Source organism: Mustela nivalis (genome assembly GCF_964662115.1).
Source record: "Mustela nivalis genome assembly, chromosome: 3".
In the NCBI taxonomy this organism is placed as follows: domain Eukaryota; kingdom Metazoa; phylum Chordata; class Mammalia; order Carnivora; family Mustelidae; genus Mustela; species Mustela nivalis.
Genome location: NC_139022.1, coordinates 120,148,180 through 120,292,358, shown reverse-complemented (window position 1 = coordinate 120,292,358; position 144,179 = coordinate 120,148,180). Strand labels below are relative to the sequence as shown.

The 144,179-nt window shown below is 43.7% G+C and overlaps 3 protein-coding genes across 7 annotated transcripts in view; 1 reads left to right on the top strand and 2 right to left on the bottom strand.

Annotated features, from left to right (window-relative positions):
* The window catches only part of STK10 (serine/threonine kinase 10), a 120,464-nt gene extending 55,967 nt beyond the window's left edge, over positions 1–64,497 (bottom strand). The window contains exons 1-4 of one of the 2 annotated variants that reach the window (XM_082726102.1): positions 63,973–64,497; positions 41,039–41,203; positions 11,926–11,974; positions 7,097–7,246 (exon numbers count right to left, since the gene is read on the bottom strand). In XM_082726102.1, coding sequence (XP_082582228.1) covers positions 7,097–7,246; positions 11,926–11,974; positions 41,039–41,203; positions 63,973–64,128 — 520 coding nt within the window. In that variant the 5' untranslated portion in view covers positions 64,129–64,497. The remainder of the gene's footprint in view (positions 1–7,096; positions 7,247–11,925; positions 11,975–41,038; positions 41,204–63,972) is intronic. The other variant, XM_082726103.1, reaches the window with a different exon arrangement.
* Positions 64,498–72,288: 7,791 nt separating this feature from the next.
* EFCAB9 (EF-hand calcium binding domain 9) lies at positions 72,289–78,448 on the top strand. The gene is made up of 4 exons (XM_082724626.1): positions 72,289–72,465; positions 75,788–75,936; positions 76,961–77,137; positions 77,982–78,448. Exons 1-4 carry the CDS (start codon positions 72,318–72,320, stop codon positions 78,156–78,158), a joined length of 651 nt encoding a protein of 216 aa, XP_082580752.1. The 5' UTR covers positions 72,289–72,317; the 3' UTR covers positions 78,159–78,448.
* Positions 78,449–81,768: 3,320 nt separating this feature from the next.
* Positions 81,769–143,936, bottom strand: UBTD2 (ubiquitin domain containing 2). 4 transcript variants are annotated; one of them, XM_082725105.1, is made up of 3 exons: positions 143,441–143,927; positions 101,029–101,265; positions 81,769–85,706 (listed from the first exon to the last, which is right to left on the bottom strand). In XM_082725105.1, the coding sequence occupies exons 1-3, from the start codon at positions 143,508–143,510 to the stop codon at positions 85,309–85,311; spliced, it is 705 nt and encodes a 234-aa protein (XP_082581231.1). In that variant the 5' UTR covers positions 143,511–143,927; the 3' UTR covers positions 81,769–85,308. The 4 variants fall into 4 exon arrangements, with proteins under 4 accessions (XP_082581231.1, XP_082581233.1, XP_082581232.1 ...); XM_082725107.1 differs by lacking the exon at positions 143,441–143,927 and adding an exon at positions 134,142–134,165; XM_082725106.1 differs by lacking the exon at positions 143,441–143,927 and adding an exon at positions 125,787–125,881.
* Positions 143,937–144,179: the final 243 nt, after the last annotated feature.

Genomic DNA, 144,179 nt, shown 5'->3' with positions numbered 1-144,179 from the left:
AAGACGTGTTTGAAAGGGAATTTGGAGGGGGTGGTGCACCTGGGTGACTCAGTTAAGAGTCTGCCTTGGGCTCAGGTCATGGCTCCAGGGTCCCAGGATCAAGCCCCACATCAGAGTCCCAGCTCAGCAGGGTGTCTGCTTCTCCCTCTCCCTCCCCCCTGCTCACACACATACTCTCGCATGCTCTCTCTCAAACAAAAAAATAAAATTAAAAAAAAAAAAAAAAAAAAAGGAAAAGGAATGGGGGCCGTCTGGCCGTCACAATGAAGGGGAGTGCTCCTGCCATTTAGTGGGACAGAGCCACCGACACTGCGCCTCCCAAGGCAAAACATTGTCTCATCTAAAATGCCAGCGGTGGCCGTGCGGACCAACACAAGCCAGGGTCCTCACAGGACCCACCGGGAAGCGAAGCCTAGAGAGGGTGTGGGGCCTGCTGACACGGAGGTGGGGATGGGAGAAGGCAAAGGCTCCGTCCCCCAGCCCTGGAAGCCCATGGGCCCTCTTCCTCTGGATTACCACGCCAGCTCATTAAGAGGGAGGATCCACCAGGGCTCCCAAGGGACTTCTCTTAATTATCAGAACGGTCTGCCTCCCCAGGAGTGCCATGGAAACGGTCCCTGGCAGGGAGGCGAGAAGATTCTGAGACCAACTGCTTCCTGTCTCTGAGCCTCAGTCTCCCCCACCTACTAAAGACATCGCATCTCTGGCCAAATAGGAGACTGACCCAAGTGCTCGACTTCTCCATTTCTGTGTTCATTTTTTCTTGTTGTTGAAACACACGTGAGCACTACAGAGGCCCCCGTCTCCCGCTCACTCCTCAGCCCCTCAGCCCCCCAGCCCTCCTGCTTCCCTCTCTCCCCTCTCCTACAGAACCCTGTCTTTTTCTGGTATGTTCTCCCTCAGTCACACATTCAGAACTCTGTTCTTGCTTCCAACAGGCCACGCCAGTCTAAGTGGATAACAACTTTGTTTTTCAGGCCAGTACAAATCTTCTCACCCTCTGGAGAACCATCGACCCACCCCAACCACGCTGCTCCACGGAAAGAAAGAGGGAGCAGCTGGGCAAGGCTTCCATCTGGCTACCCAACCCCGCCTTCCGTCTCAGGGAGCGCCACGAGCTGGGCCAATCAGAGAAGCCCTCCTTACTGGATCACGTTGATTGGTCCAGAGATCTTCACCTACACCAGGCTAAGCCAATCAGAGTACTACACTGGGATTACGGACTCCAAGACCTGAAATGGTGAGGTTCAGTTGGTCCTGCAGGAGGTGATCCTGAGAAAACTTAAACTAGCCCCTGCCAGAAGCTCTGTGAGGCGGTCTGGTCTGAGAGCCTAACCGACATGCACGGAAGGGCAGACCAGAGAGTCTCTTGTGTTCCAGGGTCCAGCTGCCCTGGATGCCCAGCTGTATCACTTCACCATCACAGTTCCGTGTATCATACACGCACATTTTCTTGTCTGCCTTAAATCACAGAAGACTGGTTCTTATCACTAGCACCATGAATCTAAAATAGAGTAATGGTTAAGCACGTAGGCTCTGAAGCCAGATGCACTGGTCTGAAGCCCAGATGTGCCTCTTACTGGCTGTATGATTTGTGTTTAAGCTAACCTCTTTGAAAAAAAAAAAAAATGCCAGATATCCCACCTCTGTAAAATGTTATGAGTGGTCTTTGAGGACTAAATGAATTTCTATATTATCAAACACTGGCTCAGTTCATGGCAGCCAGAGTGAAAGAACCAGGGCACCAGGACGCCGGCGACAACACACAGGAATTCTGGGGTGGGGGTCAAAGTGGGGGTGAGAGGCAGGTAACTGGTTGCTGCCAGGCCCACTTGCCAGGCCTCCTGTGCACCAAGGGGACTTTGGGAACTAGGAACCCTCCAGTAAATAAAACGAAAAGTAATGGCAATGCTGGAAGCTGCTACTGATCTGAGCACCTTCTATATGCCAGGCTCTGTGCAGGGCTTTGTGATTTTTCGGCCAGTCCAGACTTCTGCTGGGGACTTGGAAGACCCCTAAGGTAAAATTCACCTCCCATTTTCAGAGATGCACAGCTGGGGAGAGGAACACAGGTTCTCTGGAGAACAGGGAACATTCTCTCTCATGGCAGCTTCTCTGAGACATTCCTAGGCCCAACATCGCCCACCTCTCCGATGTGCTGGACACCCACAGACACTTTGCATACACTAACTTGTCACACCAACTCTGTGAGACAGGAACGATTACCACACCCCTGAGTTTGAGAAGTCGAGGCTCCAAAGTCTTAAGTGACTGCCCAAGGTCCTCTAATGCGAAGTGGCAGATTCAGGACAAAAGTGCAGGTCTTCAGACTTCAAAGTCCACCCCCCAACTTCATATCCCAACCATCCCAGGGCGCAGACCCTCTTCCCTGCTCTCCACACTAATGCATTCCTACCAGTCATCAAGAACTGCTTCACGTCCACTCAGAGCTAGAACTTGAGCTTTACTTGGCAAGTATCAAATGAATCTCAAGGAAGTCTGATACCTGTGCCAGTCCTTTGTACACTCTCCCTAGTGGTCACAGTAGCCCTGTGAGGCGAAACTGCTGTTACACCCATTGCACAGATGAAGAAACTGAGGCTTGGTATTAAATATGTTTCTCCAGCTCAAAGTGGCAGAGCCAGGATTTGAACCAGGCTTGTGTGTGCCTAGAACCCCCGCTTTGCTCAGCTCACCCTGCCGCTTCTTCATTCTATGTCCACTCCAGGGAGCAGCACAGCTATGGTCTCCAACGAAGTGACTCCCTTACTTGGGAGAAAGATCTGCTAAGCAATTCTCTTCTGTATCCCTGAGTTATATAAATACATGGGGCAGGGGGGCTCAGGGGCCCAAGACAGTTCCAAGACACTAGGAAACTGTCACCCTTTCCCCCAGGCCTCCTCCACTGCTCCGTCAGGCTGCAGATCCCAGGCCCAAGGGGGAAGGGGGATTTTCCAAAACAGAACAACAGGCCTCAGCAGGCCTGCACCCCACCACTCCCAGAGCTCAGCAGAATTGTGTAAATACTCACCCTCAACTCTCCCTGAACTTTTTTCCTTTCTGATTGGCTTCCTGGTTTTCTCAACTGCATATGCCAAGTCATTTGGAAACCCGATGCACCCATCTGCTTCCATCCCACCCGCTGCTAAGCTCTGAGTGAGATTCTGGAGTCTGCTCAGCATGTCAGCGCCCTCCAGATTTAGGGGGTGTTTAAGGGGGGGCATGGAAATGGGAAATGAGCACCCCCAGGGATATCTCAGCCCGAGGCTGCTGGGCCCCTCCCTCCATCCCTGTCCCTGCCAGGGCTTCCCTGCGCTGACTGGCTGCTCCTGACCAGGGTTTGCTGTGTTCTGCCTCCTCCAAGTGATAAGTTCTTGAAGGCTGAGCTGAAGGTTTCCTTTGAATCCTGCAGATTCAAAGGGATTCTCTTCTCTGCCCCCCATAAACTCCCTGAGCCTAAAGGCTAGGCACTCCCCAACCAGGCCCCTCCCTGGCCACCCACACTCTACCCCTGAAGGAGCCTGTCCATGGGGGCTGAGGAGTCAGGAAGACCTGAGGCCCAACCCTACTACTGCTTCTCAGTGGCCTCTTCTGGGCTGGTAGAGTCCCTACCCTCCCCACACCCCTGCCCAATACCCCTGGAGTGCTGATTGAATGAGGTGCCTAAAAAGTGCCTCCTCTAATGGCTGGCATCTAGTGGGGGCTCCATAAACCCAATAAACATGCACTACTTGTATTATCAGTCCCCCAAAATACCCTGTTTCTCATCTCCATGCCCCTGCCCACCAGGCTTCCTCTTCCTGGACTCCCCTGTCCAATCTGGTTTACCTGGCAAATACTTATCCACCTTTCATAACTCAGCTCAAACTATCCTCCCCTCAAAGTCTCTTCCAAACCCAAACCTCCAGGCCCAGGTTCTTGGAAGAACAGATCAGCCCTCTCCCTCCCCAGCCCTCCCCAGCCCTGAGGCTCCCTTCTACCTCCCCACTACCTGAGAACTCTGCAGAGTAGAAGGACTAGGGTCTCATTCCCCTCCTTGCCCAGCACAGGGCTTGGCACACAGCAGACACTAAAGGAAACAATAGAAAATTACAGCTGGGCTTTACAGAGGGCTTTACACATGTACTTTCTTGTAACTGGCCTCCTGACCCTGTGACAGACATTCTATCATCACTCTCATTTTACAGATAAGAAAATGGAAAAACAGCATGGTTAAATGACTTTTTCAAGGTCACAGACCTAGAGGCAGACTTGGGATTTGAACTCTGAACTCCCTGACTACAGAGTGCATGCTCTTAACCATTCCCGGTGAAAGAATGAACAAGGAGGGAGAACAGCCACATGGATGTGAGCTGAAACCCAAAAGGCACAGACCCTCCATGTATCAGGGTTTCCAGTCTTTGGGACACAGAAAAGAGTGCGACCCTCTTGTGCCCAAAATGAGAAACTTCTTCATACTGCTGGTTTCAAGGCAGAACCAACCATACCCTCCGGACGACAGAGCATTTTTAACAAGCTCCCAGCTAATGCTGATGCTGCTCATGGATAGTGGGAGGTGAAAGCAGTGCTTACCAAAGTGTGCCCCCATTATCAGCTGCAAGTGGGAACTTATTAGAATGCAAGTTCTGGGGTGCCTGGGTAGCTCAGCTGATTAAGCATCCAACTCCTAATGTTGGCTCAGGTCATGATCTCAGGGTCCTAGGGTCGAGCCCTGCATCAGCCTCCTTGAGATTCTGTCTTTCCTCTCCCTCTGCCCAGCCTTTGGTCCCAGCTCATAAGGAAGGAAGAAAAGAAATGTTGAAAAAAAAAAAATGCAAGGGGTGCCTAGGGGGCTCAGTCAGTGCAGCATCCAACTCTTGGCTTCAGCTCAGGTCATGATCTCATGGGTGGTGGGATGGAGCCCTACGCCCGGCTCCACCCCCAGCAGGGAGTCTGCTTGAAGATTCTCTCTCTCTGTGTCTCCCCCAACATTTTTTTTTCTCTCTCAAATTGATAAATAAATCTTAAAAGAAGAGGAGAGGGGAGGAAAGGAAGGCAAGTTCTTGGGCCCCACCCGAGACAGAAACCGTGGGTTATACCCAGCAATGTGAGTGTCGGAGCCTCCAAAACACTAAGATGAACTAAATCTGAGAACCTACCAGCCTTGCATACATTTTGTACGCCCCAGCCCTTCCCTAACCCATCCATCTGCTCCAAGTACACACGGAAGTGAGTGCACTGATGTGGGCCGTACCTGAGACGTGAGCCAGTGGCCCTGGGATCAGCTCTGGCTCTGTCCTTGCTTAGCTCTGTGACCCAAGGCAGGTCCCCACCCTATCTGAGCCTCAGAGCCCTCCAAGCAAGGGTGTTGGGAGCTGCCCTCTTGCAGGGGAAGATGTCCTTGATTGTACTGTACCATTCTGTGCCAACCCTCATGCCCATCCCTGTAGTCCTCACACAGACTCAACACTGGTGCAGTCTGTCATAATTCTTGACAGAATTCAAATGTTCCTCAAAGCCACAAAGGTTCCACTAGAGGAACGACAACAGTGACACTCCGATGTTGGAAGGAGAGGGTTGAGGGGCGGGGGTGTGCAGATGAATGAATACTTTCGCTACCAGGAAGGAATTACTAGAAAATAGAGTGGAATGCAGTCCAACTGGTAAATAAGAGCATATCCTCTTCTCTGCCATTAATACCACTGCCAGCACCTCTCTGTACATCCTCCCACTGGCAGAGACGCAGATCTTATCTGGGATGACCACCAGTGCCAACAACTAAATAATGAGATTGGAGGTACTTCCTGGTTTTCCCCTCTAAGCCTTCCTGTACTATGTAACTGTTATTTAATAAACCTTCATTATTTTTTCATCACACAATAAAGATCATTACTTAAGAAAAAGCATGACAAGTACATTATTTATCAATGCAAGAGGAAACATGAAAAGCGTTAAAAGTGTCATCCCTGGAAATGGACGAGGAAAGGTGGTGGTGGGAGCAAGGAAGCATGTGTGTGTTATTTTGGTAAAGAAAAAAAAAAGAAAAAAGTATAGGGACGCCTGGGTGGCTCAGTCGGTTAAGCGTCTGCCTTTGGCTCAGGTCATGATCCCAGTCAGGGGCCTGAGATGGAGCCCCACATCAGGCTCCCCACTTGGCAGCATGTCGGCTTCTCCTTCTCCCTCCGTGACCTCTATCGTTTTCTCTCTCTCTCTCTCTTAAGTAAATAAATAAAAATTTAAAAAAAAAATTTTTTTTTTTTAAAGTATGAGAAACACAAAACTTCTGACATCTGCTACAACAGGGATAAACCCTGAGGAGAGGACGCTGAGTAAAATACATCAGACACCAAAGCACAAATGACTGCACTTATATGAGGTCCCCAGAGCGGTCAAAATCTGACAAAGAAAGCAGAATGGAGGCTGCCAGGGGCTGGGGCTTGGGTGGGGCTGAGTGTTTAATGGGGACAGTGTTTCCATTTAGGATGATGGAAAGTTTATGGAGACAGATGCTGGTGATGGTTGCCGAACAGCGTGAATGTACTTAATGCCCCTGACCTGTGTCCTTCAAAGCTAAGATGATACATTTTATATGTATTTTAAAAAGCTCAAGTCTGATGTACTATTTTCTATTTGTGAATGGAGGCGGACTCATCCCTCTGTCCACTGCGCTCACTCAAATTCTCTTGATCATTAGCAGGAAAAAGGGTCAGACCAGCACCTCCCACAGTGCAAGCCAGCCTCGCAAGCCAGCCTCGCCAGCGGGATCCCTGTGTGGCAAGGGGCTGTCCTGTGCACTGCAGGACATCAAGTATCACTTGCCCCTACGCACCAGATGCCAAGAGTCTCCCCTGGCCCTAGCTGTAACAAACAAAGATGGCTCTAGACACTGCCAAACATCCCTGGGGGACAAAATCGCCCTCAGTTGAGAACCAGTGGGTTAGACTGTGCCAATGGGAACAGTCTGCGCTCTGTGGCCCAGGGCAGGTAAGACAGCCTGGGCCAGCATGGGAGTGAGGATCTCACACATACTCCCTCCTGCCTGCAGAGGCCGGGCTGATGACCCCCAGCAGGCACCGTGGGGTCTGCCTTCCCATCCTCACCCACAGACACCCCTTACCCAGCCTGATGTCTCCCTCGAGGGTCATCAGCACATTGCCAGCTTTCAGGTCCCGGTGGATGATCTTCTTGCCGTGCAGAAAGTTGAGGGCTTCTAGCATCTGGCGGCAAACCACCTGAATCTGGGGCTCCGTGAGGCCTCTGTCTAGCTCTGGAAAGAGAGGAGAACCACTGTCAACTCAGCACACACTCACTGCAGGCAGGCTGCATGTCAGGCTTGTGCCAGGTCCAAGATATACAAATGCAGCAAGCATCATGGATCACTGACTGTGTACCAAGTTCACTTCCAAGTACTTCCTATGTTACCTATTTTGTCCTCATTGTCACCCTATGGAGCAGGCATGGTCATTACCTCAGTTGACAGATGAAGAAGCCAAGGTTCAGAGAGATCAACACACTTGCTCAAGGTCACATAGGTAGAAATTCACAGATCTCAGATTCAAGCCAGCCAGCCTGCTTCAGAGCTCAGGTTCATCAACGAAACCCTTCCAAGAGGCAAGATCCCTTCTGCAACCGGGCAGTGAGGGGAAACTCACTCCGTGTCAGGCTCCATGCTTGGTGCAGGGACACTGAGAGGGGCACGGGAACGGTGAGCCAAGCTCAGAACAGAGTGGGATTTGGATGGGGGCTGGGGACGGGCAGGCTGGGCAGCAAGCCCTTCTGCCTGGAAATGAGCGGGCTCCCCAAGAGTAAGGGCATTCAAGCTGTGTCTTGTAGGAAGAACAGGTGTTTGAGAGGCGGAAAGGTGGGGCTAGGGCATTCCAAGTCATTCCAGGCCATTCCAGGTCAAGGAAGCAGCAGAAGCAAAGGCCTGGAGGCTGACACGGGCTGGTATTAAAGAAATGTGTGCTGGCGGCTGGTGGAACTGGGAGGTGAAGGGCTGGTGGGAAGGCTGTCGTCAAGAGCCTCTGTGTGCTGGTCGGGAGACACACGCATGGCGACACATCCCAGTGTCTGCTTAGAGATCCTTAGGGCCCTTCTCTGAGTGGGTGGGGGGCACAAAGCGTTTTCCACACAAGGCGCACTGCATGTGCAAAGGACCCTTTTTGACTGAAGGGGAAGGTAAGGGGAAAGTGAATTGAGGTCAGAGGTCGGAAGGACCTGATTGTGCAGAACCTCAAAGGCTATCTCTGAAGGTTACACTTTAATTGAAATGCAATGGGCAGTCCAGGGGAGGCTTTCTAAGCAGGCAGAGACAATCTGATTCTTGCAATTAAAAAATTCTCCTTAGCGGGGTTGAGGGAAGAGCTAGCGGTGGAACAGGAGCAGGTGGGGAGCTCGGCCAAGGGCCGTGATTGTCGTCCAGCCAAGGCTTCGGAGAGGAAGCATTCCCCACCCAATGGCTGAGGGAGGTGAGAACGACAGAAGGGGGACTGAGTGGGTGGAGAGGAGGGAGGGCATGAGAAGACTCGAGGTCCACACCCTGAGCTCACTGACCTGCTGGTCATCGTGATTACTTAGTGCTTGTTTCCATCAAGCCACCTGTGCTGAAGTGAGCCTCCACTGCTCCAGGGCCAGCCAGCCAGGGCACTGTTGCCAGACCTCCCCCTGACTATTCCCCTTCTGTCCCCTCCCACTACCACATCTGGCCAGAAATCCTCCAGGACAGATCCCGCAGGCTTGGGGAAATACACCAGACAGGCTGGAGAAGCCAGCAGCATTGCCCTGGGAAGCCTGGCCCCACACCCTACCAAGGGTCCCTCTCTGGGGTCTACATAACCCTTGTCCCTCCCTGTGGCATCATCCTTAACTCCCATGTCCCCACAAACCATGGACAGACTCAGACCCGTGGGGGGGCCGCATCAGGACCACCCAGTCTGAGCCTGAACAGAGGAGCTGCCCCTTATTAGCTATCCGGTTTCTCGAAAGTGCTCCACACATCTGGGCCTTCATCTAATCCATAAAATGGGATGCTGACAAGAGAGGTAGGCAGGGCTCCAGCCATAAAGCATGGCCACTCCTCAGTACAAAGGACAGTCAGTAAGAGGGAATTACTGTTACGCTGGTCCTGAGATTATGCTAGATTCTCTGCAATTTTTTTAGATGTCAAAATGTGACTTGCTCGTGGCTGATTTCTCTACATAAATGAAATCAGATAAGCACAGTGGTGGTGGGGGTGCTGATGATGGTGATGGCCCCGGGGTCACCATTTTCTGAGCCTTTACCAACGTACCAGGCATGGAGCTAGAGACTCGATGCATTCTTTGATTTAATTTTCACAGTGACCCAATACAGTAAGGTAGTAGGCCTTTTTTAAGCCCAGTCTGCTGTGATATAATTCATTGACAGTAAAATTCATTTTTGTTTAGATGTACAATTTTACAAATTTAGACAAACATATCTAATCACGTAACTACCACCAGGATTCAGATACAGAATGTTTCCATCACTCGCCCAAATCTGTGTGTGATCAACACTTCACCCCCAGCCCCAGCCCCTGAGCTGTCACTACTTTGATTTCTGTCCCCATTGTCTTGCCTTCTCTAGAATGTCTTATAATTGGAATCATACAGATAAGTTCTTCAGATTAATTTTTTATTACACAGCAATAAATGAATATTTTCTTCCTATTAGAAAAATCTGCAACACTGCAGATGAATCCTGCATCTGTTTGAAACCCCAGCCAGTCCCCCCCGACAAACCCCCTTCCTCCAGAGGAGGGCTGAGAGCCAAATGTTTAAGAGCTGGCAAAGTAAGGCCAAGCAGATCAGAGCAAACACTGGGTGTTAACTAACTACAGGGGCCATACAGTAACACACTATGCGTATTCTCCTCGTCTAGCAAAGGGGCCAGCCCAGCGCCCCACAGCTACCCCGCAGAGGAACCTAGAATGAACCCCAGGTCTCTTGGACCCCAAGCCCAGGATCATCACTCTGTGTGACTCTGCAGAGTGATGGGGAGATACTAAGGGCAAAAAGTCCGTCTAAGCAGGGCAGGCATCTGTGGGAGAGTCCATTCCTCATCACATAGCTGCAACCAGGGCCGGGTCTCATCTTGTCAGGTCTCCCCATCCCACCTTCTCTTCTTCCACCTTGACTTCTAGAATGCTGGTGGCGATGTTCCTTTAACCGCTGCCACCAATAGGGAGAAAACCACCTGGGGCTGGAGCAGTCAGATCCACCAGGAGAACTGAAACAGGGAGCAAGAGAGTAAAAGCGCCTGCAGGCTGAGCCACAGCTCATTCATAATTAGTGGGTCCTGCCCCACTTATGAATGAGGTCAAGGACGTGGTATGTATAAACGCCTCTTCCATCTCTGACATACTCCCGCAGGCCTCGCTGAGCTAAGCTGTACACCCGAAGAGGCCAAAGCTGCTACGCGGCTCCCATTCACCTTTCTTTTTTAGTATCTGAACACATGACCACCCAGCAAGACGACCACATTTCCCAGCCTCTCTTCCAGCTATGTGCTGTTCAGATGTGCCAATGAGATGTAAATGGAAGTGTCATGTGGGGCTTCTGTAGCAGCTCCTATAAAAAGTGGAAATGGGGTGTGTGTTTGTCAAGTTGGCCCACCCTCCCTTCTTCTATCCTGCTGTTGAGAATCCAAATATGATTGCTGGAGCTCCTACAGCCACCTTGTCACTATGAACAGAAAGCTATCATAAGAATGGGACCAACACAGAGAAAAGTGGGGCCAAGAGTTGGAGAAAGAAACCAAGTTCTTCTGAGAACGTTAAACACCCCCACCCAACAAAAACAAAATAAACAACAACAACAAAAGAACTCCTAGATCAACCTATGCCTGAAGCCAGAAACCCTTGAACTTTTTAGTTATTTGTACAAATAAATTTCCCCCTCCCACATCTCCCACCTTTTTTCCCCACTAAACCAATTTAAACATTCTTTGATCACCTTATAACAGAGAATCTCAACTCATACAAGACCACCATTTATATTTTGTTTAATTCTACCTAGAACAATGAAAATCTTCAAAGGCAGTCTCTGCTGAAAGAAGGAACACCCAAAGGTTGTATCATAAGTACTCACATCCAGTCACCCACCGTCACCACCTCCCCAAGACCCCTGGGAGTGGTAAGGGGCCCTGCATGGAAGGCCAGCATTTCCATTGCTCTGGGAAGGGCTGCCACAAACCCAGGAGATTCCTGAGATAACTCGGGGGAAATATAACAAAAGAGTGGCTGAACGGTTCTATGTAATACAGAAACCCTCCCCTCTCCAGAGCCGCCTCACAAGCCTGGGCCTGCCTCTAAATGTTCTGGGGCCCCAGAACCCTGGCCTCTCCTCACTCACTGCCCATCAGGCCAGCAAGACCCAGGCTCCCATCTCAGTCCTGCTATGGGACTCTCAGCCAGCTCCTTAACCCCTCTAAAGTGTCAATCTGGTCAGGAATAAAATAGAAGCACTTGGATCCTATAAACGAAAGGACCCACCAGTCTCTGTCACACCGCCGCAGCCGACTATTCACAACTGTTCAAGCTTGTATGGGATATCAAAACCCAGTAACAGTCCCATTAAGCTCTTACAAAATGGGTGGGGGCCCCATTTTTCAAAGAACCTCCCTCAGGGGTCTCATTTTCACCTCCTAAGGGTACTGTGGGGTGGGGCACACCCATCTTATGGCCAACGAGGCTTGAGGGGGTGAGTGACCAGCTCAAGGACACAAGGCCTTCTTTTCAAACAGGAAGAGCTGGTTTTCTAATGAGCATTTGCGTTCTCTCCAGGAACCAAGCCCCTGCTTCCAAAAGGGGACTGAGCATAAAGGTATTCAAACGGGCCATGTGACTTGCTGGGGAGAAGGGAGTGAAAGACATCAGTCCTAGCCTAGAGCCCGCCCCAGCACCACTGCACTGGATCAAGGAAGACTCACCCAGCATGATGGCGTCCACGGCTCCCCCAGGACAGAACTCGATCATGATCTGCAGAAGACACAAGGCAAAGTAACAATGAGTGGGGCACACAGCCCAGGAACCCCAGTCCTGGCAGGATCAGGCAGCACCCAATGCCCTGGCTCGATGGCCTCTCCTCCTCCTGCCCCAGGGCCTGTCCAGTCTACACTCCCCTAATCTGACCCCAACCCACCACACAGGAGGCTCTATAATCCAGAGCTGTTGCTGGGCATTTTTCAGGGGGGAAAAAACGTTGCCGTGGAAACCCACAGTACAAACAGCACAAACAGCATTTGCCACCAGACCTGCCCCCTCCCCGCTCCTCCGGCCTCCCCTCCTCCTGTGTCCCCACCTGCCAGCTCCCCACTTCCTAAGCTCCATAACCAGCAGTTTCAGAGGACCCCTCTGCCCACATCCAAGCCGGCTGAGCCCTCGTGGAATCCAAGCACCCATCTCTTGCCTCTCCTCCATCTTCTAGAGGCCAGGGCCCTCGCTGGCTTGGAACGGCACCTTGAAGACCAACTCAGGTGCAGAAGAAATCCAGGCCCAGAAAGGGGATGGGATTGACCAAGGCCACAGATTATTTAGTGGCAAGTCCTGCACTAGAAAGTTTTCTTAACTCCCCCAGTCATTCATTTATACATGCGTTCCTTCATTCATCACACACCCAGTAGGGAGCAGGCCCCAGAGAACAACCAGACCCCCAGGCCCTCAAGGGGCTCCCAGCCCCACACAGGGGCCACAGAAGGACAAGAAGACTGCAAAGTGCCATTGGTGCCAAGCCAGGGCCCCCTCTCTGGCTCTCCCCAATCCTCGCTCCTTCTCGCTTACCCTGAGCTCCTATCACATGTGCAAAGATGCTGTTTCTTCCTGAGATGATGGAAGCGAGCAGGCGGGGAGGGGCAAGAGCCTCACCAAGGACAGCACACATTCCTGAAATCTCCTCCCACTTCCAGGCCCTGGCCCTGCTTGCTCACAAAGTCCCTCCAAATCCACTTGGCAGAGGCAGGCACCGTGCAGTGGGGCCCGTCATTCTCGCAATGGGAAAGAAAACCGCAGCCATACCCGCTGGGCCAGAGCCACTCTCCAACCAGAGGAGGGAGGAGTGGCCTCAGTGTTTCCATGAGTCTCCATCTTGTGGCAGACCTTCCAGAGACTTCCCGGCAATGTAAAATACGGATGCAGTGATACAGGGCTGGACCCAGGTCCCCAGGCCACCGTTCTCTAGCTAGGGCTTTGGGCAAGTGACTTCAACGGAGCACATTTTCTCAGCCAGAAGATGCGGCTGCTGATAACATGGTTTTTAACCGGGCCCCACCACTGGGCTATATTTGGGGGATGGGCCACATCTGGATGCAAGAAACCACAGCAGCTCAAGAACGGGGCCATGGATAGGGACATCTGGGTGGCTTAGTCAGTTAAGCAGCTGCCTTCGGCACAGGTCACAGTACCAGCATCCTGGGATCGGGTCCCACATCGGGCTCCTGGCTCAGCTTCTCCCTGTGCCTGCCGTCCCCCCTACTTGTGCTCTCCATAGCTCTCCCTCTCTGACAAATAAATAAAATCTTTAAAAAAAAAAAAAAAAGAGGGGGTCAGAGACTTTAGGGTACAAGATACTGGGGGCAGCAACATAGGGCGGGGCCTCCAGGAGACAGGCCTGCACTCTGTTGCAGGAGGCTCCACGCCAGAGGAGAGAGCCACGTACGGGACACTGCCAGCTCTCACACCACCTCCTGCCAGGAAGGAAGGATGTGGCCTCTGAGGCGCCCAGGGTGACTCCAGTCATGCCTGGCCAGTACTCCCCAGGAACTTCTAACACTACAGTGACCCTGGAAAAAAGCCATCAGAGATGATTAATGTCCTACAACCCAGAAGAGTGAGATAAGGTATTTCTTTTTCCCACTCACTCACTCATTCATTCATTCATTCATTTACTGTTTCGTTTAACCAACCACCAACCAACTAGACATGTTCCCAGCGGTCAGGGAACAGACGTGACCCAGACAGAGGCACAGGCCTCTTGCAGGACTGCCTCTTGTTCTGCCTCTCAAGAATTCTCAGCTCCAGAGGCAAAAAAAAAATCCTACAAACTACTAGAAAAGTCCAGCCCCAGCCATGAAAGGCAATGTGGAAAACAAGCAAAATGGTCATTAGGCAAAACCACTTACTATCCGAGCAGCCTGTATGATGGGGGGATATGCACCCAAACCCCACCAGAATGACAGGTCATACAAGCCTTGCTGGGCAACAGGGACCCAGATGGGGCTCAGTCAGTACTTCCTTGAGCTAAAATGTCTGGGATTTTTCTGTTCTTGTGTTGGTTTTTGAAACTCCATGAAAGATATCCTCTCTCTTCTCACCCAGAAAAATGCAAACAGGAATACGTTTGCATGTAATTCTACTGAATTCTCGAACACTGAAGTTCCCCCTGCGCCACCAGCCCAGGCTACCACCAAACCCAGGTCAGGAGCCCCTGCTCTGCCTCTCCAGCCCTTACTATGTGTGCCCTTGGGTTATGACCCCCATCTCTGCAGAATGGAACGATACTCAGGATCACCCAAGTGACTGGCAAGAACTGGATGAGGTGGTGTTTAGGGAACAGGCCCAACTCCGCCCACACAGTGAACACACCCGCAGGCTCAGGCACTTCCCCCTTCTCCAACAGCCTGAAGTTGAAAAGGACAAGATGAACTTGAATTCAAGTCCTGCCTCTTAATTGGCTCTGTGACCCTGATTAAGTGACTGAATCTCCCCGAGCCTCAATTTCATCTGTAAAATGGCACTAACTTCTACCTCCAATGTCAAGGCTGTAAAATGAGATTCTCGACACAAAAGCACAACAACCAAGCCACAGCAACCAACACGCTCTTTCCTGTTGAATCTCTTGCAAACAAAACTACCAGCCAGTGTCACACTCAGACCATGTTACTCAGGTTTCCCACAAATCTATGCCTTCCTAGAACTACAGCCCATCTGCATGCCCGCTGTTATCATCAAGAGTCAGTGCAATCGGTGGTCAAACCCGGGCACTTCCTGCCTCTGTTAGTGAAACCTTCCCTTACACAACACCCTTGCACAAGGTCCCTCTGACCAGCCTCTCCAGGGTTCAGCACTAGGAGAGCTTGAGCGTCCTCCCAATCCTTCCTTCTTCCGCAGTTCAAGAGCTCCATGACCCCATGCACTTCCCTTTTGTAATTTTTAAAAATTTATTGACTGATTGACTGACTGATTGATTGACAGATGGCTTTGGCTGCTGAGAAGCTCTGAGCTTATCTTTAGTTTTATTCCTGAGAATAAAGGTATCAGCTTTTGGTTCCATGCCAGGATTAAACCCATGATATTTCACAACTTGCATATGGACCCCAATATAGTGTTTTGATGACCATCCTGTCCAAGTCTGAAAGAACAACATTCCTTGTTATTAATCACGTATGTGTAAGAGTGATAGCCCATTAACCTTCGTGTAAATACTGCCTATCCTCTCACATAGAGCAAAATATGGTCTGGGTTTTCTTCCACCCCGCCCCAGCTTTTTCTTTTTTCCCACCCTTTGGCTTGAAAAAATTTCACATCTTAGTGCCTTGATGTGATAAACAAACAAACAAACAAACAAACAAAAAGGTCCCGTTCATAACATAGTTCTTACTAGGTTCCATTATATGGATATTTTCTTTAAAAAAAAAAAAAAGATTTTATTTTTGTTTATTTGACAGAGAGACACAGTGAGGGTGGGAATACAAGCTGGGAGAGTGGGAGAGGGAGAAGCAGGCTTCCCGCCGAGCAAAGAGCCCAACGCAGGGCTCAATCCCAGGACCCAGGTATCAAGACCCGACCCGCAGGCAGACACACCTAACAAATGAGCCACTCAGGAGCCCCCCCACCAACTGTATGGATCTTCATGCTCTAGCTTTCAGCTTGTCAGTGGCAAGGCTGCAGGGGACTGCTACAGAACTGCATGGGGTTTGGAGCACCTGGGTGGCTCAGTGGGTTGGGTGTCTCTTTTTGGCTCAGGTCATGATCTTGGGGTCCTGAGATTGAGCCCCACATCAGGATCCTGCTCTCCAGGGAATTTGCTTCTTCCTCCCCTTCTGCCTCTCCATCAGGTTCCCCATCCCCCCCTCCCACCCCCACTCATGCATACACACACTCTCTAATAAAATCTTTTTTAAAAAAGAAGAAAGAGGCACCTGGGTGGCTCATTGAGTTAAAGCCTTTGCCTTCGGCTCAGGTCATGATCCCAGCGTCCTGGGATCGAGCCCCACATCAGGCCCTCTGCTCTGCAGAGAGACTGCTTCCCCCTCTATCTCTCTCTGCCTTCCTCTCTGCCTACTTGTGATCTCTGCCTGTCAAATAAACAAATAAAATCTTTAAAAATAAATAAAAAGAAGAGGAGGAAGAAGGCGGCGGTGCCTGGGTGGCTCAGTCATTAAGCGCCTGCCTTAGGCTTAGGTCATGATCTGGGAGTCCTGGGATCAAGCCCCACACCGGTTTTCCTGCTCAGCAGGGAGCCTGCTTCTCCCTCTGCCCCTCACCCTGCTCATGTTCTCCCTCTCTCTCTCTCTCTCAAATAAATACATAAAATCTTAATAAAAAAAAAAAAAAAGAAATGTTGGGGTATCTGGGTGGCTCAGGCATTATGCGTCGGCCTTCAGCTCTGGTCATGATCCCAGGGTGCTAGGATCGAGACCCACATCGGGCTCCCTATCCAGAAGGAAGCCTGCTTCTTCCTCTCCCACTCCCCCTGCTTGTCTTCCCTCTCTCACTGTCTGTCTCTCTCTCTCTCTCTGTCAAATAAATAAATTAAAATCTTAAAAAAAATGCATGGGCTTTAGTTAACAAAATAATCCCAATTAATAAAATAATGACAAATAAAAATAAAATAGGCATCTCATGACCTTAGGAAGTCACTAAGTATGCGTGCCTAGAAAACGGAATGAAAGCACATATGTCAACACCCAGAGAAGGATTACAGGTGGTCTACACTTGTATGTATGTTCCACATTTTAATCAGCAAATAGGAGTTCTAAAAATATTAGAAAGATATTTGTAAATGACATAATCAGATAAGGGGCTAGTATCCAAAATCTATAAAGAACTTACCAAACTCAACACCAAAAGAACAAATAATCCAATCAAGAAATGGGCAGAAGACACGAACAGACACTTCTGCAAAGAAGACATCCAGATGGCCAACAGACACATGAAAAAGTGCTCCACATCACTCGGCATCAGGGAAACACAAATCAAAACCACAATGAGATACCACCTCATACCAGTCAGAACAGCTAAAATTAATGAGTCAGGAAATGACAGATGTTGGCGAGGATGCGGAGAAAGGGGAACCCTCCTACACTGTTGGTGGGAATGCAAGCTGGTGCAGCCACTCTGGAAAACAGCATGGAGGTTCCTCAAAAAGTTGAAAATAGAGCTACCCTATGACCTAACAATCACTCTACTGGGTATTTACCCTAAAGATATAAATGTAGTGATCCAAAGGGACGCGTGCACCCGAATGTTTATAGTGGCAATGTCCACAACAGCCAAACTATGGAAAGAACCTAGATGTCCATCAACAGATGAATGGATAGAGAAGATGTGGATCATATATACGATAGAATACAATGCAGCCATCAAAAGAAATGAAATCTTGCCATTTGCAATGACGTGGATGGAACTAGAGGGTATTGTGCTGAATGAAATAAGTCAATCAGAGAAAGACAATTATCATATGATCTCCCTGATATGAGGAATTTGAGAGGCAGAGTGGGGGGTTTGGGGGGTAGGAAAGGAAAAAATGAAGTAAGATGGGATCAGGAGGGAGACAAACCATAAGAGATTCTTAATCTCAGGAAACAAACTGAGGGTTGCTGGGAGGAGGGGGGTGTGGAGAAGGTGGTTGGGTTATGGACATTGGGGAGGGTATATTCTATGGTGAGTGCTGTGAAGTGTGTAAGCCTGATGACTCACAGACCTGTATCCCTGGGGCAAATAATACATTATATGTTAATAAAAATAATTAATAAAAAATATTAGAAATAAACTTTTTTTTTAATGGTAAGAACTGGCCTAAAATAGCCCTTGGCTACAGATGCATCTATTCCGCTGCAGGGGGTGGGGGGATCTATGCCTGTCCACAATGAAAGCTCCAGCAGGCCTGTGCTCACTGTGTCCGAGGATGTAAAGAGGCTTCTCAGGATCAAGGGTTCCTGGGTGCAGAGCTGAAGGCCTCTAAGCCCTCACCAAGCCCCAATTCCAAAAGCTGCAAGTACCAAGGACCAACTCCTTAAAACCATCAGAAACTCATCCTTCACACTCCCTTGAGAGCAGCAAGCCACTTGAGGCTCAGGGTTTTCTCAGGACCAGGAGAAGTGAGGTTTGTGATCAGTGTAAACCATCAATAAGCACCAACCAAGGGTCTTCCAGGGGCTCCACAGTGCTAGGTACAGCAGGGCCATAAAAGTCATATTCAATCAACAAACACTATCTGAGCTCTGTGTATAACAAGCCTAGGGACGGGGGACCCAGGATGAACCAGACAGGTCCCTACCCCAAGACCACAGGCAGAGACCAGTACAGGCACATCGTGACTATGTCACCTAAAATCCTGTGGCCATCCTGGAGGGCCTCCCAGAGAAGAGCTGGTTTTGAAGGGCAAATCTGCCAAATGAAGAAGGACAAAGACATTGCAGGAAGCATACAGCAAGTGCAGAGGCAAAGCAGAGTGGAAGAGTATGAAGGGGGAATCGTACAATGTTCCAAGGAGTTCAAATGAATGGGAAGAGAGTGGGTCACAAATGTTACCTGGAACTAGAATTCGAACATCTCCAAATATATGAACTTGACTCTGAAAGCTCTGTGTGTATGTCTGGAGAAAGGTACCAACCAAAGGGTTTTAAAAAGCGGTGTTACAGATAGGTTTCTGCTTTAGAGGATCCCCCCTGGATACAGTATTTCTAAAGGCTAGAAAAGCAGAGGAACAGTGGATTTGGTGCAAATAGCCAAAAGGGTAAGGTATGATGGCTTCCCTCCCCCTGCATATGCAGCATTGGTTCCTTCACTTTTGTGAAACAGCCGGGATAGCTGAGTAGGACTCACCCATCCTCAGTGGGGAGAGGAGGCCTAACTCATTCAAGGGAAATTCTTTGCTTCTTGCACTAAGGGCTGGCTCAGGGCTGGTCTAAGCACAGCCAAGCTAGTGAGCTCTGCTTTGTGGTGTAGGATGCCATGATATCTCCCTCTGGAGCCAATTAGGAAGCACAAAGCCTTGACGGTTGTAGGCAGCCATCTTGCAATCATGAGGGAAGCCTATGTTGAAGACACAGCTGATACAAAGAGGAGGGCAGAGAGAATCACAGCACTACTGAGCCGCACTCGAAATCCCCCTCAAACCTGACCTTCCCCTGTACTTTTCAAATAAAATATGTAAGCCAATTAATTTCTGCCATTGTTTAGGCTAGTTTGAGATTTTCTGTTACTTGTTACCAAAAGCATCTGATCTCACGTTTCACAAGAGATGATGAGGATGAATTAGAACAAAGAGGAGGATGAGGATGCCATCTCACTAGGCAAGTAAGATTTTCCTAGTAATCTCTAGGTGCTACCAGCTAAAAACACTATGTCAGAAGTCTTTGAACTTTACTGTGCATCAGAATCACTTGGAGAACCTGCTAATACAACAAAAGTCACTGGACCCCACCCCTGGCTGGGGTAGGGTCCAAGAATTTGCATTTCTAACAAACACCCGGGCAAGGGTTGCTGGTCCCCTGACCATACTTTGAGAATCACTGCTCTATGGAAATGTGCAAAAAAGCAAGAAGCCTGGACCCTGGGGCCATATCTCGCCTCCCCCTAGCAAAAACTAATATAAAATGCTGGTAGAGATATCTGGGGAGCAAACTGGCAGGATTATCATCTCTTTTATCCTCCTTAATAACCTGAACTTCATCATCAGTGTTCCTTCTTTGTGCCTCTAACCAAAGAGCTAAGGGCTTGGGTAGGATGTAAGAGCATCTTGGTAAACCTTTACCAAATGATGAGTTGAGAAGCCCTGGGTATTTTCAGAGGCTTTAAGGATTTGCTTATTAAAGATCATCAGCAAGAAAAAGATGGACTCCATCACAGTATTTTCCAAAAAAATAAGTGTATAAAAATATTATATATGTATAATATATACACTTACATATTTATAAATTATATATTACTATATATAGTATATATATATATACACTATATATACTAATATATATATTACTATATATTACATATTATACTCCTAAGTGCACGTCAAGGAGTATATGGGGATTAGTAGAGATCGGGTGGGTAGAACTGACACCAAGATCACAAGCAACAGAAGAAAAAATAGACACAATGGACTTCACCAACAATAAAAGCTTTTGTACATCAGAAGACAGGATCAAGAAAGTGAAAAGACAACCCACAAAGTGGGAAAAATACCTGGAAATCATATATTTTGATTAAAAACCTAGTAACCAGAATATATAAAGAACTCTTACAACTTAACAATGAGAGGACAAATAACACAATTTAAAAATGGACAAAGGATTTGAATAAATCTTTCTCCAAAAAAGAGAAAGAATGGCCGATAAGGATATGAAAAGATGCTCACCATCATTGGTCATTAGGGAAATGCTAATCAAAACTACAATGAGAAACCACTTCATAGCTGCTAGGATACCTAGAATTAAAAAGCTGGAGAACAATAAGTGTTGGCAAGAACATGGACAAACTGGAACCCTCAAACAATGATGGGGGAAATGTAAAATGGGGCAGGTACTTTAGAAAATGGGGTAGCAGTTCCTCATAATGTTAAACACAGTATTACCATATGATCCAGCAATTCCGCTCCCAGATAATACATCCAAGATAATTAAAAACATATGTCCATTTGCCAGACTGACTAAGAAAAAAAAGAGAGGACTCATATTACTAATATCAGAAATGAGCAGGGACATTACTACTGATTTTATAGAAATAAAAAGAAGATTGTTAAGAGAGTAACTAAGAACAACTGTAGACCCAAGAAACTAGATAACCTGGACAAATTCCTAGAAACACAAAAAACACAAATTCCTGAATCACACAAAAAATAGAAAATCTTTTTTTTTAAGTTTTTTTTTTTTTTTTAAGATTCTATCTATTTGCTTGACAGACAAAGACCACAGGTAGGCAGAGAGGCAGCCAGAGAGAGGAAGGGAAGCAGGCTCCCCGCTGAGCAGAGAGCCCGATACAGGGCTCGATCCCAGGACTCTGTGATCATGACCCAAGCCGAAGGCAGAGGCCTTAACACACTGAGCCACCCAGGTGCTCCTAAGACTTCATTTATTTATTTGACAGAGAGGGATACAGAGAGGGAACACAAGCAAGGGGAGTGGCAGGCAAAGGGAGAAGCAGGCTTCCCACTTGAACAGGGAGCCCAACACAGGGCTCAATCCCAGCACCCTGGGATCATGACCCGAGCCGAAGGCAAACGCCTAATGGCCAGGCCACCCAGGTGCCCCCCAAATAGAAAATCTTAATGGGTACTATCTAACTCATTCCAGGAGGTCAGTATGACCCTCTCAAATATCAAAGCCAGACAAACACCTGCAAGAAAATAAAACTACAGATAATATCCCTGATGAATACTGATGCAAAATCCTTAACAAAGTACTAGCAAATCAAATTCAGCAGCATATTAAAGAGATTATACACCATTACACAGTGGGATTTATTCCTGAAAGGACGGTTTAACATACAAAGATCAGTCAATGTAATACACATTAATGGAATGAAAGAGGAAAAAAACATGATCATTTTAATTGACTCTGAGAAAGCATTTGGCAGGGTGCCTGGGTGGCTCAGTGGCTTAAGCATCCAATGCTTGATCTCAGCTCAGGCCTTGATCTCAAGGTCATGAGATCAAGCCCCACATTGGGTTCCATACTGCACATGGAGCCTACTTTAAAAAAAATAATAATAATAATAATAAAATTAAAATTAAAGAAAAGAAAAAAACATTTGACAAAATTCAACATTCCTTCATAAGAAAACCATTCAACACATATGGAATAGAATAAAACCACCTCGGCACACCTGGGTGGCTCAATGGGTTACGCATCTGCTTTAGGCTTGGGTCATGAACTCAGGGTCCTGGGATGGGGCACGTCAGGCTCCCTGCTCAGCAGGGTGTCTGCTTCTCCCTCTTCCTCTCTCCCAGCTTGTGCTCTTCCTCTCTCAAATAAATAAATTTTTTTAAAAAGAAGAAAACCACCTCAATGTACCAAAGACCATATATGACAGTGAACATAGTGAACATCACACTCAGTGGTGAAATACTGAAAGCTTCTCCTTTAAGATTAGGAACAACACAAGAATGCCCACTTTCTTCACTTCTAGTCAACACAATACCGGAAGTCCTAGCCAGTGCAATTAGGCAAGAAAAAGAAATACAAGCAAGCAAATTGCAAAGGAGGAGTAAAATGATCTCTGTTTACAGATGACATGACCTTGTATGTAGAAAACCCTAAAGATTATGAACACACAAAAAATTGTTACAACCAGTAAAAACAAATTCAGCAAAGTTGCAGGATATAAAACAATACACAAAATTCAGTTGAGTTCCCATACGCAGACAATAAATAATCCAAAAAGGGAATTAAGGAAACAATTCCATTTACAATAGCATCAAAGAGAAGAAAATAACCCAGGAATACCTAGGGGGAAAAAAAAAAGAGGGGCGCTTGCATGGCATGGGCAGTTGAGCATCTGACTCTTGGTTTTGGCCCAGGTAGGGATCTTGGGGTTATGAGACTGAGCCCTCCATTGGGCTCCACCCTCAGTGAGAAGTTTGCTTATTTACCCTCTGACCCTCCTGCTTGTGCTTTCTCTCTCTCTCTCTCTCTCACTCTCAAATAAATAAATCCTTAAAAAAAAAAAAAAGTATTGGCACAGATGTATAGAAATGGGAACCCTTGTGCATTTCTAGTAGGAATGTGAAATGGTATAGCCATTGTGGAAGAGAGTACAGAGGTTCCTCTAAAAATTAAAAATAGAGGGCACCTGGATGGCTCAGTGGGTTAAAGCCTCTGCCCTCAACTCAGGTCATGATCTCAGGGTCCTGGGTTTAAGCCCCACATCAGGCTCTCTGCTCCACGGGGAGCCTGCCTCCTCCTCTCTCTCTCTGTCTGCCTCTCTGCCTACTTGTGATCTCTGTCTGTCAAATAAATAAATAAAATCTTAAAAAAAAAAAGAATTTAAAAATTAAAAATAGGATTTAAAATATTCAAAATAGAAATCCTTTATGATCTGGCACTTCCACTTCTTGATATATAGCCAAAAGCTGAAAGGAGGATATTCAACAGGTATCTGTCTACCAGTGTTCACAGCAGCACTATTCACAATAGCTAAAAGGTGGAAACAGCCCAAACATCCATCATCAGATGAATGGAAAAACAAAATATGGCATATACATATCATACACACACACACACACACACACACACACACATACACACATAATGGAATATCATTCAGCCTTGAAAAAAGGAAATTCTAATACATGGGTGTACATCAAAGGCAACATGCTAAGTGAAATAAGCCAGCCACAAAAGCACACACACAATCCCTCTTATGTGAGTTTCCCTGAGCTGTCAAATTCATAGAAACAGAGAGCAGAAAGGTGAGTGCCAGGGGATAGGGAGGAGAATGGGAAGTTGGTGTTGATGGTACATAGTTTTGGGGCAGGTGAGTGGCTCAGTTGGCTAAGCATCTGACTCAGCTCAGCTCAGCTCAGGTCGTGAGTTCAAGGCCCACACTGGGGTCCACGCTGGGCATGGAGCCCACAAAATAATTATTAATTAACTAATTTAAAATACCGGTATGAAGACTACTTTCAAGGATCATTTCTATAGTTTGTTACTAGAGAAGTTTCTCTGAATGTGTACAGCACCCAAATGTACCAATATGCCATTTCAGTTCAGGAAGATGAAAAAGTTCCAGAGATGGATGGCGGGAACGATTGCCCAACTTTGTGACCATACTAATGCCACTGACCTGTACTCTTAAAAATGATTATAATGGCAAATGTTTTCTTTTTTTTTTTTAAAGATTTTATTTATTTATTTGTCAGAGAGACGGAGAGAGTGAGAGAGAAAGTAGGTGTTTTCGGGTCTGTAGCCAGACGGTGTCTGTCGCAAGCAGACTGCTTTTGTAGCCGGAAAGCAGCCAGAGGCTCCTGAACAAATGGGCACCACTGTGTGCCTACAAACCTCCATCTACAAACACAAGGGATGGCCACACTTGGTGCACAGGCTGTTGTTCATCAGTCTCCTATTCCAGATAAAGAAAACTGAGGCACAGAGAGAGTCAGGAACTTGTCCCCAACTACCAAGAGACGAGGCCAGGATTTGAACCAAGTGCTTTGACTAAAGACCTCATAACCTATTCCCTGGGCCCAACTTCCTCCCCAAACAGCTGGGAAGACCTACAATACTTCGGACATTTTCCCTGCTGACATCTGAGTATCTTTATTATAAGGTTTTGACTGGACCTGTAAGATAGGAAGTCCTCTCCCACCCTACCCTGGAACCCACAGCAGGTGCAGGCAGAGCAAGGATTTGAACCTGGCCCATGTGCACCAGGCTGCTCACACAGTTGTCCTCCCTTAGGAAGGCGGCTCTGCCTGAGCTTGGATACAAGCAGCACTTGTAAGAGATGCACTTGCTCTTTCCGGGCCCTCTTGTCAGGAGGAGTTCCTTCACCATCACCGGTCTCCCTCCTCCCCACCCATGAGCTTTGTTTCCCTGGAGACATGAGCCCATACCCACGCTCAGAGGGTGCCCGATGGTGGACAGCCGGCAGCTGCTGGCTTCTTCTCTGGCTGAAGGCCAAAGGAAACTGGAAACCTGTGTTTGCTCCCCATCAGTTTAGATTAAGCAGCTGTCATGGAACAGCGTAAGGGTCACGGCCTCGTTACATGATCTTGGCGGGTCACATCACCTCTCCCGTCACTCACGCCTTCATTGATTCACTTACCCATGGATTCGTCAGGCACCCATCTACCCTGTCCCTATACTATGTTAGCTCCTTGGGCTATGGCAGTGAAAAACAGCCCCTGTGCTCCCGGAGTTCTCATTCAGAAAACCAAACCTCCGCATCTCGGAGATGAGTCCACCTGGCAGGGGGTCTCGGGGAAGGGGGCACCAAACACCACTCAGCCGTACAGCTCAATACAGAAGGCATCACCTCCTTTTCCAGCCTGGGGATGCTCTCGGCACCAGCTTCTTCAGAGCTGTGCAAATCAATCAACTCATGACTCCTTAAGACCAATGAAGCCAGAATCAAAAATCTCACCTCTCTACTAGATCTGCCTTTCAGGGCCAAACACCAACAACAAGGTGATTTCTGCCCTTGGAAGTAACACACCAAGAAAACGCCAGGTATGCAGCCATTTGACCTACACAGGCTCACTCAGTCCCCTCAACCTCAACAGGCTGAGTGCCTGCCAGGTCAGGGACCTGGGGTCAGCCTCAGTTTCCCCAGCCATGACATTTCACTGGAATCAAGACCTTATTCCGTGCCAGGCCCTGTGCCACATGCTTTGCGTGGATTATCTGAAAACATGACCCAGCACACAGTGAGTCTATGCTCAGTAAGTGATACCAACTGTTATTAGCATTTAGTGATACTTTATTCCCAATTTTACATATGGGGAAACTGAGGCTCAGAGAGATTAAGGTCTCTCTGGTTAAAGGGTTTTTTGTTTTCTTTTTTTAATAAAAGCAAACAAACTAAAACCAGAATAAGAAAAAAAAAAATCAGATTTTTTTTTATGGTGTCAACACCATAAACCCAGATCTGAGTAAAGAGAAGACAGGGAGACTGCAGGAGAGGCCCCAACAATCCATACCGGAAAGGGACTGCTGAGTCCACAGAAGCTTTTGTGATGGCACAGCGGGTCCCTTCCCAGCCAGAGAACCAGCCATACCTCTCAAGGCTGTGAATGGACGAAAGGAGTAGGGGCAGAGCCAGGACCTGAACTGGGACGATCTGGGTGCCAAGTCTGGGCTCTGTTCATCTCCCCAGCTCATGTGCCAGACCTAGTGACCCCATCCCCCTTTTCATGCTTCAAGGAAGAAGCCACAGAAAGCTTGAGTCCCAGCCCCTGGGTGGTTAGGGGAAAGGCCCCCTCTCTCTCCAGGCTCCAGCCCTCGCTGGGCCCCACTGGGCCCCAGCGGTCAGCTCACACATACCAAGGGAGCTTGCTCACCAGGAGATAAGGGAGCTGGGATGTCCCAGCCCAGATAAGAAAAAGCTTGGACCACCCACAGGGTTTAGACATTAACTTTTACAGCCCAGGCCATAGGGCCGAGCAGCAGGATTGGGGGGCACCACCATAGACCAGTGGTCCCCGCAGGACAACTGAGGCAGGCACAAGCCAGAGATGAGGCATCACCATTCTGCTCTGTGCCTGGGGCCCCCTTACCTCCCCAGCCTTCCCTGAAGCCAGTAAAGAACACTGAGTACACCCAAGGTGCTCAATAAATAAATGCTGGCAACATTCCTGGAACTAAAGTTAAATAAGCCAGAGCTGGGAGGTCTGGACACAGTCCCAGTTCTGCCACTGTCCTTCGGTGGGGCTGGCAGAACCCCTTTCTTGCTCTAGTCCTCAGTTTCCACACTTGGAAAATGAAGCTCTGAACAGCTGTAAGTCATTTGCAACATGGGCATTATAGGGCTCAAGGGGAGGAACTAAAGTCCCTTTATCATGGAATAAGTAGTTTATACCTATAAAAGTCCATCCATATTAGCAAAGCCTCAAGCTCGCATATGATCAGTAAGTGTTCACTGGGTACATGAATGAATGATTATAAGTGAAACATGTCAGCGGCCTTAAGATGCCCAGAATTCAGGGCAGAACAGCCAAAGGCTGACAAACACAGCAGACACCAGGATTCGGCAAAGCAAGCTGGATGGAAGCTCCCAATTCTGCCCCCTCCCCCACCCCCCCACAGAGAGCGGAGAGCCGATGGCTGCCATAAGTGAGCACCTAATGCATACTGGACCGTGCTAAGCATTCCTTTACTGGAAGCAGTTTTACTCATCCTTCTGCAGTTTGGGAAGCTGAGGTTTGATGAGGAAAGGGCTTCCCCAAAGCATGTCCCTCAGCATGTAAGGGACAGAACCAGGACATAAAGCCAGTCTGTCTGACTCCAAGACACAAAGGCGGCTGAAGTGTGGAGCCTAGAGAAAGCCCTTTGCCTCTATGGGCTTCTTTCTTTCTGGGGAAACAGACAGGTACCACAATCATCCAGGCCTCCCAGCCCTGGGCAGGGGGACACCCCATCAGCGCACAAGGCAAAAGGCTTCTGGTTCCTCAACAGAGGTCTATAGAAAGAAGGCCACAGAGCGGCCACCAAACACTAAACAGTCGACACAAAAATGTCTCTAGCTTCTCAGCAGCCTTGTCCCTGTAGGTGGAGTCCCCAAACCTCCGCACCTCTGAGCTCCAAACCAAACAATGTGGCCATTGAGTGGGGCAGCCCACGCCCACAAGGCCTCCCTGGAACGCGGGGCCTCCTTCCTCCACCCCCAGCTGCGCCTGCCACGTCCACAGAAAGCCCGTGGAAGGAACCATGTGAACCGAGTGGCCTCAATGGGCCGGAAGGGCACTCGGAGCACAGGGGATGACCTTGGGGCCTGGGGGGCAGGGGATGGGGCGGGTAGAGGGGCAGTTCTGCCACGGCAGAGAGGAGAAGCAATGATCTGACAAGCTTCTGAGCCTGTCTAGTACGTTCTAGGGCCCCTTGGCCACAAGCCCAGAGGTGGGGCCGTGTCCTAATATGCTGGCACAAGTCCCTGGGCGGCTCTGGGGTGCTACTGAGGTGACTGGAATCCGGGAGTGCCTCACCCCTTCTGGTGCTGTCCAGGCCAGAGATCAGGAGCATTGGCTTCAGGACCAAAGTCCCCTGAGCCCAAGTCCAAAGGCTGCTGCTGGGTGATGGCAAGCCTCCATTTCCTCATCTAAAAAATGGGGCAACTCATTGCTATCCTGACACGGACTGGGGAGATTAAATGAGATCGCACGTGTAAGAATAACAAACATAGGCCCAGCACTTAGCCAAAACCTGACAGACGACAATCACGGTCATCATTTGGATAGTCACTGCCAACACCACTATCCTCACCACACCACCTTTCAGGAAAGGCCAAGTTCAGGCTTAGAACCAGACTCTGGGGCAGATGCAAACTGAACGTGCAGTCCCTGGGGAGAGAGACACGGGAAGATGTGTGTCTGCACACACATTTTCCATCCATCTCACCATCTGTCTGCCCAGCTCCCATTCCCAGCTGTGCCAGGACCCTTGCAGAGACAGAGAGGAAGGAGCCAGGGCCATGAACCTGCCCTCTGGGAAGGTAAAGTCATGGAGTGAACAGGGTCACAGGCAATACCTGCCGGGTAGGTGACACCATTTTCAACTAAATTTGTTAAACATCTGTGGCATTTGAGATGGTCCATAGACATGTGCTGGGGGGGTGGGGGGAGGCACCGGAAGGAGGCAGGCAGGGATCCACAAGCCAGGGCATGAATGTGTGAAGGAATATTGGCTGCCCCGCTGACTCGGTGAGGTCTCATACCGTCACAGGAGTCTGTGGTTGTGGGAACAGGAGACACAGACAGGAGTAACCATGATGGAGTCTCCCAGACTCTACAGCAGCTAGAAATGTTCGAGTTCCCCTCAGTGACAACATGAGCCCAAAGTCTCCTGACAGAGATGGAATGGGAGGGCACCACTAGGAGGACAGGAGAGAGCCCCACGACCCCCCATACACCCAGGACTGGAATGATCTGTTCCCTTCGGGGCCCAGCAGGGCACAAATGCTACCCAGGACTGGGGCCAGGGGGCACACAGGCAGATGGGGGGCAGGTGCCCATCTCCGGGAGGCTACACTCAGCCAGCTCCCAGATGCCATACAGACCTACAGGCCCATGGAGCCAGAACTGCCAACCCTTCCAACCAAGCCAGGATTCTTAAATGAAAGATGTCAATTTATAAAGGCTCATACTATTTCAAAAAATTGGAAAATCCCCCTCAAAACAGTCTGTGGGCCTGATTTACGCACTTATCTGCCCATCCAGACCTTAAACGACACCTCTAACCTGTTAACTAAGTGCCTAGCACAGGGCTTCTACTCTCCGCCAGCTGGGACACGCTGGGTTTCTAACTCTGAACAAAGCACTATGAGGTCAGTATCTTCACCCTGGGTCCAAATGAAGAAACTGAGGCTCTGAAGCATAAGAAGACCTGTCCTGGGTCACACAGCAGGAGAGGGGGCTGTCAGATTCCAACCCAGGTCTGGGTGACCCCAAAGCCCATGCCTGATGGACTGAAGGGATGTGACAGTTACAGGAGGGCTGAGGAGGGGATGACAGCTGGCTGACAGGGTCAGATAGTCAACAAAACCCATGGTGACATGCTTGGGGAATGTGATGGGCAAATCCCTAGAGCAGAGTCACCCTGGCTCCTCTGAACGTCACACACACCCAGGCAGGCTATGCCACCAGCAGGATTCCAGGCAGCCCCAGGTCACTGTCCACTCACATGCCCACCTACAGGACTGCACCTGTGCCCAGCCAGGGGATGCCAGCAGTGCCAGGAGGACCAGCGAGGCCTGAGGTAGAAGCTGGGTGGACCCCGTGGCCACAGGACCCCTCTCCACCATGCACTGACAAGCAATGTTCTGCCAGACAGTGGGCTCCCCAGGTGGATGGCAGGAGGTCACACATAGCATTCTTTGGACTGTTCCTAGGGGCTCACAGGGCTGGCAACCAAGGAGGAGACAAGGTTTTAGGGCCCAGATGATCTGGTTTGGAACCTGGCTGTGAGTCAAGACAAGTCACTCTCTCTCTGACCTTTGGTCTTCACTTCTGTAAAATGGAGGGGACCCCATCTCTAATTTGTGACAGTTCAGCTGTCACAATTAGTTCAGACTTGTACTATGACAGTTCAGAGCATCATGAAAGAGCCCAGCTTTTGTGGACTTGTCCTTCTCACCACCCCTCCCCGACTTCTTGATTCCTGCTCTCGCCCAAGAAGCTGCAGGCCTCCTGAAATGAGCCAACTTCGGTGGAAATACCTCGAGATCAACCCTTCCAAGTCTCTCGAGTTGTGGACCAGGAAGCAGGGGCACAGACAGGGTATGGTGCTTGGTTACAGTCACACAGCGACTGGGTCTCAGATCCAGGAAGATCTCAGTATCCTGACATCAGCCCTGCGCTCCTGCCACACTTTCTAGATGTACACAGTGCTGCTAGCCACTTCCTACTATCACCTTCGCTTCGCAGCTCTGGCTTCTTTAAGGCCAGATAGGCAATCTCTGTCAGTGACCAACAGTTGCCCTCCTAGCCCAAGGCGACAAGCCACAGAAACCCTGGCCAGTGAAATGTGGTCATCGGGTCATGTGGACAAGTGCGGACAGGGGGCCCCTCCCATCCACACCCTGCTCTGTGACCCTGGGACCTGCACTTCCTCTTTGCAGAATGTTTACTTTCAGACAAGAAGCCACACTCTGAAAAGCCCCCAGTCACTCTTGTGGGGTCACACACACACACACGTCGGTACACATGATCAGGAAGTTCACAGAGCCTTTGCAAGCCTATTTTTAGACTCCCCAGGCCAGGAGACCTGGCTTCAGAGCCCACCAGGTCTGAGTAGCTAACTTGTGGGGCAAAGGAAGCTGCATATATGAAAAAAACGTGCTCTCACACACTTTTCTACAAACATGATCCTCTTGGTTATCCTTACTTTCCTCGGTTTTGATAGAGATGTGAGAGAAGAAATGTTTCCTCTCAGTTCTTCTTGAAGTTAAACACTGGCACACTGCAATGACAAACAGGCCTCAGCATCAGGGATGCATCAGGGAGTGGTGAGGTCTGAGGCTCATTGGAGATCACATCCCTATCTGTGGGGGCCCTTGACACTTGCTGCCATGCAGCCTAGACAGCCGTAGCTCTAGAACGTTCAAGGCCAGAATCTGCCAAAATGCAAGCAACAAATTTCTAAAAACGTCTCACATGCCAAACAGAAAGTGTCTGGAGGCCCAGTCTGGTCTGAGGTCATCCATCTGCAACTTACTCTGAGGGCTAACACGCTGATGAGGGGCCGTGGCTCCCAGCCTATCTGCCACGGTCAATACCATCCCACCCGCCAAGAACGAGCAAAAGACTGAATGGTAAAGACCTGTAGTTTTCAATGGGGGTGAGTCTGCAACCACCCCCCTCACCCTGGGGATATGTGGCAACATCTGGAGACGTTTTTGGTGGTCAGACTGAGCAGGGAGGTGGGAAGTTCTATCGGCATCTAGTTGGGTAGAAACAGGGATGTTGCTAAACATTCTAAGATCCAGAGCAGTGCACCGCCCCCCAACACACACACACAGAGAATGATCCAAACCCTGCTACAGACCAGAGTCCATGGAGCTACTCTGGGGGCCACCTTGGGAATGGGGAAGTCTGTACTTATGTGAAGAGGTCCACTTGACAAGTTCCTCTTAGCAAGGCTGAAGCCCGGCAGTGCCCAGGCTAAAGGCTTTGGCAGTCAAAGGGATCGCGTTAGAATTTAACGAATTGGTTTATTTCTGCTTATGGCAAGTGGGTCCTAGTTTTCCATTTAGGGCAGGGAGATGACAGTTTCTTTTTAAATAAGTGTATTTAATTTCTAGAAAGTGAGTCACTTGAAGAAAAGAAAAGGTTAACTATCACAGAGGAAGTGGAATGAATGAGGGGTGGAAGAGGCGACCCAGCAAGGCTATCATATAAATTCTGTAGAGATTCAGCACTGAGCACAGTTAGCTCAGACCCAGGGAAAACCCAGGGAGACTCCCTGAGGGTGCAAACCTTCCACACCAGGAGTCACTGCTCTGATCGGTACTCAGCAAGGGGACTGCTGGGCGAATTAAGTTACCGCAAAACTTTCTGACCAGATGAAACCAGGGGGCACAGGGTCTTCTGAACACGACCTGCGCCAGGTCTCCAGGATGGCCAAGCCTGCTGTGTGCACAGGAAGGCCTTTCCTCACTCTGTGGTGTTGTTACCCTTCTTACTGGGGGGACATGATCACAGCGATGCCTCAGGAAGGTTTGCCACATAAAAGGCAGAGAAGCCAGAACAGAGGGAGATGCAGGAAACTGGTGGTAGAAGGAGGTGGAAGGCATTGAGGGAATGGGAATAAAGGGCTAGGAGTGGAGGGGAGAGAGGGACAATGGCATTAACTAAGCACCCACTTGGTGCCACACCTGTGCTGCTGCCCACACCTGACCTGCATGCCTCACTTAATCCTTATCACAAGATATGTTGTGTCACCATCATCTCCACTTGTGCTAAAGAGACAGAGCCCCAAAGGTTAGCTAAGATCCATACCGGCACCGAGAGGACTGGAGCCCATTCCCTCGCTGCAAGGCAGGAAGAGAACACACACACTTGAGACAGGCACGGAGGAGGAGTGAAGGGACTCAGACACCAAACAGACTGATGGCTGAAGAAGGCACTGCCCTGCTTGAAGCCCCCAGGGGTTTCCTGACACCTACATTCAGATCACAACCCCCACCTTCCCGACTCCTGTCTCCCACTACCCTCACCCCGGCACAGTGCCCCTCACTGTCTTTGAACACAGTTCACACACTCTCACTTGCTGTCACCTTGGTCCTCCCTCCACTGGCTCCTTCTCAAATGCCACCTCCTCAGAAAGGCATCCCAGACCACACACAGAAGGTAGCTTGTCCTGTCCCCAGGCCTCACCTCCTGCTGGCTCGAGTTTGATTTTCCTCCAGTATGAAGCCCAAACACCCCCTTGGCTGGTCAGATCCAACCTGCCTGCATCAATTTCCGTATCCAGAGGGCCTGAGACAGGGCTTGGCCCAAAGAAGGAATCCAGCAGAGACTTGGTTATATGAATAAATGGAGAATACAGCTAACTGCCAGGACTGCAGGCTTAATTTCCCCAAGATTACCCAGGCTTCTAGAGGCCAGAGTCGGATGTTCTGGGGTGAACAGGTAAAAGATTAAGACAGCAGGGTCTGTGTCCTGTCAGAAAGGCTGAGCCATGGGATGCCGGGGCAGTGCAGTCCCCTGAGTGTCTGACTTTCGGTTTCGGCTCAGGTCACGATGTCAGGGTTGTGAGGTTGCCCCTCCCACTCCTGCACATGCTCTCCCCCTTACTCTCTAGAATCAATCAATCAATCTAAAAAAAAAGGAAAGAAAGAAAGAAAGAAAGAAAGAAAGAAGGAAGGAAGGAAGGAAGGAAGGAAGGAAGGAAGGAAAGAAAGAGCCTGAACAAGACCTGCAGTCAGGAAAGGATCAGAAGGGGTTTCATAGTCATCACCGTGTGAAAAGCAGGATTCCAACCACCCTCATCGCCCCTGATTCCACACAAGGAAAAGCTTTAGAGGATTCAAGATTCCTTCCCTCTTCCCTAGCAGCTACCACTCACTAAGAGAACTGCTTCTTTCAAAAACATGGCCAAAGCTGGCCCCAGGACGTGCTCTGTGGGGTTTCAATCTCCCCAGGACAGGGCGGGCCCCAAACAGCCACAGCAATCTAGAGGGGGACCAGCACGGGCGTCCATTCCTTCCCTTGCACTGGACCAGCCCTAGGCGAGAATGAAAGCAGGGCCCAGTCTCCCAGAGGCGACACCAAGACTGGTAACTGCTGAAATGTGGGTGGTAGAAGGAGAGAGAACACCTGGAACAGAGAGTAAAGGAAAGGAAGACAAATTCCACCTAGAGGTACGGGGAAGCGAAAAGGCCTCACTGAAGCTCTTGCTAACCCCACATGACATCCGAAGGGCGGGCTGGGGGGAGGGGACAGGATGAGCCAATAGCTGGAGGCGCTGCCTCCAATAGCTTAGAAGAACTGGAGAAGAGAACTGGGAAAGCATCCTCGGGTGGCAGACTACAGCCTGTGTCCTGGGTGTGGAATCTATCCTGGGGAGCCGGGGAAGGGCTTTTTATAAGGCAGTGTTACATGAGTAAGTTCCCTCATCCGAGGTCTTTTCTGCATGTCTGGCCTTGTGACGAATTTGCTGTGTGACTTAGAGTAAATCCCAGACCCTCTCTGGTCTGCAGATGCCTCATCTTCAAATGAGTGGGGGCTATGTGGTGCCCAACTGCAGCTTTCCGTGGTTTAGTCAATACTCCTGGGGTCTGGCTCCAGTGGTGTGCTAGAGCTAGCCTTCACTGGCTTAGGAAACTGATGGTGACATTTCCAGGAATTTTTGTAAGCCGGCTGTTAAAACACAACCATGATTAAAAATTAAGTTACATAACTTTGTAATTTTTGGAATGGTGTTAAAAACAAAGATGACAAATACTCTAAACTCATCCTTTTCCTCATCATTTTACCACATTCTACTGTTACCTCTACTCTGGATATTATTTACCTCTACTGCAAACCTCTTTCCAGCTGTCAGTGACATGGTGTTTGTAGCCTGAAATTAACCAAAGTGGGAATGTTTACACTACGGAAATTGGCAGATGCTCTATATCAGGGGTGTTCTCCTCCAGGAAGTAACTGTTAAATATTTCCCATCATCCCACTCGCTCCCACTCCGGGATCGCCTCTTGAAAAACGGACCCAACCCTTGCAAGACTTTCCCAGAGACCAAAATCTAGCTCAGGGCTGAGGGTGGGGACAGGAGGGATGTTGATGGAGAGGGGTCATTTTAAACCAAAGCAAATTCACAGGGGCAGCCCAGGGGTTCCTACACTCACTCATTTTGGGGCCCTGAGTCTACATCCAGAGCTGCACTGTGGACACTGTCCAATCCAGCACCCACTAACCACACTTGGAATGTGCCTGGTGTAGAACTAAATGTATTTCATTCACTTTTAATTAATTTAAATTTTAAAACTGACACTCAATTCCATTACTTGGAAACATTTAAGAATGTTGAGACAACTTTGCATCTACTTTGTCAACTGTAAATTTTATGACATCTAAATATAGATTCCTGGTGAAAATTTAGCTGCTGAATTGAGATGTGCTCTCAGTATAGAACACAGACTGGAGTTGAAGGCTTAGAATGAAAAAGGTAGTAAAATACCTCATTAATAATTTTTATATTGGGCACCTGGGTGGCTCAGTGGGTTAAGCCTCTGCCTTCGGCTCAGGTCATGATCCCGGGGTCCTGGGATGGAGCCCCACATCGGGCTCTCTGCTCCGCGGGAAGCCTGTTTCCTCCTCTCTCTCTGCCTGCCTCTCTGCCTACTTGTGATCTCTCTCTGTCAAATAAATAAATAAAAATCTTTATTAAAAAATAATAATTTTTATATTGCTTACATGTCAAAATAATATTTTGGATATACTAGGTTAAAAAAATTATTATTTAAACTAACTTCATCTGTTTCTTTTTTTAAAATACAGCTATTAGAAAATTTTACATTACCTATGTGGCTTACGTTACATGTCTACTAGACAGTGTTGGTCTAGAGTATTCTGGGTTGTTTTTCCCCCATTTGCACCATTTGATATTCAAAAGCAGAAGTAGGCTTAAGAAACTACGGCAGGATTTTGCTAAGATTACAAATCCTGGAAGAAAACGAGCTCATCTTGTCAGATTGTAGGTGAGGTGGTTTGGTGAATGTCCACTGACCCAGTCAGGGGGAAGATCTCTCCCTGGATGCCATGGCTGGGGAAAGGGTTCAGGGCAGCTGGGTGAGAGCTGGTTTCTCATGCCCGAGGCCAAGCCCTGAGAGCAGATCTAGGTCCAGGACGGGTTTTGTCAAAGACACCAGTATGACAAAGATGGCTCCTGGCACTACACAGGAGGCCTGGATCCAAGACCCATCACGCAGAAGGAAACACCAAAAAGTCAGTACCACTTCCAACCTTGTATCTCAGAACAAGACTTCTTCCTCCCCTACTTTTGCGCATGCTTTCTCTCTCTTCAAACTGCTCTTCCTTCTCCTGGCCCTCTGGAGAACTCCCACGCATCCTTCAAGATACAGCTCAAGTGTCCCTTTTGCAGCTTTTGCTGACCCAGTAATGTTCCCATCTCACAACATTTTCTTACTGCTTTCTGGTTGACCTCAAAGCTTTTACTCTTGCTCCCTCAAACCTGATTTCTTTCTAAAACACAAAATATATCTTCCCTCTGGGAAACTACCACAGAGTCCCCCTTACGTGAAACAGTTCTCACAGCTTAACGAGCACCAGAGTCGCCTAAAAGGCTCCTTAAGGGGTGCCTGGGTGGCTCAGTGGGTTAAGCCCCTGCCTTCAGCTCAGGTCATGATCTCAGGGTCCTGGGATCGAGCCCTGTATTGGGCTTGCTGCTAACGGGGAGACTGCTTCCTCCTCTCTCTCTGCCTAATGCTCTGCCTACCTGTGATCTCTCTCTGTCAAATAAATTAATAAAATCTTAAAAAAAAAAAAAAAGTCTCCTTAAAACAGACTGCTGGGCCCCACCCAGAGTTTCTGATTCAGCGTGTCTATCTGGGTTGGGACCTGATACTTAGCATTTCTCACAAGGTCCCAGGGGTCACTGCTGCTGCTGGTCTGAGGGCGCTACTTTGAGAACCACTGATCTAAAAAGTTAAGTGCTGGGAATGCCCAGTTGGCTCAGTCAGTTAAGCTTTTGCCTTCGGCTTAGGTCATGATCCCAGAGTCCTGGGATTGAGCCCAGCACAGGCTCCCAGCTCAGCAGGGGAGTCTGCTTCTCCCTCTCCCTCTTCCCCTTTCTCAAATTAATTAAAACTTTAAAAAAAAAAAATAAAACACAATAAATGTTAAGTTCAAACTCTTCACCTTGGCATTGGAAGCCCTGCACACAACACGGGCTCTAATTACTTACAGCCCTTGTCTTTCCACATGCTGCCCTTGATCCTAGACCACCCGTTCTCCAAATGCCACAAATTTCACGCCTCTGCACCACTGACCATGCTAACCCTTCTACGGGAGGCCCTTTCCCCGTCCTCCACCTCGTTCCAGCAACTTCTGCCTTGATTTCAAAATGTCTAAAACCCAAATCCTCAAAAATGAGGACATGGCAACTTTAAGGGCTACAAAATAACAAACGCAGGCAGTTAAGGGGCAGCTACAGAAGACAGCAGTGAGAAATGGTTCCAGCCGCAGCAGCGGCCCTGGGTAAGAAAGCACCAACCTAAAGGCAACTTTGGGTCAGAACATTCTCATGTATCTATTTAAACAACCTCATGACAGTCACAGCCCAGTTACAAACTGTTCTTCTTTTCTATCTGATTTCCAAACCTGTCACTTTGTAGCTGTGTGACCTTGGGTGGGAACTTACTTAACCTCTTTCTTTCTTATTTTCATCTGTAAAATGGGGAAAAAGCAACTACCTCATAGAATGAAAAGCAAATGACATAATCGCAGTAAAACAGCTTTAAAAGGCCTTGCTCACAGTAAGCCCTCAGTAAATGTTAGCGTGCTTAGTATTATCCTTGGACCTGGGGAAGTCAAGAACTTGGTACCGGGCCACAATCAATACTGGGGACAGACATATAAAAGATGGTTTTCGTAATGAGTCCATGATCAGCAGTTCAAGAAAGATTATATGGATGGACAGGAGGATGGATGGACAGATAAGCAGATAATGTTGGCTGGGTGTGCTTTGTGGACAGGTAAATGGAAAAATGCCTGGTAAATATGAAAAGTGGCCCTGTGACACTAGTTCAGCAATGGACACTACTGATGCTTAAAAATATTCCTAAAGAGGGGCACCTGGGTGGCTCAGTGGGTTGAAGCCTCTGCCTTCAGCTCAGGTCATGATCCCGGAGTCCTGGGATCGAGCCCCACATCGGGCTCTCTGCTCGGCAGAGAGCCTGCTTCCTCCTCTCTCTCTGCCTGCCTCTCTGCCTACTTGTGATCTCTGTCTGTCAAATAAATAAATAAACAAAATCTTAAAAAAAAAAAAATATTCCTAAAGAGGTTCACAGACAAGCAGACAAAAATTCAAAGAGGTCCATCACAACTTTGTTTCTAACAGAAAAAAAAAAGGAAGCAGTGTACATATCTAACAACGGAGAAAGGCACAGTCAGAAGATGGAATTCTACCAAATAATCAAATATGAAGATGCAGGTGTTTCCCCCACTCACATGAAAAGTGGTTCTCAACAGACCTTAAGTAAATGGGGTATCTGGCTGGCTCAGTTGGTAGAGCACACAACTCTTGATCTCAGGGTGGAAAGTTCAAGCCCCATGTTGGGTGTAGAGATTACTTTAAAAAAATAAATAAATAAAGGACGCCTGGGTGGCTCAGCCGATTAAGCAGCTGCCTACAGCTCGGGTCATGATCCCGGGTCCTTGGTTTGAGTCACACATCGGGCTCCCTGCTCAATAGGGATCCTGCTTCTCCCACTTCCCTCTGCTCCCTCTGCTTGTGCTCACTCTCTGTCAAATTAATAAATAAAAATATTTCATAAATAAATAAGACTTAAGTAAAAAGAGTTAAAGGTAAAGTTGTAAGTATGGGGTCAATTCTTTTTAAAAAACCTGTTGGGGGGCACCTGGGTGGCTCAGTGGGTTAAGCTTCTGCCTTCAGCTCAGGTCATGATCTCAGGGCTCTGGGATCAAGCCCCATATCGGGCTCTCTGCTCAGCAGGGAGTCGGCTTCCCCCACCCTTGCCTGCCTCTCTGCCTACTTGTGATCTCTGTCTATCAAATGAATAAATAATTTTTTTTTAAATTAAAAAATAAAACTTAAAAACCTGTGGGTATGAGTATGTTTGTGTATATATATATTTTAGAAGCCTAGAAAAATATTTTTTAGGTATGGTTATCTCTGGTACAAAAATTTGAACGGTTTTAATCTTCTTTTTCTGTATATTCTCATTTTTTTCTGCTAACTATATATATATATATATATATATATATATATATATATATATTTAATTTCTTAAAAGAGAAAGCTTTTGAAAAAGCAGCTCGATGAATCAGGACAGAGGAAACACGTAGGCACAGGTGTGACCACGAGCTAGAGGGCATGTCCTCTCTGTGCCTGGGTCTCCATCCTGTTCAGCACCCCCTGAGATACCTAGAGACCATAGATGAGGAAGGGTTTGGATTCTGCAGCTGGCAGTCTGGGGGTGGTTTTAAACCCCCAGTGACATCCAGGAGGCGCCCCAAGGAGACACTCAGAGAGGTAAAGGGAAGTTGGTTTCTATCCAGGACTGGAAGGGGAGGCAGAATCCATGGACAGACCACTGGGCGAGCTGGGGGGGCGGGTCACATTCTCACTGCCCTCAGACAGTGGCTTCCTTAGGCTCCATCAAATGAGAAGGATCAACTCTGATGGGAGTTTCTAAACTCTCTTTTGGTTTTCTTTTCTTTTTCTTTTTCTTTTTTTTTTTAGATTTATTTATTTATTTATTTGTCAGAGAGAGCAGGAGCACAGAGAGCTGCGGGCAGAACACGAAGAGCGAGAAGCAGGTTCCCCGCTGAGCAAGGAGCCCGATGTGGGACTCGATCTCAGGACTGTGGTATCATGACCTGAGCCAAAGGTAGATGCCCAACCAACTGAGCCACCCAGGCGTCCCTCCTTTGGTTTTCTTAAACAGCAGGATTCTTTTCCCAAATGAAACAACTCAGTTTTCCCCATCAAGCATCAGTGACTTGTTCCTAAAAATTGGCATCCCGTGCAAACATAAATAAATAAATAAAACCTGGGATAAATAAATAATAAATAAACAAACATAAATAAAGAAAACAAACCTGGGATAAATACATGATAATAAATTAATAAATTAATAAATCCCCCCCTTTTTTAAAGATTTTATTTATTTATTTGACAGACAGAGACACAGCAAGAGCAGGAACACAAGCAGAGGGAGTAGGAGAAGGAGAAACAGGCTTCCCACTGAGTAGGGAGCCCGATGCGGGGCTCAATCCTAGCACCCTGAAATCATGACCTGAGCTGAAGGCAAACTCTTAACCTACTGAGCCACCCAGGTGCCCCCTCCCCTTATTTTAAAATCACAAAGCACCACTTGTCACCTCCTAACTTCCCATTAATTTCCTAAAATGTAACTAAAGCATAGTCACGCTCTCTCTGAACTTCAGGAACTACCATGATAGGCAGTCGAGCTTCCAACACCCCCCTGCTGACTACCCAGTCGTGAGTAACCTGGTCACTGTGTGCAGCACCACGGACCTGGACCGGCTCTCCCAGCTGCCGCACCCCTGCAGACACCCAGGCCTGCCGCCCCTCAGCTCCCTCTGCAAAACACCTACGTGTGCTTCTGAAGCATGTGCAAAATGCCTACATGTGCAACTGTATCCACAATTCACTCCGCACTCATTCTGCGCAGTGATTCTGTAACAAATGTTGCTCTGAGCTTTGGGAACACAGATACGTTGCTTTACCTAGAAAACACTTGCTGAAAAAGAGTCCAAAGAGACACCTGTGTTCCAAAAGTCTAGGTTTTATAAACTGAGAGGCATTCAGACCAGACAAGGTCCACGGGACAGGTATTGTGTGGGGCGGGTGTGCCCGGGGCAGACCCGGGAGCACTGCAGGATTACCCTAGAGAAGCTTGGGGTGATCCTGAGTTTGGAAGGTGGGGCTCAAAGCTGCACTGTGCACATCACACTCAGGCTGCTGATGGAGAACAGGGGCTGTTAAGGGTCCCCCTTCCTTAGCGCCACCACTGAAAAGAATCCCCACACAGCACCCACAGCTAATAACAATGCCACTGCTACAGATAATAAAGCAGCGAACAGTCACCGAACATATGAGCTAGGTACCATTATTACCCCCATCTTGCAGTTGGAAAAACTAAGGCAGAGAAGTTAAGAACCTGCCTAGGGCTCTCCAACTTGTAAGGGCCAGAGTTGGATTTGAGGCCTGGCAGCAGAACTTTAGAGTTCTTTCCTGCTCTAATCCAGTGTCCCCACTCCCCGCAAAAGTGGGGGGCTCTGCAGGAAGGGAAGGAGAGGCGGGACCTCCAGCCCCTCTGCTTCACCTTCTTCTCACCCCAGCCCTTGCCCTCAAAGCAGACACTGAGAAAGAACGGAGGGCCTCTGAACCAGGCTAGCTTGGCCTACCACACCACAGGGACCCAGAGGGGACAGCAGGTGGCCCTTACCCACAGCTTCCCATCGTAATAGTAGGCTCCCAGGAGCTTGACAATGTAGGGGTGGTCACAGGTGGCCAGGATGTCGATCTCCACGGTGTAGTCCTCCAGCTCCTCCTCACTCTTGGTCTCAATTACCTTGGCGGCAGCCAAAGCACCTGTCTCCTTGTTCTTGGCCTGCAAAGTGGAGACAGAGAAGGTCAATGAGGCCTGCACAGCAAGAAACCAAACCCGGGAAGCCATCCTACAGAGGCCCGTGGAGTGTGCCCGCAGAGGCCAGGGGTCCAGACTGTGGGGGACTATGGGGACCGTGAGGTCAGAGCAGGAGATCCGCTGCTCCTGACAATGGCCAGCGCGGCTTATTTAGTCAGTGCAGAGGGCATGTGTGAGAGACAATGTTCGACATTTCGTAATCATGTTTTTTATTTTTATTTTTTTAAGGTTTTACTTATTTGACAGAGACAGGGGAGAGCCCAAGCAGGGGGAGCAGCAGTCAGAGGGAGAGAGATAAGCAGGGAGCCCGATGGGGGGCTCGATTCCAGGACCCTGAGCTCATGACCTGAACCCAAAACAGACTTAACTGACTAAGCCACCCAGGCACCCCAGTTATAATTTTTAAAGTACAACATACCCATCCTATGGCATAAATAAAAACACAAAAATGGCATAGCTCTACAAATACCAACATGGAAAGACTGTTGAGTTGCTCAGTAAGAGATCCCAGTCACTGAACAATAAAGTGATAGGACACCCTTTTTTTTTTTTTTAAGAGTTTATTTGACAGAGAGAGAGAGAGAGGGGAGAGAGCACAATCAGGGGGAGAAAGAGAAGGAGAAGCAGGCTCCCTGCTGAGCAGGAAGCCCATCACAGGACTTGATCCCAGGACCTTGGCATCACAACCTCAGCCAAAGGCAGACACTTAACCAACTGAGCCACTCAGGCACCCTAAAAACAGTCAATTTTATGTTATGCATATTTTACCACACTCTTAAGAACTGATAGCAAGGGAAAAATAACCACATGCAAGCAACTCCAGCCACAAGGAACCAGTGTCCAGGAAAAGGGAGCAGAGCCCACGTGCGCTCAGGAGGCCCCATGAGCCCCAAGGGCTGCAGCTGGGAGCACTCTGCGCTGTGCTGCATGAGGGAGCACACTTTCCTACAACACAGGCCCTGAAAGCCAGCCACTTGTCTGGAGCCTCCGACTCGCCATCTGTGGGAGAGCACGGGGTACCAAGCTGCCCTGGACTTCGTGAGCAGCCGGGTCACTCACCACTGGGGACAGCATCGATGCCGCTCGCCTCAGGGAACAACTCTGCGACCTGAGGAACCGCAAATGGTGATGTCCCAGCTGCTCCCACACGCCTAGCACCTCATGAAGGACAATGGGCCTTCACATTGCCTCCCATGGCACCCAGCACCTCAGTGTCCCCACTCTACAGGTTCAGAGGCCAGACATGGCTGGAGCTGGGGTTGTGGCACTGGAATTTGAATCTGAGTCCTCTCATTTCTAAGACTCTGTGCACTTTCCACTATTACACTATCATCTCCAGAACTCAGAAGCCTCTAAGACCGGTGCCAACAGACACCTACAGATGCTCCCAGGCCAGCCCTGCACAGGGCACCCTCCGGGCAAAGACCAAGCTGGGGTGCCTGGGTGGCTCAGTCAGTCAAGCAAAGACATAGCACCCTTGCTCCTGTCCTCAAGGTCCCATTGGAGACCCACCCCTCTACTGCCAGTGACTGGACAGCATGCTCACGGGGGAGGGGAACTGAGAGGGGGTGTCGATCCTCACCAGAGAAACTTCCGGAAGGGAGTGATGCCAGTGGGCCTTTTTTTTTTTTTTTAAACTCATTTGTAAATTTATTCTCATTTAAAGTATCTGTTTCTGTTAACTGAGCTACAAAGTCCCCAGGCCCCCACTGCAGTGACAACAATGGTCTCCCACTGATCCAGGTCACAGAACTACAGTTCAGCACAGGCTAACTCACTTATCTCCTTAATTACCCAATGGTGCTGGTGCTGTGACTGTCTCAGGCGCAGATGAGGAGATGGAAGCAGCGTCCCCAGCAACATGGGAGACAGGGCTGGTCTGGACCCTTGCTGCCAGGTCTGCACTCTTTGGCCGGCCCACCCGTCCCCCACATTGTCCCTTCCACATGAGGCCTGGGGTGTGGGGGAGGAAATTTCACATGGGACCATTCCCTGGGGTCAGTCCCGGTCCTGGAGCTCACCTGCTCACTTGCCCTACCAGAGTAGAGTGGGGGCCTCTCACCTAAACTTGGTTTTAAAGGTTTGTTGAAAACACCTGAGGAATTCATGAATTCAGCCCTTGGGTGCTTGTGCTCTCGTGTTCTCTCTAACTCTCTCTCTCACCTGATTGTGTACCTGCCCTTTCATTTCTGGTAATGCTGATTTTTGAGTGTCCCTAAGAGGGCCATCAAAGTACCCTTACACATTGCACAACACGCATGCTCCATCCCTCTAAACACAGAAGAGGAGGGAAGACCTGCTCAGCTCCTGGACGGAGAAGAAGGTGGAGAGCTCAGCGGGATGGCCAGAGCTGGGGCCGGGTGAGCACGGTGACCACCCTGACCATGCTCTCCTGAGCCCCAGCCAGAGCAGTACAGGGGAGAGCTGAGCTGGGCTTGAGCCACCCCCACCCCCAATCATTCACCTTTCACTCCTCAAAGGCGGTAAAAAGAGGCTGCATGTCACCTCTTCCTGGGTTTCCTCAAAATAGTATTTTCTCCCCCGGAATTGGGGGAGGCCCAGGCAGGGACTATTTCCCATGAGTGCACAAGACCTTGCCCGCCTCCTGAAAGGTGGCATTGACCAGCCCTGGGCGCCAGTGTCAACACCGAGGGACACCCACTGCCCAGCACCTCGCTCAGATTATAGAGAACAGAGCCTGCCAGAAAAGGGTTAGTTGGCAGCGGTCATGGTGCCTAAAGTGACTTGGCCAAAATTAAATTCCTTAAAAGCCTGGTTGAGGCAGCAAGCTGCTTACCCCAATGTCAGAAAACATAATAAGGTTGATGATAAACACAGCTAACATTGCCTGAGCACTCACTGGGTGCCAGGACAGCCCTTAAATGGAATTTCTCACTTCATCCTCCATCTAGCCCTTGGAGATAAGGATTAGTATTCCCTACTTACAGATGAGAAAACTGAGATTTTGAGAGGCACCATGATAGGCCTCAGGTCACATAGCAAGTAAGGGGGAAAAGCAGATTCAAATGCAAGCCCACCTTGCTCAGAGAGCCTAAATCCCAAATCTCTTCTCAACCAGTCCCTCTCGATGAGCACCCTGCTCCATCTCCCGTTGCTAAAGATAAATGAAGACCACAACCAACAAAGTGCTTGGCAGCTACTGGGTACTAAAAGTACCAAAATTTATCCACCCATAAGCTATTAAGGCAGGTGTTAGCCATTATGCCCATTTCCCAGATTAGCAGACTAAGACTCAAAGGGGTATCAGAACCCATCCAAGACTGTGAGCTCTGGTGGTCTCCTAACCCCCAGGCCAGTGTTCTCTTCACTACACTAGACTCCCAGGAATCAACTTCTCCCCCCCTCCATTCATCCATTCAACCATTATATACTGAGCTCATGTTATAGGGCAGAAACTTTTCTAGTGAACGAGGCAGCACTGGTGGTAGGAATCATTGTCCTCCTATGACATAACTCACCCTTCCTGATTTTTCTTCAGTGGAGCTAACCCACCGACCTTCCCAGTCCCCAAAATACAATGGAGCAGAGTCCACTTTCAACTCTAGAAGTGGGTGGGCGACTCGTCCTGGTCAATCGGAACAAGAATGTGACCACATTAGCCAATGAGATGCAAGCTCACAACAGTAGCGGAGGCGGCTGAGGCTGCCCCAAACCCTGCTTCGTGCCAGCCTCCAACACTGAGGCAGCAGGCCTGGAGCTTCGGGGACATGTGCTTGCAAGCAGAGCTTGAAAATAAAACTAGCCGAAGCAACAATGACTAGAGAGGGCACAAGAGGACACAGTTTGATCCCCCGGATTAATTTTTACACCAAGGAGGTACTATTTTTTTTTTTTTAAAGATTTTATTTATTTATTCGACAGAGAGAGATCACAAGTAGGCAGAGAGGCAGGCAGAGAGAGAGAGGAGGAAGCAGGCTCCCTGCTGAGCAGAGAGCCCGATGTGGGACTCGATCCCAGGACCCTGAGATCATGACCTGAGCCGAAGGCAGCGGCTTAACCCACTGAGCCACCCAGGCGCCCCCAAGGAGGTACTATTAAGAGCCTCATTTTATGTAGAAGAAAACTGATGCTCAGAGAGGTGAAGTCACTTGCTTGAGGACATACAGCAGGTAGATAATAGGACCGGGAGTTGAATGCAGGTCCATGTGGCTTCAGCATCCATGTGTGGACCTCTTTGCCCAAGGTCAGATTCTGAAAAGGTTCTGCCTGGGTCTCAGTTTCCCTCTCATACAGTAGAAGGGCGAGGAAATGATGCCCAAGCTCCCTCTGCGGTCAGATGTGGGGGTGTCTTGGAGAGTGGGTGGGTCTTGGAAAGCTAGGGGTGGTCCAAGTGGATGGGGCACCTGTGGGAGTTGACAAGCAAGGAGTCACATAAAGAACAAGTGGCTGCCTGTGGCCTCTGACGTCCATCTCTCCCACTGGCGGAGGGAAGGCTGGGGTCCAGCAAAGGATGGAGGAGCCCCCGCCCAGCCTTCCACTGCTGGCTGGCAGTGACTAACGCCTCAGCCCACACCCTTGACAGCAGACACACAGTGGCCACTTGTGTTTACTGGCCCGGGCACCTCTGTGGAACAATCTTCCCCCTTGTGAAGCTCTCGGAGCCCAGCCTGGAGGAGGTGGGGACAACTCTCAAAACAGGGAGCCCTGCCCCACCCATGGGGCCCCAGCCAGTCCAGTCAGGGGCTGAGGGCTTCCTAAAAGTCAACCGCAAAGCAGCAGCTGGTGGGGACCACCCCCAGGCCCATCCCTTTCCGTCCCAGCTGCAAGCTGATCACTGTGTGACTCCCTCCTCCTCCAGGGAAGAGCTGGTATCACAGAACTCAGAGATCAGAAAGAACATTAACCACCACTTCCACGCCCCAACTCCCTAGTCTCCTCGCACGCAGATGATGAAACCGAGTTCATACAAGTGAATGCAGTGACCAAGGTCCAATCTGGGACAGCTGCCTTATCCCCTTTGCAGATTCACAACTCTCTTCTTTTGGCAACTGCCTCTCTCTCTTGGTGCAAGGGGATCATAAGAAGCTCAGCCCATCGGGTCCCAGTGCACAGCCCAGGCCCAGCCACTCACTGCTGGCCCTCTCAGCCATAGCTAGTGGTTCACACTTGCACAAGTGACCCACGGCAGGCCAACAGGGTTGTATCTGGGTAGTTCTGAGTTAGTCTGGGGTTTTATGGTTTTTTGCTTAAGTTATCAGGAAAGTGGCTTTTTTTCTTTCTTTGGGGTTGCTAAACAGGTAGAATGAAAGGCTGGAGAGTCTTATAGCCTATGTGGCCAATCCTTCTGAGACCCTGCCTGAGGATGAGGTCCTGACAAAGGAAACAGAGCCCACAAATGGAGAAGGGCAGATAATGAGGTCTGTGGACACCTGGAGCCAGCTGTTCCTGAAGACCGGGTTTGCCCTTAGACTTTTCAGTTACATGAGCCAATAAACTCCCTTCCGGACTTCTGCCATTTGCCACCAAAGAGTAAGTAAGTTTGTCATCTCTGGGGGTATTTCAGCAGAGAACACGTATCCCTGGAGGCACCTCACCACACAACACACATGTAACACAGGCCACCTTCAAAAGGGTCACCAAGACTTACCAAGTGACCTTCACTGAGGCCTCTCAGAGGACCTAACTGAAAATCCAGGATACAAAGATCCAAGTAGAAAACACAGTTACTAATGGGCCACAGGCAACAGAAACCAGGGGATTCTTCTGCCAAGAGAGTTTTCCTCCGAAAAAGTAGAGATGTATATTTATTAAATTACCAGAAACGAAGAATAATGGGAACATCTAGCGTGGGTGACAAAACAGGTGGTAAAATGAGTCTGCTCATTACTGATAAAAACAGACTCAATCCTCCAGAGACAAAAATTGGCAATAGGTTTTTAAAGCCTCTTCTCCCTCATCCCTAAGAATTTAAGACCAGGAAACTATTCAAGTAAAGACAACAAAAGAAGGGTACTCAGATCCTGTTCACAGGAGTCCATAATGATGGCAAGAAAATGCAAATGACCTAAATGTTCAACAATAAGACAATGGCTAACTCAGTGAGCTATTAAGCAATGCTTTAAAATGGTAAATAAGAAGACAATACAGTAATGAGAGAAAATAATTAAGCCTTAATTGCCAGTCAACAAGGCAGGGTAATAAAAGTATAGCTAAGCTAGAACTTTGGGAACATTCTGGGTATCTACAAATAAGGAGGACCTGAAAACAGAGCATAAGGAATACAACTGGTTTATGAAAATTAATTTCACTCAGTGACATCTGACAATTATCCATAGAGGTCCCAGCAAGGACAGACTGGGGATGGTGCCCAGAAGTGAACCTTTTATCTTGACCTTGTCTTGAATATATCCATGGATGGGCACCCTCATCTGTCCAATATGGCAGTTACCGGCCACACGTGGCTGCCACACTGAATAGAGCAGAAACAGTACGTTCCCATCACAGCAGAAAGTTCTAGTAGGCAGCATTGCATAGAAGGCTGCACTTCGCAGAAAATACTTTCTCCCAAAGGTGAGGGGGCATCTAAAACTCACTGCCATGCTCCAGACCCAGCCTCAGAAACACGTTGTTTCTTCTTCTAGGAACAAACAAAGGTCTCAAGGGCCAAGAGTGGGTAGAAGCAGCTCAGGTGGTGATCAGTCACTAGCGAGGTCTCCTAGCAACCTGGCTGGGCAGCAGCAGGCGTGAGGGAAGGCTCCCAGCCGGCCTGTCAGATGAGCAGCCTGTGGGGGTCAGAGCCAAAGAATGGAGCAGACAAGGCAAAAACTTTCTATTTTCCCCAGCCTCTTGATGCCGGATGGCTGTGTCAAATACAGTTCAGGCCCCTGGAACTGAGGAGGGGCTTGGTCTGTGTCCCACAGTATACAGCTGTAGCATCCCTGCCCGAAAACATTTTCTCTTTGGACAGTGAGGTTTGTGACCCATCACAGGAAAGGCTTCGACTCTATTCCCACGGGAGGAAATCTGGCCCTTGGAAGGTCACAGCAGGACCGGCCCCACGCAGGGGAAGGGCCCAACCTAAATGCAAGCAGGGTATTCTGAGGGCAGCAGACATAGAGACAGGATAGGCAGCCAAAGTGGCCTCGGGTTCAGACACCGCTAATGCCCTTGGCTGGCAGGCACCAGTCCACTGAGGAATGGTGCGCCAAAGCCTAGCCTCCCAGAGGCTCAGGTCTCGTGGGCCTCAGGAAGATGGCAACCTCCCAAGGCCGCCTATGGTCTCTGGAGGGGTAGATAAGCAGCACCTCACCTGTCTCCAGGAGGAGTCCATGAGGTATGTAGAAGTACCACTATCTGCTCATGTTAAGAGAAAATGAAGGCCACTGCCCCAGGTCACCCAGCTAGGAAGCGCTGTCAGGACTTGACGCAGGCCCAGTTTTTCCCTCAGAAGCCCCTGAGAGGAAATACTCCAGGGGCTCCCACCCAGTTTCCAGGTGTGCCAGTCCTCCTTCCCCAGTTCTCCCCTCACGGCCTTCAACCAGAAACCTTCGTTGGACAAATGTCAACGGCTCCCTGCTGCCTGACACAAAGTGTGGACACCCTGGCCAGGCACACAGCGCACTGGTGACTTGGCCCATCTACTTTTCCAGGATCCCACTCCATCCCGTACACACCCCTTGCTGTGGCCCGTGCCCTTCTGCCTCCTACTTTCATGCCTTTCTTCGGCTCTTTCCTCCACCTGGAGCGCCTTCCCCATACTGGGCTTACCCTACAAAGTCTAATTCAACCACAGCCTGTTCCGTGAAGCGCTCTTGCTCCCCAGCTACTAATTCACACCTTACTAGGCCTTTCTCCACAGACCTCCTGGTGCCCCAGTCATCGGTGTTCAAAGATTCTCGAACTTGGCTTTGAGCTCTGAATGGTTAAGCCCATGTCTGATTCATTTTAGTCTACCCCACAGACCCTAACCTGGCCCGAGATAGCCAGTGGGTAGATGGGAACAGGGGAGGGTGGGTGGATGGGTGAATGGGTGGGTGGATGGAAGGGAGTGAGGTATGGAAGGATGGGTGTGTGGAAGGATGGACAGATGGACACATGGGACAGTGAGTAAGCAGGAGCATGAATGGGTGGATGGGAAAACAGATAGATAGGAGGGAGGAATCAAGTAATGAAAAGTAGGCCTAGGCAGTAAACAATCATTAAGTCTTCTTTTTCCCCCAAAAAGCACTTGAGCCTACCTTGTTGTTGGCTTCCACGAATACCAGACTCTCTCTTTCCCTCAGTAATGTAGCTGAGAAAGCTATTTCTACAGGAGCCTAACCTACGGCATCTCACCCATGTCCCCATCTTTGTCCAAACTAGAAACGGGCAAATTTCCACAAACTGATTTATGGAATGGAAACCACACAGGACTTAGGTTCTAATTCCAACTTCACTACTTACCAGCTAAGCGCCTTTTGGGAAGGCAAGAAACCACGCTGTCGTTTTCTGACAGCCATGTGGACAATTCCAGAGACACGGAACAAAGTTTAGAAGCCACCGTGGGTTAATCGTGAGGGAGAACTGGGGAAGGAGGACTGGCACACCTGGAAACTGGGTGGGAGCCCCTGGAGTATTTCCTCTCAGGGGCTTCTGAGGGAAAAGCTGGGCCTGCGTCAAGTCCTGACAGCGCTTCCTAGCTGGGTGACCTGGGACAGTGGCCTTCATTCTCTCTTAGTCCTCGCTTAGGACTGTGTATTTTTTATTTTCAAAAGCCTAAAAGCACGTTTGCCTTGTTCACCAATATATCTGCTATTATTACGTTCAGGCAGAGTATACACTGGGTATTTTAAAATAATGGATGATGGATTGGTATGCGTATCTGTGAGCAAACAGAAAGAAGTGATGCCCTCCACGTAAGGACAGGAAGGAAAATGATGAGAAGTCCATTTTCCTGTCAACATATTTATATTACCGAATCTCTAGCTGGTCTCTCCTCTCTACCTCGGAGAAGCCAAAGCCTTTGACTGGGCAGGATATACACAGTTAATGAGTCCTGCCAAGTGCAGAGAAAGCACTTCCCTATCAATAATCGCTGGGCCAAGTTTCAGCTTGCAACAAATAAGACGGCCAAGTTTCAGAACAAGAGACACTTAAGGATGGCAAAGATTGCCAGGCACAAAGCAGAGGAGTGGCGTGGCTTCCAAAGCCAGCCATTTAATACCCTCTCTCTCAGGGAAGTGAAGCCTGGCGAGCCATCCCAGCACAGCAGGGAAATGCTGATCCTCCAAATCCTTCTGGGCTAGCAAATAAAAAAACCAAGACCCAACAGGATTGGCCCCAAAGATACCACGCCATGGCCTTGCCCCAAAACTCAGGCAACCTGTCCAACTTGGCCAGGGATGTGGGAGCCTTCGGATCTCAGCTCTTCAATAGTGATGGGGATCCAACCCCACCTACTGCTGATAAAGGAGAGAGGTGATAAGGTGATAGAGGGCCACTGCTCCCACCTCTCCAGAGCTCCCTCTAGCTGGAGGAGGGCCCAGAGAGGAATGGGTGCTGAGTCACGGCAGGAGGGCAGCATGGGGTCAACAGCCTAGAGGCGGGAGAGAAGGAAGAAGCTTCAGCCAGCACCTCCTCTGCGACCCGCACCACCCACAAACCGTACAAGGCTCACCTCTCTCCATCCTGACCACAGCCTTGGGGAACGTGTGCTCTTACCAGCCCCACTTTCCAGGCGGTTCCAAACCTCAGAGGTGAAAATGGCTCTATGTTTTCAATCAACAGTACTTTCCATGCTGTCTTTTATTATTTTAAAAGCAACACACACTCATGAAAGAGAGTCTTCAAGATATAATATTACAAAGACAAAGCACCCATAATCCCTTGAGTGGACCTAGAAGGTATTCTGCTAAGTGACAGGAGGGAAACAGGAAGAATACCCTGTGATTTCACTTAAATGTGGAATCTAAAAAACAAACAAATGAACAAACAAACAGTCTTAAATACTGAGAGCTGGTGGTTGCCAATGGCAGGAGGAATGTGAAATAAAGGGGATTATGAAGTACAAACTTCGGGTGCTGGGGGGCTCAGTCAGTTAAAAGTCTGCCTTTGGCTCGGGTCATGATCCCAGGGTCCTAGGATCGAGTCCCACATCAGGTTCCTTGCTCCTGGGGATTCTCCTTCTCCCTCTTCCTCTGCCTGCCCCTCCTCCCTGCTTATGCTCTCCCCCTCTCTCTGTCAAATAAATAAATAAAATCTTTAAAAAGAAAAAAAAAGAGGTACAAACGTCCAGTTATCAAATACATAAGTCACAAAGATAAAAATACACTAGAGGGAACATGGTCAGGAATACCATAATAACGTTTGGTGACGGATGGTGACCACACCTATCGCCGTGAGCGACGAGTATCTCACAGGATTACTGAATCATTACTAGGTAAACCTGAGACATTGTGGAGCGCCTCCCGAGTGCAAAGGCGCGGCTGTACCTGCCTTCACACTTCCCAGTTGTGTGACACCAGGGGACTTATGTGACCTCTCTGTGCCTCCCTCTCCACCTTCGTCCAATAAAGATGTTGGTAGTTGCTGCCTCACAGGCTGTGGGGAGCATTCAGTAAGTTAAGGTATGAAAGATGCTTAGAACCAAGCAGGCTGTAGTGAGCTCCCCAGAAACATGTGCTCAGTGTTCTCTCGCTCGCCGCAAGTACCTGCTTCCCGACTTCATAAAAGTGGGATTAAACTGCACACACCCATCAGGCATTTCACTGCACAGTAAGTACCCTTCTGCACTGTTGCCAATGACTGTCGTAGCATTTCACTAGAGGTCACAAACAGCCCTTTGGATCACAGAACAGTCTTCCACGGCAACGCCTCCCAGAGCTACAGGCCGTTCCACTGATCCCCATCTTGCAGAAGAGGAAACTGAGGCAACATCACCTGCCCTGAGTCATACAGTAGAGACAACGGGCAAGCCAGGTCTTGTGAGGGGAAGGGCGCCACCAAGTGCGGAGCCTCAGAGGCAGGGCTCCAGCGGGGGGGCATGGGGCGCTCCTCGGGTCTTCTGAGGAGGGCTGTGCTGGCCGCAAGGGAATGGCGAGCAGGCAGAGCAGAGGCTCGGCACACAGCTGGCTCTGGTTCTGGGATGCAGGCACCAGTCTCCCCTCCTTGGTCAACAGGAGCCAGCAGGAGGTTTCCTGTCACCTCAGAGTGGGGGTGGGGTGGAGGGCACTTAAGAAGGAAGCTTGAAAACGCGCAGGGCCCAGACACACAAAAAAGGTAGAAGGACTCTCAAGGCCAACCAGGGAAGCTGGCCAGCTCTGATGGGGTCATTGCCTCAGGGTGACAAAGCCAGCTTTGATGGTGGCAACAGCCTCTGAGGCCAAGAATTGGGCCTGGGCTCCCAGACAAAACAGGCTGGAGCTTTCCAGGAAGGAGGGCAAAGGCAGGCGCGCCCTTCAGGGTACAAATGCTGCTCTCCCACCGACCACAGTGGCCTCAGCCACCCCCGGCTGACTGGGCACGGGCAGGCACGGAACGGAGACCGTGAACTTGGAGCCTCTTTATCACTGAATCATGTTCATCGTCATAACACAGCGAGAGAGAAATAAGCTCCAGGCTCACCCCCAGGAACCCATCACACCAACTTCTATGCAAGTAGCAGCATGACAAACATGGGGGGGGGGGTCAGCCAGGGGCCTCCAGGATCTCTGCATGCCCACCCTCAGGAAGCCAGTCTGGTCCATCACCAGAAAGAATCATCAGCACAATGACAGCCACCTCCCCTTTTCCCTCCATTATGAGCACTATAGGAAGGTCTGGCCGTGACTCAATCTTCCCAAATTCTCTCAGGGAAGCACTGTTTTGATCCTTCGTGTTACTGCTCAAGATACTGAGGCTCACAGAGGTGAGATGACTTTCCCAAGTTCACACAGCAAGTAAGGAGGGAGACTAGGAGAAAGCTCAGCACTGATAACTTGCCTAAGCTCATAATCACAGTGCTGGGCCTGCCCACGAGGAGGGAAAGTAGGGCTGGCATCTACTCATTCGTTGTTCACTCCTTCAGCAGAAATTAACTAAGCATCTACCATGAGCATTTACTATGTTACCCATAAACATAGGACCTTACATCTTTCAGAGAGGAAAGAAAATAAACGAGTAGACACACGAAAGAAACCTAGTCTGTGACCAGAGCTCTGAAAGAAATCAGCACAGAGATATCACCTTGGTTAGGGCAGCCCTCTCTGAGAGGGGACATGTGAATTGAGATCCAGAGGATGAGCAGGAGCCCTGGCTGTGCAGAGCAGTAGAAGAGTGAGAGGCAGAGAGAACAGCTAGTGCAAAGGTCCTGAGACAGAAAAGGGATATACTTCCTTCAACTCCTCTCAGTGGCCCCATCCCCCCACCTTCCATACAGAAGCGGTCTAGAGTTAACTCTTCAGTCACCAGCATGTGGTTAAACCTCTTGAGTCTCAGGGCCTGAATTCTGGCTCTGTAATTGCCTGTTAATAAGAAAACAAAACAAGCAAGCTATGGGGAAAGGAAGAAAAAATGTAGCGAAGGGTAAAGTAGAAAGAAAGGGGAGGATGGAAAAAAGTGAGTGAAGAGGAAGGTGAGTGCAGTGGAGGGAGGAAGACGGGACAGGGAGAAAGGGGAAGGGAGGACGAAGCACCCAGGAGCACCCCAAGCCTTAGGATGCTGTAGCACAAGCCGGGCCACACCCCCCAGAGCTCCAGCAGGAGGCCAGGAGCACCCAGCTTCCCCACCGTGACACTCACCCACTTCCCCTGCCACTTCCTCTGTAAGCCGGAGCCCTGCCTACACCCGTCACCACTTCCTCTGTGTGAGAGGCTCCTGCCACCATCTCGAGGGGCTCAGACCCAGCTGAGGTTGAGGCAGGCCTAGGAAGGAGGGCGTAGAAACACCAAGGCCGCAGGGAGACACCACACTGAAGGGACCTGCGTCCTCTCCTCACCCGCTTTGTCTTTCCCTCCATACTGTACAAGAGAAAAGCACAGGCTCCTAGCCAGAGACTTCTAGGGTCAAGTGCAGGCCTTGCCATGGAAAAGCTGTGTGAGCCTAAGCAAATCAACCAGTGTGTGCCTTTCTGGGCCTGTTTCATCGGGTGTGGAGTGAGGATGCTAGCCTCTGCCTTTCAGGGGGCTAGCAGAAGCATAAATGATGAACACGTGAGAGCAACTTCGCGCTCACTTTGTTCACCTTGGAACCCACAGTGCCTGACATACAGTAGGTGCTCAGTTAATCACTCTAATGGCTAACGCTTATTTGGGCTTTCCCAAGGTCCTGAGCCAAGTGGTTTCCATGGGTTGTTTCACCCTCCAGTCCCCCTATGATGTGGTCCCATTCCCAGTGCCACTTTGTAGCTAAAGACACAGGGGCATGCTTAAGTATTTTTTGCAGGATCCCACAACCCACAAGAGGCAGAGACAGACTTTGACTCCAGAAACTCATCCAAGTACCGGTGCCATCTCTAATCCCTGGGAAATAGAGGAGTTTTCCTTCCCTTCTCACCCTCTCTGCTTTCTTGCCTCCTCCTCACGACCATCCCTCTAGAGACCATCTCTCTAGAATCTTCCCTGCCTCCCACCCACGTACAAAATCTTGTTCTTGGGTTGGTTGCCTTCCATCAGTTACTTCCTCTCCCTTGGTTTTGATGGGGGCCTGACTACAACTCTGGCCTTCCCTCCTACCCCCACCTGCTGTTGTCACTGGGGTGTGGCCACGCTGTCCTACCCTTCACTCATCAGTGGCCATCCTGGCCTTGGGCAGCCAGGAAAACTGGCTCTGGAATTCCCTCACTCCCCCACTCTGGTGACCCTCCAAAAAGAGTTCCCCGCACAAGGCCGACCTGGTCAGGCCCTGGGGACTCAGGGCAAGCAGGACATTAGCTGAGCTCAAAACCATCACAACCAAATTCCTTGGCTTGGCATTCAAGGTTTTCTTGACTTGGCCCCACAAAGTATTCTTGATCTGACCCTGCCCTGGCCAGCCCCTCCAGCCACGCCCAGCTCCCAAGTCCCCTGACCACCGGACTCGAGGAGGCAACTGAGATGTACAGAGGGAGCCAGGAGGAGGGCCCAAGGTGGGGGCGAGCAGCAGGGCCAGATTTGCACCAGGCAGCACAGTGGCCACAGGTCATCTGGGGCACCTGAAACAGGGCTAGTCCAGACCGAGACGTGTCATAAACACAAAACACAAACCCATTTCAAAGACTTAGTATGGAATAAGAATATTAAATATTTCTTCCGGGGCACCTGGCCAGCACTATCAGTAGAGCGTGCAACTCCAGATCTCAGGGTTGTGAGTTCAAGCCCCACATTGGGCACAGAGATTACTTAAACACAAAAACATTTTTTAAAAATCTGTTTTTTTATTCTATATTGATTATCATATGCTGCAAATGATACTTTGGATATATTAGGTTAAATAAAATAAACTATTAAACAGGTGGCCGACAGACACATGAAAAGATGCTCATCATCACTCATCATCAGGGAAATGCAAATCAAAACCACAAAGAGATACCACCTCACACAGGTCAGAATGTCCTGCATCAAATACACAAGAATCAACAAGTGTTGGTGAGGACACGGCGCACACTGCTGGTGAGAATGTAAATCAGTGCAGCCCACTGTGGAGAAGATTATGGAGGTCCCTCAAACAATTACAGAGATAGCAGGGCGCCTGAGTGGCTCAGTCGGTTAAGCGTCCAACTCTTGATTTCGGCTCAGGTCATGACCTCAGGGTTCGGAGATCAAGCCCCATGATGGGCTTCATGCTCAGCAGAGAGTCCACTTGAGATTCTCTCCCTCTCCCTCTGCCCTGTCCCCCTACCCCCAACCCTGCACGCACTCTAAATAAATAAATATATATTTTTTAAATCGAGAAAAATAGTGATATCACACAGCCCAGTATTTCCACTAGTAGGTATTTACCCAAAGAAAGCAAAAACACTCATTCAGAAAGACCTCTGCACCCCAATGTCTACCACAGCGTTATTCACAACAGCCCAGATACGGAAGCACTTCACGGGTCCGCTAATCGATGAACGGATAAAGACGGGGTGTTATATATTACTATTAGCCATAAAAAAGACTGAGATCTGCCACGTGAGACAACATGGACGGGCCTAACGGTATCATGCTAAGTGAAGTCAGTCCGAGAAAGACAAATGCCATGTGATTTCATTTATATGTGGAATCCAGAAAACAAAACAACCAACCAACCAAAAACAGACTCCTAAATACAGAGAATACACTGGTGGTAGCCAGAGGGAAGGGGGGCTTTTATGTGAAATATGAGTTCATAATGCTAGCCAGACCTTCAGATTTGGTTCAGCCACCGTGGGAAGCCACACAAATCAGTCCACAGGCCGTCCCAGCCTCCCAGGCCACTGACTGGCAACCTCAGGCCTCACTACATGGCCTCTCTCCCAGGCCAGGCTTCTCTCCAGTTTGCTATCAGAACCCCACCTGCCTGCCTAGTGGCAGCCTTCCCCTTTCCCCACGAGCCCTGCCTGCGTCCTGCTACAGCTCAGTCAACCTGGCAGAACCCTCTCCTCCTCCCCGCACCCTGTGCACCCCACAGTAGAGGAGGACGCTGGCCACATGGACCTCCCGGGAGCCAAATGCTGTGCCCTCCGTGTGGGGTGAGCACTAGTCTCAGCCCCCACCCTACACATGAGGGAACAGGCTCAGAGACCAGCCACTCGCCTGAGCTCGTACAGCTGCAAAGTGGGACAGCCAGGATTGGGACCCTGGTCCATCTGGCGGCAAGGCCTGAGTCTTTCACCGCACACTCAGGGACTTGTCACACAGACATGAATTAATCCTCTTTGCCCAACTGAATCAAGCCAGTTCGCTTACAGGAGGCAAGAGTGCTGAGCGTGAACAAGTCTGCCCCCCACGGGACATGTAGCGATGCCCGGAGACATTATCAGCTGGCACAGCTAGTGGGGAGGGGGAGGAGGTACCAGCACTGGCGATATTTCTAATGACTAGAAGCTAAGGATACTGCTAACATCGTATCATGTGTGGGTCAGCACCCCCTCCACAAAGAATTCCCACCCAAATGTCAACAGTACCAAGGTGGGGAAGCCCCAGTGTGAGACAAGCTACCTTCACCAGCTGGACCCCAACACCAGACCTTTACTGTTCAGCTGCCTGTACATGCCCACCTATGTCCCTCCTTTTTCCTGAGGCTCTTCCTTCCAGCTGATCTCTTCACTCCGGCAAAAGACATGGTGGACACGGCATCCTGTGATGGGAACCGAAACCACCCCTCAAGCAATGACGACAGCCAGCACAATGACCCCCCCCCCCCCGCAATCAGCTGGAGCTGACCCCCTGACTCACGCCTATGCAGACAGACCACAGAGAGGCCATGCAGTGATGGACAGTTAACCTTCCCCTCATGCAAATATGAAAATGTCCACCCAAGGAGAGGCACAAGCCTCCAGAACATCACATACCCTGTCTGTACAGGCGTTTTTCTGTAAGGTGCGTGCACGACCCTATGCCCGCCTCTACGTACAGTGACAAGGTTCCCTTTCTAAATACTCATCCTAACCCTCGACGAAAGGAACCCATTCACCCTCTCGCCCAGGGACTCTCAGCTTTAGAAGGTAATCCCATGATGTCCTTATTTGCTCCAAGTTTCCTTTGTGTGACAAGTTCACCTGGTGTTGTCTTTATCTGTGACTCACCGAAATGCAAACTCACACTGGTTGGGTCTCACTATAAACATTATTTCTTTTCTTTGAAGATTTTAGCTCCATCCTAGGACCCCGGGATCATGCTCCAAGCCAAAGGCAGCCGCTTAACCAACTGAGCCTCCCAGGCACCCCTATAAACACTATTTCTTCCTTGTCCCCAGGGAAGCAGCAGTAACCAGCCACGGCCTTCTCTTTTTGATACCACAAGCATCAACAATAACAAAGTATCTTCCTTTCTTGCCCACTTCCTGAGTGGGGATCAGATGCTAAAGGGATGGTCCTTCCTCAGCTCCTTTAGCCCTCCTCACCCCGGGATTATCCTGTCCTTTTACAGATAAGAGCCTGAAGCTCAGAGTGCAATGTCCCCAGCTCTGCTTGAAACCCAGATCCTCCTGGGCCCCAAATTCCTTCCCTTAACCACCCCATCCTACTGCCTTGACCAGCAGCTGGAACTGGGAGTGACCATGCACAGCTGTTTTCTGCAGGGTGTGGGGCAGGCAACCCTGGGAGTGTCCCCTGGTCTGGGTAACCTTGGGAGGCCAGGGGACCCCGTATGCAAGTGAGGGCTGGGGATCTGCGTAGTTGTTGAGTTACCGTCGCCAGGGCCTGCTCTGGAGCCCGCTAGAAATAGTCCTAGTTTTAAATCAGCTGCTGAAGTGGACCCTCTGAGGTCGGCAACACCCCAGGAAGCTCAGGCCACTGGAGTTTAGGACCAAGCCAGGAACCCACTCACAATAGCACGGACTTCTATTTAAAAACACCAGGCTGAGCGGAAATAAGGTTACTGCCTGGGGGCAGATCTCTTTCCGGAGGAGGAGGCGCAGAGGCCCAGCCCTGGGCAGCCCCAGAGGAAGCAGAAACCCAGGCCTTACAACTATGGGCAGGAGAGGAGGTGAACGCAGGGCCTGGGCCAGGAGGAGCGGAAGGCCTGACAGCTGGCTCCTGCCTCACTGGACCTCTGCTTTGTCTGAACCAGCGGTATCTAACTGGCACTTGAAGGGTGAAGGTTAACAATGGGTCTCTGGGCTGGAGGGCACCTGAGGCCCCCAAGGAGGGCGGACCCACCCAGGGCCCCAGAGGACTTGCTGATTGGCCCTCGACCAGAACAAGGGGCAAAAGGGAGACCCTACCAACTTCTCTCGATTGTTTTTAAAAATCCACCCTCGGAGAAGCAAAGACTTCCGTCCTTCTGTAGGAATTCAGTAATTCCCTTCTGAGCGTCGAGCCTAAAACAGGATTTAAAACACAAGAAGAACTTCACTAGCAGACCTGCTCATCAATGCACAGCTGTGCTCTAAGGCTCACTTTGGAGATGCCAATGTTGTCCCAACACCACTAACACATCACAGAACAATTTCATCTAAGCACTGAATTCCCGTCGGCTTGGGTGCAGTTTTGGGGACCAGAAACACGAGATGAACACAGAACACTGCGCCCAGCTGAACCGAGCGGCGAAGATGTGCTCACGACGCACAGGCACGCCCCTCCAACATCTGTCAGGGCCACGTCTGGGGTCCCACTTAGTGCCTGACTTCAGATAACCCTCCTCCCACCGACGCTTCCCCTGCAGCCACGGGTCCCGCCCCCGTGGCCACAGCAGCCAACACATTCTCATCCTACAGTGCTGGAGTTTGTGTGATATGCTTGTATTTCTTACCTATAAACTTGTGTACAACTGTACCCCCGATTTTTTCAGATTCCTATCTTTTTTCTTTTTTAAGTGGGCTCCTGCTGCAGTTTTTCAGTGCTCTGCCCTTAGCACCTTAGATGGTTTTTTTTTTTTTTATTGTAGCATAACCTAACCTATCCAAACTGATTCAGTGGTTTTTATATACATTTCCCTGATGACTGATGATGACGTTGAGCATCTTTATATGTGCATACTTACCATCTGTACACATTCTCTATTCTGTTTCAAACCTTGACACAGACATTGATGTGAGGACAGACATTTTTTGTCTTAGATCTAGAAAGCACTTCCCCAACGAGTCATAGTCTCATTTCATGGAAAATTGTATTTGGAGACCACATCTGGGCTCTGCTTAACTTTTCAGCCTGTGAGCCTATTGGCTTTCTTTTATATTTTCTGTCTTCCTTCCCTAAGCTCTGTAGTTCAGGATTTGGGCAAATGTCTTGAGGGCAAATGTCAGTATGTATGTACTCACAAGAATGGCTAGAATTAATGATGATAATGTGTTTGGATTGTCTCTAATAAATTTTTTTTAAGTTGAATATCCAATAAGATTAAGACCAAGGCAGCACTGAGCCATCCCAGAAGGTATGCAGAAGCATTTAGAATAATACCAAAAGACATTTCAGGAATGAAAGATGGTATAAAACACTGTAGGTATGTGAGATAACAACTCTGCATTAAAACATTTTTTTCACCGTAAAAAAACGATTAAGTCTGTAAGGAAATATAACAACATGTCAAGAGCAATTGATGGGACTTAGGGTGATGTTCTTCCCTTTACCTAAAAAAAATTTTCTTTGTTTACTCCCAATTTTGCAAGACCATACACCTCTTAACAGCTTAAAGGTAACATAAGATCAAAACCAAAGTAATTTTCAAGAAGCGGAAAAATGGGGCACCTGGCTGGCTCAGTCTGTGAGGCAGGTGACTCCTGGTCTCAGGATTGTGAGTTCAAGCCCCATGTTGGGTGTAGAGATTACTTAAAAATAAAATCTTTAAAAAGGAGAGAAAAAAAGGCAGAAAAATCATCTCAGCCTGCTAACCCAACTCTTGATGTTAGCTCACTGCGTGCTCAGCACGTGAGTGCCTGCCCTGCTGCTCTAACAGAAAGCCCGTCCTGCTCAGAGGCAGCTTTGTTCCACTCAACATCAAACCCTCCCGCCCCTTTCTACCTTGTCTTCAGAATAAAGAGGATTTTTAAGAAGCATTCTGAAATGATACAGGACAAGAATTTTGAAACTACATATATATAGAGAGAGTAACATTTGCTGTGTATTAAGTCATGAGCTAGAAATTATTTTCTTCTGAAATCAATTTGCATGGCATAAGGATTAGGTAAGAATGACCTTGACACCACCCAGAATGAACCCTATCCTCCTCTTTGTCTCCTGAGGCCAACAGTTCACTGGTTCATCAGGGAGAAGAGGAGAAAGGGGACTCCAGACTCGAGGCTGCTAATGTTTCAACTCTGAGCTTCTGCAAGACCTTCATCAGGAAATCTGCAGTCAGAGTCCTGTCCTAACAAGCACATGACAAATTGAGATTTCTAAGGCTGCGTACACCAGGGAAGTCCTCGGGAAGGACGTCCCCATGCTGGCTGCCAGGAGAACAGAGGGAAGAGATGGTGCTGGCCATGACCCCTCCAGTTCACAGCCAGCCAGCTGCCCAGGCACCATGTCAACATTTTACGGTCCCAGCCATAAAACCTAGATGGAACTTCTGGCCTTTGCTGCCCTGGTGGCCATGCCAAGGAACAATGAAGTGGAAAGGAGTTATGGTCACTGACAAGAGTCTTTAGTAAAGCACTACCTTATTCAACTTGAACTTCAAGAGGCTGAGCAAGCAGCTTTTCAGAGGGGAAGCATGGGTGACAGGGATCTTCAATCCACGGTGGGTCTTCCATAGTGGGTAACTGAAGCTCAGAGCCTTAGGTTCTAGTCCCTTCTCTGGGGGCCCCAGTATCCTCGCATATAACATGAGGTTGGGTTGGAGGAGCGGGTCACACCCCAAGGCCAGGCAGGTGATGTGATATATTGTCTGGGTGTATCAGCCATCACACACAGCTCTCTTGCTTTAGCTCTCCCTTGTCTTAGTTATGAGAAAAATCACAGGTTCCGAGGTGATGGGGGTGGGGGGGGAGCTGTGCTGCAGCCAACACACAGCATTGGGAACTAGATTCTCTTAAAAAGGGTCCACTTGGCCTGGACAACCAGGGGACAAGATAACTTGTGAATCAGATGCACTCCTTTGTATGAGACCTCCAGAATACCAGAGGAGTTTTACAGGGCTAAGGGAGGCGGAAATGACAAGCGAAACTGACAAGGGGAAATCTTACCAGCATAAAAGTAAAGTTCTGCATTTAGGCTTAAAAGAAAACAAGGGGCGCCTGAGTGGCTCAGTGTTTCCAGTGACCAACTCTTGGTTTCAGCTCAGGTCATAATCTTGGGTCCCAAGATTCAGCCCTGTTTGGGCTCTGTACTCAGCACAGTCTCTTTGAGATTCTCTCCCTTCCCCTCTGCCAACTCCCCTTACGGTGACCACCCCCCCTTCACCTCACACCAATGCTCCCATGCTTGCTCTCTCACTCTCTAAACAAAAGCAAATGAAATGAAGGAAGGAAGGAAGGGAGGGAGGGAGGAAGGGGATGAACCATATGGAGCCAGGATACACCGAAAGAGAACAAGACTGCCAGGGAAAGCCAGCCCCTATGGGAGAAAAAGTATCAGTGCAAGACAACAATATGCCCTAAGAACACCAACTGAACCTTCTGGAGAAAGGAAGATGTAGTAAGCTGACCAAGGGTCCAGCTGCCCTTATGATGGTCAGGGCACATCTGGAAGGGCAGGGTGTGTCTGGAGAAGGCAAGATGCCACGCTGGGAAGGGTAGAGAAACTATGCCTCAGATACCTGCAGAGCCCTCAAGAAGAGAAGGGTGGCCAATCAAGGCAGCCCAAAAGGCACAGGTGTGAGCGATTACAGAGCCCTGCTTCTCCAACCCCAGGACCTCTGCTCCAGTGGGCGTTCCACTGTAACAGGAAATGCGGGCTCAGAAGGGAGATGGTAAGGCAACAAACAGGCACCCCAGGGGTCTGGTTGGCCTCAAAACTGCCTACAGGAGCAGTACTTCTCTAAAGTTACTGTGCTTAGCAATCACCTGAGCATCTTGTTAAGATGTAGACTCTAACTTAGCAGGGCTGGGGTGGGACCAGCCATTCCGCATTCCTAATGAGCTCCCAGGTGATGCTAATGCCACTCCTCCAGGGACTACAATTCCCTAACTAGGTTCTAGACCACTTTCAAGGTGGAGAGCAAGTCCTGACCACGTGGGCCTAGAGAACCACCACCACCACCACCCCCGCCCCACCGTGGCCCAGCCTCCTAAAACGGCAACCCTGGGGTCACAGTGGTGGACAAGCTACTGGAGCCCCAAGGAGAGTGGGCCCGTGTCTCAGGAGCGAAGATCCCTCCTGGAGTTACACAGCAGCTCAACATGGGGGATTCTCTCAGTAAAGGTTCCCCGGGGCGGGGGGCGGGGGGCGGGGGGCGGGGGGGGGGTACATCAGGGAAAGGGTGGAGTCAAGCCCTCTGTGTTTGCGTCCCGAACACCGCTCAGCAACTCAGCATTGGTTCACAGGAGCAGCAACCAGACAATGACCCGCTGCAAACGCGTCTAGAATTAATCAGCTCTGCCCCACCCATGCCTCCACAAAAGCTTTCTGCCCCCTTATTCCTCCAGGGAAAGGTGACTGAACACTGGAAAGCTCCCCAGCTGTGACTCACACACACACAATCAAATCCGATCCCCGCAGCGCAATATTCCCAGAGCCCTGACCTCCCCCTTCCTCCCGCCCGGTCCGGAGCCCACCTTTTCAAGCCTAACCCCTCACTCTCGAGCCACCCGTTTTCCTGGCTCTGGCCTATTTTCAGGTGTGTCCCCAACTCCACCGATCCCAACCCTTCCAGACTCGGCGAGTTTCTGTCTCCACTCCTTTGCATTCTCACAGCATCTGTGTGGCCTGTCTTAAAAGTATGCCTAGAATCAGTTTTACGGCGGCTGCGTCTTCTCGGACGCCAAGGTCCTATAAGCGCCCCCTTTGTCTCCCCCTGCGGCGCCGAGTGCGGTGCCGGAGGCACAGGAAGTACTCAGGAACGGAGCTAGGGCAGCGGTGGTGCCCAGAGGGGGCGCCCACCACGCAGGGACCAGCCGGGCTGAGTGATGGTCCCCAGGGCGGAGCGCGGGACCCCGAGTTCAAGACCGGCAGCTCCTCTGCATCCTCCGGAGCCGGGGCCAGGGCTGAACCCGGCCGGCGTCCCTTCCTTCCGGAGCCGCTCCATGCGCCCAGGGCCACCCATCCCTAGCGCCCCTACCTTGTAAACCTTTCCGAAGGCGCCGTCGCCCAGCTCGCCCACGATCTCCCACACCTCGTTGGGGTCCACGTCCCGGCGGACGTGCTCATATTCACGGGACTTTCTCTTCTCGAATGTAGACAGGCGCAGGATGCGGCGGAAATTGGCGAAAGCCATGGCTGGGGGCGCGCGAGCCGGGGGGCGAGGTGGTGCCGGCTCCCGCTCGGGCTCGGGTTCGGGCTGTGGCTCCCGCGGCCGCGAGGAGGAGGAGCTGGAGGACGCCGCCGCGCTCGGGGGTTCTCCCCAGACCCGCCCTTCCCCGCAGCCAGACCCCGGTCAAGTGCGCCCCGGGCTGCGCGCGGCGGGAGCACCCGGAACCGCGCAGGCGGCCACGGTCCCCGCCCCCGCTCGGTCGCGTCCCCGGGGCCGCCTCCCCACTACCCGCCCCGCTAGCGCCGCACTCCCGCCCAGCCAGCTAGCCCCGGGACGCGTTCCCGGGACCTGGCCCCGAGCCCACCCACGGCCGGGCTCCACCTGCCGCTCCCCGGCAGCGCCCGGAGACCCCTTAATTGGCTGCGGGCGCTCCGCGGCTCCGCCCGTCGCCGCAGGGCACTCTGGAAACTGTAGTTCCCCGCGCGCCGCGCGTCCGCGAGCCACGGCAGGGCTTTAAGAGAACTTAGGGTATCCCTTGGCGGGACTGGCCCGGGTCTGCGAGGCCAACCGCGCCGCACGGCTCTCTTAAGGTTTGTGGGAGCGAGAGGGGAAGCAAATTGGCTTTCGCGAACGCCTAGTGATTGTCCCCCGAAGGCCAAAAAGCTGAAGGGCATTAATCAATGAATCTGCCCCGCCACTACACTGCTTTGCTCGCGCCTACTTTTCAGGTAGGGGACGCCCGGCGGGCGAAGACACCCGCCAGCCCCAGGCTGCACATCCTGCTGGAGGATCCGGTGCGGTTTCCTCGGCGTGGTGCTGCCTCCTAGTGCACGAAAAGCCGCGCCCCTTGCGGCCGCCGCCAGTCCCCGGAGGCCGGGGCTTCCCGGCTCGTTTCCTGCTTCCAGGGGCTCTCCCGCACCAAGATCCACAACTCGGCCAGCATGAGAGGGCTGGGAGGAAGAGCTCCTTGGGGACTTTTTAATCACGTGCTTCATGATGCATCTTAAGATATGTTTGCACATTAAGTAAAAGCTTTCTTGGTCTTCACTTCCCAATTTAAAACTGGGCTCATTACAGAAGGAAGTGAAGTTTTCTTTGCAAACCATCATCCTTGATCCTGGCTGTTTGACTCACTTCTCGGCAGGTGTGCCAGCTACTGTTCACTCTCTATAGGACAAGTATACTTTTACCTAAATCTACAAGGTGGTTTTTTGAAGATCATTAAAGGAAATCTCTAAATGGAGTTCGGAGGCTAGAAAGGGGAGCCCATAGCACCCATAGTCAATAACAGGAAAATTGAGGGAGCCTGGGTGGCTCAATAGGTTAAGCTTCTGCCTTTGGCTCAAGTCCTGGTCCCAGGGTCCTCAGATCCAGCCCCGCATTGGACTCTGCTCAGCAGGCAACCTGCTTCCCCCTCTCTCTGACTGCCTCTCTGCCTACTTGTGATCTCTCTCTCTCTGTCAAATAAATAAATAAAATCTTTTTTAAAAATAATAGAAAAGTTGTCGATTGCAGACTCAGCATAAGAATACTCAACAGGAACATCATCAATACAGGGCCCAACAGGGAATGATACACATTGCAACTTGGGAAGAAATCCACTACTCTGGTAACTCAGCCAGTGGAAAACCATCATCACCCTGAACTCTTGCTTTTCTCCAATAAAGTTTCCTTTAAAATGATTCCTTCCAACTTTCTCCTTCTCCATAAAATAAAGTTTCTCTTTGTTGTTGGACTTGCCTATGGTTTTGTCTTAGCTTGCATGTCCGGAATTGCAGTTTTCTTTTATTCTCCTATAAACCCATTTTGCTGATAAAATAAACTGGCTGTTTTATTTTTTAGGTTACATTTCCAAGTAGAGGATGCTGAGGGGTGGGCAGCCTGCAAAGGTTGTTATGGTCACTTTACCTTATAATCAAATGGAATGTCAGTGAATGTCACACTCTGGGAATCCCCACCCCTATGGAGAATGTCAATGTTGAGATGTTTTCACCCCTTCCTGAGCAGTGTGCAAATAAGAAATGTAATTCTAAGTTTGAAAAGCTAACTATAGAACCCTGGTTTGCTGGTGGTGGCCTGCACAGAGGGGCACCCTACTAAAGTTTGCCAGGAGTTCTGGGGAATTCTGGGGCTGAGGGTACAAAGCACTTGAGAGTCAACCCACCTGAGAGGCAAGGAAATGGGAATTTTTCCTCCAAGCCCCATCTGTCTGTGGCCAAGGGCTGCTCCCTAAAGCAGCACTTCCAGCCTGCTCTGCTGAGGGACAAGAGAACACCCCCAAGTTAAGAGATATCGTGAGGCTTTGTACAGCTTCTACTAACAGTCCTTACATTTCTTTCTTTTTTTTTTTTTTTTTAAGATTTTATTTATTTATTTGACAGAGAGAGAGATCACAAGTAGGCAGAGGCAGGTAGAGATGGGGGGGCGAGCAGGCTCCCTGAGCCGAAGGCAAAGGCTTTAACCCACTGAGCCACCCAGGTACCCCAGTCCTTATATTTCTTATTTCTTTTCCTTTCCTATAGCATTTGCTAGGATCTCTAGCTATATGTTAAATAGCAATAATGAAAATGAAAATTCCTGTCTTGGTCCAACATTTAATGGAAAAGGATTTAAAGTTTCTCCTCTAAGTATGATGTTTATTAAAGGATGGTAGCAACTGATCTGTACAAAAAAAAGAAGCCTCCTGATAGTCCTAAAATTCGCTAATAACTTTTTATCATATCATTGTTATATCATCTACTATAAAGTAGAACTGTATAAAATATTTTATGCATTTATCACATAAGTTAATCATAATATTAACCATATGATTTTTCTCCTCTAGCCTCAAAACATGGTGAATTTCATTGATTAAAATCTTCTTACAGTCCTGGAAAGTAAATATTTTGCCTGGAAAATCTTACATTCAGGATTTTCTTATCTATTCACAAATCAAATGGGCCCATACTTTGTTTGTACTGTCTTTATCTTGTTTTAAAATCAAGGTACTGTTAAAATAAAAAACAAATGCAGACCAGGCTTGAAAATTCCCCAAGCAGACAAAACCATTTTAGTCATACAAACAAAGCTTAATTTAGCTTATTTTGCAAGACTAACTTGACCTAGGTCATTTCTTACATATGCCTCTGGAAATCACAAGCAAAACTTGAACTGTTTCCTAAGGTTGATCTAAGGTAACCACTGACCAGTTCCTTATCATTTAAGAGAATTCGAATAATGAATCACTGTGAGAAATAGACAGTCACTGCTTTCTCACTATATAAACTGTTTTTATAACAATATACCCATAAGCCTCATTGTAGGTTTCAGTTTGAGTATTTCTGATCTGCAAAATGTCTTCTTGGTTTGTACACCAACTTGGTGTGTACATAAACTTTTCTAATTACTACTTAAGTGATTTGCTGGTTTTATTACTATTATTTCTGAACTTTTTTTTAAGATTTTATTTTTAAGTAATCTTTATAATCAATGTGAGGGTCAAACTCACAACCCCAAGATCAAGAGTCCCATGCTCCACCAACTGACACAGCCATGTGCCCTTCCTGTCTCACTTTTGATTGCAGTTTTGTGGGGTTTTTTTGTTAGATTTTATTTATTTATTTGCCAGAAAGAGAGAGAGAGCACAAGCATGGGGAGTGGCAGGCAGAGGGAGAAGCAGTTTCCCCGCTGAGCAAGGAGCCCAACGTGGAACTTGATCCCAGGACCCTGGGATCATGACCTGAGCCAAAGGCTTAACCAACTGAGCCACCCAGGCGTCCCTTGATTGCAGTTTCTTACTGCATTTAGACATTGCAAATATCTTTCTGATTTCTCATCCCTCTGTTAACTTTGCAAACAGTGTCTTCTGTTGAGCAAAAATGCTTAATACTGATGTAACTGAACTATTTTTGTTTTAATTTTGAAAGTTTCAAAAATCAACTTTGAGGCTTAATTTACTATTCAGTAAAAATGCACCCAGTGTCAGCCTACAGTTCACTGAGTTTTGACAAATGTAGATACCCATAAAACCATCACCATAGTCAAGGTACAGAACTTTTCCAACATCCAAGAAACTTCCTTCTGCTTCTTCACAAGTCAATCTCCATTAACACTCCTGGCCCGAGCAACCTCTCTTCTGGAATTGGAATTGTCTTTCCTAATTTACCATATAAGTGGAGTCATACAGTATGTGCTCTTTTAAATCTGGCCTCTTTCCATTCAGCATAATATTTGTGGAGATTCATCATGGTGTTACATATATTTGTGGTCCATTCTTTTGATTACTGGGAGTGTGCTTTGTATGGATATACCATAACTTGTGATTCCATTCAGCTGTGAATGAACATTTGAGTTGTTTCCAGTCTTTAGTTTTTAGAAATAAAGCTGCCATGAATATTTGTCTACAAGTCTTTGCATAGACCTATATTTTCATTTTTCTTGGGTACCCCTAAGAGAGCAATTGCCGGATCCTATACTAAGTATACGATTAACTTTATAAGAAATATCCAAGCAGTGCCTGGGTGGCTCAGTTAGTTAAGAGTCTGCCTTTGGCTCAGGTCATGATCTCAGGGTCCTGAGATCAAGCCCCACACTCGGCTCCCTGCTCAGCAGGGAGTTTGTACCTCCCCCTGCTCGTGCATGCTATCTCTCAAATAACTAAATAAATAAAATGTTTTTAAAAAAAGAAAAAGAAACTATCCAAGTATTTTACACAGTGGTGTTATCACTTTACATTCCCACAAGTGATATTGCTCCAAACACATTATCATCATTAATTCTAGCCATTCTTGTGAGTACATACATACTGACATTTGCCCTCAAGACATTTGCCCAAATCCTGAACTACAGAGCTTAGGGAAGGAAGACAGAAAATATAAAAGAAAGCCAATAGGCTCACAGGCTGAAAAGTTAAGCAGAGCCCAGATGTGGTCTCCAAATACAATTTTCCATGAAATGAGACTATGACTCGTTGGGGAAGTGCTTTCTAGATCTAAGACAAAAAATGTCTGTCCTCACATCAATGTCTGTGTCAAGGTTTGAAACAGAATAGAGAATGTGTACAGATGGTAAGTATGCACATATAAAGATGCTCAACGTCATCATCAGTCATCAGGGAAATGTATATAAAAACCACTGAATCAGTTTGGATAGGTTAGGTTATGCTACAATAAAAAAAAAAAACCATCTTGGTAGTTTACACAAAGAGCGATTTCTTACTGTATAGTAAGCTATAAAGAATGTCACATCTAAGAAAAAAATGGATGATCTACAAAATTATAAATTTTCTTGAGCATCTCAGAGAAGTGAGGTCCCAAGACAACCAAGTGACCTGAGTTCTGGAAATCAACAAGCTCCTGCAAGGATAGATAGGGCACAATACCCTGTTCACATGGCAGCATGTGGCTGAAAATGGTGGCCCCCATCCAAGTGGCGGAGAGAAAAGCAACTAAGGTTTTGGCAAAGGCTTAAACGCAAAATGTGGGCTGCCATATCGGTGTGGAATAGTTGGAGTGCCCAGGTACAAGGGGTGGTCACACGTGCTCATAAGCTCCTTCCCACAAGTGAGAGACACTGGGGGCAGGGCCGCAGACTGAAGAGTGCCCCTTCTTGCCCATGCAGGAGTAAAGGAGGTGGTTGATGGCCACCCGAGGATGAGTATAAGGGCTCCAAGACTTTCCCAGAAGTAGCAAAAGCAACTGCACTCAAAGCAAAAGCTTTGTGCTGTTGAGAGAGGGGAACGAAATGCCTCCCTCCCAGGGGCAACTTCTGGAAGTTGTTATAGTAGCTAGTAGCACTCACCCTAACTGCTACAACTGGGAAAATGTTGTTAAATGGAGGAAGTTTTCTTCTCCCTCCCCTCCGTGCCAGTGGATCTTTCCTATTGTAGCTCTTGGTAAATTCTGAACGCACCTGCAACTAGATTCCTCACACGACATTATTTTTAGTGTTGTATACAGTTAAGATTCGTTTAGGTTTACTCACACATTTTTAATTTCTGGTGCTCTTCTTTCCTTCCTGAATTTCTGTGTTTCCGTATGGGATGATTTTTCTGTGCCTGAAGAACTCCCTTATGGGTGTTATTTTTCACAGTTTTTATGTGTATGGATTTAGTTTGCTAATGTTTTATTTAGAATTATTGCTTTTATGTTCATGAGCGAGATTTTTAACTTGCTTTTCTTATACTGCTCTTGCCATGTGTTGATATCAAGATTATGTTAGATACATAAAATGAGTTGGAGAGTTTCCTCTCTTTACGATTCTCTAGAGGAATGATAAAGCCTGCTGCATATTTTTTTTTTCTTTTAAGTAAACTGTATGTCCAACATGGAACTCGAAATCACAACCCTAACATCAAGAATCATCCACATTACCAACTGACCCAGCCAGGCACCTCACGTGTTGTACATTTTAAGCTTACAAAATATTTTATGTCAATTATATCTCAATAAACCTGGAAAAATAATTGTAATATAACTAATTTAAAACATATATTGATTACAAATTGAAATGATAACATTTCAGACATGGGGTTAAATGTTATCAAAATTAATTTCACTGCAGGGCACTTGAGTGGCTCAGGTAAGCATCCTACTCTTGGTTTCAGCTCAGGTCATGATCTCGGGGTCATGAGATTTTGAGATCGAGCCACTCAGTGGGCTCTGTGCTAGGCATGGAGTCTGTTTGGGATTCTCTACCTCTCCTTCTACCCACTCCCCAACCATGCATGCTCTCCAGACAAACAAATAAATACAATCTTAAAAAATTATAATAATTTCAGTTCTTTCCTTTCTTCCTTCCTTTCTTCTTCTTCTTCCTCCTCCTCTTCTTCTTCTTCTCCTTCTCCTTCTTGAGTAGGCTCCACTCTATGGGGCCCAACACCAAGCTTGAACTCACGACCCTGAGATCAAGACTTCAGCTAAAATCAAGAGGCTGACACTTAACTGACTGAACCACCCAGGTAGCCCTTTTTACTTTTTTTAAAAAATGGCTACTAGAAAATTTCACATAACATATCCAACTCAGATCTGTGGCTCACAGAGTATATTTATCAGACAGAGCTAATTTAGCTCTTTTTTAATAAGATTTTATTTTCCAGTAACCTCTACACTCATTGTGGAACCAAACCCACAATCTCGAGATCAAGAGTCATGTGCTCTGCCGGCGGAGCCAGCCAGGCACCCAGAGAGTTTGTGTATAATACTCTTATATGTATTTTCATCTCTTCCATATCAATAATTGTTTCTTCCTCATTCTCAATTTTAAAAATCTTTCTTCTTATCACACTTGCCAAAAGTTTATGTTTTTATTGGTCTTTTCTTAAAACCAGCTTTCACACTAGCTCTGACTACAAGCTTATAAAAAATACAGGAGACAGAGGGACGTGTTAACACATTGGAGATAAAATCTGTAAAAACCAGAATGTTTCCCTCTACACAACAATCTGGATTATTCAACAAATAAATTGCAAGAAAAAAAAAGGAAGAACCTGAAGATATTAAGAAACAGTCTAAATGTAACACTTCGATCTGTTTGGTTTCCTGACTTAATTTACTAACAATTTAAAGAAATAATCAAGGAAATGTGAATGCTGAGTGAATATTTAATGACATTAAGGCACGATGTTGAGTTTTAGGTATAGTAGTGATAGGTGATTATGTCAAAAGGCTGTTTTAGTAATTTTTCATATGTTTTTCCATTTTTCTTATTTTCTAACTATAAATACTCCTCTGACGAGCACTTTGGCCACATAGCACAGGTTTCTATGCGCAAGGAGAGCATGTTCTCACATTCATTTCTAAGTGGTCTGTGATTTCAGTTTAGAACTGGTTATATTTTAATAGCAGGGGAATAATGAAGTTAACAAGAGACTTAGCAAATCCTGATGGAGCACAAGGGGGCTCAGTCGGTTAAGCATCTGACTCTTGATTTAGGTTCAGCCCCATATTGGGCCCTGTCCTCAGCAGGGAAATCGGCTTAAGACTCTCTCTCTCTCCCTCTGCCCCACCCCTGCTCATGCATGCTCCTTCTCTCTCAATAAATCTTAAAAGAAAAAAAAAAAAAAGATAATAAATCCTGACAGCAAGTGCAGAGGACTGGGAGGAAGCAATTTCAGTTTCTGCTTCCATAACATTACATCATAGGGAGGCCTTGGCTCCCAGAACCTCTCTGTGTCCAACATTCTAGTTCCAAGGCAGAATACTCTTCTGTTCCAGGTGGCCAGAACCTTCAGCCTAATGAAGGCCACGATGAGACTGAAGCAAGGATCATTTCTGTGGTACCTCTATCTGGACAAGCTGTACTGCCTGTTATCCGTGAGGAACGTGAAGGCCTTGCTGGAGTATTTTCATCTTCTTGACGTCCACCGCAACAACACCTTGAATGGTCAGTGTGTCAGCAGGGCTTCCTCTGAGTTGTTACCTGGATTTTAACTAATGTGCAGGAAAACTCACAGGACCAGAATATATAATATATATTTTATCTTCTAAATGAAGCAAGAGAAATCACTTACCGAGACTAGAGACCAGGGGCAGTTGAGTGAGGAGGAGAAGGCCGCAGTCTCTGGTGGGGACACTTGCTCCCCCTTGGTGATTTGGAGAGCGTGTCACCTTCCTATTTAAGGGTCATTTTCCTCATCCATAAATGAGGCTTCTAATAATAGAGCACACCTCATGGTTGGAAAAAAAAATGAAATCAGATAATGTGTGGAAAATGGCTAGCACAGTGTCTACCACATGATAAGAACTTACTGTTAGTTATTATTTTAATTATTCCTGGGGGATCCCCATTCAGTCATTACCCTGAAGAGCCCCCAAAAGATTTCTCATCTATCAAGTGGGAGGTTTGAATCAATAATCTGTAGGATCCCTTCTAATTTTTGGTTATTTGTGACCAAAAAGTGTTGATGATCTTGACCCTACCTTTGAATGCACAAACCAATGGAGGACCAATTAAAATCCTTTGTGCTTTTTTGGTTTCATTTTGTTTTAAAGGGCTGGATATAAATCAAGTATCCTATCCATTTATTGTGATCTGAAGGAAATAAATGTCTTTTATGAATAAGGTATTTCGTCCATAAAGATATTTTTTTAAAGATTTATTTATTTGAGAGAGAGAAAGAAGTCAAGAAGGAGCAGGGGAGAGGCAGAGGGAGAGGGAGAGAGAGACTCTCAAGCCAACTCCCTGCTGAGCATGGAGCCGGACACAGGGTTTGATCACAAGACTCTGTGATCTGGAGTCAAAACCAAGAGTTGGACACTCAATCGATTGCACCACCAGGTGCCCCTTCCATAAAGATTTTTTTTTTTAAGATTTTATTTATTTGACAGACAGAGATCACAAGTAGGCAGAGGCAGGCAGAGAGAGAAGGGGAAGCAGTCTCCTATGGAGCAGAAAGCCCGATTTGGGGCTTGATCCTAGGGCCCTGAGATCATGACCTGAACTGAAGGCAGAGGCTTTAACCCACTGAGTCACCCAGGTGCCCCTTCATAAAGATTTGTTAAGAGCTTATGCAGTCTTCACAAAATGATGAAAAGACGCCTTCGTTTTCTCACAGTTTCATGCCTCAGTTTTTCTCTTTACATATCGATTCACACACAATGTCACCAAATCTTTGCAATAGCCCGGACCTAGATAAGGCAACTGTAAGGCACCCGGGTGTAAACAGAAAAGCTGGGACAAACCCAGGGCTTCCTGACTCCAAAGCCTACACTCCTAGTCTCACCAGAATGTTTGCCGAGAAGTCTGGTCTCCCTAGTAACTAAATCACTCTGCTTGATGATGCAAAGCCCGAGAGGTGACGTCATGCTCCTGTCCTCTGCTCACCAGGGGACTGGATAGTGCTGTGAGAGATTGTAAGCACAGCCTTAAGTTTTGCCTTCAAGGAGGCAGCGACTTAAGGCTTTGGAGATGCATGTGCCAGAGTCCGCTGCTTTAAAAACAGCTTTTGCTAAGTAGCTCCTAAGTCTCACATCGAAACATTTCTCAAGGAGCAACTACACAAAGGTCATATATATAAAGGTGGATATATATAATGTTTTGTTCCCACATGTTCATACCGAGTGGGGCATAAGGAAGGGATATGGAGACCAACAGATGCCCCTCAAATCATGGCATTGTGATGACTGGTTCGCTATCCTCTTAGCTAGATTCAGCTGGGACACCAAACTACATAGATGTTTTTGCTGTTGTTATTTTAAAATAGATTTTACTGGGCGCCTGGGTGGCTCAGTTGGTTGGACGACTGCCTTCAGCTCAGGTCATGATCCTGGAGTCCCGGGATCGAGTCCCACATCGGGCTCCCAGCTCCATGGGGAGTCTGCTTCTCTCTCTGACCTCCTCGCTCATGTTCTCTCTCACTGTCTCTCTCTCAAATAAATAAATAAAATCTTTAAAAAAAATAAAACAGATTTTATTTATTTGAAAGAGTGAGTGACGGAGAGAGAGAGAGCACAAGCAGGGGAGCGGCAGGAAGAGGGAGAGGCAGCCTCCCCTCTGAGCCAGGAGCTTCATGTGGGGCTTGACCCCAGGACCCCGGGGGCATTACAAAGATGTTTCATGTATTTATTGGAGTCATATTTTACATAGGAGATAGGTTCTGTAACTAGCAGACTAGGGGACATAGCATGTACACAAAGTCACACTTTTCAAAATCTCTATAAAGTTACCATGGGTGATTTGCATATACAATCTATAAGCCACATACTAGCCTATAAATGTGTCCCCATGCTGCTTTCTTCTATCTTTAACTCCCCGAGACAGATGATCAGTGAGGGGAATTTCTGGCAAAAACCTTCCCTGTTTTTTAAGTCACAGTATTTGTTTTCTGTATGATTGAATACATCTGTATTAATTAATCTGCAAAAGACATGGCTTCACTGTGGAAAGAGTATGTCAGGCGGACATCTGAGTCCCAGGTCTGCCACCCCTCCGTGGGGTCCACCAGCCAGCAGCAGCAGCAGCAGCATGAGGAGCTTGTGAGAAATGTACACTCAGTCCAGCACCATGTTTCATGAATCAGAGTCTGTATTTTTACAACATTCTCAAGTGAATGGTCTACTCCTTATAGTTACAGAAGCACTGTAACGGACCTGTTATGACCTGACGCTTACTATAAAAGGGTGTGATACCACTTTCCCTGCAGGGGTGTCAGGGTCCAGTGAAAGGCGGCAGTGAAAGCACCTAGCCCCTGAGGTGTTCAAGATTGCTCCTTTCCCCCATCGCCAAATGCATGCGCTTCACATAGGCATGAGGAATACTGAAAATTTACAGGAGTGATTTTTAAATTTCTCTGTTTTCATGATCTTGAGTGAAAGACCCAGGTGAGACAGCTTCATCAAGGTGTCTGAAGTCCCCAGTGAGAACTCAGCTCTGTCCGGTATGAGGAGTATCCTGCACCTTTTTTTGTTATGGACACACCTCTGTGGGCTTGGTCACGCATGTGAGCTGGGCTCAAGAATCAAGCCCAATCCACTGTCTCATCCTCCACAGATCTGGGCACAGGGCCTTGTCCAACTCCTTGTCCAGCTCCAGGGCAAGAAAGGTTTGAGAACTTGAAGGCAGAGTGACGAAGAGAGACAGAATGTGTTATTGAGACTGCTCCGGGTCAGCAAGCTTTGGGCATTGCTGCCATTTATGTGGCTCCCTTTTGTTCGGCATCTGGAACAGTCTCAGAATAATCGGTCTCTTCACCTTCCCGCCTTAACAGATGTGCTGTTCTATCACTTCCTTCACCACGTGACTAGCTGGAACCGGACACAGATCATGATTGTGTTTAACATGCTGGACTGGAACGCTGTGGGCGAGATCGGTTTTGACCAGTTCTACATGTTGGTCTGCATCTTGCTGGCCCAACAGGCGAGTAACAAGTCAGGATCCAGGGCTGAGGCGGCAGAGCTTAGCTGCCGCCACCATCTTGCAAAACGTAGCAGTGAATTAAGATTGCATCAGAGTTGTCTTCCTTTCACTCAAAACAAGAAGGGAAAAAAATGGGGAGAGAACTACTTGTGGTTCCTAAACGGTCTGTCTATAACCTAGAAATCTTCAGGCCACCCAGCCTCACGCGCCCTGCTGCCCATGTTCAGCCCTCCCGCATCCTCTTTCTGTAGACCTCACCCTACCGCTTCCCTCCTTGGCATGCCCTTCCTTGTCCTTCCTAAAGAGCCACCAGGCATCCCAAGTGCCTCACACTCTCAGTGATTGGTTTTCTTGGAGAACTTTCTAAAGGGGATGGATGATGGAGATGAGAAACTTTCTTCTTTGGGTTCCTACCTTTCCTCAGACACACTCACTCCCAATGTGTCTTTATCTACTTCCCTTGTAAAGGAAACTTGTGTTCAGGATCTTATCACCTTACTGTGATATTTCACAAGTAGATTTTCACCGAATGTAAGGAAATGTGTTGTAGAGACAAGGGTTCATTCTAGCACAATTGATCACAACAGGGGGCTTAAGTTCCCCTCAAACGATGTTGAAGAGAAGGACTTGAAACATTGACCATAGAAGCCTTTCAACCCTGAGCTTCTAGGATTTTGCCTTTTGTTTTTAGCCCCCTAGGAAATGGATGTAAATACAGTCCGAGGTCACTTTTTAAAATTAATTCTTAAAGAAATGTTTAAAAGATTTTATCTATCCATATAACAGAGAGAGAGAGAGAGAGAGAGAGAGAAAGCACAAGCAGGGGGAGAGGCAGAGGTAGAGGGAGAAGCAAGAGCCCTGTAGAGCAAGGAGCCTGCTGTAGAACTGGATCCTAGGACCCCAGGATCATGACCTGAGCCGAAGGCAGATGCTTAATCGACTGAGCCATCCAGGTGTCCAAAGCAGCCCAAGTTTGGAAAGTAGCACCAACACTGTTCCTTGTATAACGTATTTCTCTCAACAGAACCACTTGGAAGAGCAATTTATCTTCCGCCATTCCCGGCCTGTCTTTGAGCTGCTTGACCTGGACGGAGCACTGAGAATTGGTGCAGAAAACTTCCACATGTACAACTTTCTCTTCAATATTAAGAAAGAGGACCTCAGAGAGCTCTACCATGACTTTGACATCACAGGTGACCGTGTAAGTGTGATCTGGCAGGCTCTCTCTCTGCCAAAGGCAGAGATAATGTCCTATTCCCTACTGTAGACATGGGTAGGGAAAACCTGCTGAAGTGTGTCATGGCACTGGGATCAGAAAAAAACTGAAGAGATTTATACGCCTTTGAAGAGAGAGGGCTAAGTGTTTTATCATATAGATGGATGCATAATTACAGAAACTTCGTGAAGAAAATTTTGTTTAGAAGTTTAGAGAAGGAAATACATAGGGCAGGAGTTGATGTTGGGGGAAGGGTTTATAGATTTAAGTAAGTAGAAAGGAAAGTACAGATGGGAACATACATGAGCAAAATCCTAAGAGAGAACAACTCTGGTGAAGACCCTGAATTCTACCTATTTAAAGAGGAAGTCTGTGGGGCACCTGGCTGGCTCAGATGGTAGAACACAGGACTCTTAATCTCAGGGTTATGAGTTCAAGCCTCACACTAGGTACAGAGCCTACTTAAAACAATTTTTTTTAATTAAAAAAAAAAAAAAGGAAGTCTATGCTGGGAAAGCAAGTGGGAGCTAAGGTTGAAAAAGATGGATCACACTAGGTAGACCTTCAGGTGTCAGCCTGAAGCATCTAGACCAGTCTAGAAGTAAGAAAGCAGCAGAAGTAAGAAAGTGATCCACGGTCACTTTAGAGTCCACAAAGACTCTCTGTTCCCGGCTCCTAGACTACAATCAGACTATAATTATGCCCTAATTACTAAGCCTCTTCAAGTTTCCAAGTTTTTAAATGGGAAATGATTACAATCCTGCTGTCATCTGAAACAAAGTATCAAATCCTTCCTGAAATAATTTTTCTTTCTTTCCCCCAACAAAAGCGTCTTAATTACAAGGAATTTAAGCTGTTTACTATCTTCACCATGGACAAATACCAGGAGAGGCAGAAAGCAGAGAAAAAGAAAGGGAAAAAGGATCTGCTCAAAAAGAAAAGGCTTCATCACGTTAATGGGACCCTCAAACATTTTGGAACAAATGTATCTGAAAATAGACTATAAGTAATCACAACTATTAACATATCTAAAAATAAATTTAGAAACTCTAAGTGGATATTTTTACATTGGCTTTTACACATGAAAGTTTCAAATAAGTGCTCTTTGATCAGCAGGTTCTTAACTTGAACTTATTGACCTCATGATAAATACAATGTGAAGTAACTACTTTCTCTGTGGATGTGTCTCAATTCTGCTGCTGCTTTTCAGATCAACACTATTCATAAGTATATCCAAAGAATTACAAACATTGTCTGGAGCTAAACTGCTGAAAGACAGTGATGCCTTCCCACTTATTTTTTTTTTAAGTATTTCATTTATTTATTTGACACACAGAGAGAGATATCACAAGTAGGCAGAGAAGCAGGCAGAGAGAAGGGGGGGGGGAGCAGGCTCCCTGCTGAGCAGAGAGCCCCATGTGGGGCTCGATCCCAGGACCCTGAGTTCATGACCTGAGCCAAAGGCAGAGGCTTAACCCACTGAGCCACCCAGGCACTTCCCTAGTGATCTAATAAGCTCAGAATCCTGTCTGTTCTCTCAATCATTAAGCTAAAATCACCTGGATGCGAGACACTGGAAATTGGCAAATGGTGAAGCGCCCCTACCTATAAGGGAAACAGACCTTTAGGGATATGGGAGCTTTCTATCTAGGACCTGAATTACAAAGTTAGGTGCTCAAGCAACTGTACAAATCTATTAGGGTAGAATGATTATTACACATCCTTGCATAATTTTAATTTTGTGTAATTAATGCCTTGAATAATTTACAAATGTTTTCAGCCTGGGGCTTGTGAATCCTCCCTCCCTGATCGTACTGTGATAGTAATGGTGGTAACTACCCATAGTAAGTGCTTGCTACGGGTTAGGCAGGTGCTTTAAGTGCATCAAGTTATTTATACTCATAACCCTGCGAGTCAGGTGTTACCCAGAATTTACAGGTGAAGAAATTTTGGCGAAGAGAAATTAAGAACCTTTCCCAAAACACATGGTGTACCAGTGGTAGAACCGTGATTCAAATTCAAGGTCAAATTCAATGCCTACGCTCCAAGCAAGTGATCTGAGTAATTCACTTCCACTTTAGCAAATTCTCTTTAAGTTTGAAGAACAGCATTTTCCTGGCTCAGAAATCCTTTCTGCATGATGCTAAATATCACATCTCTTCCTACCATAAACTTCTGAGGAACAAGTTTGGCAACTAAAGAGGTACAGCTCATTTACTATAAACCAAGAATTTCTTAAGGATCAGTTATGCAACATGACTGACCATAAGGCATTCAGAGCTCAAGAGTTACCTAATCACCCACAAAAATCACTGTCAATGCGCAAAAGAAAATACTGCTTATCTAAGATTGTCGTTCATAAGTCAAACTTGTTAAGAACAGAAATCATGTTCATTACTGTGAACACTCTGTATTTAACATACAAAGCACTCAGAACCGTGCTCTTCTCTTCCTCTGATGTGGTGGAAAGTGCACTTGTTCTCTGAGAAGAATATCCTCTGGCAAACAAGTGTGGATGCTACTATGCCTACACAGAGTACTGAACTGAGAGACTAGTACTACCTGGCTGGAAAATGACATTTGGAAACCCATCATCCTTTCAAAGGGCCTTGCCATTAAGCTTAACTTGGGATATGTTTCTGCCTCTTTTCTGGAATCCTAGACGGCTTTTGCTGGCATACAGCCTAAGATCTACACATAGTTGTGGGAGGAGAAACTATACCAAGGTCTTAGAAAGGCTTCTCTTTCTCATTTTCCTAGGGCAAGACTCCTGAGATACACAAAAAGGAACCATGGCATATGTTTTTTACAGACACAGTCTCTAAAGCAAGAAGATACTGTTCCTCTTATTGCTTCAGAATGGGGCCATGGGGGCAAAGGGAAAGTACAAGATAATAAGTATCACAGGTTATAATTCTGACTGACTACATTTTAAATTAATATTTAAAATAATTTATTCGGGGCGCCTGGGTGGCTCAGTGGGTTAAGCCTCTACCTTCGGCTCAGGTCATGATCCCAGGGGCCTGGGATCGAGTCCAACATGGGGGCTCTCTGCTCAGCAGGGTGCCTGCTTCTCCTCATCTCTCTGTCTGTCTCTCTGCCTATTTGTGATCTCTCTCTCTCTGTCAAATAAATAAATAAAATCTTAAAATAAAATAAAATAAAATAATTTATTCATTTATTTCAACCTAATTTAAAATGAACATCAAATGACCAGTTTCAGGATTGAGTTTCCCCTCCTCCCTGGAAATCATCAGAGTGACTATAAAAGGTATCAGGGTGCAACTCTCAGATTTTAAAAGATCCTTTTAAGCACATTTTCAGGGGTGCCTGACGGGCTCAATCAGTTGAGCATCCAACTTTGGCTGGGGTCATGAGCTCCAGGTCCTGGGATTGGGCTCGTCCCGCACTCAGCGGGTAGTCTGCTTGAGGATTCTTCCTCCCTCCCTCCATCCTTAGGTGCCACCACCCCCCACTCTCTCTCTAAAATAAATGGATAGATTTAAGGGAGGGGGGAGGAACATTTTTGTAAACTGTGCAGTTCTAGAATAGACTCAGGAAACTGAGCGTTTAGTTCGGATGGGCCCAAACTGAAACTCTATAAAAACTAAAATTCAATAGCATGGATAAAGTGACATTCTTTGGGGACTAGACGTAAAACAAAAAAAACAATCTGTTAGTGTTTACTTCAGGACTCTTTTCCTCAATTACATTATAAAATTTAAAGTTTAAAAAAATGTGCTTGTAGGTATGTGTATAGATGTTTCAATTAAGTTTCATTATTTCAACAGTGAGTTAATCCACTGTGCTCTCAAGGTAGAGCTCAGTTAGACCAAGTACATTTAGGTGTTCTTTGGAAGGTGGTAACGCTCTATAGCATTACTATGTCATAGTTACATCAGAATGCCTTAGTCAGCAAGGAACGCCCTTGTTCAGGGGCCAAAGCAAGGGCAGAGGAGCTGCACTTGCAGAGGGGGTGACCAGCAGGCTGGGCTGAAGAAAGCACTAGAGTTTCAGGCCTGCACCACAGGACTGGTCACTCCACAGTCTCTATCAGCTATAAAAAGGGAAGAATTTTTGAGGAAGCTAAGCAACGTGAAATCATTTCTTTTCCACTAGTCCTTAGCTCTTATGTATTATCATCACTTGCCTCATGCCAAAGACCAAGACTAGAAACGGCCAAATCAACTCTGCTGACACCTGCCAAAATGGGCAGTTGCCCACATGAAAAGCCCCCACAGAGACAGAGAACAGAAATCGCAGGAGACCAGTTACTGCAAGGGAGGTTATCGGCCACACTCCTCTTTTTTCTTTTCTTTAGCCTAAATACTAAATCACAATAGCATTTGAGAATTTGAGATGGACACAGGTATATTTGGTAATTTGTTCAATTAATAAGAAAGACCATTAAAAAAGTATAGTCTTAAAAGCCATCATAAAATAAAGAGTGATTTTTCCTCCATCAATGGGAAAAAGACCCATGAAAATTAATTCAATAAGCAGTATCAGGAAAAGTGGGATTAGCTATGTACAAAAACAAAGGAACAAATTAATAAATCTGGGCTGCTATTCTATTCCTTGCACCAAAATAACTCCAGACAATGAAACCATGAAAGAAATATTAAAAAAAATGAGAAAAAATTTTTATAATTTGACTGGGTAAAACCTTCTGAAGAAAACCCTGAAGCCATAAAATAAAAATCTGATCAATCCAACCAAGCAAAACTTAAAATTTGCACATGGTGTAAATTATACAAAGGCAAAAATAGTAACACATGATAGAAAATGACTAATTTCCTTAATAAAGAGAGTTCACAAATCAAGAGAAAAGCCAAAGTACACCAGAAATATGAGCAAACACAAACAATTTGCAGAAAAAAAAAGGCCTATAACGTACATTAAAATGTTAAACTACAAAGAAAATACATGAAGACCACAGGATACAGATTTTCACTTAGATTGTCAAAGAACAAAATGTTGGTTAGGATATATAAGAAAATAAGAGCAATTATATTGCTATAGTATCAAATTGGTAAAATCTGGAGGGTAATTGTGCATAACTCTTTGACCTAGCAATTCTCTCTTCAGGAGTGCATTCTATAGATGCACATAGACATAATGATGTAGCTATAGAAAAGGACACTTCTCAGCACCATGGTTTACAGTAGCAAATTTGCAAGTAGCCAAATTGACCGAAGTGAAGTCCAAACAACACAAGACTGGTGCAACCATAAGAAAAGGCAGACCCAAGATTCATCATTTTAAAGAGAAATGAAGGTGAATGGTGTATGTATTTATGAAAAAAACAGGGTAGCATGGGTGAATACACTCAATGTACATCAGAACAATGGTTTTCACTGTGTGATTCTGCAGACCAGCTGCAGCAGCACCTGGTCTCAGGACCTCTGAGGAATCCAAATTACTGGGGCCCACTCAGACCTACTAATGTGGAACCCCTGGGAGAAAAGTCTAGCAATCTGTGCTTTCAGATGCCTTCTAGGTAATTCTGATGCATTCTCAAGTTGAGGAACTGCTGGGCTGGAGTATCTTTCAAGATACCCAGAACACTGGTAACAATTGTTACATCTGGTGATTGGAGAGAGACTTTTCACTTTGGTATTTTTGGATTTGCCCACATACATATGTATTACCTATTTTAAATAAAAAATTATCAAAACCTGCCACTTTGATCCAAAATGAATAAGAAATGAGCTCAGTGTTTCTAGAAAACTGAGTTATGAGTTCTGATTTATGGCATGGGCCTTAAGAGATAAAAACAATAGTCTACTTTAGACCAAGATTTCAATGTGGAGGATAAATCATATCTATAAATAACCATGTGTGGTTTGGCACAGTGGAGCCTAAGTCTGATGAAAATGAACTTGTTATTTATTGAAGTAAGTTCTTAAAAAGAAGAAAAACCTTTTTAGAGGTTTTATTAGAATGAGGCAGTTTACTCTTACATAGAGAGTAACAATTAAAAACCCAGAATAAAGGCCAAGACAAAGAGAAAAATTGAACATTTTTTTTAAAAAAGCACAAAAACCCTACATACTAAAATTGTACACATCAAGTATTGGTCCAATCTTATATCAATCTATTTACATTAAACAGCACCATGGTTTTCTCACCCAGGTTAGTTAAACATGCCCAGAAAATCGTTATGCAAAGTATATGTACCTTTAAAACAAAATTCTTAGAGAGCTCTACACAAACAAAAAAAACCTTCTTAGCTACCATAGATTATTGATGATATCACCCAATTCAACTTAGGAAAAATAGGTTTGAACACTTTTCCAGTTGTCAAACTTTGAGAACTGTTGCTATTCCATGTAGCACACAAGTAACAAACTCTTTGAAGACAGGGGCATTATGTTCAAACTCCCTCAAAGCCGCACCTTCAAATATAAAAATACTCCTTTGGAATTACCGTTGCTGTCGTCTCTTGAATTCAGATTCAATTATCAACAACCCTAAATTGAATATAGCCACAATCTTCTTTAAAATGATTGCATAAAGAAAAGGAAGTAGTTAAAGCTCTCAGAAACAAGGTAGGTTATAATTATAGATATTATATCTAATCAGGCTACAGTAAATTTAATACCATTTTAAACTTTACATTTAAACTAATTAGCAGTTTCATTTTGCCATTAAAATTAATAGTGCTTCACATCCAAATAGGTGTGGAGGTCTGATTATTTCCAACTGAGAGCTGTGTACGTACCTTCTTGCCTCTACTTTGCCATATCACAGTCTCGGGGCTACAGTGATTATGTGACAGTCCCCCTCTTCTTTCTGGAACTAACTTTTCAAAGGCCCCAAATTAAATATAACCCTTGGCAGCTTTTTTCCAATATAGTGCGAGAGAATCAGGCGCTCTCACCAGATTTAGCAGTCCTCTCATCTAATCTGCAGATGGCTCTTCATTTGACTTTTTGCTAGGAAAGATGAGAGGGGAAAACTGTCATCTACCACAAGTAGAGGTAACAGTGAACTGGAAAGTTAATGTATAAAGCAATGTTTCGTCATTTGGTGTCATTGCTGATGTTTAAGTGATGTCCATACACGTACCAGTAAATTAGGAGTTGATATTTTCTCTAAAAGACTGAAAATAGGCACAGTTCTCCCAGGCACAGATACAACTTGTTTTCCTTAAAACCTTCCTGCAAACTGGGAGGAAGAGAAAATTGACTGTGTTATCTTATAGTGCGTACATCTGTCCTTGATTCCTTGCATTCCCTGGCCCAGTGCATTTGGGGGCATGCGCTGAAAAGTCCCAAGCAGAGTAGGTAGATCGATGAAGGTATAATATAGTAGTGACCCTCTAAGCCTGGATATAAAAACAGCTTTGTTATACAGACATTTCAAAATATCTATGCAGCAAAGGGACAAAAGAATTTTCAACTGAGTATCAGCTGAAAATCAGAGATCTGACTGCACTGACTAAATTATTGCCTAGTGTTCCAGAAGGGTACCTGCCACCAGTGTGCTGGAAGGCACCAAAATTTAGTGTGAATGTAAATAAGGAGCTCAAGATACAGGGATGGGGAAAGCAATACTGAAACACAATTAGCCAGTCTCTACTCCTTTATGGCTAAATATTAATTGAGCAAAGAATTCAGACCAGATAGAAGTGAACCTCAAATACTGCTCTTTTCAGTTTCTATTTTAAAAAGGTCATTTTATAACTGTTATTGATGTTTTTTGGGGGAAAAAAAATAATACATATATATATATATATACACACACACACATTTTTATATATATATATATATATATATATGTATTTTAATCTGTATTCACAAGGTGCTTGGTGCTGTTCTTCATGGACATAACATTCTATTTACAGTCCAAATCATTTAAATATAGTCATTACATTGGGTGTTTTAAAATAAATGATTATCTATTTTTTTTTAACTGCCTTTCAAATTAGAAACTAATTACATGAGTCTCAAAGGCTGGCTCTTTGTGTTTTATTAATAATTTTTGTTGGTCTCCATCACAGATGGAAGTTTTCACTGGTAATTCCTCAGAACTAAATCCATTCATACGGAATTCAGAGCAGTGAAAATAAATTTCACGCCATAGAGTAGGAAATGACAACGACAACAATAAAAAGGAACGGGCGGGATCTTGGGACCAGCCAATAGGACCAATCAGTTCTCAACTGGTGTGGGGTTTTGCAAAGGCTGGCTCATTATAACTTGCACAACATAGTCCTTTGGGATCTTCAGCTCTTCCAACTTCATTTTGTCGGTAAGAGGTCTGCCAGAAAAGAACCATCGCTGGCTACTCGGTTCCACACCTTCTGCTGCATGTAGCCTCCTCTTCATGTGGTATACAGAGTCTGTGCTGCGGACCACAAGTTTGAGGTCTTTGCCTGTGGAAAGGCGCAAACGGAGCTGACATTCATATCCAGAATTAGGCGGTGGCTCAGGAATATCCAGAGTCTCAATGTCGCTCTTTTCCTCTATCATGTTGATTGGTGGTGCCAGGCAGTAGACTGGAAGCTGATATCGGTTGCCCAGTTCATCATAGCACTCTGTGAGTGCACCTTCAGAAACAGAAGATACAAACAGAGTTTCATCGCAATGAATACATTTTTATTTACACTTTGTAAAATACTCAAACCCCTTGCCAGCTTGCCACTGTAGAGAAAAAAATATTAAGGCCAATCATTGCCAGCTGCTTAGCAATGATCATTGTCAAGGCCCACAACCAATTATTTGAGGGTTTATCTAATTTTACCTTAGCCAGGACACCAGCTCCTTTCCCTCACCTTTTCCAAGTCATTTTATATGACATTCACACTTTCATTAAATGATAAAGAAAAAGAATGCACAAAAGAATTCAAATTTACTAATATTATTAATGCTGGCACAAATTAAGGGATATTCAAATTGCATTGGGATATCTTTTTAAAGAAATGAGTCAGTAACTTTAACAACCACAAAAAACAGATCCCTAGCTCAATTCACCACAACACAGTGTTCCAGAGCAGTTTCCTTAGTGCCTCGACTTCCTACACACTTGGCCAAAAGTCCTTCGTCCAAAGGGACCACAAACTGGAGATGACAAGCCTACCAGCTGCTCTGGCTCCTGGCTCATAGATGAATCTCATTAGCACAATCACCACAGAAATGACTGAGGGGTTGTATTTAACCTCATTTAGTCAATCTGTTACAGAGAAGCCATGGGTTAAAAAGGAAGAATAAAAGGGGTATGAAGTTTATAACCAGATAGCTCAGGGAAAAGAAGCATTCATGGCTTAAAAGAAGGTATTAATGGCTGTTGAGTTTTTTGTTGTTGTTTTTTTTTTATAAAGCATAAACTGCATTATAATCCCCAGGACTTTCCTTAGGAAGCTTGAAAGCACACTTAATGAATGCTTTCTTTTTTTTTTTTTTTTTTAAGATTTTATTTATTTATTTGACAGAGAGAGATCACAAGTAGGCAGAGAGGCAGGCAGAGAGAGAGAGGAGGAAACAGGCTCCCTGCTGAGCAGAGAGCCCCATGCGGGACTCGATCCCAGGACCCTGAGATCATGACCTGAGCCGAAGGCAGCGGCTTAACCCACTGTGCCACCAAGGTGCCCTAATGAATGCTTTCTTACAAGGTTGTTCATATCACATCCTTTGCTCAACCTGGAATGTTAATGTCAGCTGATTGATAAAAAACAAAAACATCGGGGCGCTTGGGTGGCTCAGTGGTTTAAAGCCTCTGCCTTCAGCTCAGGTCATGATCCCAGGGTCCAGGGATTGAGCCCTGCATCGGGCTCTCTGCTCAGCAGGGAGCCTGCTTCCCTTCCTCTCTCTCTCTGCCTGCCACTCTCCCTGCTTGTGATCTCTGTCTGTCAAATAAATACATAAAATCTTAAAAAAAAAAAAAAATCTACCATATTCAAAACACTCATATATAATGAGTATATAGGGTTGGGACAATGAGAAATATTATCAATGAACCAATGAGTTAACAAGCTGATCTTTGTTGTCATTATCAATAGGCTGAAAATACAAAGCACCCAAAATGAGACTGGAACAGTCACCAGTCCAGCATGGCTTCGATCCGTCTGTCTTCTAAATTACATAAGATGGGTTTGGGTCAGAATTCAGTAACCAAGCATAACACACGACTCTCCCTTTCCTCTGTGTTTAAAGATACCGTACAGCCTCTGTGCTGTTCACTAATTAATCCAAATGCTAGGACATTGCAGAAACAGATATACTTTAAGCACAGTTGTGATCACCAGTAGTTCCCTAATTAGCAAGCATCATGCTAAAGTACCAATTCTATTTATAAATAGGGGTATAGTCAGTTGTACTAACTTCACTATTTATATAGCTTAGTCCTGAGACAAAGAAACCTACATTAGTGTCTGACCCCAACTAGTGTCTTCCAGATGGGCTGGCCACCAGGAGAACCAGGAAAGAGAACGTGCAGAGTTCACAAAAGACCATCACCTCCATTAAGAAAACACCTCAGGTAGATATCCCACTGACCCACTGATAGTATGGTCAGCCTGATAAGTACAAGAGCGACATTCTGGCAATGTTCTGCTAGAAAAACTTTCTTTTAGAGAAGCACCATTATCTTTGAAATCTGTAGACCAAGATGAAACTCTGAGCCTTGTTATTAACCAGCTGTGCAACCTTGAGCAATATTCTTTTTAACCTGAAATACCCTTCTTAATTAGCAAAATGAGACAGAAAACCTCTAAAGTGGTTTCCAGGTTTGCATATTCTTCTTCACCTGCAGTACCATGACAGATATAAAATAACAGGACTATAAACAAAAGCAGTCAAACTGCAAGCAGAATGATGTCTGGACTGAAAGACAGCTTACATTTGTAGCCTCTCTAGAAAAACTAGAGATGTCAGAAGCAGCTTTTATGAGTGTGCTACAACATGAGTGTATGTCAATCTTGAAACAAACATACAATCTAATAGGTACTTTGGCTCCTGAAGCAGTCTTTCTAAAAAAAAAAATTTCAGTCATCATCTGCCAGTTCATTCATTACTTTTTTTTTTTTTAAGATAATACCCTTACAAATGTAAGCTGTCTTTCAGTCCAGACATCATTCTGCTTGCAGTTTGACTGCTTTTGTTTATAGTCCTGTTATTTTATATCTGTCATGGTACTGCAGGTGAAGAAGAATATGCAAACCTGGAAACCACTTTAGAGGGTTTCTGTCTCATTTTGCTAATTAAGAAGGGTATTTCAGGTTAAAAAGAAGAGAAGAGATTTTATTTATTTTTTTAAGTATACTCTACCCACCAACATGGGGCTCATATTCAAGATCCTGAGATCAGTCAGCCAGGCCTCCCTGGAAAGCAGTCTTTTCCCTTCTGTCCTTCAGCCCAGCAAGTTAGAAATTCAGTTTTCAGATCTCAAATGGGTGAGGATAAAAATCCCATGAAAGAGGTGCCAGTAGATGGCATATCTTCTTACTCTAGCTCAGGAAGTGCTCATGCCTATGATGCTGGAAATCAGCTACCCAGACTTCGTATTGCTTGGCCCTCATACTTTAATATTTTGAGAAAACGTAACTTGCATTTTATTTAACATGGAGTTTTCTGGCTTATTTACTCTTTTCCTCACTTCTGTCAAATTATAATCTGAGTTCTAAACATGCTCTGAATAACTAAATAGAGGAAAAGTCCAGACCATGATGTCAGATAGGATTTAGTTACATTTTTAAGATATACTTTTATGGGTTACTCTCTCCCCAAATTAAATATCTGGGATCAATTTATCAATAAAAACAAACTTTGTTTACAATATAGCCCACAGTTGACTATTATCCCAGAATTACCTACTCAGAGCAGAATGACTCCTCTGTTGGCCCAGACCCTTTTGAACAATATACTCCCAATTCTCCACCATCTACTAGCCCTGTATCTCTTTAGTAAAGACAAAACTGCCCTGCTAATAATGACCTCTAAACACATAACCTCTGTGGGACTTCATGAGGGCCACTCCATATTCCACAGAGTTGCTGCAGGAACATTTACTAAACACCTGGAAGAGTGTAAGCCACACCACTAGCTCTGGGGAGGAAAGGTTACAAGAGAGACATTTTTCTTGATCCCCAGAAACTTCTAACTGAGGTAAGCAGATATGGCATACCCACCAGAGATTTTAAGTACAAATACACTGAAAATCAACCAAATGCTGAGACATCACACAACAGAAGAGTGACTAACACTGGTAGAGCAAAAAAGGAGAAATTCTGTGGAAATAGTGTGTTCTGGCCATGACACAGAATAGAAATAAAGGGCATCTCAAGAAATAGCAATAACATGGGAACAAGAATTAATACAAGGTAAATAGGATATAGCAAGAGGTTTTGCTGAGATGAATAGAGAATCGATGATGTGAAACTACTAGATTGACAGCAATAGTGACAACCTGACAGAAGGTTCGGGGGTTTAGATTTCCTACTACAGGTGGCTGATACAGTACATGAGTCATTTACCTAACAAATACTGAATGCCTGTTACATGCCAAGCAATGTTCCAGGTGAACAAGACAAAGCCTGGAGATTATTTTACCATTTGCATAAAGGGAGAATGATTGGAATAAAAAATCAGCCAAAATGATTGCCTGACTACAGCAACAGAAATGGATCTGAGACAATCAGACCTAAATGATAGGTTATATGATGGAAAACAAAAAGGAAAGAAGAATCACCTAAACTGGAAATGAGAGTGACAGAGAATTTAGGGTTAGAAGCTTTTCTGCTTAGTTTTTAACTGCTTCAGGTTCAGTGAGATACTGTATCAACTCAATTATGAGCAGGTAACTGAAAAAGTATATCAGGAAAAGGGTAAAAGCAGCTTGTAGAGTAATAATCTCAAACATACAAGTCTGAACATACAAGCAAACATGTAAGAGTGCTTACTAGTTCTGGTTCTGAGCACTTCGAATACACTGACATTTAATCCTCAAAACAGCCCTTTATGGTCAATCTATTAACACTCATTTTGCACATGAGGAAAGTGAAGCAGAAAGAACTTGTCCAGGGTTACATACAATAAGTGACAGACTGAAATAACTGGGATTCCTGAGGGCTTGGTTCCTGGGTTAGTGATATGGTAAATGGGAAAAAGGAAATAGACATGGGGGGGAAAGGGCACAGGACAAATATTAGAGGGGTGAAAAGCCAAACATGAATCATAGGGAGTAAGAACCCAATGGTCTAGGGATGCCCGGGTGGCTCATTATGTTAATTTAAGTGTCTGCCTTCAGCTTAGGTCATGGTCCCAGAGTCCTGGGATGGAGCCCTGCATCAGGCTTCCTCGCTTAGCAGGGAGCTTGCTTCTTGCTCTGCCTGCTCTGCCTGCCACGCCCCCTGCTTGTGCGCTCTCTCTCTCTCTGAGAAATAAATAAAATCTTAAAAAAAGAAAAAAAAGAAGAGTCAGCAGTCTAAATACAGTCCACCAACACATAAGGACCTGGAAGATGAGAAAAAAGAAAATGGCAACTAAGTTTCAGTCCTGTGAGGCCACCAAATATAGTGACAAAATGGACATATTACTGTCACTGTCTCATCTGCCATATTTGAGAGGAATAGGTGAATAACAGGGCATAGTTAGAAGACAGGAGAGTTTTTTTCTAAAAGCCTGTGTGTTCAAACACAAGAGGGAAAGAACCACTTTAAAAGTTGATAATGTAGGGGCACCTGGGTGGCTTAGTTGGTTAAACCTCCAACTGCTCATTTTGGCTGAGGGCATGATCTCAGGGTGGTGAGACTGAGTCCCACACAGGGATGCACTAGGTGTGGAGCCTCCTTAAGATTCTTTCTTCCTCTCCCTCTGCACCCCCACCCCCTGCCCTCATGTGCTGTCTTTAAAAATAAAAAAAAAGTTGATAATGTAGGCATTTTTCTAGGGGTTTTCTTTTTCTTTCTTTTTTTTAAAAATGGTGCTTTTTTTTTTTTTTTTTAAGATTTATTTATTTGACAGACAGAGATCACAAGTAGGCAGAGAGGGAAGCAGAGAGGAGGAAGCAGGCTCCCTGCTAAGCAGAGAGCCCGATGCGGGACTTGATCCCAGGACCCTGAGATCATGACCTAAGCCGAAGGCAGAGGCTTTAACCCACTGAGCCACCCAGGCGCCCCTAGGTATTTTCTTTTAAAAAAATTATTTACTTTAGAGAGAGCGCATGCAAACATATGCACAGAGGGGTGAGGTGGGTATGGGGCAGACAGAGAGAATCTCAAGCAGACTCCATCCTCAGCACAGAGTAGACACAGGCTCCATCTCACGACCCCCATATCATGACTTGAGCTGAAATCAAGAGCCTGACGCTTAAACTACTGAGCCACCCAGGAGCCCCTAGAAGGTTTTTATTGACCGCCCCCTGGGCACAGAGGGTGTAGTTCATTTAGTAGTTCTGTACTAGCTCTAAAGAAGCTCTAGTCAGGCTTGTTCACACTTGTCACCAAGCAGCCTCTGTGGAAGACATTCTTGTCTTTTTACCCTTCTCCTCACAAACCTATCACAGTCCTAGCAGAGACAGATGGCTACCAAGATAAACAATTGCCAGGGCATCGCCTCCCCAGGTCAGGAAGCCCTAACATCTCCCCATGATAGTAAGAAATCTGCCAAGACTCCACCTTCTGTTCTCATTCCATACATAATTTGCTGAAGTTTTTATTTACCTTCTATCTAAAGGACTGCCTCAGATATTCCCTTTTCCTTGGTCAACTTGGTTTTCTATGGCTATTTTTAATTAGGCATCAAAATATTTCACAAGAAAATTATAAAGATAAAACTACCTTATACACCAAAAAATAAGAATAGCTTTACTAAGTGCCAGGAACTCTTTCTCAATCTTTCAGGTTAAAAAAGGATGTTTTTTAAAGCATTCAAAGGCCTCTCCGCTTATCCCTCTATGCTCACTCCTCTAAGACTGCAGTCAGTCTTAACATTTTTGCCACTTGAGACTTGTATAGCTACATGGACAAATTTGTAAAAGTTAAAAATCAACTTTTACATAATGAAAATTTGGAGAAATGAAATGTTATCTTGTGATGATGGTTTCACAGGTATATACATGCCAAAGCTGATCAAACTGTACACTTTAAAAATATGTGCTGTTGGCATATTTCAGTATACCTCAACAGAGTTGAAAAATTTAATATTTAAAATACACTGGCAATCTGATATAGAAAACTGCCCTTCCAAAATTAATTAAGTGGGTGATGTCCTGGAACTGCAAGGCTTTTGTTAATACTGGGTGTCTCTTCCAAAGCTTGTGGAAATACTGTCTTTATTGCTGCCTTTTCTTTTTCCTTTTTTTTTTTTTTTTTTTTTGACATCTCTTTCCTAACTGACCCAGAAGGCACAAACTCTGACTTTTTCAACAAATGTGACCTCCTATGGCAAGGAAAGCCTAAGTACATAATTGAGTTGGAAAAGAGCAGTGATATAACAGAAAGACTATAAAAGAACAAAACAGTAGATTAGTCTTATGATTTGGGAAGCCCACTGTCAAGCCTGATGGAGGGACAGAAGACTAGAGAAGCAGTGAATCTGATGCAAGGAGTAGCAGCTTTGGAGTGGATCACACTCAAATTTTAATTTAGACCCTAATTTTGGACATATTCAGTCTGTTTCCTCAAGGACTATAGTATCTACCTCATAAAGTTGTTGCAAGGATTAAACAATAAAACATGCGCAAAATTGCCTAATACATATTACAAACCCACTGAAAACAATAAGGTTAGTTCCCTTCTCACGTAAGTTTTTTTTTTTTTTTTTAAGATTTTATTTATTCATTTGACAGAAAGAGAGCACAAGTAGGGGGAGCAGCAGGCAGAGGCAGAGGGAGAAGCAGGCTCTCCTGCCCAGCAAGGAGCCCAATGAGGGGCTCAATCTCAGGACCCCAGGATCACAACCTGAGTCGACGGCAGACCCTCAACCAAGACACCCAGGGGCCCCCTAAGTTTTAAACCTCAGAAGAAGACTTATGGAAGAGAGCTCACCAATACCAATATACAAAGGATCAAACTTATAAAATCTGAGTTCACTGCTTTAGGCCTCATGGGATTCTCTATAAACCTGAATCACAGTAATGTCAAAAAAGCCATTACCTTTTATTAGGATATGAACAGTCTTTCAGGACTAACTAATGACAGTCTCTCTCAGGCAAACATTTTGTTGGGAATTATATTAAGCTTATATCTGACAGTCAGGCTTTAAGAGCAGTTTTAGCTCTCATCCTACCAAGGTAGCTTTTAAGACTGTGGTATTCAGAAGCACCAAGTCTACCAGGTCTTACAGTAAGCACAGGTGAAAGGTGATTTAGTTTGTATTGCTCAAGCCACTATGACGGTTAAACAGTAAATACTTGTGTAGGGGGGTGCCTGGGTGGCTCAGTTGGTTAAGTGTCTGACTTTGGCTCAGGTCTTGATCTCAGGTCCTAGGATCAAGCCCAGTGGGCTCAACTGGGCTCCATGCTTAGTGGAGAGTCTGCTTCTCCCTCTGCCCCTCCCCCTGCTCATATTTGCACTTCCTCTCTCTCTTAAATAAATAGAATCTTAAAAAAAAAAAAAAAGAGCTTGTAAAGAAGTGCCTGGGTGATGCAGTTGGTTAAGTCTCCAACTCTTGATTTTGGCTCATGTCATGATCTCGTGGGTCATAATGTCATGGGTCCTGAGATCTAGCCCCAAGTCTGCTTAATTCTCTCCCTCTGCCCCAACCCCCAACTCACCGGAGTGAGGACTCTCTCTCTCTCTCAAATAAATCAATCTTTTTTTTGGGGGGGGGGGAAGCTTGTGTAACATTTTGTCACATTTCTAAGGGGACAATGATCTTCAGAGAGGCCTACTGACACAAGGACAATCTCCCACCTCAGCTATTTCAGGGCATTTGTTGCTTTAACTGGGAAAAAAAAAAAGGTTGGGGGGTTTAGTGACAGCAACAGAAGAGTGGATAAATTTACATTTTATAGCTCCAAATAATCTTTGTTTCTTTGACAGAGAATGGAAACTATTAATTCACATACTAATATACTATTAATTTACGGTTAGTCATTTGCCAGATCCTATATAAATGCCGTTTCATTTCTAACACCACAGTCTAGATAAAATTCTCTATCTCCCACGTACATGTAATATCTTCATGCTTTCATTCCTATGCCTTATGTTCATGACAAATTTATCAATTAAGTTTATTAAATGACAAATTCTTACAGGGACCTTTATAGGAACCAGAATACATGGTCTGCTTCTTAATGGGCCTCTATCACATTTAAGGGAAACAGAAATGAGGTCTATATATATGCATTTCCTGCCTATCCATGTCTTAGAAAATCTACTTGTCTCTCTTTAGTATTAATAAGTATGTAGGTTTTGTTTTTGTTTTTGTTTCTTAAGATTTTATTTTCAAGTAATCTCTACACCCAACGTGGGGCTTGAAACCATAACAAGATCAAAAGTCGCAGGTTCGGGGTGCCTGGGTGGCTCAGTTGGTCGAGCATCTGCCTTCAGCCCAAGTCATGATCTTCAGGTCCTAGGATCAAGTCCTGCATCGGGCTCTGCAATCAGCATGTAGTCTGCTTGGTACTCTCCCTTTGCCCCACCCCTTGCTTGCTCTGTCTCTCAAATAAATAAAATGTTAAAAAAAAAAAAAAAAAGGAAGAAGTGGAGTCACCAGCTCCACTGGCAGGTCAGGTGTCCCAAGTATAGTTTTAGAATATTCTGTATAGTGTGGGAGGGACTAAAAATGGAATTAACCATGAAGATTACTCGTGTATTCCTATAAAAAATAGAAATGCAATGACTTTGTCTTTCAATTGCTTTGTTGTTAAATCCAGTACTTGAATTCAAATCCTAACTCCAATTCCATGACTTAACACTTGGAAAAAGGATATAACCATTCTGTATTTCAGTTTTCTCATCTATTTATTTACTTATTTATTAAAAATATTTTGAATTTATTTTAGAGAGAGAGAGAGTCTTAAGCAGACTCTACACTGAGCATGGAGCCCAACTTGGGGGTCAACCCAGGACCCTGAGATCATGACCTGAGCTGAAACCAAGAGTCACACACTTAACTGACTGTGCTACCCAGGCACTCCTTCTCATCCCTTTAAAATAGGTACTATTGTAGGTGATTATTACAGGCATGAGGATTACATAACACCACTTCAAAACATGAATTATGAGTATTTTATTATTCCTGGTTCTTAGTCTAGGTGTTCTTTTCATCATGTTGGCTCCCTAACATAGAATTGCTCTATTTATATTATTTATAAGTGCCTTTAAAAAAAAAACTTTAATAAGATTTTTCGAAGTTTATTTTAGAGACTGGGGGAAGAGAGAGTGTATGTGCAAAAGAAGGGCAAGAGGCAGAGGAAGAGGGAACCCCTAGCAAACTCTGCACAGAGCATGAAGCCTGATATGAGGCTCAATCCCACAACCAAGATTTGGGCTGAACTGAAGTCAAGAATCAGATGCTCAACCAACTGAGCCAGCCAGGCTCCCCTAAGTGCCTTGATTTTTTTTTTTTTTAAGATTTTACTTATTTGTCAGAGAGAGAGAGGGAGAGAGCGCGAACACAGGCAGACAGAATGGCAGGCAGAGACAGGGGGAGAAGCAGGCTCCCTGCCGAGCAAGGAGCCCGATGTGGGACTTGATCCCAGGATGCTAGGATCATGACCCGGAGTGGAAGGCAGCTGCTTAACTAACTGAGCCACCCAGACGTCCCAATGCCTTGATTTTTAAAGACTTAATCACATTACACAAAGTTCAATTTATTCACATTTGATGTATTTTGAGGTAAGACCAGGAAAAAGGAAAATAAAATTCTGGGCAACTCTTTTTCCTTCTATATTTTGAATGTGATTAAAAAAGTTTTTAAAGAATTACCCTTTCCTACTTTCTATATCCCTAAGCATGAAAAAGGACAAAAGAAATGGACCTTCAAAAGCCTAACTGAAGACCTGGTAATGTTTAGCCACAAGAAATAATAAGAGTAAAGTTGGAGTTAAGTCTGTAAAAAAGGGAAAAGTGTTTGAATAATGGTGAGGAGCTACTCCTAGACAAGAAAGATTAAGAGGGGAGCTTTTACATTTGAATTGGGAGGGAGATGGAAAACACAGTAATTGCAGATGCTGAAGAAATAAACCACCACCTTTCTAGAAAATTAGAAAGTAGGGAAAGAGGGAATAGCCAATTTTTAAAATCCTTTTTAATCTTCTATATAAGAATTCTAAAAAGCATTAAATCCTCTCATCTTTATGAAACAAGTATTGTTTCTGAATAAGCTTTCACTGAAAATTACTGAATAGTGACCATGGGCCAAACTCTGAAAAATGAAAATAATAACCACCTTTTATTTATTTATTTATTTTAAAAGATTTTAAGTAATCTCTATACCCAAATTGGGACTTGAACTCACAGCCCTTGAGATCAAGAGTCATGCTCTAACTACTGAGCCAGCCAGGTGCCCCCCCACCTTTAAAAAGAAACAGAAAAGGGTGCCTGGGTGGCTCAGTTGGTTAACCAACTGCCTTCAGCTCAGGTCATGACCCTGGAGTCCCAGGATCCAGTCCCTCATTGGGCCACCTGCTCAGGGGGGAGTCTGCTTCTCCGTGACCCTCTCCCCTCTCATGCTTTTTCTATCTCAAATAAATAAAAGCTTTAAAAATACATACATACATACATTATACATACATAAATACAAACCCTCTGTTTATGCTAATCTGGGTAAACCACTTAATCTGTGACTTAGTTTCATTAGCGAAGTACTGTATTAGGAATGTTTTTAGGATTTTTAGGTAATGGCAAAATAGCAGTCAATTAGAAAAGGAGATACTCTTTTTAAGAAATTTAGGACCATGAGAAAAAATGTGTAAATCATGAAAAATAAACTGCTTATGGGATTGGGAGACTGTGGAAAAGAGGTACTAGATACCAGAATCATCCAGGGAGATTTTTCCACAATACACTTGTCCACATATATCCTCAATCTAAGTCACAATTTCCAGAGTGAAAATACATTTGCTCATTTAAAATTCCCCGATAGTTATGATACCATCTTCTAACTCTCTCTATTGCCATTTGAGAATAATGAACTCAAGACATTGCTGATATTAATAAAGAAAGATAATTAGAAAGCACAGAATTATCTGGTGCTTGGACAAGACAAAAATATAATGAACACGACCTGCAGGCTGGAGTTGAGACAAGAACAGAATTATTCATGGAATCACTATATGAAAAAGAAACAAAGGAGGAAATATGAGGCATGGGCATTGGGTGATGGGAGGTGTTTTGGTTCTCTGAAAAATAACTCAGGAAATAAGGTAATTATGATTCTACAGAAAAAAGGCCACTGACATATACATAATTTTTGTGCACATAACACTGGTAATATATATAATTTAAACCAAAAACAGTACGGTCCTTGCTTACTTTGCATATACAATCTAAAATAACAGGCAAACCTATACAAATAACATTTACAAAGACATTTCCATATAGTTATCAAACTTTAAGAGATTTTTTATAATATTTATATTGGGAAGATAATATGAATGGGTTGGGATAATAAGATCATAGGAAGGGAAAACAGGATGAGATGAAAACAGGGCAAGACCTGACTGAAGGAAGCTTAGAAAGGAATGTACGCCCTAGGATCTCTTCAGATTGTCAATCTAAGATCAGTTCAATACTTTTATGGGTAACACAGATGTAGATGAAAGAACAGAGATGGGCCTAAACAGGAATGATGCTAAACTATGTCATCAATGCTTTGGTGTCCAATTAATAAATCTGTTACTAATGTTGCTATGGAATCAATACAATCTCAAAATTCAATTAGGCATTTGCCCATGGGCAGAGTCCCCCAAAAGCCAGAGAAAGATGGTATCAGTAGATAATATATCCATAAAAATCATCAAATTGTATTAAAGAATTTGGTACAAGAATTTATCTGTTAATGCCAGAGTTCAAGAAAAGCAGTTCATTCGCACTACTATTAATCACTTTTTGGCCTATGGTTAGAAATTTATATGTGTTAATATCACATTTAATCAATACAACCACCCTATAACATAGGTAGTTATAATCCATATTTTATAGATGGCAGCATTGAAGCTTACAGAAAAGAAGTGATTTGCCCAAAGTTGCATAGCCATGAGTAATACAGTAGAGGCAGAAAGGAAGACTAGGTCTGATACTAAAGCCTGAGCTAAAGCCTATGCAATATTTTAAATTTAAAATATGAATTATAGGATGTTTAGGGTCTAACACAGCAAAGTGTGTCCAAAGTAAAATTTCAAATATATAACTACACCAAAAAGGTGGAAGACATTTCAGTAACACCACTGATTAGGTCTAGATAAAAGCATGTAGCTAAATAGCTAAGTTATAAACTCATGGTGAGTTAGAGTACATGAGTGAACACAATTCTAAAGTCCATCCAAAAAATGCTATTAAGGTTCAAATATGAACAAGGGAATTCAATCAAAGGTAGCAATGACAGTAAGACCCAGAAAGTTATTATAGAGCTTTGAACAGGAGACATCAATTTGATTTCTTCATGCTAAAGCAAAAAATACTCCTTAAATGTAGGAAGTAGAAACTCATCCTATCAAATTTCCAAGAATAATTCTCTCTAATCTATTGGTTGGTGGGCTGCCAACAACATTACTTTTCTTGGCAGTTCACATAGGTAAGCAAAAACAAGGGACTTAAGTATTTGCCCATACCCAATAAAATATACATATACCCCTGCCTTACATAAAACAGTTACTTTGCCTCCATTAACTTGTAAACAAGGCCATAATTTTTTCTAAAAGATTTATTTATTTATTTATTTATTTATTTATTTATTTGACAGAGAGAGAGAGAGAGAGAGAGAGCGAGCAGTGAGAGAGGGAACACAAGCAGGGGGAGTGGGAGAGGGAGAAGCAGGCTTCCTGCTGGGCAAGGAGCCCAATGTGAGGCCCGATCCCAGGACCCTGGGATCATGACCTGAGCCAAAGGCAGATGCTTAATGACTGAGCCACCCAGGTGCCCCAAGGTCATAATTTATAGAACACAATCAGACATTCCTACAGGTAACTATAAGTATAAAGTAAGGAAGTCAAAGAAATTCTATGGTTCCGGATCTCAGGCTTCTAAATTAAGACAATCACAAATAAATTAATTCTTTCCCACTCCCCACCCCTACTCTCAGCTTGCAAACCTGTACAAACAAACAATAAATACTGCTTTAAAAAAATATGGGATATAAGCATTAAAAAGAGAAGGATGATAAAAAATTTGTAAAGGAAGTCTCTTTCCTTTATTTATATAAAGGTAGTAGTTGAAGACAAAATATAAAACTAAAAGAGGTAATGGAACAAGACGAGGTGTACCCCCAATCACACGAGGTAAAGAATTCAAAGACTATCCTTGAAAATCAGCACTAAAGAGTCATACTAAAATGGCATTTAACTCCACAGTTTTTCAAATACAGGAGGCATCATTTTCACACCTGTGCAGAAGAAGTCATCTATAAACAGTGGGTACTCAATAAATATCATTAACCCAAGCCTATACTAATAGGCTTTCATAATAAAGAACAGAAAAGTTATAGAATATGTATTTTTTAAAAGTTTCTTGGAAGCACAGTTAATTCAGAAAATTAACAGACATTTGGGAAACTGGGAAGGATACTAAGTTAAATATCTTTATTTGAAAAGGAGTCGGGGAGCCTGGCTGGCTCAGTTGGAACGAACATGCGACTCTTGATCTCTGGGTTGTGAGTTCGAGCCCCACATCAGGTGTGGAGTTAGCTAAATAAATAAAACCAAAAAAGAAAGAAAGAAGAGAGAGAAGGAGGGAGGGAGGGAGAAAAGGAGTTAAAGGACATAAAGCAGATAATTAAACAGGGAAAAGCAGTGTTCTAAAAATACAGACAAAGAGAGATATTGAAAAAGAAAAAAATGAAGGTATAAAGAAACAGAAAACAATGCAAAGGAATGCAGGTGATTACACAAGGGGCTAAAGAGACAACTTGGAAAAATATTAATTTGAAAAACTAAAGAGAAAAATTTATAAGTACAATTATCAAAAGAGCAAAGAATATAATATAAAATTAACACTTAAATCTCAGTATACCATGAAAAATTTTGAAGAGTGTCTAATTAAGGAGACCAAGCAAGAGGATATGTATGGGTTCAGCAAACATGTGTCCCTGGAAACACTCAAAACTAATCATGTTCCTTCGAGTCACATTCCTAAGCAAAATAGAGAGAGGTTCTTAATAATGCTCAGGGTCACAATCATTGAAAACTGTCCTTGAGAACATGTGACTTCTAAGTTTGAGTTTGCTCATTATGCTAAAAATAGGCTTGTTGAGAAAGTACAATGACTAAAGGAAAATACACTGAGTCTCAATGGCTTCTGAAATCTAAATGTGAGACTTCTCTAGTGCCCACAGGAAATGAGTGCAGTAGAAGCTCTGAAGATTGGGACAAAGGATGGAGGGCCCTTGATGAAGAACTAGCAAGTTTCTGAGTATGGAAGTTGGAAAATACAGGTTATCAAGTGTTCGCTTTCTTGAGATTAAAAATACTTAAAAAGCATAAAAAATAGTGGGACACCTGGCTGGCTCAATTGATGGAGCATGCAACTCTTGATATTGGGGTTGTGGGTTCAAGCCCCATGTTGGATGTAGCACTTACTTAAAAAATGAAACACACAAAGTAAATCTTTCTCCAGCTAAAAGACATACAAAGAAACAACGAGCAATGTTCCTCTTTAAAAAAAAAAAAAAAAAAATGCACAGCAAGAAAAATGAACTCTTTGCATTTGGTTTCTTGTTATTGGAAAGGAGCTGAGTATATTCCCTGTTATCCTTGAAAACCACCAAACCTACCATGTGGTAATGTTATGTTTGCACCATCAATGATTGCTTGTGCCAGTTCATGATCATTGCTCTCAAAAGCATGTGCAGCAGCCTTCAAGGCATCCCAAATCTCTTTACGGCCTTCAAAAGCTGGTGCGGTGTCCCAAAACTCGTCCCTCTTGCTGCGCAGTTGTCCATCTGTCATGGGATAATCGCTTTTCCATTTGGGTTTCTCCTTTTTCAAAGGTTGGTTACGACCTAAGGCGACTGAGAAGAAAAATAAAAAATTGACATCAAAACCAAAATTTATAAATGATATATTAAAAGTGATCTGGTCATTCCTCTTTGATTCATTCCTCAAAATTATAGCTAGAAGTCTGCCTAATAATTAATTCTTACATTCTGAAATTTTCCCTATTTTGGAACTACAAGAGCAAATGGAGACATTAGATGGCTCTATCTAAAAGGTCCAGGGACAACTCTTTTCAACTCCCAATGCCTTCTCCAAAGGATGATTTTAATAATTACTTAGAAAAATAGCATTATGTATTTCATCAGACAATAATGGCAGGATTTTAAAAAGACAAAGGATGCCATAAAAAAGGTAAGATACTAGGAAAAATCAAGTAACATTAGCTTGACTCTCAGGACTCTGAACATATAAAACCAAAAAGTAGGAATCCTTAGCAGGGAAAGAATGCTCTGCAGTGTCCAAAGGAATAGTCAAACCAGCAGCTCCATGAGGAAACCTGATCACAGGAGCACCCACTCTGGACTTCAGTCAAGGAACTGTAAATGCCTCTTTCTGAAACCTACATAGTAGCTAATTTCGAAAAGGGTGAGACAGGTGGTCAGAAATTAGTGCTTCACTCTTCGGAGAAAATAGGACAGAACAGGTGATCCTTCATACTGGACTATGGGAGAAGTTCTAACCATAAGAAACAGAAGAACTACAACATCCTACAGTAGTTTCAAACCCAGAGGAGAAGAAAAAAGGGGGCAGGAGTCCACTCCTCATTTGCTGTAAAAGGCAGCAGAGCTCCTTAGAGAATGCTACATAGTGGTAGGGCTAGAACAAGACTGATGCAGCTTCTTTTACCCAGATACTTACCTGGCCTATCATCACTGATTCCACACTAACGTAGAGAGCCATTCTTAATCTTATACGGTGCCAGAGACAAGAAATAGTTTGATAGATGCAAAAATCAGTAAAAAGAAAAGTGAAGCTTGATGGGAGTCTTGGGTAAGAGTGGGTGGGAAGTAAATGACAGAGTGGTGGGAAGGAGAGGGTGTGTGTCAAAATTCAATGTTCTATATTTAACTGCAGAAAGAATACTAATTTAAAAGAAATTACTCTCAAAATGGTTTTAAAGAAGCCATGAAATTAACCACTCCCTTACTGGCCCAGAGCCAAATGAAATTTGGGCTATTCATAATAGAAATAAATACAATTACTCCAGTTCCTGGGCAATCTCTATCCCTTACAGAATGCTATGCTGCCAATGACAGAACAAACTAATGCTGCAAAGTGTATCTGGAGTGACAGTTGGATTCAGCCATGCTCTTTCCACCTAATCTGGCCATTTTATCTCAAAGCAGCAAACAACAGATCTCATCCTCTACCTTAAGAGTGGCACACTATGCCACTGCCAGCTATTTTTCCCTTCAAACATCCAGTGTTTTGAATCCCTGTACTTTTTGGCCATGTAGCTTATCCTAGTGAAATGGCAACCAGCTGAATTCTAAAAGGATACGGATAGCAAAGCAGGAAAACTGTCTATTTAATAGCAGAGCTAGAAAGAGGACCCAAGTATCCTTAATTAACAAATATGTGCTGGACATCCACTAAGGGGATCACTACAGATGGGTGTATCAAGTTTAATTCAAATGTGAGAAACATGATCTATACTAATGACTTTCCCTTGTATTTTCTAAATAATAAATAAATGTACATAGCACATTATTCTCTAAAAGGTGTTCAGAATATGTCAGATAATCACAATCCACCCCCTACTGGTTCTACCAACAAGGCAAAATGAAACGCATGTTTATTTTCTGCTATATTAACCTTTAGATAAGTCAGTAATAGTCTAGGGATGACACTCAATATTAGTTTACTGAACAGGGAGTAGAAGACAAAGCACAATAGGTAAATAACTATTTGAATAGGTATCTATTTAACATTCAAATGAGTACCTATTACACAAAGTTATCTATTCAATATTCAAATAAGATACCTATTTGAATAAAGTTTCAGGTTTTCCTGAGTAGTTCCAGAGAACTGTCTAACCTCAAATATATTAAATGTACCTGAGAGATAACCTGTTGTAATTCTCTAATTGTGAGAGAATCACAAAGCAAAGGCAAAACAACAAAACCTCTACAATCTCAGTACTTAAACCTAAGAAACCGAAAGAGGCCCTCAGAGGGACCTGACAAAAACAATCTCATAACAAAGGTAGAAAATAGGGGCATCTGGGTAGCATAGTAGATTAAGTGTCTGACTTTGGCTAAGGTCAAGATCTCAGGGTCCTGGGATCAAGCCCTGAGTTGTTGTTGTAGTTGTAGTTGGAGTCATTGTTGTTGTCTACAATGGTGGGGCTCTGCACTCAGTGAGGAGTCTGCTTCTCCCTCTCCCTCGGACCCTCCCCCTGCTCCTACTCTCTCTCACTCATATAAATAGATAAAATCTTAAAAAAAATAAAGGTAGAAAAATACTTTGGAAAAAGTAAAAGCCCCTTCCTTATGAATATGAGGTAGCTTTATTTTACCTCTCCCACCTACAAAAGGCATAAAGAACAAAGTCCCATAAAAAGGACAGATGATACATTATGCTTAAGGATAATCACTCCAAATCCATCTCAAATCTATATGCTGAAAAGTTCCAAAGTCACTACTTTATGTGGTAGTAAATAAGACAAAATAAATGTTTGTGACATCAAGCAAGCTTCCTTTTGTCTCAGTCTCTACTTTTCTCTTTATCACAAACACACATAACAGATAAAGTCTACTGAACATCCATACTAAAATACAGAAGTGTTTACAACATATTTTAGTGAAACCGCTGAGCAGTGCAGAATTTTCATTAAAAATATGAAATTAAAAGCCTCATTTTAGGGGGTGCCCACGTGGCTCATTCTGAGAATTCTTATTCTGAGAATTTAAAATACAAGTACCTTCCTTATTTTAAAAAGAACTGTTCTATGATTGTCATGCGCATCCTATGCATATGAGTATATTTTCTAGGAATTGGTCACCAAATGTTGTGCTTTGATTTTAGCTGATATCATAAACCTAAATTTCTGAAAATACCTGGACATAGAAATCAGTCTAGCAGCTAAGAAGCTATGTTTTTGTTTTGTTTTGTTTTTTTCCCACCAAGTCAACCATTCTCAGTTATAAAGAAAAAGACCATAAACTATGTGTACTCATTAGATTATATCTTATGCTCTGAAACTTTCAGGTTTATCTGTTTCATATATCATCTGACTGCTGAAACCAAGAAAGATGCTCAGTACCGTTCATATGTCTGGGACTAAGCATAGCATTATGCTCTAACAATGGATTTAAAGATAGGAAACACTTTTTATTCCCTAAATTTCAGTTTTAAATCTTTAAATTTTAGGCAACCAACCACACTAAGTTTTTTTATTCCATGGTTTAACATATAGCAAAAGATTAATAATGAAAACTAATTTTATTATTTCGGAAAATACCCTTCTTTCCCCCATCAATCCAGTTATTTTTCTAAAACTTTTACAAAAAACTCACATCTCAGAAAACTCTTACTCACATTAATCTACTCATTTTAACTGTCCTTAAAAATGGTCAGCACTTAATCCCTTTCTGACAAATAAATAGTTTTAACATGCAGAAAACCCAAGAAAAGTTTGCTTTTCAGATTCAAATATGCAACATAATCTTAGACATTATCTTTACTCCACAAGTGAATGAATTTGCTAAGAATTCACTTTGACATTTTGATAAAAAACATGGGGCGCCTGTGTGGCTCAGATGATTTGAGTGTCTGCCTTCAGCTCAGGTGATCACAGGGTTCATGTGTTGAGCCCTGTGTTGGGCTCTCTGCTCAGCCAGTAATCTGCTTCTCCCTCTGCCTCTCCCCCTAGCTTGTGTTCTCTCCCTCTCTCTCTCTGTCAAATAAATAAAATAAAATCTTAAAAACAAACAAGACAAACAAAAAAACCCCACTGACCTCTAAAATGAAGTATGTTTATAGTTGTTTTCCTGCTTTTGGTCCTTCTCTTTTGGTTTCCTGTCTTTTGGTTCCCCAATTTAAGATTCAAACTCTTCACATGAATAAAGGAGAACCCATAATGTATAAGTAAGGTATATATCAAGATATGACTCACATAATAATAGCTATAACAGATTGAAAACCAGAGCATTCCATTTCACTAAGACAACAGCCCAAGGGAATAGACTGAATATTCAAAGAGCTCACCATCAAAGGACAAAATGTTGTTGCACAGAATTCTGAAAATTTGAAAGCAGCAAGGAACAGGATTGGGATAATGTTCCTATATTTAGATTGATTAGAGTATGAAGATCATGAAAATGAAAGGGAAATTTTTGTCACTCCCAAGAGTTATGAATAGATCCCATAGAACTCTTCCACAACAGATGGTGTTGGCCTAAAACTATATTTGTATTTTATTCTCATGTAAATCTAGAATGCACTATACAAACACATACATACTACATATATTCCCTTTACCTAAAGTAACATACTGCCAAAATAAAAATAGGGATATAGGGGCGCCTGGGTGGCTCAATGGGTTGGGCCACTGCCTTCAGCTCAGGTCATAATCTCAGGGTCCTGGGATTGAGCTCCGCATCGGGCTCTCTGCTCGGTAGGGAGCCTGCTTCCTCCTCTCTCTCTGCCTGCTTCTCTGCCTGCTTGTGATTTCTCTCTGTCAAATAAATAAATAAAATCTTTAAAAAAAACCCAGGGATATAGGGATTAAAATGCTTAAAGTAAGAGCATCAACATGCTAAAAGTCAAAACCATACCCATAACTTCTCTAAAATCTGAGAATTTAGATGTGGAAGAGATCTTAGATGGTACCAGCTAACCTTACTATTTAACAGGAAGGTAAGGAAGGCCTAACATGGATAAATGACTTGCTCAAGATCAGAAAGAGCCAGGACTATAACCCAGAGGACTAGATTAAAAGTCCAGAGCTCTTTTTGCATTATAGCACTCCATGTCTTATTGGGGCTGAGAAATGTGTTTTCTTTTACATATCAAATCAATTACAAGCTTCATTCAAAATAAAGCATGTGTTGTTTTTCTAGTAGCATTCATTCATCTTTCACAGGCTTTGTTAGGACTAACGAAATGTCTCTGATGGGACAAAGGAAAAGCTAATTGAGTAGTACCAGATCCCCAACCTATCTAATCTACCACCTAATTCATTTCTTCAGAGATACCATGCTCACTAAAGAGGAATCTTTTTTTTTTAAATCCAAAGAATTGGACTTAAGATGTTATTTATTTGACACAGAGAGAGACAGCACAAGCAAGTGGAGCTGCAGAGGAAGAGGGAGAAGCAGGCTACCCGCTAAGCAGGGAGCCCAACGCAGGGCTCAATACCAGGACCCTGGGATCATGACCTGAACCGAAGGCAGATGTTTAACTGACTGAGCCACCCAGGTACACAAAGAGGAATCCTATTAACAAGGGAGGAGGTAATGCAGATTTCTGGTCTGTCAGCTTCAGCCTAGAAGTACTCAGCACCTGTAACAGACTAGGCACTAAAGATATGTATGTATACTTATCTAGGTTAAATATACTGTTTTTTATGCTACTATTTTATAAAAAAATAGAAACAAGAACATTGACTATGCTTCCATCCTACAGTTTGTAAAAATTAAGCAGTTAAAATAGAATTTTAAAGACATATATATAATTTCTAATGTTGTCTGAGTTAGCTTTATTGAGGGGGAAAAAATAAACATAATGATTTCCTGGACTGTTTTTCAGAGTATAAATCTAATTACCAATGGCCTGAGCATACAAACAGGCAAGAGGAAAGCCAACCTACAACACTGTATGTGCAAGGATGGGCGAATCTCATTAAAAATGTTACACAAGCATGCTTGTTTTGGCAGCACATATACTAAAACGGGAATGATACAGGGATTAGCATGGCCCCTGTGCAAAGATGGCATGCAAATTTGTGAAGCAGTCCATATTTAAAAAGTTACAAAAGCATACAGTTAAATCCAACAAATGCGTACAAAAAACCCCAACTTCATTTTGAAGACTGAAATTACACAAAATTGGAACTAAGAATATGGTCACTTAACAGGAGCCCACTGTACCTTCTAAGCAGTATATGAAATTTTCAGACGTTTTATTCTACTGATTTGGGCAATGGTTTTAGATAGAATCACATTCCTTGCATTGCAGGAACTTTTACTTCTGTTAATTTACAGGTTGTTCAAGGGATGGAAAGCACACAAAAGGTAAGGATGTCCACCATCCCCACAACTATTTAACCTTGTTTTAAAAATGTTAGCCAGCACAGACAGAATAATCAGAAGTGTGAGAACCAGAAGGGAAGAAGTAAAAACATCTCTAATTGCAGATGATACGATAGTATGACTAGAAAATACAAGAAAGTGCTAAAATTGAATGATTAAAAAAAATCAATATGGTAATGGGATACAAAACGGAAGCCTTATATATATAAAATGCCCAGCTAGAAGATTCAATGGAAAAAAAGGTCCCATGTATAACAGTGTCAAAAAAGATACAATACCTGGAATGCAACAAATATTATCAGGATATATTTTTTAAACTCCTATAAGTCCCAAAAGTAGACTAGACTTTAACAAGATGAAGACCTCTTTTGTAGTTGGACATTAACATGTCTAAGTTGCCAATTCTTTCCAAGTGAATATCTACATTTAGCATGTTTCCAATGAAAATAATTAAACAAACAAACAAACAAACAAACAAACAAAAAAACAACTTGGGGCTCCTGGGTGGCTCAGTGTGTTAAGCCTCTGCCTTCAGCTCAGGTCATGATCTCAGGGTCCTGGGATGGAGCCCCCCACCCCCGCTCCCTCTGACTGCCTCTCTGCCTACTTGTGATCTCTCCCTGTCAAATAAATAAATGAAATCTTTAAAAAAAAAAAAAACAAACTTTCTGGGGGTGCACCTGGGTGGCTCAGTCAGTTAAGCATCTGTCTTCAGCTCGGGTCATGATCCAGGTTCCTGGGATTCAGCCCCACATGGGCTCCCTGCTCAATGGAAAGCCTGCTTCTCCCTTTCCCACTCCTCCTGCTGTGTTCCCCCTCACTCTGTCTCAAATAAATAAATTAAAAAAAATTTTAAAAACCAGGGGTGCCTGGGTGGCTCAGTCATTAAGCACCCGCCTTTGGCTCAGGTCCTGGGATTGAGCCCCATGTTGGACTCTCTGCTGGGTGGTAAGCCTGCTTTCCCTCTCCCACTCCCCCTGCCTGTGTTCCTGCTCTCACTGTCTGTCTCTGTCAAATAAATAAATAAAATCTTAAAAAAAGTTTTTTAATTAAAAAAAAATAAAAAACTTTCTTAAGATGGATGAGTTGATTCTCATATGTAAAAGCAAATGGACAAGAACAGCTAGGAGAATCCTGAAAAAGCAGCACAACAAGGGAGCTGGCCCTACAAATATTAAATACATACTAAATACTACAAATATTAAAACATAAAACCACTACAGTTAAAAGTGCATAAGGCATATGAACATTTAGAATATAATGAAGTTCAGAAAAAATCCACATATACATGGATATTTAGTATATGAGAGATTTTTATCGTAGACTGTTGAAAAAATGGGCATTTTAAGTAACAATGTTGGAACTAGATAGTCTCTGGGAAAAAGATAAATTTGGGTCAATACTTTAAACTGTACACCATAATAAATTCTACACGAATGAACCAAGTTCTAAATGTAAAAACTGAAACAAGAAAATATAAATTTCTCTGTAATAAAGGAATAGTAAGTGCTTTTCCAGTAGCAATAAGAAAAGACTTAATTTTCATGTCGGGGCAGGAGGAGTCAAAATACAAATGACAAGCTTGGAGAGTAACTTACATCATAAGGGGCTAATCTCCCTGGTATACAAAACTAAAAATGGAGAAGACAAAAAGCAGAAACTCTGTAACAGAAAAATGGGCAACAGATGTGAACATCCAGTTCAAAATGGAAAAGGTTAAGTGACATATGAAACAATTTCCAATCTCCCCCATAAGAGAAAAGCAAGTGAAAACTATGCTGGAATTCCCTTTTTTGCTCTTAGGCAACAACTCACGAATCTGACACTGGTAAGTTGTGGAGAAATAAGATATTCTCTTACATTTGAAGTAGGAGTCTAAAATACCATAGGATTATTATCCAAAGGATTCCCAGTGAAGGGGGAATTTGGCAACATCTAATATAATCACTTATTCATCCATTCACTGAGTCAACAATCCCAGCTTTAGGATTCTCCTTTCAAGATATATGCCATATAGGGGTGCCTGGGTAGCTCAGTTTAAGCATCAGCCTTTGGCTCAGGTCATGATCCCAGGGTCCTCGGATAGAGCTCCAAGTTGGGCTCTCTCCTCAACCAGAAGTCTGCTTCTCCATCTCCCTTTGCCCCAACCCCCAACTCGTGGTCTCTCTCTCTCTCTCTCAAATAAATAAATAAATTAAAAAAAAAAAGATATACTCCTTGTAAATATGAAAAGTTATTTCCTGCATGCTTATTTGTATTAAAAGCAATCCAATGGATATATACAGTACAACAATATGATGAAATATAATGTAACTGTAAAGAATAAAGGAGAACTGTGGAAACTCAAATTGGGAGAAATTTCCAGAATAATCAAGTCAAATAAATGAGACAGAACAGTACATATATAGTGATACATTTTGTTTAGGGAAATAGGAGAAACAACTACCTCTCTCTATATATTTGGTTTTGTAAAAAACAAAAACAAATGGACACATGCTACAAGGATAAACCAGAAATTAATGAAAACAAGTTATCTTCAAGGGCTGTGGGATAGAAGGGATAGATGGGAGCAAGACTTAGGAGTATAGCTTTTTATATAGATTTGACTTTTGGAAAGTTGTAAATGTTTTACATATTCAAAACAAAACCAAACAAAAAAACCAAACTCTAACACTAAACACAGAAATAAATGAATGTAAGTATATATCAAATGTTAACATAACCATATAAAGAAAATAATTATTTCAAGTCAGTTTTGAACATGATATTCTGATTATTCAACTTTAGTGGGATAAATTTTAAGCAACAAAAAATCAACTACAAAAGACATCTTTAACTTCACTCAGCAGGTTTAAGTGCTAAGAATTCATGCATAGTACTAATTACTATAATTCTACAACACTGGATATTTACTGTAGAATAAAGTAAATAAAGAACTATATTAATATCAATAGGAACTGAATTTTTAAAAAATTTATTTGACAGAAAGAGAGAGCACAAGGAGGCAGAATGGCAGGCAGAGGGAGAGGGAGAAGCAGGCTCCCTGCAGAACAAAGAGCCCGATGTGGGGCTCGATCCCAGGACACTGGGATCATGACCTGAGCCAAAAGCAGATGCTTGACCGGCTGAGCCACCCAGGCACCTCAGGAACTGAAATTTAAGAAGATTTTATTTATTTGAGAGAGAGAGCACAAGTGGCAGAGAGGCTGGGAGTGGGGGGACAGAAGGAAAAGTGAAGTAGGGTCCCCTCTAATCAGGGAGCCTGATGTGGGCTCCATCTCAGGACCCTGAGTTCATGACCTGAGCTGAAAAGCAGATGCTTAACCAACTGAGCCACCCAGGTGCCCCAGGAACTAAAATTTTTAATAAAAATAAAAACATAAAAATTAGGCTAATTTTGAATTGTACATATCAATATAAACTCATAATTTAAAAAGTGCTTTATAGCTCTGTTGACTAAAACGGCTTAGAAATAATAGTAGTAATAAACCTCACTCCCAGATTTTAGTTCTAAATACCACACCCATCTAAAAGGTCCTAGGGCATTTGGAGAAATGGCTAGTGCTATGATTAGGCCTGGAAAAATTAAAAGCAAGCCTGGGACATGTAGTTGGCTGAGAGAACAAGAAAGTGCTTGAATGACAAATGAGATCACCTCAAAGGCACAAAGAAGACAAGTCTGAAGGAGACAACACCTGCATCAATTTTGGAGCATAAAAAATAATGACTAGAATTGACTTTAATATATTGAATAAGTAAAATTCATGAATCTTTACTACTACTAAAAGGGAAAGATGAGAGAAGAAAGGCTCTTTCTTACTGAAGAATGCCAGTAATAAAGGAAGAATGACATGTTTAAAGGAATCATTCTTTACAACCCCAAAATTGATTAGGGTAAGGATCATCAATAGATATATTAAAACATCCTGGGTAACAGAACAAACAAGCCATTAGAGGATCACAGAGGAAAAATTACACTGTAGATATCTGACACTCATTACTTGAACCAAATAGCTAGACTTAACCTCGTGATGCACTGTAGTATGAAGTATAAAAAACAAAGATGTAATATTCATACCCAAAATGTTTAATTAAATCTAATTAAGCTTTAAATCTGAACTTCTTACTTATAGGCAATAAAAAAGATAAAGGAAAAACCTCAAGGTTGTGAAACTGAGCCCTGAGTGGGGGTGCTCTACACTCGGCACAGAGTCTGACTGAGAATCTCTCTACCTCTACCACTGCCCCTCTCCTGCTCATGCACACACACACACTCTTTCTCAAATAAATAAATAAATAAATAAATAAAATCTTTAAAAGAGAGAGAAAAATGTAAATATAGCAAAATGTTAACTACTAAATCTACAAGGGTACACAAGTGTTTATTTTACTACTTTTTTCATCTTTGAATATTTTCACAATAATTTTTTTGGGAAGAAAACCCAAACACTGAGAAGCAATTAAGATTTGAACACATTAGGGGTGCTTGGGTGGCTCAGTGGGTTGAGCCTCTGCCTTCGGCTCGGGTCATGATCTCAGGACCCTGAGATGGAGCCCCGCATCGGGCTTTCTGCTCTGTGGGGAGCCTGCTTCCCCTTCTCTCTCTCTGCCTGCCTCTCTGCCTACTTGTGATCTCTGTCTGTCAAATAAATAAATAAAATCTTAAAAAAAAAACCACAATAGGACTTCAACGTATATGAAGAAACTCTGAACTAAAGGCAAAATAAGACCATCCCACAATTATACTTGGCTATCTCAACATTCTTCAATCAGTAACTAATAGAATAAGAAGACAAAAAAAATCAATAATACAGAAGACAGCAAAAAACATTATTAATCAACTTGACATTAATGACATTGCTAGGACATTCCACCCAACAAGGAAAAAATATATATTCATATCAAGGGCACATATATCATTCACTCCAAGATAGGCACTACAAAACCTAAGAGAAGGGGGCGCCTGGGTAGGGGGGTCATGATCTCAGGGTCCTGGGATAGAGCCCTATATCAGGCTCTCTGCTCAGCGGGGAGCCTGCTTCTCCCTCTCTCTGCCTGCCTCTCTCTGCCTACTTGTGATCTCTGTCAAATAAATAAACAAAATCTTAAAAAAACCTAAGAAAACAGAAATGACATAAAATGTGCTTTACAATCATAAATGGAATTAAATTAGAAACTGATTACATAAAGTTATTTGGAAAAATCCTAAAATAATTATAGATTAAATAATACAAAACATCCAAATAAGTCATGGGTAAAAGAGAAGTCAGAAAATACTTTGAGGGGCACATGGGTGGCTCAGTCAGTTAAATGTCTGCCTTCGGGTAAGGTCACGATCCCAGGGTCCTCGGATCAATTCCGCATTGGGCTCCTTGCTTAGCAGGGAGTCTGCTTTTCCCTCTGCCTACGGTTTCCCCTGCTTGTATTCTCTGTCAAATAAATCAATAAAATCTTGAAGAAAAAGAAAACTTTTGAGTGGGGCACCTGGCTCAGTTGTTAGGCGTCTGCCTTCAGCCTGGGTCATGATCCCAAGGTCCGCAGATGGAGCCCCACATCTGGCTCCCTGCTTGGCGTGATGCCAGCTTCTCCCTCTCCCACTCCCCCTGCTTGTGTTCCCCTCTCTTGATGTTTCTCTATATGTCAAGTAAATAAATACAATCTAAAAAAACAACAACAACAAGACTTTGAATGGAATGAAAATGAAAATATATCAAAATTTTAAGATGCTTCCAAAAAGCACTGCATAGACAAAAATTTATAGCATTAAACTGCTACTATTAGAAAGTCTCAAATCAACCATGTAAGCTTCTACTTTAAAATGCTAAAAGAACAAATTAAACTCAAAGTTTAATAAAGAAAGTAATAAAAAGCAGAAACCAAAGAAATTGAAAACAGAAAAAAGAGAAAAATTATAACAGCAAAAGCCTTAAAAAAAAGTCAATGAACTGATAAACTTCTAGCCAGACTGACCAAGGGAAAAAAAAAAAAAGACAAAAATGCTCAACATCAGGCACCTGGGTGGCTCAGGCAGGATCTCAGAGTCCTCGGATGGAATCCCTACATTGGGCTTCATGCTCAGTGGGGAGTTTGCTTCCCTCTGTCCCTTTGCCCCTCCTCCAACTTGTGCTCTAGCTGTCTCTCAAAAATCTTAAAAAAAAAAAAAAAAAAAAAAAAGATTATCAACATCAGGAATGACCAAGGGAACATCACTAAAGATCCAGCAGATTTTCAAGGGATAATAAAGTAACATTCACTGAGGAGAAAAGGGTTAATTAACTTGACTACCTCTGTAGAAGACATTAAGTTTGTCTTTACAAACTTCCCAAAAAAGAAAACTCCAGGCCCAGATGGGATTATTGAATTCTATCAATATAAAGAAGAAATGATGTAATTACTCTTCCTTTCAGAAAACAAAAGAGAACGGAATACTCCCCAATTCAATCTATGGGGTCACAACAGCACCGGTAACAAAATAAGACAAATTAAAAAAAAAAAAACTACAAACAAGTATGCCTACAAGTATGCCTCATAAACATAGATGCAAAGATGAAATAAAGATCTTATCAGGCATATAAAGACTGAAAGAATTTATCACCTGCATACCTGCATCACAGGAAACGTTATACAGTCCTTTAGGCAGAAAGAAAACGGTAACAGATGGAAATATGAATCTATACAAAGGAATGGGGATCACCAAAAATGGTTACCTACATGAATAAATATAAAAGATATTTTAAATTATTATTCAACTCGCCTTACCAAATAATTGAGTGCTATCACCAAGAAAAGCAGAGTAAGGATTTCTGAAAAGCTCTACAAATACAATGAGAATATTGTCAAAGTAAACTTCAGAACTCTGGCAATTAACCAAAGACCTCTTACAACCTAGGGAGCATGTAGTCTTTCTTATTTAAGAAGAAGTGCTATTTGGGGGCACCAGGATGGCTCAGTGGGTTAAGTCTCTGCCTTCTGCTCAGGTCATGATCTCAGGGTCCTCGGGTCAAGCCCTGCATCGGGCTCTCTGCTCGGCTGGGAGCCTGCTCCCCGCCCCCCCATCTCTACCTGCCTCTGCCTACTTGTGATCTCTGTCAAATAAATAAAATCTTAAAAAAAAAAGAAAAGAAAAGAAAAGAAAAGAAAAAAGTGCTATTCTGGCAAAAACCATGAATTTTGTGGTATTTTAACATGCCTTTGACTAATCCCCCTTTTCCCACCTCCAAGGTAACCTTGAAAACCAACAAACAGCAATCATAGTAAAAGCCACCAGCATCACAGGCACAAGACAGGGCAGGGTCAGAATAGGGTTGGAGCTCTTTAAGAGCCCCATTTTCAAAAAAACAAAACAAAACAAAACAAACAAACAAAAAACCCCAAATTGAAAAACCTTTCATTTTTTAGCCTATGTGTATGTTCTCTAGGAAATACTACTCATAGAGTCTGTCTTTATTTTACCTAACTTACAGTTCTCCCAGAATAAACAGCCTTTTCCTGGGGGCATTTGTCAAAAACAACAAGCAGAAATTGTTTAACACTGCACCTGCAAGAGGTAGTGAAACATTTGGGTCAAGCAAGAAAAACTGTTCAAAGCTGGGGAATGCGATGTCCAGAAAAACTCTACACACTTCTAGGAATCTAAAAGGCTGCACAGGCATAGGACTGTGCATATCTAGAGCTGTGTACATGTTCAGGAAAGACCAAGAATGTGCTAAGGTCTCACTTCTGACACTAAGACTCTGTAACAGCAGGAAGTAAGAGCTAAGGCACAGCAGTAAACCAGATGAACTTTAAAGATGAGTCCCAATATGAACAAAGAGCCATGTAGCAAAGAATGAGAGAGTTACTGGTTCTGCACTTTTAAGGAAATATATCCAATTATTAGCTCACCACTAAGCTAACTAGCAGAGACTTCAGGGGCCACACTTAATAAAGAACACAAACTTTACAGAATTAGTTCAGTAAAGTCAGTTAAAAAAACAAAACAAACAAAAAAAAAAAAACCAGCAACAACAATAACAAACCCTGAAGGAGGAGACTGATTTGAAGGGTTGTAAATGTTTAGGTTTTAACCAAAAAGTAAGTCATGCAAGGAAAGTATGGCCCACACACAAGGAGGAAGGAAAGCAGATAATAGAAACTCACTGAGAAAGTCCAGACTTCGGACTTACTAGAGTTTAAGTCGCTATCTTAAATATATTCAACGCACTAAAGAAAACCATGTGTAAAGATCTAAAAGAATGAGAACTAAGTCTTGGTTTTTTTTTTAAAGTAGGCTACATACTTAATGTGAGGCTCAAACTCATGACCGTAAGATCAAGAGTCATATGCTCTACTGACTGAGCCATTTAGGCACCCCTGAGAACTCTTAATAAAGGGAGAGAAAGTTGGGGCACCTGGGTGGCTCAGTGGGTTAAAGCCTCTGCCTTCAGCTCAGGTCATGATCCCAGGTTCCTGGGATCAAGCCCCGCATTGGGCTCTCTGCTCAGCGGGGAGCCTGCTTCCCTTCCTCTCTCTGCCTCTCTGCCTACTAGTGATCTCCGCCTGTCAAATAAATAAAATCTTAAAAAAAAAGAAAAAGAGAGATAGAAAGTATTATTTTTAAAATATGAATATAGTTGAGACACAATGTTACACTAGTTTCAGGTGTACAATAGTGATTCAATATCTCTATTTGTTATGCTATGCTCACCACAAGTGTAGCTACCATCTGTCATCACAGAATGCTATTACAATATCACTGACTATATTCCACAATATCAACTGAATATATTCCCTTTGCTATGCCTTTTATTCTTGTGACTTATTCATTCCATAACTGGAAGCCTGTATCTCCCACTTCCATTTACTCATTTTGCTTCCTCTACCCACCAAGAGATAGAAATTATTTTTAAAATCATGGAGTTGAAAAGTGCAATAACAAATGAAAAATTCACTAGAGTGACTCAATATCAGATTTGAGCAGGAAGGAGGAAGAGTCAGTGAACATGAAGATAGGTTCATTGAGATGATCTAGTCTGAAAAACATTAAAAAAAAAAAGGAAAATAAACAAAGCCTCAAGAGTTCTTGACAATGGCAACCAATTAAGATTACCAATATACATACACATAACATGAGTCCTAGAAGGTAGAGAAAAAGTTAGAAAGAGTATTGGGAAAAAAAGTGGCACAAAACTTCTTATATCTGATGAAAAACATCAATCTACATAGCAAGTAGATCAACAAACTCAGAAATCCCTATCTAGATATATCATAATTAACCTGACAACAACCAAATATAAAGAAATCTTGACAGAAAAGGAAGGAACTCATTACATACAAGACATTCTCAAAAAAGTTCAACAGCTGATTTCTTAGCAGCAGCCATGAAGGACTGAAGGAAGTCAGATGGCAAATTCAAAATAACGAAGAGTGTGTCAACTAAGAATTCTATACCCAGCAAATGGTACATTTTGAAAATTATGGAGAAAGTAAAACATTCCTAGATAAACAAAAACTGAGAGGATGTGCTGCTAGCAGACTAGCTCTGCAAAAAAATACCAAGAAGTTCTTCAGGCTGAAATAAAGCGATACTTGACAGTACTTGAATATACATGAAGAAATATATATTTTTGACTTGAAATTATTTCTCCTATTTGATTTTTTCTTTTAATTAGGGCCCACAGCCAGCATGAAGCCCAATGGAGGTCTTGAACTCTTGAGCTTGAGATCAAGACTTCAGCTAAGATCAAGAGTTGGATATTTAACCAACTGAGTCACCCAGGTGCCCCTCCTATCTGATTTAAAAGACAATTGTATAAAGCAATAATTATAAATTTGTGCTGATAAACATACAATATATTAAGTGTATAAAGATGTAATTTATATATCAATGACAGCACAAAGAGGGAAGGGAAGGGGTTACATTAAAGTTTTTATATGCTACTGAAATTAGATTGCTTTCAATTAGAACTAGATTGTTAAAAATTAAGATGTTACTTATAATCTCCAGAGCAACCAACCATAAGAAAATGATTCGAAAATACATAGTGAAAGAAATGACAAGGGAATTAAAATGATATGCTAGCAAATATCTATTTAACATAAAATAAAGCATTAATAGAAGAAAAAAGAAGTAAGACATGTAGCAAAAAAAAAAAAAAGCGCAAAATGGCAGGTTTAAGTCCTATCTTACTAGTAATAACATGAAATATAAATATTAGGCATTCTAATTAAATGCTGAAATTTACAGGGGTGCCTGGCTGGCTCAGTTAACAGAGGATGCAACTCTTGATCTTGGGGTTGTAGGTTCACCCCACATTGGGTACACAGATTACTTAAAATTTCTTTTTTCAATCTTAAAAAAAGATGTTGAAAATTACAGAATGGACAAAAAAAGTATCATCCAACCATATGCTGTCCATACAGACACTTTAGATTGAAAAACACACTTAAGTTGAAAGCAAAAAAATTAAAAAAGATATATCATGCAAACAGTCACCAAAAGAGAGCTGGAGTGGCTTTAACACAAACTTTTTTACTAAAGACAAAGAAGGCAGCTGCTTAACCAACTGAGCCACCCAGGTGTCCCAATACATGGTTTTCTTAAGTGCACATGGAAATTTGCTAGAATAGACTACTAAGTTAGGCCACAAAACAAGTCTCAATAAACTTAAGACTGAAATCATACAACATATTCTCTGACCAAAATGGAATGAAGATAGAACCCAGCAAGAAGGAAAACTGGAAAAGTCATAAATATATGGAAATTAAACAATACATTCATACCAAATGGATCAAATAAAAAAACCACAAGGAAATGTGAAAAAATAAATGGAAACAAAAACACAAAATACAAAAACTCATGGGATACAGAAAAGCAATGCTCAGAGGGAAAGGTCTCAATCAATAACCTAACTATACACTTTAAGGAATTAAAAAAAGAAGAGCAAAGTAAACCCAAAGCTAGCAGAAGGTAGATAATGTAAAGATAAGAGCAGAGATCAACAAAACAGAGAACAGGGAAACAAAAGAGATTCAATAAAGCCAAAAGTTAGTCCTTTGAAAAGATCAACAAAATAAAACGTTTTAGCTCAACTAAGAACAAGAGAGAAGACACAAATAACTAAAATCACAAACAAAAGTACAGTTATTATTACTACCTTACAGAAGTAAAAAGGATTACAATACTGGAATACTATAAACAATTAGTTGCACAACAACAAATTAAACAACCTAGGTGAAACAGACAAGTTCCCAGAAACAGATTATCAAAATTGACTTAAGGAGAAAGATGGGCACCTGGCTGACTCAGGCAGTGGATCATACAACTCTTGATCTTGGGTGTAGAGATTGCTGGGAAAAAGAAAAAAAATCGAAAAACAAGAAAAAGAAAAGGAGGAGGAGGTGGAGGAAGAAAAACAACAACATCAACAGTAAGAGACCTATAACAAAAGATGGAATCGTTAATAGAAAACCTCCCAATAGAGAAAAGCCCAAGACCAGAAGCCTTTGCTGGTGAATTCTACTAAACATTTAAAGAATTAACACCAATCCTTTTCAAATGCTTTCAAAAAATAGAAGAGTAGAGAACACTTCCTAACTCATTCTATGAGGCCAGTGTTACCCTAACCAAAGCCAAAGATAACTGCAAAACAAACAAAACAAAACAAACCCCCAAAACAAAAAACAAAAAAACACCCCCCCCAAAACAACAGACTAATATGCCTTAAGAAGATAAATGCAGAAACTCTCAACATAATATTAGCAAACTGAATCCAACAGCATATTTAAAAGATGCTAAATACCACACGATCAAGTAGAATTGTCCCAGTAATGCAACTCGTTCAAAATAAGAAAATCCACCTAACTGGGGCACCTGGGTGGCTCAGTCATTAAGCGTCTGCCTTGGGCTCACGTCATGCTAGCATGGTCTTGGGATCGAGTCCTGCATGAACCCAGCATCAACTCTGCATAAACCCTGCATCAGGCTCCCTGCTCAGCAGGAAGCCTGCTTCTCCCTCTTCCACTCCCCCTGCTTCCCTGCTTGTGTTCCCTCTCTCGCTGTCTCTCTGTCATATAAATAAATAAATAAAATCTTTATTTTTTAAAAAAAGGAAGATCAATATAATTAATATGCCACATTAAAGAATGAAGAAAAAAACATGCAATCATCTCTATGAATAAAAAAGAGTTACCTGATAAAACGCATTATTCTTTCACGATAAAAACACTCAAAAAGCTAAGAACAGAAGGGCGCTTCCACAAAATGGTAAAGGATCTTAATAAAAAAACCCACAGCTAACATCATACTCAATAAACACTGAAAGCTTTCTCCCTAATGACAAGGTAAGAACTAAGAAACTTACTATTGCTTAAAGACAGCAGGAAGGGAGATCCTATAGCAGTAACGTTCAATAACTAAAATATACATTCTAGGGGTGCCTGGATGGCTAGGTGGGTTAAGCCACTGCCTTTGGCTCAGGTCATGATCCCAGGGTCCTGGGATCTAGCCCCACATCAGTCTCCCTGCTTCTCCCTCTGCCCCTGCTTATGCACTCTCTCTCACTCTCTCTCAAGTATATTTCTAAAAATATATAAACTTATTAATAATTATAAAAGTGACATTTAAAAAAAATCACCATTTGACAACCACTATAATTATTTGAGGCAACAATTATCAATGGATATGAGAGGTATCTATTGGATAAGAAACAAAATATTTACATAAACTCAATCTTCCTACTAGATACTTATTATTTCCATAGGAAAAATGTTATTAACTTTGCAGTGAAGAAACTTAGCTGGAACCATAACTGATCAAAATTAACTTCACCAATAATGGGAAAACAAACATTTTTCTGTTGAGTATACAGATTCAACTGTGTATGTGACGCCTGACATCATGCACTGGGAAGGACACAATCTCTGTGGTATTCTTGCCCCAACTACATAATCATGAGGAAGCCAAGCTTGATGAAACATAAGAAAAATTTAAATTAATGAACACCACAAAATAACTGGCCTGTATCTGTATGTTTCAAAATAACAAAATCATGAAAGATTGAAAAGTCTCCAGAAGAGCTCCAGATTAAAGTAGACTAAAGTAGACAACTAAACAAAATGCATGATCCTGGGAGATTTTCTTTGAATATCAGTGAAGATAATGATGAAATTCCCTGAAGTCCACAGAGCAAATATTAGCATTATATCAATATTAAGGTCCTGGTTTTGATAATTGTGTGGTGGTTATATAAGAGAATGTATTTGCTCTTAGGAACTATACACTCACTGAAGTATTTTGGGGTAAAAAGATTTCTTGTCTGCAACTTATCAAATGGTTGAAGAAAATGTAAGTATTTAAACTTATGTACATATATATAAAGAAAGATTATAAAGCAGATGTGATAAAATGTAACATTTGGGAAAATCTGAATGAAGGGCATACAGAACTTCCTTCTACCATTTTTTGCAACTTTCTTTAAGTCTGACATATTTTAAAATAAAGTAAAACAAACAAAAAAGACCTGTGACCTTTTGACAATTCCTTAGGTATAGATTTGGATTTGGGAGAGCAACCATGTTATTAACCAAGATCTCACTAAGGCTGCAAAGACCCAGGGCCCTATAATGGTGCAGGCTGTGTCTGGATGGAATTAGATTTTTTAAGACTTTCCCTGACCACCTCAAAATTCTTCAGGAATTTGCAAGAATATTCCTGTAAGGATTTAGAAGTACCTGCCGGCAATGACCCCATCACTCTGATTGTAGCATCACAGGTATAGAAAGAAGCAGTCTGCCACAAAATATTGCTTTTTTTCAGAAATAGTAGGTCAACAGAGAATGCCACTATGGCCCAGTCACTGTGAAGAGTGCTATCTATATACTGTCCTATTGAACACTCTCAACGCCAGTATAATCTCTGTCTTAAAATGAGGAAGAAAACTTAAAAGCCAAAATATCTAAGTGGGGAGGAGGATATGGCAATAATAAAATAAGTTTAATTGGGGGACGCCTGGGTGGCTCAGTTGGTTAAGCAGCTGCCTTCGGCCCAGGTCATGATCCCAGCGTCCTGGGATCTAGTCCCACATCGGGCTCCTTGCTTGGCAGGGAGCCTGCTTCTCCCTCTGCCTCTACCTGCCACTCTGTCTGCCTGTGCTCACTCTCGCTCCTCTCTCTCTCTCTCTGACAAATAAATAAATAAATAAATAGATAAAATCTTAAAAAAAAAAATAAGTTTAATTGGATTGTTACAAAGATTTAATGGGGTAATATTTCTCACAGACACAATTAGAACATTGCCAAGCATATATAAAAAAACAATACCTAAATGTCTGTTAAATTAATACAAATAAAAATCTCCCAAAGATCATAATGCTAGATGTTACAGCTGGGATCAAACTGAGACGGATTCCAAGGTTCATATTCTTAGCCACTAGGCCTTTACTGTCTCATTGCTTTAAGAGTTACTGGATTGTTCAACTTTCATCTACCCTTCCAAAGTAAATCAACATGATAACCAATCTGTCAGGTCACAACGATCTATGATAAAGGTGTGAACCAGTGCTTAGGATGGCACAGCAAGTTGGCATGGGTCTCAACTGCCCAAACTGCACGCTATTTCCCAGACAGCATACACCAGTTACCAAAAACATGTTGATGCCTGTCCCGAGCTGCTGCCAAGAAAAGTACAAAGTGTTTCCTAAGCCACCAGTGATCCGTAAGACTCTATTCAAGGGGGTCTCCATTTTCAATCTGAAAAGTTTCCTTTGCTTGAGAAATTGGCCAAAATGTGGGTAAATGCACTTTACTTGAATTACACTCATTTGCCAAGTCCTTTTCTTTTAATGGGCTTCTAAGTGCAGTCAAAGCCCTCTTACTTTTAACAACAGGTCAGAGTCAAAGAGTATGTTCAACAGACTCATAGAACATAATGGTATTTTGGCTTGTACAAGATTTTGCAACAAAATCTGTAAAGCAGAACTAGGACTCAATCATCAAAATCTCTCTCTCCACCAAGTTATCAGAAAGTGATATTTGATGCAAACAATCAACAGAAACTACTAGAAACTGTACCACCTTGGGGTTAGAGTAACGGGAAAAGACAGATCTTGAATGTCACCTAATTCTTTAAAATTGCATCTATGGCTATTAACATTACAAAACACAAAGCTTTACTTTTAGCTTATTTAAGTGCACTGTTCTGAAGGAAGTAATGTCATAAGGAATACATACTCTCACAAACTGCACACATAAATGCCTTGGGAAACTTGCTCAATTATAGCAAGGTTTTTCCTTTGCTCTAGTTTACATTGCATTTCTTCAGATTAAGTCCCAAGAAGTACATCTCTCACTTCATTGTGGTGACTCTACTAATTCTTACCTTTCAAAACAGAGAGCCAGATTAATTTTAGAAAAAATACTGATAATCTCTCCTGAAATGAAAAGCTAACAATGACATTTCCATTATATCCCAGAACATGAGTAAAGTCAAACTCTCGAAGCCTAACTGCTCTAAAAGCATAGCTACAATGACTAAAAATGCACATTTCTCTTAATGTATGATTTTTGCTTTTTTTATACATACAGTATACAACATGAGTATGAAAGAATGCACACCAAAATGTTTGTTAGGTGGAAGGATAAATGTGATTTACTTTTTCTTAAATATGCTCCTTAACTTTTAAAAAATTTTTTACAGGGCAACTGGTTGGCTCAGTGGGTTAGGCATCTGCCTTTGGCTTGGGTCATGATCCCAGGGTCCTGGGATGGAGCCCTGTGTTAGGCTCCTTGCTCAGAGGGAAGTCTGCTTCTCCCTTTCCCTCTACTGCTCCCCCTGCTTATGCTCTCTACCTCTCTCTGTCAAATGAATGAATAAAATCTAAAAAAAAATTTTTTTAACTTAAAAAAATAAAAATTTTTTTACAAAAGCGTTATTTATAAGTTTTTTAAATGACCATAAATATATACAGTAAGAAAAGATTAGTCCTAAATAAGTTCTCACATAAGAGACCATATATAAGAATACACAAAAAATAATAATACATACATAATATATATTTTGTATATGTCTATTTTTATATATATTATATATATATAATGAACATGTCACATATAGGAATAAAAAGCTTCAATTACTCTCCTTTCTTAACTAGAAAGCAAAATCTTACAAATGTTCAAGTCTGAACTTCTGACCGGTTTAGCAATGCTGTAAGTAGCTTTTAGACAGTATCAGGAATAAATGCAAAGACATCATTAGTCAACACTTTCCTACTCATTAAAATTGTATAGCATTTCCCCCAAGACATCAGTACAAAAATAACTTGCCAATGTGTTTGATACTACCTATTATTAAAGCAGAATTACTTCTCAATGGAAACTGAATTTTATTCTACATCCTAATTTTCTTTAATCTCCCTCAATGTCTCATCAGAAAATTTCTTTTTCCTCCCTCTTTAATAAATGGTAGAACTTCTCACACTTTTAGTATTTAGGCTTTTAGTATTCATGCTTATTCCAAACTGAAAAAAATTATCTTTATCACTGAAATGCACCTTAAAATAAGGAAATTTATTCTTAAAATGAGGATATTTATTATTCCCATCTTAAAATGCTTAAGACAACCATTACAGAAAAAAAAGTTAAATGTTTTTTAGTCATTTCTTTGCCCTATGCGGTTACATTGTAATTTCAAGTCAGAATCTTCAGTATTGGTATACAGAAAACAATAATGCAAATACAAGAACCTATTTCCTACCCCATGACAGGTCCAATACAAAAAGACAGTCTCTTTGCTTCCAAGGGTAGCTTCAGTAACAGATAAGCAACTCTCCCCATTCTCTTGTTACAGCTGAAGTATCTCATTCAATGTTCATTCCAGAAGTACTGGGTATCATTTTATTGTTTCTCAAGTTAGCTTTCATTATGTCCTATTTATATGTGGTGGCACACACATCTCAATTTTTCAGTTCAAAATTATGAGATGTTAAAGGACATATAAACTACTTGAGTCATTTAGTAAGAGACAGGCATCCAAAACATCATGCAACCATCACAAACCCAGAGCATCAAAATCCAAATTCATAGAAGGATGTGTTCAATAGGCCCTATGTGTTAATTTTTGGCAATATGACAATGAATAAAGGCCCAAATGCCTTTTAATCACCAAGCTAAAATCATTATTCCCAGGGTAACTAAAGTTCAAGGCATAAATATATTGGTGACTGCCAAAGAGCATAAGCTACCACAATGAAACTATATTAGGGGACCAGCATAGGTCTGCCCTCCCAGTTCTGAGCAAGACACATTCAGGAGCGAGATGGTCTCTGTTCCCTCATCAACTATAAAACCAGAAGGTGGTTCCAAATGTTCATATGCTGACATTTTAAATACAAATATTCGTTCACTTCTGGGTTCCAATCCCCATCCTTTAAGTGCTAGATATAATAATCAGAAAGAACTTTCATGTAATCTCCTTCAACTTACCCCTTGGGGCGATCACCACTTTATGATCTGAGACAGATTTTCTAATACTCTATATTAAGGGTGATTTCAGAGCATAGGCCTAGAAAAACTTTATTAAGCTTTCTTCAGATTAGACAAATCTTTCTTTTCTTGTACTTCAAGGACCTTAAGGAAACTTGTTTCCCCACAAGGTTCAACTGCTAAATTCAAGTCAAGTTTGCATAAACTGAATTTTAAGCTGAAAACATTCAGTCTCTATTAGGAGGTACAGGTGAAAGTGAAAAAGAGGGGCACAAAAGATGAATGAGATTAACACTTTTTTCCACTTAATCAAATTTTAGATAATTAAGATCTTAATTCAGAATTTCTACCTTGCAAAAAACAATATAATTTCTTTTTTTTTTTAAAGATTTTATTTATTTATTTGACAGATAGAGATCACAAGTAGGCAGAGAGGCAGGTAGAGAGAGAGGAGAGGGGGAAGCAGGCTCCCTGCTGAGCAGAGCCCGATGCGAGGCTCGATCCCAGGACCCTGAGATCATGACCTGAGCCGAAGGCAGAGGCTTTAACCCACTGAGCCACCCAGGCACCCCAACAATATAATTTCTTGACTAAGATTGAAGACAATTACCCACCTCATTTTTTACTGCTACCATCTCCATTTTGGCCACAAGAGTGAACACAAGGGTCCTTAAGAAACACATTCCATTAACTTTAACTCAACTATGTTTCTTGCCACAAAGGAAAAACACACATACTTCTGGTGCAAGAAAAGAAAAGTCAACCCAAACTCCTTATCATCAGTGGACATGATACTGAATTAAAAAACAGAAGACGGAGCTTACAGTTTGGGATACTCCTTTTACTCCTTATTCAGATCAAAACTTCTCTGTGCCTGAGGTTCCTCCTTTGTGAAACAGCGATATTAACATCATCTTTCCTTAAAGTCCAAAGGTTCTTGTAAGAATCAAGAAAATATGAAGATTTTTTTAAAATAAAAAATTATAACAAAGATTATATATTACAGTCAAGGCTCTTCTCACGCATTTGTTAATTATATTTGTGAGCCTTAAACACCGAAAAGCCATTATTTTAATGACTTTAAGATTTCTTCAACAAGTATTTCTTATGTAAATCTGTTACTTACATGCCACTCACTAGGCCCTGTTGAGATATTACATACAAGTTTAAGTATGTTACACAGGTATACTCAGTTTGTTGTGTAAATAACATAGCCAGGAAGGGAGATTTTGATAAATAAAAATAGGATGAAAAGTATGAAACATAATTGCATTACTAAATATCTTATAACACAAGGCATGTCTTAAAAAAGTTATACGTTATAACATTGTATTTGCACAATTAAATGGATTTTCCCCCAAACATAAGCTCCTTATACTTTTTATATAGAAGTGTGGTTTAGACCCCCAAAGTACACTTAATCTTTAAATACTTCAAAGATCTGTTTCATCCTACTTGTCCCTAGATTTTGCCCTCCTCCAACATCCCCCAAAATGTCTGCTGAAAATAACTCACAAAACAAACAAAACCCCCTAAATTCAGAGAACTCATAAAGGGTGCCTTCATTACTCCCCACTAATATAATTTTAGAGGCTGTATGTGAAAACTGAATTTCTGCTGCATTCAATATAAGTACAGATTCAGCTAAAGGGCAGCCCAACAATTCTACTGGGCTGAGTGGGCAATAAATATAATTAACTCTTTTCATATGCAAAGCAATTTGAATCATGACTAGGTTTACTAAGGATGACAGAAGAAAATAACACACAAATAAACACAAAATAAGCAGGGAGACCTTAATAAGCAAATTAGATTACTGCCTCCTTTCATCAAATGGGCAAAAAAGAATCTATCCCAGAGTTAATTATTGTGAGGAATCCCTAAAGATAATGGGTTTTAGTACAACTAAGGAATGAGTAAAATAATTTCATTCAAAAAGCAAATTAAATAATTAAAACCAAGTGGTAAACTTTTCACTTTCCAAGTGATAAAATAGTCACAACTATGTATTCATTGTTTCACTTACTTAGCCCATCAGGAACTATTTAATGCATACATATATGCATCATGAATTATACTACATTCTAAGGATACAATAAGGAAAAAATCAGACATGACCCCCCTGACTTCCCAGAGCTTACAATGTGGTGAGGTAAGACAGGAAATAAACAAGGAAATAAATAATTTCTAAAAGCAGTTTCTCAACAAAGGGAGGGGGCCATACTATTTTTAAGAACTATAATAAAAAAGCACTTCACAGCAAATATTTACATTCCAAATAAATAGGTCAAAGCCCCTGAAAAGGAAAGAAGCCACGTTCTGCTGACTAGGTGCAAAGCTCTTCCAATGACATTCCTTCTATGTTTCATCTCCATCTAGTCCAGGAATGTTAGACTACAAATATGACAGACACCAGACCTCACCTACTAGCATCTCATCTGATTCTGGTTCTTCCCTCATTATCCACAGTCATATCTTTCAAACACAAGTTCTCATTTGCCAACCCCTTTTCTCTTAAGCACTACCTCCCTGACCTTTCGAAGTTTAAACATAACACAAGCGTGCCCTAACAGTAGGCAGAGTTGAAATATTTCGAACTATAGGCAAAGAGTTGAAATATTTCATGCCCAAGAGAGGAAGGAGAAAAGTGAAGCTGTGTCAGAGGAGTAGGCCTAACAGTGCTAAGGTGCATTTCCAGCTTCAAATGGGCTGAGAGGTAAAGTCCACATCTTAAATAATGAAACAGCTTCACTTACAAAGTGTATTATGAAGCCAAAAGTTGCTCTGGAAGAGAAAGATCACCAGAACACTTGTCCCTAGCGAAGACAAATCAAACTTCCAAATCTATATAATCAGACTGCAATTAGTAATACAGAAACAACAGTCATCACCTTATTGATTCCTTTCACTATTTTTTCCCACTGTGGGGCTGGAACTCATGATTCCAAGAGTCACATGCTTTACTGACTTAGCCAGCCAGGTACCCCTACCTTCACTATTTTTAAAGTTTTACCTTTCCTTTGTTTGTTTTTCAAGCTTTTTTAGTGTTAAAATTAATTTGGGTAGTATTTTACTTCTCTAAATTGTATAAACTTAATTAATATTGTATTATTTTTTCAGTAATTGTTTGAAACTTCAAATATCTAGTACAATGCCCTCAACAGTATACCTATTCTCAGAGTAGAGAAAAACTGATTGAAATTATGTGCTAAAAATTTTTTCTAGGACCTAGTCACCTAATTTTTTTTTTTTTTAAGATTTTTATTTATTTATTTGAGAAAGAGAGAGAGCATGAGCTGGGGGGAAGGAGTAGAGCAGAGGGAGAAGGAGAAGCAGACTCACTGCTGAGTGAGGAACCTGATGTGGGACTCGATCCCAGGACCCTGAGATCATGACCTGAGCTGAAGGCAGATGCCCAACTGACTGAGCCACTGAGGTGTCCCTAATCACCCCATTTTAAAAACTGGTTTCAAAGAACTCAAGGAAACAAAACAATTGATGCTTTAGAGTTCTACAAACAGAATTCAAATTATATGTAAAATATATAAATATGTATATGTTTTAAGAATTTTTTTTACTTATGGGATAGCATGGTGGTCGGTTAAGCATCTGCCTTCAGCCTGGGTCATGATCTCAGGGTCCTTGGATCCAGCCCCACATCAAGCTCCCAGCTCAGTGAGAAGCCTGCTTCTCATTCTCCCTCTGCTCCTCCCCACTCCGCTTGGTGCTCTTTCTTACTCTCTTTGAAATAAATAAATAAATCTTTGTTAAGGAAGTTTTTTTCAGAGAGAAAGAGAAAGAGAGCACTGAGCAGAGGGAGTGGCAGAGGGAGGAGAAAGAGACTCCCCAGTGAGCAGGGAGCCCGACATGGGGCTCACAGGAAGCTCAGTCCCAAGACTCTAAGATCATGAAACCAAGAGTCAGATGCTTTAACCACCTGAGCCACCCAGATGCCCCATTTGTTATTTTTAAGAATAATAATAAGCACCCACCCATCAAATGTTAAAATTTCAAACATACAGGCCATCATGAAACATGTTCGTCATGAAACTGACCATGGAGACAGTGGAATGAAGTTTCTCTTACCATCCCTATGCACATATGAAACTTAGGGAACTTCTTGAAATGTGTCACTGACTGGGAAAACCAGAGCTCTACACAGTGCCTTTTATTACTACAGGGACATACATGTCCACTCACGTAACACCGAATCAGTGAACACACTAATAGAGCACCTTGCATATCTGGCTCCACTAATTGTCACAATAATCTCAGGTGCACCTGCTTAGTATATTCTCTCATTACAAAAAGTAACTCAAAAATGCTCAGCAAAAATATAACTTAAGTCGGGGTTCCTGGGTGGCTCATTCGTTAAGCATCTACCTTAGGCTCAAGTCACAATCCCAGGGTCCTGGGATCAAGTCCCACATTGGGCTCCCTACTCGGCGGGAAGCCTGCTTCTCCCTCTCCCACTTCCCCTGCTTCTGTTCCCTCTCTTGTTGTGTCTTTGTCAAATAAATAAATCAAATATTTAAAAATGATTTTTTAAAAACATATAACATAATTTTTGAGTATAGTTGATAGTGATTTGAACTTCAAAAAAATCTTACAGACTTTATAAGACTCTAAATAATTTACTTTTATTTTTTAGTGACTGTACAATCAAAAGAAAATGAAATACTGAGGCTGACACATTTGTGTTTGACGTAAGGTAGATCTAAAAAAGCATTCAACTGTTAAAAACGTTTGACTACACTGATCTCATCCAACATGCTCATTTTATAGTTGAGAAAAAGATCTAAAAAATGAGGAAATCAAGTGACTTACTTATGGTCATAGATGTAGAGAGACAGAGGTGGAATTAGAATTTTCATTATACTACACGGTCCTATTTAACAAAGTTCTTGTTCTAGAATTAAGTAAGGCTTTTATTAGGAGAATTTTACTTTCTCCTAAACACCTTACAAACTTATAGATATATTTCACACAACTGTTAATTGAGGCTAAGGTATTATGAAGCCTCAAGTATTATGAAGTCTGTACCATGTCCAATGTAGCTTACATTCTGAGAAGGTAAGTAACGTTGAAAAATTACAATGAAAGAAGATTTTTGTAAAAATGGGAGAAAGTGATACAAAGGGAACAAACCTGCAGTTATAGGAAGAATAAGCTCTGAAGACCTAATAATGTACAACATGGTGACTATAGTAACAGGGATTGTAGCCTTGAATGTTGCTGAGAGTAGATCTTAAGCTTTCTTACCCCACTCCCCACAAAGTTAACTATGTAAGGTAATGAATGTGTCCGTTATCTATCTTGATTTTTATAACAGTTCCATAATGTATATGTATATCAAATCATGATACTGTTAAGTTTAAATATATACAATTATAGAGAACCCAAATATGGACCCTCAAATATATGGTCAACTAATCTTTGACAAAGCAGGAAAGAATATCCAACGGAAAAAAGATAGTCTCTTCAACAAATGGTGTTGGGAAAATTGGACGGTCACATGCAGAAGAATGAAACTGGACCATTTCCTTACACCATACTCAAATCGATGAAATATCTAAATGTGAGAGGAATCCCATCAAAATCCTAGAGAACAGGCAGCAACCTCTTTGACCTCAGCAACAACTTCTGGCCAAACATGTCTCCAAAGGCAAGGGAAACAAAGGCAATAATGAACTATTGGGACTTCAAGATACAGAGCTTTGCACAACAAAAAAAAACAATCAACAAAACCAAAGACAACCTACAGAATTGGAGAAGATATTTATAAATGTCCTAAGGGCTAATGTCCACAAAATTTATAAAGAACTTACAAACTCAAAACTTCTAAAAGAACAAGTAATCCAAGAAATGGTGAGAAGAAATGAAGGGACATTTCTCCAGATATACAAACGGCCAACAGACACATGAAAAAATGCTCAACATCACTCAGCATCAGGGAAATACAAATCACAACCACAATGAGATACCACCTCACACCAGTCAGAATGGCTAAAATTAACAAGTTAGAAAACAACAGATGTTGGCAAGGATGCAGAGAAAGGGGAACCCTCTTACACCGCTGATGGGAATGCAAGCTGGTACAGCCACTCTGGAATGAGGTTCCTCAAAAAGCTAAAAATAGAGCTACCCTATGACCCAGCAATTGCACTAGTAGGTATTTAACCCAAAGATATAAATGTAGCGATCCGAATGGGCACCTACATCCCATTGTTTATAGCAGCAATACCTACAATAGCCAAACTATGGAAAGATGCCCACTGACAGATGGATAAAGTGATATATATACAATAGAACTTTACTCAGCCATCAAAAAAATGAAATCTTGCCATTTGCAACAAAGAAGATGAAACTGGAGGGTATTAGGCTAAGTGAAATAAGTCAATCAGAGAAAGACAATTATCATGATTTCACTCTTACGGAATTTAAGAAACAAAACAGTAGCATAGAGGAAGGGAGGGAAAGATAAAGTAAGAAGAAATCAGAGAGGGAGACAAACCATAAGAGGTTCTTTTTTAAAAGATTTTATTTATTCATTTGAGAGACAGAGAGCACGAACAAGGGGGGAGAGGCAGAGGAAGAAGCAGACTCCCTGCTGAGCCAGGAGCCCGATGTGGGGCTTGACCGTAGGATCTGGAGATCACAACCTGAGCCAAAGACAGAGGCTTAATCATCTGAGCCACTCAAGCGCCTCAAGAGACCCTTAATCATAGGGAACAAACTGAGGGTTGCTGGAGGGAGGGGAGTTGGGGGGTAATGGGGTGATGGGCATTAAGAAGGGCATGTGATGTAATGAGCACTGGGTGTAGGCACCCCTCTACAATACTCTTCAAAAAAAAAAAAAAATCAGTGTTACAGGGAAGAAAAGAGGAGGAGCTGTTCAAGATGTAAAAAGATTAGAGACAAAAACAAATGCAATGTCTAAATGCTGAATATGTCCTAATTTGGAAAAAAAAAAAAAAAGCTATAAAAGAGGCGCCTGTGTGGCTCAGTTGGTTAAGCAACTGCCTTTGGCTCAGGTCATAAGTGGGGAGCTACTTCTCCCTTTCCTTCCATCTGCTTGTGCTCCCTCTCTCTCAAATAAATACCAAATACAATTTTAAAAAATAGCTATAAATACAAGACATTCTGAAAATAATTGGTAGATTCTGATTAAGGACTAGATCTTAGTAGTGATAATGGTATTTGCATATTGAAGTGTCAGGATGTCTGTACTCTCATTTAAGCAAATATTTATAACACACAACTGATGGGTATTCAAACATTTGTTGTGTTAAGAGTCTTTCAATTTTTCAATATGCCTGAAAATTGTCATTAAAAATCTTTAAAAGAAGAATTAGATATAATCTTGACAATGATTTAATCCATTTTCTTCTTTTAACCACGTAAGAAACTGAGCCCAAGGTACCACAGCTAATGCAGGCCTTTTCTCAAGACATTAAAACTGATGCAGGTCTGTACAATCTTAGCACAAACTCTTTCCGTGTGGCAGAAAACTAAGACACAAGAGACAAAAACTGATCTGAGACAAACACACACATACAATAAAAAAGTTGTATGTGTGTTTTTTGTTTTTTTTTTTAAGATTTTATTTATTTACTTGACAGAGATCACAAGCAGGCAGAGAGGCAGGCAGAGAGAGAGAGAGAGGAGGAAGCAGGCTCCCTGCTGAGCAGAGTGCCCGATGCGGGACTCGATCCCAGGACCCTGAGATCACGACCCGTGCCGAAGGCAGCGGCTTAACCCACTGAGCCACCCAGGCGCCCGAGTATGTGTGGTTTCTTAAAAAGTAATCTTTACACCCAACATGGGGCTCGAACTCATGATCCCAAGATCAAGTGCTGGATGTTCTTGCGACCGAGCCAGCCAGGTGCCCCTCGTGCATGTAAAAAAAAGTTAAGCACATTTCTTACACTTAATATGTGACAATATGATTAAAAACTGCAAAAGAATAAAAATCTGTTAAAGATTGTAACAACTTAGTACATCACAATTTTATATAAAATAACCTCAGAATGCAGCGTTAAATGGGAAAGTTTGTTAGATGCACCAAAACAAAAACAAAAAACCACTTAAATAGTATCACCTATACTGTCTCCCAACTTGGTCTATTAATTATGGCAATTCTGCCTTCAACAAATCTGATAACATAACTTAAATAACTTCACATTTCACCTACCCCATCCACAAAATTCTTGCCAGTCCCCCCAGATGCCATGTTTTCTCATATTTCTATACAAGTAATTTCCTCTGCATACAAGATGACCTTCTGCTTTTCTTCCAGCTTCTTCTCTTTTAAGACCAACTACTTATACCACCTCTTCAGTGAAGTTTTCTGACTCTGCTCCCCACTACTCCCTGAATTTCCATATTATTTTTTCGTTGTAAAACTTTTCGTTTTAAAACTTTTCCTAATTAAACATGTGATTCCTCCATTAGACTATAATCCACTTGATATCATAGAGCAGGTCTTATTTGTATCTGTTTATAGTTAGCTTCAAGTGCTGGCAATTAGAAATAATGGAGGCTGGCTATTTTTAAAAGTTTCAGGAAGCATCTCACCTAAAAAACAGTGTTTGCCCTGAGTTAAAAGTGATAGTTTATCATAAAGCGTAACTGAGTGATCTGAGTCTAGATCTGCCCCTTTGATATAAAGTCACATAGTCCAAAGCATGGAAACTATCTGAACTGATCCAAATAGGTCTGCTTTTGCTTATACCTAGGAGCCAATTACAGGAAATGCAAAAAATTATTTAAAGGGTTTCCTGTGAGGACTTGATCAGAAAAGTCCAAAAATCATTAACTCATTATTTAGTCAAGTCTTTGACAAATGTGTATCAAGACCTCCTCACACTCAAGTAAAATTCACTTAAAATGACTCCGACACATTAAGATTTTTTTCTTTAGACGTCTAACTTCAACAGAAATTCCACTTCTGAAAACACAGTTATAATGGAACTGCCTAAAAGTTTTATTGAAAACATGCAAAAAATGGCATTATAACGCCCAATGTATACTCGGCAATATTTAACAGTTCAGCTTAATATATGGAATATATTCAAAAACAAACTTGATTCTTACTGACTGCAAGTCAAAGTAGCTGATGCAAGGTGAAAACATGCTGATTGTTCTTGGCCAACACACATGCATCTTTAAGTACATACGCGTTAGTAAAGTCTCAACCTATGGTCCTTGAACTACCAGTGAATCATGAGGAGCTTGTTGGTAGCCTAGTATGCCCGATAAGCAGAAGCAGAAAGCTGGGTAGGGATGGTGAGGGGCGGCGGGAAGAATCAGGTGCAATGGTCCACCAAATGAAGATAAACCATTCAGGTGGTCTGCAGTAAGGAAAAATGAAGAGAATCACTAAATCAGCAAATTGATCATCATGCCCAATTAATATGATCATGTTGCTAAATGAAGTCAACCTAATGCTTTCTTGAAACAAGAGAAGACGGGGCGCCTGGGTGGCTCAGTGGATTAAAGCCTCTGCCTTTGGCTTAGGTCATGATCTTAGGGTCCTGGGATCGAGCCCCGCATCGGGCTCTCAGCTCAGCTTGCGCACTCGCGCGCGCGCGCTCTCTCTCTCTCTCTCTCTTCCCCTGCCTCTCTGCTTACTTGTGATCTCTGTCAAATAAATAAAATCCTTAAAAAAAAGAAACAAGAGGGTGCCTGGGGTGGGGCTCAGTGGGTTAAACCGCTGCCTTCGGCTCAGGTCATGATCTCAGGGTCCTGGGATCGGGTCCCGTATCGGGCTCTCTGCTCAGCGGGGAGCCTGCTTCCTCCTCTCTCTCTCTCTGCCTGCCTCTCTGCCTACTTGTGATCTCTCTCTGTCCAAAAAAAAAGGAAAAAAGAAACAAGAGAAGAATGTGTTTTGGTCAAAAACCACAAGAGAGATTAATTGATTTATTAATATAACAGTACAAGTTCCTTATTATAAGTGATCAACACTCAATAAACACTTTTTAAAAAAGATTTATTTATTTATTTGACAGAAAAAGAGAGAGAGAGATCACAAGTAGGCAGAGAGGCAGTCAGAGAGAGGAAGGGAAGCAGGCTCCCCAGCGAGCAGAGAGCCTGATGCAGGCCCGATCCCAGGACCCCGAGATCATGACCTGAGCCGAAGGCAGAGGCTTTAACCCACTGACCCACCCAGGTGTCCCCTCAATAATCATTCTTATCAGAAGGCTCACCTGAGTATAGTACTACTAGCAAGATGCTGCCAAAGCTTTGCATTTACAGTAAAAAATCAGATAAATTTAAAAATAAAATCCATCTATTAAAATTGAGAGGTGTTAGAGACTAGGGCTATCAAAAAATCAGAAGAATGAAGATCCTCATCATTTCTAATGGCTTAAAGATTTTAAAGATTCTATTCATAGCATGCGGTACTAGCAAATGATTTCTAAATACAGTCAGAGGTGAAAAAAAGAGTCCGTTTAATATCCATAGCAAGAATCTTTAAAAAATGCCATTCCAACATAAATTCCAAGACAATACTGACTGGGAAGAAACATCAACCCTTTATATGTTAAAAAATTGAGAACAAAAGGGGATTAGCCCAACAGAAGGTAGCTTATTCAGTAGGGGCTACAACATCCCATGTCAATTTTTAATATAAATTCAAGTGCTTAAATCTCATCCCAAAGAGCATTCTCCATATCTTACTATCTTCCAACTGTAGCACCCCGGACCTAAATTCAGTTCTCATAACCTACCAAAATTACCTACCCAGAATTCCACTGTATTTCCAAACTATAGCGTCTTGCTGCCTTATTTTCCTTTAGGTCTTTCCCCACAGATCTACTCCTCCTGGTAAAATCAAGCACCTTCTACTTTACATCAAGTAAATGCCTCCTGGGGTGCTTGGGTGACTCAGTTAAGTGTCAGAATTTCGGATTTCAACTCAGGTCATGATCTCAAGGTCATGGGATTGAACCCCACATCGGGATCCCTGCTCATCAAGGAGTCTGCTAGAGTTTCTCTCTCTCTCTCTCTCTCTTCCCCACTTTCCCCTGTTTCTCTCTCTCAAGTAAATCTTAAAAAAAAAAAAAAAAAAAAAAAAGGAAATACCTCCTATTTCACAGTACATCTCTCTCCAATTGGTATAAAATTTTATGCACTCTGCTTATAAAAGCCTCAGAGCTACCAACGCTGAAAATATGAAAAATTTTTACTTCCACTGTTACATTTGGGATAAGCACAGACTAAATCTTCAGTCCTCCTCATGCTCAATTCTGCTTCATTTTTTAATTATAGACTCAGTCCTAAGAGTAGAAGCATAAGAAAATTCAGTAAACCACCTCGTTAGATGATGTGTAGTATGGAACACTGAAAATACATAAAGAGGAGACAATGGTATTCTTGGTGAAGAAACAAACAAGGTTTTTGTGGAGAAATGTGTTTGTTCTAACATATACTAAACACAAAAGAGCTACTGGAGGGGTGCATGGGTGGCTCAGTGGGTTAAAGCCTCTTGCCTTCACCTCGGGTCATGATCTTGGGCTCCTAGAATCTAGCCCCACATCAGGCTCTCTGCTTGGCGGGGAGTCTGCTTCCCCCTCTCTCTGCCTGCCTCTATGCCTGCTTGTGATCTCTGTCTATCAAATAAATAAATAAAATCTTAAAAAAAAAAAAAGAGCTAATAGAATATTCTGGGGTTGAATGCTCAAGAAGTCTATCTTGAGTTTGGTTGTAATAAACTACAGGTAGAATTTCTGCAAACACCACACCAGAATAAGTTAACAAACCAAGTTATTTTCTGAAATTGTTAAGAATGGTGTGTTCAAATACAATCAGATCTATAAATTTCAAAGGCAGACGACAGGACTGATTTCCTGTTTCCCAATAGTTCAACAAAATTGAGAATACTGACCATCTAGTAAGGTCAGGCCCTGATTAGAGGTAATCACCTCATTTCTCCATCTTCTATGAAATGTTGACAACTAAATTCTTAGTACTTTCCTTCCCTTTTTACTTATAAGTAGTCATTTATTTTTATACCTTCAGTCAACCTCCCCCAGCTGACTCCAAAATCCACATTCATAACCTGAGTATCTAGGAGGTCCATACCTAAACTTCTGCACCATCCAACATGATGTCCCAACTTAAAAATTCTGTCAGCTAAACCTTAACATACTGAAAGGCAAACTATAGATTGCCCAAGATAGCTCTTTCTTATTCCCCAAAATCTGCCAGGCCATCTCAATATTCCCGGTTATCCAGATTCACAAATACGTGATTACAGATCTTCCTCGAATGATAAAAGGTTACGTCCCAATACACCCATCATAAATTGAAAACTATAAATCCTAAGTTAAAAATGCATTTAAGGGATGCCTGGGTGGCTCAGCTGTTTAAGTGTCTGCCTTCCGCTCAGGTCATGATCTCAGAGTCCTGGGATCCAGAACCGCATCGGGATCCCCACTCAGCAGGGAGTGTTTCTCCCTCTCCTCTTGCTCGCTCTCTCTGTCTCATAAAAAATCTTCAAAAATAAAAAAGAAATTACATTTAATACAACTAACCTATAGAACATCAAAGCTTAGCCTAGCATACCTTAAATGTGCACAGAACACTTACATTAGTCTATAGTCAGGCAAAATCATTTAACATAAAGCTTATTTTATACTGAAGTGTCAAATATCATAAAATTTATTGAATGTTATACTGAAAAACAGAATAGTAAGTCTATTGGTTGCTAACCCTTATGACCACATAGCTGACTGGGAGCTGCAGCTTGCTGCCACTGACCGGCATCACAAGAGAGTCTCATACCACCTCTCACTAGCTACAGAGAAGATCTAAATTTAAACCGTGAAGTATGGTTTCTACTGAATGTGTATGTATCACTTTGTACCATCATAAAATTCTAAAACAGAAAAATTGTAAGGTGAGCCATTATAAGTCAGGGGACTGTCTGTACTTTATTTTCTTTTATGTATTCTTATATCCAATAAATTACCAACTCATGTCATTTTTTTCCTATTGGGTTCCTCCATTTAGTCTCTTTCCACTATAAGCAATCCTGTATCAGTGCTTCTCCAACTTTAATATGCATAGGAACCATTTGAAAATCTTGTTAAAAATGCAGATTCTGAATTATTAGGTCATGGGTGGGGCCTGAGATTCTGTACTTCTAACATATTCCCGGGTTCCTGCAAAGCTGCTGGTCCAGGGACCCTATCTTTGAGCAGCTGAGATCACTACTTTCTTTTATTCCCTCAGGACTTGCACAGTTTATCCTATGGTATATTTATCTGTTTACATAGTGTTTTATAGTTATTTCATGTATGCATATTTTATTATGCTTTCCTAAAAAAGGATTTTGGCATATTCAAGAAATAAGATCATGATTCCTTTTTTTGGAACAAGAGCAACATATTGTGGGTATTCAATGCCTGTTGATTGTAAAATACTTGTGCAGAAAATATAACAATCACCTCTTGATTAAGAAGTTGAAGTAGGTTTATGGATTACTTTCATCAACTTTTTAAAAAGCATTTCATTGCTAATCAACCTTATCCCCATATACAGAAAAGAAACTTAAAACAGCTTTCTATTCATAGTTAAGAAAGCAAATTGTTAGTTAAGTTAGACTGTGAATTACTGGTTATAGATTTATTCTTTCTCCATCAGTGAAGAATTAAATACATTTAAAACAAAAACTAGAAACCCAGGCAGCAAAAGAAAAAATAAATTGGACTCCATTAAAATTAAAAACTTTTATGTATCAAAGGACATCATCAAGAGAGTGTAAAGACAGGGGAGAAGGGGAGCAGCAGGAGTGGCAGAGACCGAGGGACAAGCAGACTCTGCCAAGGGCAGAGCCAGATGCAGGACTCGATCTTATGACCCTGAAATCATGAGAGTCAGATGCTTAACTGAGTGAGCCACCCAGATGCCCCCTGGGGGGGAAAAAGTAAAAAGACAACCTAAAAATGGGAGAAAATATTTGCAAATCATCCCTGTGACATGGATTTAATGTACAGAATATATAAAGATCTCCCACAACCAACAACAACAACAAAAACCCAAAATAACCCAATTAAAAAATAGCCAAAGGGCTTAAACATAAGTTTCTCCAAAGAAGATAAACAAATGTCCAAGAAGAATGTTAAAAGATGCTCAACATTACTAGTCATTAGGGAAATGCAAACCAAAACCACAGTGAGATAGCACTTCATACCAATTACAATGGCTATAATTTTAAAAATGGGAGATTAGTGTGGGTGAACATATGGAGAAACTGAAACACATGTAATGTTGCTGCTAGAATGTAAAACAATGCAGCTACTGTGGTAAAGTCTGGCAGTTCCTCCAAAAGGTAAACCATTTAACCTAGCAAGAATTACCATATAACCTAGCAATTCCACTCTTAGGTATATTATAACCAAAAGACTCAAAAACAGGGACTCAAACAGCTCTTTGTACACTGAAGTTCATAGCCACTTATAACAAACAAAAAGTAGGAACAGCCCAAATGTCCATCAATAGTAGAATGGATAAACAAAATGTGGTATATACATACAATGGAATATTATTCAGCCATAAAAATAATGAGGTACTGATATTTACTACCACTGGATGAACCCAGATATTATGCTAAGTGAAATATACCACAAACAAAAGAATAAATATATTATTCCACTTATATGAAATATCTAGACTTGATAAATTCATAGAGACAAAACCTAGATTTAGAAGTTAACAGGGGTTGGGAGAGAGGAGCAGCAGTATTGCTTAATGGATCCAGAGTTTCTAATGGGAGAGATGAAAAATTTTGGAAATCCATAATGGTGATGGTTTCACACTGAATTATACACTTAATGCCACTGAATTATACACTTAAAAATGGTTAAAGCGGCAAATTTTATATGTACTGTATCACAAGCTAAAAAATGAAACCGGAAAAAAAGAGAAATTTTTTAGTACAGCTCTGAGTTCAAGTTTCTGACTATTTGCAAGCTATGTGATGTTAAGCAAGTTATTTAATTTCTCCCAGCTTCAATCCATCCATAAAATAGAGATATTATCCAACTCCCAGAGTTGTTGAAGACTAAATGAGAAAATAATCACTTAGCACAACACTTCTTACATAACAAATACTGGGTAAATGGTAGTTAATATTACTCAAAAACTACCGTTAATCAAATAGGTAGACTATAAGGTTGCTATAAATGAATACCCAAAAAAATTCCACGATATTCTCATGACATTCTGAAATAAAGAAATGAATGCACAGCAGTCAGTTATCCTGCTGTAAACCTGGAAACTTATATGACCACCAAGGGTTAGTCCTCTTGGGATATTACTGAACCTAAGAATAAATGACAAACCCAGAAAGTAAGAACCTATTTTGTACATTATTGTGTTCATTAAAGAGGTGAACAAAATTAAAAAAAAAAAAAAAAAAAAGCTAGTTAGCTCTCTCAACTAATCTCACACACACACATATATATATACTTTATTTATTTATTTAAGATTTTATTTATTTATTTGACAGAGACACAGCAAGACAGGGAACAGAAGCAGAAGGAGTGGGAGAGGAAGAAGCAGGCTTCCCACTGAGCAGAGAGCCCAATCCCAGCACCCTGGAGCTGAAGGCAGAAGCTTAACGACTGAGCCACTCAGATGCCCTGTCATGTATTTTTTTTTTAAAAATCATGAGATTTAATTCATTAGCCAATGCCATGGACTAACATAAAGCCTTGTCTAAAGGCCCTCAGTTCCAACCCCAGCATCACAGTATCACTATAATAAGGCAGAGAACCACATAGAATATGCTGTTAAAAAATGTTCTAGGAGCATGGAAGCTGGGAGTGAACTGCTAAATAATTGCATATAATGTATATAATATAGTTGTCTTGATGAAAATTAGGCATTTAAAAAACTCAAACTTACAAACAATTCTAGGCAAAGTATACCAGAGGAAAATACTACAAATGATTCCAAAATAACATGTAACACAAATCTTAAAATGTAAATTAAGCAATTTCCGTATCCTAAGGTCTTTTGCAAAAATTTCCCAAATTCCTTCAAAGAAGTAAATCACCAAGTAAGGAAGTTTTTCTCATGTACCACAACTAACTTGCATACATAAGAGACTTAGATCCAGAGGGAAAGGGAAAGTACAGTATCTCAACCAAAAAGGTTTTTAAAAAAGTCATTTTTTTTTTTACTAAGACTAGCTAATCCTCAAGAGTCAAATCAATCTAAAATGGTGAGATTCCACATTACATTCAATAACACTGTGAATGTAATTAGAAAGGTCATGAAAAGCATCAGAAGACTTTATTTTTACTTCATGTTGATAAAAGAATTTTTCATAACCCAAATATCCTGATTAAAACTATGAACCATTATGTTTGAAAAGCGAATGATCTGTGCCAACACGCTTAGGAAAAATAGTTTTTCTTTTCTCAACAAAAACCTAAAATAAAAGCAAAAACTATTTAATGTGTTAACCTGAAACACTCATCTGAGCTAATTCCTTTAAACCACAATTAACTCTTAACTATCATGACAATAATGACAAATAAAGGCTTCCACAATTAAATTCCAGAAACAATCCTTTTATCCCACATAGCTCCTTCCTCCATCCCAGTTACATGAGGCCCATACTTCCTCTTCAGGAGAAAATAAGGAGGTTTGATAGTTGGTGTTTCTTTTTTCTAAACTTTACTTTGGAAAGGTACAGCACAGCTTAAAGTCCAGAGAACTCAGTTCTCAAGGAAACTGATACTAGGGCTAACTCACTAGACACCACTGGCAGTAAATTATCAGAAGCTAAGACTTCATGCTTTTAAAGACCCATGCTAATAATGCCTGGCTGGTCATAAGTCAGGTTACCAAAAGGCTTAACGAAATTGGCTCAAGTTCATTACCAAGAAGGGAAAGATGTTTATTACAAATTTTGAGTGCAAAAAAATCAAATTTAATTGAAACTAAACACTACCTATAGCACGTACTAATATATTTTGGTACCATTAGTGATCACCTCAATTGCAGGCAGAATCACTGTGACCCCCCCCAATCTGACCTCACCCCAGAGCTGTTTTAAAATCATACCCTTTTTATCTCCTGCTTTGTTATCACTGAGGATCTCACTGTTAATGCGCCACCAAATAATGCTATGACATGAAATGCACTATTAAATACCATTTGCACATACAAGTTTTTTTCAAGACACACTTCACTGAACTCTTAAACTATCTGCCCAGGATTTAATCATACAGGAAACCCACAGATTTTAATGAGGTGGCATGGCAAAATATCATGTAATTCAGGAAATTCATCAGCCAAATGTTAGGTATAGTTTATAAGTGGAGCTCAAGTGAGAGGGCAAGCAACTGGTCTAAAGCTAGTATAAGAAAAAGTTGTAGACCCTCTCATCCCCAAACGACTTAGTTTAGGAACTTATAAATACGCCCCACATTCTAAGACATCTAACAGAAGGTTGGAACAAAACCAACACAGTCATCTTTGCTATTCCTAGCTGTTTCTTCTTTCACTAAAACATTCTGCCCTCTACACAAGCTACAGAGTGGACTCAGGCAACGATCATTTAAGCCAAGGTAGAATTAATTTTATTACACCGCTATACTACAATGCCGACTGAATAAGAAAGCTCGCCTCAGCAAACCATTTACGATAAATCAGAAGTGCGTTCCGTGTTAGAAAACTTTTTATTAAAGTACTGATCCTACGAAGCTAAGTCGGACTCTTGTATTTGTGCTTTTATCCTACACATTTTCCTTTACGTAAGGCGGATAGGAATTTGACTAGCCCACCCCGACTGCAAACTGGCCCAGCACCCGCACGCTGTAGCAAGCAGCCACGTTTTCCTCGGGCGGACTGTTTCCCAACCCCTCCTTAAAATAATGCGTGTGGCCACTTGAGACTTCCCCGGCCAAGCTCCAGAAACTTGCAGGTTTAAATGGCCAAACTGGAACCAACCAGGGCAGCTGTCATCTGAAACTCAGGAAAGCTGAGACCAGCCAACTCTGCTGAACGAGGAAGGGTGCGGAGAGATGTGGCGGGGCCCGTCGGAGGGAATGCATTAGGCTCCCCTCCCCAACCCCCCCCCCCCATCAATTCGCTTTTCTGCAACCCCAGCGCCGCCATCCTGTTCCTGAATAATTAAACGGGCTGGGGAAGGAGTGGGGTGGCCAAGAAAGGCAGTTTCTGGTCCGAGTTTCCCGAGCCGAGGCGGTGGGGTCTAGAGGCCGAGGGCTACATCCCCGGCGTGCGAAGGACTTTCCTCAGGGGTCGGGAGGGCAGGGGGCGACCCCGCGGCCGGCGGGGCGGCCGGAAGCGGAGCGCGGGGAGTGACGTGGAGGAGGGGATGACAAAGGGGCGCGGGGGCCCCGGCCGCGCGGCCCGCGGGCCCGCAGGGGCCGGGACAGGTGGCCGGGCCTGGCCGGGAACAATGGGGGGCCGAGGCTGCCCCCTGGCGCTCACCTACCTCCGGTGCCCTCCGAGTTCTCGTTGAGGCTGCCCGAGGAGTCGTGCTGGGCGCCCACACACCCGCCCATGGGGGCCCCCGGCGCCTCGTCCGCCACCTCCGGGCGCTCGTCCGGCCCGCCGCCGCCTCTGCCTCCTCAGGCGCCGCCGCCGCCACCGAGCCCCGGACAGGCGCGGCGCTTCTCTCGCCCGCCGCGGCCCAGCCTCCGCCCCCCTCGCCGCTCCACCCACCGCCTTGGCTCGGCCCCTTCCTCCGCGCCCACTTCTACCTCAGCCCCCCGGCCGCCCGCCCGGCAGGCCTGGCCCGCGCGCCGCCCTCGCCTCCGGCTCGGCCCCGCCAGGCCAGGGCTGGCCCATCCCGGGCGGGCCACAGCGCCCGCCTCGCCCCCTCACACCTCCGCACACCCGCGTCCAGGCGAGCCCCGCACCGGCGCCGCCCGTCCGCCAGACCCCATCGGCCCCCGCCCCGCGGCGCCGCCCTCCGCACCCGCGGCCTGGGCTCCGCCGGGCCCGCCCGGAACGGCCTGCGGGGGCGGGGCCGCGGGAGGCCGTGCGCTGATTGGCTGCGGGATGGGGCCGCGAGCGGAGAGCTTGGGCGGTGGGGAGGAGAGGGGAGGGGAGCTCTGAGCCCGAGAAGCGGAGGCGAAGCGGGGATCCGTCCGGGGGAAGAGGCAGGGAGAGGAGGCGAGGAGGGATAGGCAAAGAAGAAAAGAAAGGGAAGAAGGGAGAGCCAGCAGGAA

Excerpts from the sequence above, each read along its gene's own strand:
- EFCAB9 (XM_082724626.1), top strand. The coding sequence starts at position 72,318 with ATGAAGGCCACGATGAGACTGAAGCAAGGATCATTTCTGTGGTACCTC. Across the intron at positions 75,937-76,960 it reads GCATCTTGCTGGCCCAACAG|AACCACTTGGAAGAGCAATT; the intron begins GCGAGTAACAAG and ends TTCTCTCAACAG. Across the intron at positions 77,138-77,981 it reads TTGACATCACAGGTGACCGT|CGTCTTAATTACAAGGAATT; the intron begins GTAAGTGTGATC and ends CCCCAACAAAAG.
- UBTD2 (XM_082725105.1), bottom strand. The coding sequence starts at position 143,510 with ATGGGCGGGTGTGTGGGCGCCCAGCACGACTCCTCGGGCAGCCTCAAC. Across the intron at positions 101,266-143,440 it reads GAACTCGGAGGGCACCGGAG|TCGCCTTAGGTCGTAACCAA; the intron begins GTAGGTGAGCGC and ends TTTTCTTCTCAG. Across the intron at positions 85,707-101,028 it reads AAACATAACATTACCACATG|GTGCACTCACAGAGTGCTAT; the intron begins GTAGGTTTGGTG and ends CTGTTTCTGAAG.